General features: G+C 50.3%; 2 protein-coding genes across 3 annotated transcripts; both read left to right on the top strand.

The window, feature by feature from the left end:
• Positions 1–29,180: 29,180 nt before the first annotated feature.
• On the top strand, positions 29,181–37,167 carry LOC143997820 (thiosulfate sulfurtransferase-like). Its single transcript, XM_077493638.1, has 2 exons — positions 29,181–29,822; positions 36,645–37,167. The coding sequence occupies exons 1-2, from the start codon at positions 29,207–29,209 to the stop codon at positions 36,938–36,940; spliced, it is 912 nt and encodes a 303-aa protein (XP_077349764.1). The 5' UTR covers positions 29,181–29,206; the 3' UTR covers positions 36,941–37,167.
• A 67,627-nt stretch (positions 37,168–104,794) lies between these two features.
• Positions 104,795–139,738, top strand: LOC143997818 (uncharacterized). Of its 2 annotated transcripts, none has more exons than XM_077493636.1 (9): positions 104,795–105,450; positions 109,253–109,338; positions 123,104–123,218; positions 127,291–127,404; positions 127,796–127,897; positions 129,427–129,594; positions 137,797–137,952; positions 138,290–138,437; positions 139,342–139,738. In XM_077493636.1, the coding sequence occupies exons 3-8, from the start codon at positions 123,138–123,140 to the stop codon at positions 138,428–138,430; spliced, it is 762 nt and encodes a 253-aa protein (XP_077349762.1). In that variant the 5' UTR covers positions 104,795–105,450; positions 109,253–109,338; positions 123,104–123,137; the 3' UTR covers positions 138,431–138,437; positions 139,342–139,738. The 2 variants fall into 2 exon arrangements, with proteins under 2 accessions (XP_077349762.1, XP_077349763.1); XM_077493637.1 differs by lacking the exon at positions 104,795–105,450 and adding an exon at positions 106,274–106,629.
• Positions 139,739–144,179: the final 4,441 nt, after the last annotated feature.

Here is a 144,179-nt window from a genome sequence, read left to right as displayed (position 1 = left end):
TGTTACAAGGTCTCAGGTGTGAATGGGGAGCAGGTGTGTTAAATTTGGTGTTATCGCTCTCACTCTCTCATACTGGTCACTGGAAGTACAACATGGCACCTCATGGCAAAGAACTCTCTGAGGATCTGAAGATAAGAATTGTTGCTCTACATAAAGATGGCCTAGGCTATAAGAAGATTGCCGAGACCCTGAAACTGAGCTGCAGCACGGGGGCCAAGACCATACAGCGGTATAACAGGACAGGTTCCCCTCAGAACAGGCCTCGCCATGGTCCACCATAGAAGTTGAGGTCACGTGCTCAGCGTCATATCCAGAGGTTGTCTTTGGGAAATAGACGTATGAGTGCTGCCAGCATTGCTGCAGAGGTTGTAGGGGTGGAGGGGGGGGGGGGGGGGGGGGGTCAGCCTGTCAGTGCTCAGACCATACGCCGCACACTGCATCAAATTGGTCTGCATGGCTGTCATCCCAGAAGGAAGCCTCTTCTAAAGATGATGCACAAGAAAGACCACAAACAGTTTGCTGAAGACAAGCAGACTAAGGCCGCGTACACACGCGGGGACTGTTCGCCGAAACTGTCCGCTGAAACTGTTTCAGCGGACAGTCCGCTCAAAATCAGCTTGAGCGGACTTGCCCACACACGACGCTTTTTGAGCGGACAGTTTGAGCGGACTGTTTGGCAAACTGTTCGCTCAACTTTCGAAATGAACGGACTCGCCCACATAAGGCGGAGGCAAGTCCGCCCATTTCGAGCGCGTGTACAGGTAGGCGGGGCCCGCGAAGGATACGTCGCGGGCTCCGCCGCCTGGTATGGACTTAAAGGGACACCCAACGCCGAAAAAAATCGGCGTGGGGGTTCCCCCAAAGTCCACAACAGACCCTTGTCCGAGCACGCTACCCGGCCGGCCAGGAAAGGGGGGCGAGCGAGCGCGCCCCCCCCCCCCTGAGCCGTACCAGGCCGCGTGCCCTCAACATGGGGGGTGCCTTGGGGAAGGGGGGGCCGCGCGGCCCCCCCACCCCAAAGCACCTTGTCCCCATGTTGATGAGGACAAGGGCCTCTTCCCGACAACCCTGGCCGTTGGTTGTCGGGGTCTGCGGGCGGGGGGCTTATCGGAATCCGGGAGCCCCCTTTAAGAAGGGGGCCCCCGGATACCGGCCCCCCACCCTATGTGAATGAGTATGGGGTACAATGTACCCCTACCCATTCACCTGTGAAATAAAGTACAAAAAAAACACAACACAGGGGAAAAAATATTTTATTGCACAGCTCCGGGGGTCTTCCGTCTTCGGGGGTCTTCTCGCCGGACTCCTCCGCTATGTGTGTGTAGCTCTTTTGCTAGCGGAGGAGTCCGGCTTTCTTCCTCCCCGCCGCCGGCCTCTTCTTCCGACTTCGGGGGGCTTGTCCCCCTCTTCGGTTCTTCTGCCGGGCCACCGCGCCTTCTTGTAGCTCTTTTAGAGGCGGTGGCCCGGTCTTCTGTCGCCGCCGTCGTCGCCGCCGCCGCCGCCGCCCGTTCTTCTTCTTCTTCTTCTTCTTCTTCTTCCAGGAGATGTTGACACGTCGCTCCCTCCGGCCGGAATGCCAGAGCCGCGCTGTGCGATCACTTTTATAGTGCCAATGGGGCGGTGTCACATGGTATATGTCACATGGGTTGGTCACATGGGTTAATGTCACATGGTGACCCCGCCCCCTTACGATGTCATAGTCCCCATGTGACATCAACCCATGTGACCAACCCATGTGACATATACCATGTGACACCGCCCCATTGGCACTATAAAAGTGATCGCACAGCGCGGCTCTGGCATTCCGGCCGGAGGGAGCGACGTGTCAACATCTCCTGGAAGAAGAAGAAGAAGAAGAAGAAGAAGAAGAACGGGCGGCGGCGGCGACGACGGCGGCGACAGAAGACCGGGCCACCGCCTCTAAAAGAGCTACAAGAAGGCGCGGTGGCCCGGCAGAAGAACCGAAGAGGGGGACAAGCCCCCCGAAGTCGGAAGAAGAGGCCGGCGGCGGGGAGGAAGAAAGCCGGACTCCTCCGCTAGCAAAAGAGCTACACACACATAGCGGAGGAGTCCGGCGAGAAGACCCCCGAAGACGGAAGACCCCCGGAGCTGTGCAATAAAATATTTTTTCCCCTGTGTTGTGTTTTTTTTGTACTTTATTTCACAGGTGAATGGGTAGGGGTACATTGTACCCCATACTCATTCACATAGGGTGGGGGGCCGGTATCCGGGGGCCCCCTTCTTAAAGGGGGCTCCCGGATTCCGATAAGCCCCCCGCCCGCAGACCCCGACAACCAACGGCCAGGGTTGTCGGGAAGAGGCCCTTGTCCTCATCAACATGGGGACAAGGTGCTTTGGGGTGGGGGGGCCGCGCGGCCCCCCCTTCCCCAAGGCACCCCCCATGTTGAGGGCACGCGGCCTGGTACGGCTCAGGGGGGGGGGGCGCGCTCGCTCGCCCCCCTTTCCTGGCCGGCCGGGTAGCGTGCTCGGACAAGGGTCTGTTGTGGACTTTGGGGGAACCCCCACGCCGATTTTTTTCGGCGTTGGGTGTCCCTTTAAGTCCATACCAGGCGGCGGTGCCCGCGACGTCTCCTTCGCGGGCCCCGCCTACCTGTACACGCGCTCGAAATGGGCGGACTTCTCCGTGCGGGAAAAGTACGCCCATTTCAAAGTTGAGCGAACAAGCCTACACACGGGCGGACTGTTCGCTCAAACAAGGTTTCAGCGGACAGTTTTTCGGAATTTCCGAAAAACCTTGTCCGTCCAACTGTCCGCTGAAACTGTCCGCTGAACGCCCACACACGAGCGGACTGTTCGCTGAAACCTTGTTTCGGCGGACAGTTTCGGCAAACAGTCCCCGCGTGTGTACGCGGCCTAAGGAGATGGATTACTGGAACCATGTCCTGTGGTCTGATGAGACAAGATAAAGGTATTTGGTGTCAGATGGTGACAAGCGTGTGTGGGGGCAACCAGGTGAGGAGGACAAAGACAAGTGTGTCTTGTCTACAGTCAGGCATGGTGGTGGGGGTGTCATGGTCTGGGGCTGTATGAGTGCTGCCGGCACTGGGGGGCTACAGATCATTGAGGGGACCATGAATGCCAACATGTACTGGGACATACTGAAGCAGAGCATGATCCCCTCCCTTCAGAGACTGGGCCGCAGGGCAGTATTCCAACATGATAACCACCCCAAACACACCTCCAACACCACCACTGCCTTGCTAAAGAAGCTGAGGGTAAAGGTGATGGACTGGCCAAGCATGTCTCCAGACCTAAACCCTATTGATCATCTGTGGGGCATCCTCAGAGGGAAGGTGGAGGAGGGGAAGGTCTCCAACATCCACCAGCCCTGTGAAGTCATCATGGGGGAGGGGAAGAGGGCTCCAGTGGTGACCTGTGAAGCTCTGGTGACCTCCATGCCCAAGAGGGTGAAGGCAGTGCTGGAAAATAATGGCGGCCACACAAAATATTGACACTTTGGGGCCCAATTTGGAAATTTTCACTTAGGGGTGTACTGACTTTTGTTGCCAGCGGTTTAGACATTAATGGCTGTGTGTTGAGTTATTTTGAGGGGACAGGAAATTTACACTGTTATACAAGCTGTACACTCACTACTTTACATTGTAGACAAGTGTCATTTCTTCAGTGTTGTCACATGAAAAGAGAGAAGAAAAGATTTACACACATGTCACTGAGGGGTGTACTTACTTTTGTCAGATTCTGTAGCTGCAAAGGGCAGGATTATGTTTACAAAGGATAGTGGCAGAATTGGTAGCCGGGTGCCCTGCTGGTGGCATATATATATATTGCAGATTTCCTATATTCTTATCAACTACTTTCTCCTGGAAGTTAGGGACGGTGAGCTGGTTGGAGGTGTAAACTGATGGTGACTTGTGGACTGAACATTGAGGTGATGTTGGGGGGCGCCGTTTGTCTTTACCATGGCGTGATTGGTAGGCCCCGCTAATTTCTGGAAAGGGGGGGGGGGGTTTAGTTGTTAGTATAACCTTGGTTTATACCATAGAAGGTCAGGGTAATTATACCTTAAGAGGGTGGAAACCCGCCAGTGACCAGCTTTGTGGATTCTACGGGACGGTGACTGGAGATGACTTATGTGTTCTGATTGGTTACCTTTTCTCGGCTGGTAATTAACGAAAAGACCCCCCCCCCCACCCTCCTTTTCTTCCCACATTTGTTCTGAATGATGTTCTCCTCGTGTCCATTCATGTCACACTTAGTCCTCCTCTGAATAGGGGCAATAGGAGGTAAGTACTGTATGTGTCCGTCTGTACTTATAGAATATACAGACTCCGCCTCCTTCTCCGTACTTCCTACCGGATATCCATCCCGCCATACTTATCACCACATGATCCGGTATTCGTCGGACAAGGTCCTGGTTCTATTATCAAGGACCAATGACTGGAGGGCGATCGTTCTTTCTGTAAGTTGAACCAATGGGAGCGCATCTATCCTCCCGATGTCATTGGTGGGGCGCGCCTGTAATATGAATTATACAATATAATGATAAGTGAATGTTTCTGTGGATTGTTGGATTGGCATCATTGTAACGATTATTGTATCTTCCTCAATTCACTGATAATTGGATGGAATATGAAATTCCCTGAAGAAGCGAGGACATTACTTCACGAAACGCGTTGGTCCATTCTACTCGTATCAACTGCTTTCCAGCATGTGGACTACGTGTCACTACTTGTATTCCACGCTATGCTACTGATCATATTATCAGATAGGAGTATTTGTGTATGCGATTTTACAATTTTCTAAAAATTAAATCATTTTTATTCAATATTGTGTGTTCACCTCACTGTCAGCCCTACATCCTCGAAAGTCCTATTTTATGGGTTGTCCCAAATACACACATTATGATTATTATTATTATTATTATTAATATATTACTATGAGGATGATTATTTAATTCCAAAATAATAATAATAATTATAATAACAATAATTTGATGTTTATTATTATTATAATTATTGTTATTATAAATTATTATTTTACTATTATTATTATTATTATTATTAATAATAATAATATATTACTGTGAGGATGATTAATTAATTCCAAAAAAATAATAATAATTATAATAACAATAATTTGATGTTTATTATTATTATAATTATTGTTATTATAAATTATTATTTTACTATGATTATTATTATTATTAATAATATATTACTATGAGGATGATTAATTAATTCCAAAAAAATAATAATAATTATAATAACAATAATTTGATGTTTATTATTATTATAATTATTGTTATTATAAATTATTATTTTACTATTATTATTATTATTATTAATAATAATAATAATAATAATAATATATTACTGTGAGGATGATTAATTCATTCCAAAAATAATAATAATAATTATAATAACAATAATTTGATGTTTATTATTATTATAATTATTGTTATTATAAATTATTATTTTACTATGATTATTATTATTATTATTAATATATTACTATGATGATGATTCATTCATTAGAAAATATAATAATAATTATAATAACAATAATACAAATAATAATAATAATAATCATAATAGTAATATAATAATTATTAGTATATAGGGTTATTATTGTTTTTAACTTGCATGTACTCATTATGATAATCATCATCATCAGGATTTTATGACTATTATCTCCCTGCGATTATTTTTATTATTCAGATTGCATTCATTCATCATAAAAATATCGGTCACATTGGGCGTGTCACATGTCTCCGGTGTTGACACAGATCGGGTTCCTCCCCTGGCAGAGGTGAGCTGGTCCTGGACGGGGTCCAGTGAATAATATCAGAACAATGTTCAGCACAGTCCTGCCATTGTGGGGGCATACGGGGCCCCTGGCTTGTGTACCGGGGCCCTTAGCTTGTGTACTGGGGCCCCTGGTCTGTGTACGAGGCCCCTGGTTGGTGTACCGGGGCCCCTGGCTTGTGTACCGGGGCCCCTGGCTTGTGTACCGGGGCCCCTAGCTTGTGTACCTGGGCCCCTGGCTTTTGTACCTGTGCCCCCGGCCTGTGTACCGGGGCCCCTGGCTTATTATTGCTGGTTGGTGTACCGGGGCCCCTGTCCTGTGTACCGGGGCCCCTGGCTTGTGTACTGGGCCCCTGGCTTGTGTACCGGGGCCCCCGTCCTGTGTACCTGGGCCCCTGGCTTGTGTACCAGGGGCCCCCGTGCTGTGTACCTGGGCCCCTGGCTTGTGTACTTGGGCCCCTGGCTTGTGTACCTGGGCCCCTGGCTTTTGTACCTGGGCCCCCAGCCTGTGTACCGGGGGCCCTTGGCTTGTGCACCGGGCCCTTAGCTTGTGTACCGGGGCCCCTTAGCTTATGTACCGGGGCCCCTGGCCTGTGTACCGAGGCCTCTGGCTTGTGTATCGAGGCCCCTGGCTTGTGTACCTGGCCCCCTGGCTTGTGTACTGGGGCCCCTGGCTTGTGTACTGCTACCCCTGGCTTGTGTACCGGGGTCCCGGGCTTGTGTAGGATGGAAGGAAGGGCTCCGGCACAAACTGATGGGTAGATCCATGATCCTGCCAGTAAGTTGTTCCTTCAGGTAAGTACAATCTCCAGGGGTTGTACATACCTGGGGGGTGAAAAGATTTCCCATCACTCGGCCCTGATAGCAGCACCGAGAATCTGTTTCCAATATTTAATTGTAAGAAGGTTCTTCTAACGACAACCCATTATGTGTATAGAAGACGCCTGTCCACAGAATCCCTTCCCTCCAATCCTCACCATCATGGGGAAGAGCAAAGATCTGTCAGAGGAGGTCGGGGAGAAGATTAGAGACCTGCACAAGGCTGGAATGGGCTACAAGACCATCAGCAAGAAGCTTGGTGAGAAGAGACGAGTGCTGGAGAGATTATTCACAAATGGAGGAAATACAAAATAACCATCAATTGTCCTCGGTCTGGAGCTCCATGGAAGATTTCTCCTCATGGGGTGAGGATGGTCATGAGAAAAGTGAGGGATCCGCCCAGAACTACATGGGAGGAGCTTGTGAAGGATCTCAAGGCAGTTGGGACCCCAGTCACCAAACAGACCATTGGTGACACAATACACCGCCATGGATTGAAATCCTGCAGCACCCGCAGGTCCCCCTCCTCAGGAAGACACATGTATAGGTCCCCCTCCTCAGGAAGACACATGTACAGGTCCCTCTCCTCAGGTAGACACATGTACAGGTCCTCCTCCTCAGGAAGACACATGTACAGGTCCCCCTCCTCAGAAAGACACATGTAGAGGTCCCCCTCCTCAGGAAGACACATGTACAGGTCCCCCTCCTCAGGAAGACACATGTATAGGTCCCCCTCCTCAGGAAGACACATGTACAGGTCCCTCTCCTCAGGTAGACACATGTACAGGTCCTCCTCCTCAGGAAGACACATGTACAGGTCCCCCTCCTCAGAAAGACACATGTAGAGGTCCCCCTCCTCAGGAAGACACATGTACAGGTCCCCCTCCTCAGGAAGACACATGTGCAGGTCCCCCTCCTCAGGAAGACACATGTAGAGGTCCCCCTCCTCAGGAAGACACATGTGCAGGTCCCCCTCCTCAGGAAGACACATGTAGAGGTCCCCCTCCTCAGGAAGACACATGTACAGGTCCCCCTCCTCAGGAAGACACATGTAGAGGTCCCCCTCCTCAGGAAGACACATGTACAGGTCCCCCTCCTCAGGAAGACACATGTAGAGGTCCCCCTCCTCAGGAAGACACATGGACAGGTCCCCCTCCTCAGGAAGCCACATGTACAGGTCCCCCTCCTCAGGAAGACACATGTACAGGTCTCCCTCCTCAGGAAGACACATGTACAGGTCCCCCTCCTCAGGAAGACACATGTACAGGTCTCCCTCCTCAGGAAGACACATGTACAGGTCCCCCTCCTCAGAAAGACACATGTAGAGGTCCCCCTCCTCAGGAAGACACATGTACAGGTCCTCCCTCCTCAGGAAGACACATGTACAGGTCCCCCTCCTCAGGAAGACACATGTAGAGGTCCCCCTCCTCAGGAAGACACATGTACAGGTCCCCCTCCTCAGGAAGACACATGTAGAGGTCCCCCTCCTCAGGAAGACACATGGACAGGTCCCCCTCCTCAGGAAGCCACATGTACAGGTCCCCCTCCTCAGGAAGACACATGTACAGGTCTCCCTCCTCAGGAAGACACATGTAGAGGTCCCCCTCGTCAGGAAGACACATGGACAGGTCCCCCTCCTCAGGAAGCCACATGTACAGGTCCCCCTCCTCAGGAAGACACATGTACAGGTCTCCCTCCTCAGGAAGACACATGTACAGGTCCCCCTCCTCAGGAAGACACATGTACAGGTCTCCCTCCTCAGGAAGACACATGTACAGGTCCCCCTCCTCAGAAAGACACATGTAGAGGTCCCCCTCCTCAGGAAGACACATGTACAGGTCCTCCCTCCTCAGGAAGACACATGTACAGGTCCCCCTCCTCAGAAAGACACATGTAGAGGTCCCCCTCCTCAGGAAGACACATGTACAGGTCCCCCTCCTCAGGAAGACACATGTGCAGGTCCCCCTCCTCAGGAAGACACATGTAGAGGTCCCCCTCCTCAGGAAGACACATGTGCAGGTCCCCCTCCTCAGGAAGACACATGTAGAGGTCCCCCTCCTCAGGAAGACACATGTACAGGTCCCCCTCCTCAGGAAGACACATGTAGAGGTCCCCCTCCTCAGGAAGACACATGTACAGGTCCCCCTCCTCAGGAAGACACATGTAGAGGTCCCCCTCCTCAGGAAGACACATGGACAGGTCCCCCTCCTCAGGAAGCCACATGTACAGGTCCCCCTCCTCAGGAAGACACATGTACAGGTCTCCCTCCTCAGGAAGACACATGTACAGGTCCCCCTCCTCAGGAAGACACATGTACAGGTCTCCCTCCTCAGGAAGACACATGTACAGGTCCCCCTCCTCAGAAAGACACATGTAGAGGTCCCCCTCCTCAGGAAGACACATGTACAGGTCCTCCCTCCTCAGGAAGACACATGTACAGGTCCCCCTCCTCAGGAAGACACATGTAGAGGTCCCCCTCCTCAGGAAGACACATGTACAGGTCCCCCTCCTCAGGAAGACACATGTAGAGGTCCCCCTCCTCAGGAAGACACATGGACAGGTCCCCCTCCTCAGGAAGCCACATGTACAGGTCCCCCTCCTCAGGAAGACACATGTACAGGTCTCCCTCCTCAGGAAGACACATGTAGAGGTCCCCCTCGTCAGGAAGACACATGGACAGGTCCCCCTCCTCAGGAAGCCACATGTACAGGTCCCCCTCCTCAGGAAGACACATGTACAGGTCTCCCTCCTCAGGAAGACACATGTACAGGTCCCCCTCCTCAGGAAGACACATGTACAGGTCTCCCTCCTCAGGAAGACACATGTACAGGTCCCCCTCCTCAGAAAGACACATGTAGAGGTCCCCCTCCTCAGGAAGACACATGTACAGGTCCTCCCTCCTCAGGAAGACACATGTACAGGTCCCCCTCCTCAGGAAGACACATGTAGAGGTCCCCCTCCTCAGGAAGACACATGTACAGGTCCCCCTCCTCAGGAAGACACATGTAGAGGTCCCCCTCCTCAGGAAGACACATGGACAGGTCCCCCTCCTCAGGAAGCCACATGTACAGGTCCCCCTCCTCAGGAAGACACATGTACAGGTCTCCCTCCTCAGGAAGACACATGTACAGGTCCCCCTCCTCAGGAAGACACATGTACAGGTCTCCCTCCTCAGGAAGACACATGTACAGGTCCCCCTCCTCAGGAAGACACATGTGCAGGTCCCCCTCCTCAGGAAGACACATGTAGAGGTCCCCCTCCTCAGGAAGACACATGGACAGGTCCCCCTCCTCAGGAAGACACATGTACAGGTCTCCCTCCTCAGGAAGACACATGTACAGGTCCTCCTCCTCAGGAAGACACATGTTCAGGTCCTCCTCCTCAGGAAGACACATGCACAGGTCCCCCTCCTCAGGAAGACACATGTACAGGTCCCCCTCCTCAGGAAGACACATGTACAGACCCTCCTCCTCAGGAAGACACATGTACGGGTCCTCCTCCTCAGGAAGACACATGTACAGGTCCCCCTCCTCAGGAAGACACGTGTACAGACCCTCCTCCTCAGGAAGACACATGTACAGGACCTCCTCCTCAGGAAGACACATGTACAGGTCCCCCTCCTCAGGAAGACACATGTACAGACCCTCCTCCTCAGGAAGACACATGTACGGGTCCTCCTCCTCAGGAAGACACATGTACAGGTCCCCCTCCTCAGGAAGACACGTGTACAGACCCTCCTCCTCAGGAAGACACATGCACAGGTCCCCCTTCTCAGGAAGACACATGTACGGGTCCTCCTCCTCAGGAAGACACATGTACAGGTCCCCCTCCTCAGGAAGACACGTGTACAGACCCTCCTCCTCAGGAAGACACATGTACAGGACCTCCTCCTCAGGAAGACACATGTACAGGTCCCCCTCCTCAGGAAGACACATGTACAGACCCTCCTCCTCAGGAAGACACATGTACGGGTCCTCCTCCTCAGGAAGACACATGTACAGGTCCCCCTCCTCAGGAAGACACGTGTACAGACCCTCCTCCTCAGGAAGACACATGCACAGGTCCCCCTTCTCAGGAAGACACATGTACGGGTCCTCCTCCTCAGGAAGACACATGTTCAGGTCCTCCTCCTCAGGAAGACACATGTACAGGTCCCCCTCCTCAGGAAGACACATGTACAGGTCCTCCTCCTCAGGAAGACACATGTAGAGGTCCCCCTCCTCAGGAAGACACATGTACAGGTCCCCCTCCTCAGGAAGACACATGTGCAGGTCCCCCTCCTCAGGAAGACACATGGACAGGTCTCCCTCCTCAGGAAGACACATGTACAGGTCCTCCTCCTCAGGAAGACACATGTACGGGTCCCCCTCCTCAGGAAGACACATGTACGGGTCCCCCTCCTCAGGAAGACACATGTACAGGTCCTCCTCCTCAGGAAGACACATGCACAGGTCCCCCTCCTCAGGAAGACACGTGTACAGGTCCTCCTCCTCAGGAAGACACATGTACGGGTCCTCCTCCTCAGGAAGACACATGTTCAGGTCCTCCTCCTCAGGAAGACACATGCACAGGTCCCCCTCCTCAGGAAGACACACTTACAGGTCCCCCTCCTCAGGAAGACACATGTACGGGTCTCCCTCCTCAGGAAGACACATGTACAGGTCCCCCTCCTCAGGAAGACACATGTACAGGTCCCCCTCCTCAGGAAGACACGTGTACAGGTCCTCCTCCTCAGGAAGACACATGTACGGGTCCTCGTCCTCAGGAAGACACATGTACAGGTCCTCCTCCTCAGGAAGACACATGCACAGGTCCCCCTCCTCAGGAAGACACATGTACAGGTCCTCCTCCTCAGGAAGACACATGTACAGGACCTCCTCCTCAGGAAGACACATGTACAGGTCCTCCTCCTCAGGAAGACACATGTACAGGTCCCCTTCCTCAGGAAGACACATGTACAGGTCCCCCTCCTCAGGAAGACACATGTACAGGTCCCCCTCCTCAGGAAGACACATGTACAGGTCCTCCTCCTCAGGAAGACACATGCACAGGTCCCCCTCCTCAGGAAGACACATGTACAGGTCCTCCTCCTCAGGAAGACACATGTACGGGTCCTCCTCCTCAGGAAGACACATGTTCAGGTCCTCCTCCTCAGGAAGACACGTGCACAGGTCCCCCTCCTCAGGAAGACACATGTACAGGTCCCCCTCCTCAGGAAGACACATGTACGGGTCCCCCTCCTCAGGAAGACACATGTACGGGTCCTCATCCTCAGGAAGACACATGTACAGGTCCTCCTCCTCAGGAAGACACATGCACAGGTCCCCCTCCTCAGGAAGACACATGTACAGGTCCTCCTCCTCAGGAAGACACATGTACAGGACCTCCTCCTCAGGAAGACACATGTACAGGTCCTCCTCCTCAGGAAGACACATGTACAGGTCCCCTTCCTCAGGAAGACACATGTACAGGTCCCCCTCCTCAGGAAGACACATGTACAGACCCTCCTCCTCAGAAAGACACATGTACAGACCCTCCTCCTCAGGAAGACACATGTACAGACCCTCCTCCTCAGGAAGACACATGTACAGGTCCCCCTCCTCAGGAAGACACATGTACAGACCCTCCTCCTCAGGAAGACACATGTACGGGTCCTCCTCCTCAGGAAGACACATGTACAGGTCCCCCTCCTCAGGAAGACACATGTACAGGTCCCCCTCCTCAGGAAGACACGTGTACAGACCCTCCTCCTCAGGAAGACACATGCACAGGTCCCCCTTCTCAGGAAGACACATGTATGGGTCCTCCTCCTCAGGAAGACACATGTTCAGGTCCTCCTCCTCAGGAAGACACATGTACAGGTCCCCCTCCTCAGGAAGACACATGTACAGGTCCCCCTTCTCAGGAAGACACATGTACGGGTCCTCCTCCTCAGGAAGACACATGTTCAGGTCCTCCTCCTCAGGAAGACACATGTACAGGTCCTCCTCCTCAGGAAGACACATGTTCAGGTCCTCCTCCTCAGGAAGACACATGTACAGGTCCCCCTCCTCAGGAAGACACATGTACAGACCCTCCTCCTCAGGAAGACACATGTACAGGTCCTCCTCCTCAGGAAGACACATGTACAGGTCCTCCTCCTCAGGAAGACACATGTACAGGTCCCCCTCCTCAGGAAGACACATGGACAGGTCCCCCTCCTCAGGAAGACACGTGTACAGGTCCTCCTCCTCAGGAAGACACATGTACAGGTCCCCCTCCTCAGGAAGACACATGGACAGGTCCCCCTCCTCAGGAAGACACATGTACAGGTCCTCCTCCTCAGGAAGACACATGTACGGGTCCTCCTCCTCAGGAAGACACATGTTCAGGTCCTCCTCCTCAGGAAGACACATGTACAGGAACGTCTGAAGTTGGCCAATGAACATTGAAGGATGATTCATAATGATTCAGAGAAGGATTGGGCAGAAAGTTCTGTGGTCAGATGAGACCAAAATTCAGCTCTTTGGCCTCAACTCGATGTGTTTGGAGGAAGAAAAATGGTGACTATGACTCCAAGAACACCATCCCTACAGTCACACGGAGGTGGGAACATGATGATTTGGGGCTGTTTCTCGGATAAAGGTTCAGGCCGACTTTGCCACATTGAGGGCCCAATGGACGGGGCCATGTATTGTAAGATCTTGGAGGAGAACCTTCTTCCCTCATCCAGAACACTGAAGATGGGTCATGGATGGGTCTTCCAGCATGACAATGACCCAAAACATACCACCAAGGCAACAAAGGAGTGGCTCAAGAAGAAGCACATTCAGGTCATGGAGTGGCCTAGCCGGTCTCCAGACCTTAATCCTATAGAAAATGTATGGAGGAGCTGAAACTTCAAGTCGCCAAGAAACCTTCAGGATTTAGAGAAGATCTGTAGAGAAGAGAGGTGAAAATCCCTCCTGAGATGTGGAAACCTCATCACCACCTACAAGAAACGTCTGACCTCTGTGATCACCAACAAGGGTTTCTCCACCAACTACTAAGTCATGTTCTGCTTGGGGATCAAATACTTATTTTACTCCATTTATAACATTTGTATTGTGTGTTTTCTGGATTTTTGGTTGATCTTCTGTCTCCATCATATAAAATACACCTCTGATAAGAATGATAGACCCTTCATTTCTATGTAAGTGGGCAAAACTTACACAATCTGCAGGGGAGACGATGGTTATATTCCCCCCTGTGAGGTGACTGTGGCTGTACCTGCTGCCCGCTCGCACTTTAGTAATGAGCAGCCCCTCCCCCCACATTAATGATTGAGCTGCATTGTCTCTTATAATGAGTATGTGGAGATTCCGGGACCTCGGAGGTTTCCGGGAGGAGACGTCGGCTCACTTCTAGAAGGACAATGGATGGATTGGGCAATACTCACCTGTGCCAACCTGCTGACCTATGCCCGCCTGATCCACCAGGCGTGGAGAATTCCCATCACCCAACAGATAACCCCCCCTCCCCCCCGCATCTCTCTGGATTCCGGAGATATCAGAAATGTTCTATCAGGATCTGGAGGTTCCATGCTGGGACCAAATACACCCCGGGGTGTTGAGGCAAAGTGGGCACAACGCATGGCGACACGTCTGCTCTATGAGAGGTGCATTGTGGGGGCCATTGATTGTGCCTTGTGCAGGAAAGTCCAACTCACCGCGATGCACTGCGATTCTGAAATTACCATGCATTGTGCCATGCGATTCTGCAACTACTGTGCATTGTGGTGCCCTGCGATGCAGCAACTATCATGCATTGTGCCATGCGATTCTGCAACTATCATGCATTGTGTCCCGCGATTCTTCAACTACTGTGCATTGGGGTGCCCTGCGATGCTGCAACTACCATGCATTGTGCCATGCGATTCTGCAGCTACTGTGCGTTGTGGGTCCTTGCGATACTGCAACTATCATGCATTGTGCCATGCGATTCTCCAACTACTGTGCGTTGTGGTGCCCGTGATTCTTCAACTACTGTGCGTTGTGGTGCCCTGCGATGCTGCAGCTATCATGCATTGTGCCATGCGATTCTGCAGCTACTGTGCGTTGTGGTGCACCGCGATTCTGCAACTATCATGCATTGTGCCATGCAATTCTGCAGCTACTGTGCGCTGTGGTGCCCGTGATTCTTCAACTACTATGCGTTGTGGTGCCCTGCGATGCTGCAACTATCAGGCATTGTGCCATGCGATTCTGCAGCTACTGTGCGCTGTGGTGCCCGTGAATCTTCAACTACTGTGTGTTGTGGTGCCCTGCGATGCTGCAACTACCATGCATTGTGCCATGCGATTCTGCAACTACTGTGCGTTGTGGTGCCCTGCAATGCTGCAACTATCATGCATTGTGCCATGCGATTCTGAAACTACTGTGCGTTGTGGTGCCCTGCGATGCTGCAACTATCATGCATTGTGCCATGCGATTCTGCAGCTACTGTGCGTTGTGGTGCCCTGCGATGCTGCAACTATCATGCATTGTGCCATGCGATTCTGCAACTACTGTGCGTTGTGGTGACCTGCGATGCTGCAACTATCATGCATTGTGCCATGCGATTCTGCAGCTACTGTGCATTGTGGTGCCCTGCGATGCTTCAACTATAATGCATTGTGCCATGCGATTCTGCAACTACTGTGCGTTGTGGTGCCCTGTGATGCTGCAACTACCATGCATTGTGCCATGCGATTCTGCAGCTACTGTGCGTTGTGGTGCCCTGCGATGCTGCAGCTACCATGCATTGTGCCATGCGATTCTGCAACTACTGTGCGTTGTGGTGCCCTGCGATGCTGCAACTATCAGGCATTGTGCCATGCGATTCTGCAGCTACTGTGCGCTGTGGTGCCCGTGAATCTTCAACTACTGTGCGTTGTGGTGCCCTGCGATGCTGCAACTACCATGCATTGTGCCATGCGATTCTGCAGCTACTGTGCATTGTGGTGCCCTGCGATGCTTCAACTATAATGCATTGTGCCATGTGATTCTGCAACTACTGTGCGTTGTGGTGCCCTGCGATGCTGCAACTACCATGCATTGTGCCATGCGATTCTGCAGCTACGGTGCGTTGTGGTGCCCTGCGATGCTGCAACTACCATGCATTGTGCCATGCGATTCTGCAGCTACTGTGCGTTGTGGTGCCCTGCGATGCTGCAGCTACCATGCATTGTGCCATGCGATTCTGCAACTACTGTGCGTTGTGGTGCCCTGCGATGCTGCAGCTACCATGCATTGTGCCATGCAATTCTGCAGCTACTGTGCGTTGTGGTGCCCGTGATTCTTCAACTATTGTGCATTGTGGTGCCCTGCGATGCTGCAACTACCATGCATTGTGCCATGCAATTCTGCAGCTACTGTGCGTTGTGGTGCCCGTGATTCTTCAACTATTGTGCATTGTGGTGCCCTGCGATGCTGCAACTACCATGCATTGTGCCATGCGATTCTGCAGCTACTGTGTGTTGTGGTGCCCTGCGATGCTGCAACTATCATGCATTGTGCCATGTAATTCTGCAGCTACTGTGCGTTGTGGTGCACCGCGATTCTGCAACTATCATGCATTGTGCCATGCGATTCTGCAGCTACTGTGCATTGTGGTGCCCTGTGATGCTGCAACTATCATGCATTGTGCCATGCGATTCTGCAACTACTGTGCGTTGTGGTGCCCTGCGATGCTGCAACTACCATGCATTGTGCCATGCAATTCTGCAGCTACTGTGTGTTGGGGTGCCCTGCGATGCTGCAACTACCATGCATTGTGCCATGCGATTCTGCAACTACTGTGCGTTGTGGTGCACCGCGATTCTGCAACTATCATGCATTGTGCCATGCGATTTTTCAACTATTGTGCATTGTGGTGCCCTGCGATGCTGCAACTACCATGCATTGTGCCATGCGATTCTGCAGCTACTGTGTGTTGGGGTGCCCTGCAATGCTGCAACTACCATGCATTGTGCCATGCGATTCTGCAACTACTGTGCGTTGTGGTGCACCGCGACTCTGCAACTACCATGCATTGTGCCATGCGATTCTGCAGCTACTGTGCATTGTGGTGCACCGCGATTCTGCAAATATCATGCATTGTGCCATGCGATTCTGCAGCTACTGTGCATTGTGGTGCCCTGCTATGCTGCAACTATCATGCATTGTGCCATGCGATTCTGCAACTACTGTGCGTTGTGGTGCCCTGCGATGCTGCAACTATCATGCATTGTGCCATGCGATTCTGCAGCTACTGTGCATTGTGGTGCCCTGCGATGCTTCAACTATAATGCATTGTGCCATGCGATTCTGCAACTACTGTGCGTTGTGGTGCCCTGTGATGCTGCAACTACCATGCATTGTGCCATGCGATTCTGCAGCTACTGTGCGTTGTGGTGCCCTGCGATGCTGCAGCTACCATGCATTGTGCCATGCGATTCTGCAACTACTGTGCGTTGTGGTGCCCTGCGATGCTGCAACTATCAGGCATTGTGCCATGCGATTCTGCAGCTACTGTGCGCTGTGGTGCCCGTGAATCTTCAACTACTGTGTGTTGTGGTGCCCTGCGATGCTGCAACTACCATGCATTGTGCCATGCGATTCTGCAGCTACTGTGCATTGTGGTGCCCTGCGATGCTTCAACTATAATGCATTGTGCCATGCGATTCTGCAACTACTGTGCGTTGTGGTGCCCTGCGATGCTGCAACTACCATGCATTGTGCCATGCGATTCTGCAGCTACTGTGCGTTGTGGTGCCCTGCGATGCTGCAACTACCATGCATTGTGCCATGCGATTCTGCAGCTACTGTGCGTTGTGGTGCCCTGCGATGCTGCAGCTACCATGCATTGTGCCATGCGATTCTGCAACTACTGTGCGTTGTGGTGCCCTGCGATGCTGCAGCTACCATGCATTGTGCCATGCAATTCTGCAGCTACTGTGCGTTGTGGTGCCCGTGATTCTTCAACTATTGTGCATTGTGGTGCCCTGCGATGCTGCAACTACCATGCATTGTGCCATGCGATTCTGCAGCTACTGAGTGTTGTGGTGCCCTGCGATGCTGCAACTATCATGCATTGTGCCATGTAATTCTGCAGCTACTGTGCGTTGTGGTGCACCGCGATTCTGCAACTATCATGCATTGTGCCATGCGATTCTGCAGCTACTGTGCATTGTGGTGCCCTGTGATGCTGCAACTATCATGCATTGTGCCATGCGATTCTGCAACTACTGTGCGTTGTGGTGCCCTGCGATGCTGCAACTACCATGCATTGTGCCATGCAATTCTGCAGCTACTGTGCGTTGTGGTGCCCGTGATTCTTCAACTATTGTGCATTGTGGTGCCCTGCGATGCTGCAACTACCATGCATTGTGCCATGCGATTCTGCAGCTACTGTGTGTTGGGGTGCCCTGCAATGCTGCAACTACCATGCATTGTGCCATGCGATTCTGCAACTACTGTGCGTTGTGGTGCACCGCGACTCTGCAACTACCATGCATTGTGCCATGCGATTCTGCAGCTACTGTGCATTGTGGTGCCCTGCGATGCTGCAGCTACCATGCATTGTGCCATGCGATTCTGTAGCTACTGTGCGTTGTGGTGCCCTGCGATGCTGCAACTATCATGCATTGTGCCATGCGATTCTGCAACTACTGTGCGTTGTGGTGCCCTGCGATGCTGCAACTACCATGCATTGTGCCATGCGATTCTGCAACTACTGTGCGTTGTGGTGCCCTGCGATGCTGCAACTACCATGCATTGTGCCATGCGATTCTGCAGCTACTGTGTGTTGTGGTGCCCTGCGATGCTGCAACTATCATGCATTGTGCCATGCGATTCTGCAACTACTGTGCATTGTGGTGCCCTGCGATGCTGCAACTATCATGCATTGTGCCATGCGATTCTGCAGCTATTGTGCATTGTGGTGCCCTGCGATTCTGCAGCTACTGTGCATTGTGGTGCCCTGCGATGCTGCAACTACCATGCATTGTGCCATGCGATTCTGCAACTACTGTGCGTTGTGGTGCACCGCGATTCTGCAACTATCATGCATTGTGCCATGCGATTCTTCAACTATTGTGCATTGTGGTGCCCTGCGATGCTGCAACTACCATGCATTGTGCCATGCGATTCTGCAGCTACTGTGTGTTGGGGTGCCCTGCGATGCTGCAACTACCATGCATTGTGCCATGCGATTCTGCAACTACTGTGCGTTGTGGTGCCCTGCGATGCTGCAACTACCATGCATTGTGCCATGCGATTCTGCAGCTACTGTGTGTTGTGGTGCCCTGCGATGCTGCAACTATCATGCATTGTGCCATGCGATTCTGCAACTACTGTGCATTGTGGTGCCGTGCGATGCTGCAACTATCATGCATTGTGCCATGCGATTCTGCAGCTATTGTGCATTGTGGTGCCCTGCGATTCTGCAGCTACTGTGCATTGTGGTGCCCTGCGATGCTGCAACTACCATGCATTGTGCCATGCGATTCTGCAACTACTGTGCGTTGTGGTGCACCGCGATTCTGCAACTATCATGCATTGTGCCATGCGATTCTTCAACTATTGTGCATTGTGGTGCCCTGCGATGCTGCAACTACCATGCATTGTGCCATGCGATTCTGCAGCTACTGAGTGTTGTGGTGCCCTGCGATGCTGCAACTATCATGCATTGTGCCATGTAATTCTGCAGCTACTGTGCGTTGTGGTGCACCGCGATTCTGCAACTATCATGCATTGTGCCATGCGATTCTGCAGCTACTGTGCATTGTGGTGCCCTGTGATGCTGCAACTATCATGCATTGTGCCATGCGATTCTGCAACTACTGTGCATTGTGGTGCCCTGCGATGCTGCAACTACCATGCATTGTGCCATGCAATTCTGCAGCTACTGTGCGTTGTGGTGCCCGTGATTCTTCAACTATTGTGCATTGTGGTGCCCTGCGATGCTGCAACTACCATGCATTGTGCCATGCGATTCTGCAGCTACTGTGTGTTGGGGTGCCCTGCAATGCTGCAACTACCATGCATTGTGCCATGCGATTCTGCAACTACTGTGCGTTGTGGTGCACCGCGACTCTGCAACTACCATGCATTGTGCCATGCGATTCTGCAGCTACTGTGCGTTGTGGTGCACCGCGATTCTGCCAATATCATGCATTGTGCCATGCGATTCTGCAGCTACTGTGCATTGTGGTGCCCTGCGATGCTGCAGCTACCATGCATTGTGCCATGCGATTCTGTAGCTACTGTGCGTTGTGGTGCCCTGCGATGCTGCAACTATCATGCATTGTGCCATGCGATTCTGCAACTACTGTGCGTTGTGGTGCCCTGCGATGCTGCAACTACCATGCATTGTGCCATGCGATTCTGCAACTACTGTGCGTTGTGGTGCCCTGCGATACTGCAACTACCATGCATTGTGCCATGCGATTCTGCAGCTACTGTGTGTTGTGGTGCCCTGCGATGCTGCAACTATCATGCATTGTGCCATGCGATTCTGCAACTACTGTGCATTGTGGTGCCCTGCGATGCTGCAACTATCATGCATTGTGCCATGCGATTCTGCAGCTATTGTGCATTGTGGTGCCCTGCGATTCTGCAGCTACTGTGCATTGTGGTGCCCTGCGATGCTGCAACTACCATGCATTGTGCCATGCGATTCTGCAACTACTGTGCGTTGTGGTGCACCGCGATTCTGCAACTATCATGCATTGTGCCATGCGATTCTTCAACTATTGTGCATTGTGGTGCCCTGCGATGCTGCAACTACCATGCATTGTGCCATGCGATTCTGCAGCTACTGTGTGTTGGGGTGCCCTGCGATGCTGCAACTACCATGCATTGTGCCATGCGATTCTGCAACTACTGTGCGTTGTGGTGCCCTGCGATGCTGCAACTACCATGCATTGTGCCATGCGATTCTGCAGCTACTGTGTGTTGTGGTGCCCTGCGATGCTGCAACTATCATGCATTGTGCCATGCGATTCTGCAACTACTGTGCATTGTGGTGCCGTGCGATGCTGCAACTATCATGCATTGTGCCATGCGATTCTGCAGCTATTGTGCATTGTGGTGCCCTGCGATTCTGCAGCTACTGTGCATTGTGGTGCCCTGCGATGCTGCAACTACCATGCATTGTGCCATGCGATTCTGCAACTACTGTGCGTTGTGGTGCACCGCGATTCTGCAACTATCATGCATTGTGCCATGCGATTCTTCAACTATTGTGCATTGTGGTGCCCTGCGATGCTGCAACTACCATGCATTGTGCCATGCGATTCTGCAGCTACTGTGTGTTGGGGTGCCCTGCGATGCTGCAACTACCATGCATTGTGCCATGCGATTCTGCAACTACTGTGCGTTGTGGTGCACCGCGATTCTGCAACTATCATGCATTGTGCCATGCGATTCTGCAGCTACTGTGCGTTGTGGTGCACCGCGATTCTGCAACTACCATGCATTGTGCCATGCGATTCTGCAGCTACTGTGCGTTGTGGTGCCCTGCGATGCTGCAACTATCATGCATTGTGCCATGCGATTCTGCAGCTACTGTGCGTTGTGGTGCCCTGCGATGCTGCAACTATCATGCATTGTGCCATGCGATTCTGCAGCTACTGTGCATTGTGGTGCCCTGCGATGCTGCAGCTACCATGCATTGTGCCATGCGATTCTGCAACTACTGTGCATTGTGGTGCACCGCGATTCTGCAACTATCATGCATTGTGCCATGCGATTCTGCAGCTACTGTGCGTTGTGGTGCCCTGCGATGCTGCAACTACCATGCATTGTGCCATGCGATTCTTCAACTATTGTGCATTGTGGTGCCCTGCGATGCTGCAACTACCATGCATTGTGCCATGCGATTCTGCAGCTACTGTGTGTTGTGGTGCCCTGCGATTCTGCAACTATCATGCATTGTGCCATGCGATTCTGCAACTACTGTGCGTTGTGGTGCCCTGCGATGCTGCAGCTACCATGCATTGTGCCATGCGATTCTGCAACTACTGTGCGTTGTGGTGCCCTGCGATGCTGCAACTACCATGCATTGTGCCATGCGATTCTTCAACTATTGTGGATTGTGGTGCCCTGCGATGCTGCAACTACCATGCATTGTGCCATGCGATTCTGCAGCTACTGTGTGTTGTGGTGCCCTGCGATTCTGCAACTATCATGCATTGTGCCATGCGATTCTGCAGCTACTGTGCGTTGTGGTGCCCTGCGATGCTGCAACTATCATGCATTGTGCCATGCGATTCTGCAACTACTGTGCGTTGTGGTGCCCTGCGATGCTGCAGCTACCATGCATTGTGCCATGCGATTCTGCAACTACTGTGCATTGTGGTGCACCGCGATTCTGTAACTATCATGCATTGTGCCATGCGATTCTGCAGCTACTGTGCGTTGTGGTGCCCTGCAATGCTGCAACTATCATGCATTGTGCCATGCGATTCTGCAACTACTGTGCGTTGTGGTGCCCTGCGATGCTGCAGCTACCATGCATTGTGCCATGCGATTCTGCAACTACTGTGCGTTGTGGTGCCCTGCGATGCTGCAACTACCATGCATTGTGCCATGCGATTCTTCAACTATTGTGCATTGTGGTGCCCTGCGATGCTGCAACTACCATGCATTGTGCCATGCGATTCTGCAGCTACTGTGTGTTGTGGTGCCATGCGATTCTGCAACTATCATGCATTGTGCCATGCGATTCTGCAACTACTGTGCATTGTGGTGCCCTGCGATGCTGCAACTACCATGCATTGTGCCATGCGATTCTGCAACTACTGTGCGTTGTGGTGCCCCGCCTTGTGAGAAAATAGTGATGGATGTTCTTTCAGTCCTTGTGGTGCGTTGGCAGCCCCCTCATAATGACTTGGCACTAAAAGGACTTAAGGTTCCATTCTCATCCATTCATGTAAGGCTTTAGAGTGGTGGGGGGGGGGATTTGTGCTAAGTGGGAAAATTTGAGGGGTAGAGGATTTGTGTTAGGAGGGGGAAGTTTTTTGGGGGGGGGGGCATATGGGGAAAGAGAGAGGATTTAGACAAGGGGGAAGAGGATTTGTGCTCGGAGGGGAATTTGAAGTATAGATGATTTGTGCTAGGAGGGGAACTTTTTTTTTCTTTGGGGGGATGGATTTGTACTGGGGGCATATGGGGAGAGAGAGGATGGGGGGTATTTAGAAGGGGTAGAGGATTTGTGCTAGGAGTGGGACGTTTTTCTGGGGGGGGGGGGATTTGTGCTGAGGGGACTATAGGGAGAGAGAGCACTTGAGCTTGGGAGGGATTTAGAGTAGGGAGTCGGATTTTAGCTCAGAGGGGAAATTCAAGGGGTAGTGGATTTGTGCTAGGAGGGGAAGTTTTTTTGGGGGGGGGATTTGTGTTGGGAGCATATGTGAAGAGAAAGTATTTGAGCCGGAGAGGATTTGTTCCCGGAGAGGAAATTCGGGGGGTAGGGGGATTTGGAGGGGTTTGTCCTGGAAAAAGTAATATGGTGTGGGGGGGGTTGTGCTAAGATTTAGTTTTGCTTTTTTTGGGGGGGGGATTTAGTAGTAGGGATGATTGGTGGGTGCTTGCACTAGGAGAGGGGATTAAGAGTGGGGGGAGCGGATTTGTGCTTAGAGGGGAAATTTGAGGGGTAGGGGATTTGTGTTAGAAGGGGGACTTTAAGGGAAAACTCTTATGGACACCACGTAGTAAAATATAGAAAAAATTGTATTTAAAGATTAAGCAACTAGTGCTGGGGGCATATGGGAAGAGAGAGGATTCAAGCTGAGGGAGGGAGGTTAGAATGGGGGGGGGGGGGGGGGGGTTTGTGCCCTGAGGGAAAATTTGAGGGGTAGAGGATTTGTGCTAGAAGGGGGATGTTTTTTGTTGGGGGGTAATTTGTGCTAGGGGCATATGAGGAGAGAGAGGATTTGAGCTGGGGGGGGATTTGTTCTCAGGTAGGAAATTCGAGGTGTACTGAATTTGTGTTAGGAGGGATTTTTTTGTGTGTGGGGGGGGGGGAATTAGTGCTGGGGGCATATAGGGAGAAAAAGAGGATTTGAGCTGGGGGGGTTTAGAGTGGGAGGAGGATTTGTGCCTCGATGGGAAATTTGAGGGGTAGAGGATCTGTGCTAGGAGGGGGATGATCTTTTGGGGGGGGGGATTGGTGCTGGGGGCATATGGGGAGAGAGAGGATTTGAGCTGGGGGGGTTTAGAGTGGGGGGAGGATTTGTGCCCCGAGGGCAAATTCGAGGGGTAGATGATCTGTGCTAGGGGGGGATGATCTTTTTTTTAGGGGGGGGGAATTGGTGTTGGGGCATATGGGAAGAGGGAGGATTTGAGCTGGGGGGGAGATTAGAGTGGGGGGAGGATTTGTGCCCTCAGGAAAAATATGAGGGGTAGAGGATTTGTGCTGGAAGAGGTGCGTTTTTTTTTGTTGGGATGGAAAGAGGATTTGAGCTGGGGGGGGGATTTGTTCTTGGAGAGGAATTTTGATCGGTAGGGGGATTCGTAGGGGTTTGGGCTAGAAAAGGTAATATAGGAGGAGGGGGGATTTATACTAGTAGGGTTGATTGGGGGGGGGGAGGATTTGTGAGGAAAATTAGAGTGGTAGAGGATTTGTGCTAGGAGGGGGAAGTTGTTTTTGTTGGGGGGGTAATTTGTGCTAGGGACATATGGGGAGCGAGAGGATTTGTGCTGGGGGGGGGGAATTTGTTCTCTGAGAAGAATTTTGATCAGTATGGGGATTCAGAGGGGTTTGTGCTAAAAATGTAATATGGGGGGTAATATGGGGGGGGGGGAGTATTTATATAGGGATGATTGTACTAGGAGGGGGGATTTAGAGTGGGGGGAGAGGATTTGTGCTAGGAGTTTTCTTTTTATGTGGGGGGGAGAATTTGTTCTAGGGGCATATGGGGAGAAAGAGGACTTAAGCTGGGGGGGGGATTTGTGCCAGGAGGGGGTATTTTAGCACACAGTTTTTCTGTTCTCGGAGGAAGGGGGATTTAGGCCGCGTACACACGCACGGACTGTTCGCCCAACCTTGTTCGGCAAACAGTTTGTCAAACAGTCCGCTCAAAATTTGCATGAGCGAACTTGCCCACACACGAGCGGACTGTTTGACGAACAAGGTTGGGCAAACAGTTCGCTCAACTTTTGAAATGAACGGACTCGCCCACGTAAGGAGGAGGCAAATCCGCCCATTTCGAGCGCGTGTACAGGTAGGCCGCCGCCGCCGCCTGGAATGGGCTTAAAGGGGAACCCCAACGCCGAAAAAAAATCGGCGTGGGGGTTCCCCCCAAGTCCACACCAGACCCTTGTCCGAGCACGCTACCCGGCCGGCCAGGAAAGGGGGGCGAGCGAGCGCGCCCCCCCTCCTGAGCCGTACCAGGCCGCGTGCCCTCAACATGGGGGGTGCCTTGGGGAAGGGGGGGCCGCGCGGCCCCCCCACCCCAAAGCACCTTGTCCCCATGTTGATGAGGACAAGGGCCTCTTCCCGACAACCCTGGCCGTTGGTTGTCGGGGTCTGCGGGCGGGGGCTTATCGGAATCCGGGAGCCCCCTTTAAGAAGGGGGCCCCCGGATACCGGCCCCCCACCCTATGTGAATGAGTATGGGGTACAATGTACCCCTACCCATTCACCTGTGAAATAAAGTACAAAAAAAAACACAACACATAGAAAAAGTATTTTATTGCACAGCTCCGGGGGTCTTCCGTCTTCGGGGGTCTTCTCGCCGGACTCCTCCGCTATGTGTGTGTAGCTCTTTTGCTAGCGGAGGAGTCCGGCTTTCTTCCTCCCCGCCGCCGGCCTCTTCTCCCGACTTCGGGGGTCTTGTCCCCCTCTTCGGTTCTTCTGTCGGGCCACCGCGCCTGGTCCGGTGGCCCGGTCTTCTGTCGCCGTCTTCCGTTCTTCTGTCGCCGCCTTCGGTTCTTCTGCCGGGCCACCGCGCCTTCTTGTAGCTCTTTTACAGGCGGTGGCCCGGTCTTCTGTCGCCGATGTCGTCGCCGCCGCCCCCGCCGCCGCCGCCTTCCGTTCTTGTTCTTCTTCTTGTTCTTCTTCTTCTTCTCCTGGAGATGTTGACTCGACGAGCTCTCCGGCCGGAATGCCGGGGACGCGCTGTGCGGTCACTTATATAGTGACAATGGGGCGGGGTCACATGGTATATGTCACATGGGTTGGTCACATGGTGACCCCGCCCCCTTATGATGTCATAGTCCCCATGTGACATCAACCCATGTGACCAACCCATGTGACATATACCATGTGACCCCGCCCCATTGTCACTATATAAGTGGCAGCAGAGCGCGTCCCTGGCATTCCGGCCGGAGAGCTCGTCGAGTCAACATCTCCAGGAGAAGAAGAAGAAGAACAAGAACGGAAGGCGGCGGCGGCGGCGACGACATCGGCGACAGAAGACCGGGCCACCGCCTGTAAAAGAGCTACAAGAAGGCGCGGTGGCCCGGCAGAAGAACCGAAGGCGGCGACAGAAGAACGGAAGACGGCGACAGAAGACCGGGCCACCGGACCAGGCGCGGTGGCCCGGCAGAAGAACCGAAGAGGGGGACAAGACCCCCGAAGTCGGGAGAAGAGGCCGGCGGCGGGGAGGAAGAAAGCCGGACTCCTCCGCTAGCAAAAGAGCTACACACACATAGCGGAGGAGTCCGGCGAGAAGACCCCCGAAGACGGAAGACCCCCGGAGCTGTGCAATAAAATACTTTTTCTATGTGTTGTGTTTTTTTTTGTACTTTATTTCACAGGTGAATGGGTAGGGGTACATTGTACCCCATACTCATTCACATAGGGTGGGGGGCCGGTATCCGGGGGCCCCCTTCTTAAAGGGGGCTCCCGGATTCCGATAAGCCCCCCGCCCGCAGACCCCGACAACCAACGGCCAGGGTTGTCGGGAAGAGGCCCTTGTCCTCATCAACATGGGGACAAGGTGCTTTGGGGTGGGGGGGCCGCGCGGCCCCCCTTCCCCAAGGCACCCCCCATGTTGAGGGCACGCGGCCTGGTACGGCTCAGGAGGGGGGCGCGCTCGCTCGCCCCCCTTTCCTGGCCGGCCGGGTAGCGTGCTCGGACAAGGGTCTGGTGTGGACTTGGGGGGAACCCCCACGCCGATTTTTTTCGGCGTTGGGGTTTCCCTTTAAGCCCATTCCAGGCGGCGGAGCCCGCGACGTATCCTTCGCGGGCCCCGCCTACCTGTACACGCGCTCGAAATGGGCGGACTTTCCGAGCGGCAACAGTCCGCTCATTTCGAAAGTACAGCGAACAGGCCCACACACGGGCGGACTGTTCGCTCAAACACAGTTTCAGCGGACAGTTTTTCGGAATTTCCGAAAGACTTTGTCCGTCCAACTGTCCGCTGAAACTGTCCGCTGAAAGCCCACACACGAGCGGACTGTCCGCCCAAACACTGTTCAGCGGACAAGGTTGGGCGAACAGTCCGCCCGTGTGTACGCGGCCTTAGGGTTAGGGGGGAGCAGACATATTAGTACTTGATTTTGTTTGGCAGGGGTTTTTTGCTGACACCTAATCATACCTCTTGGGGGGGGGGGGTTTGCTGACATATAATCATACATATGGGGGGGGGATTTTTGCTGACACATAATCATACCTCTTGGGGGTGATTTTTGCTGACACATAATCATAAATCTTGGGGGGGGGATATTTTGCTGACACATAATCATACATCTGGGGGGGTTTTGCTGACACATAATAATACATGGGGGGATTTTTGCTGACACATAATTATACATCGGGGGGATTTTTGCTGACACATCATACATCCATCTGGGGGATTTTTGTTGACACATAATCATACATCTGGGGGGGATTTTTGCTGACACATAATCATACATCTTGGGGGGAGGGGGTACAATTTGGTTTGTCCGCTCTGGGCTCTAGAAGACCTCGTCCCGGCAATGGACATCGGCTGGTTTATGGGTTATGGGAGTTTTTTTGTTCTTGGAGGAAGGGGGATTTAGGGTTAGGGGAGAGCATGCATATTAGTACTTGATTTTGTTTGGTGGGGGGATTTTTGCTGACACATAGTCATACATCTTGGGGGGGGGGGCGATTTTTGCTGACACCTAATCATACCTCTTGGGGGGGTTTGCTGACACATAATCATACATATGGGGGGGGGGATTTTTGCTGGCACATAATCATACATCTTGGGGAGGGGGATTTTTGCTGACACATAATCATACATCCTGGGGGGTTTGCTGACACATAATCATACATCTGGGGAGGGGGATATTTGCTGACACATAATCATACATATTGGGGGGAGGATTTTTGCTGACACATAATCATACATCTGGGGGGATTTTTGCTGACACATAATCATACATCCTGGGGGGGATATTTGCTGACACATAATCATACATCTAGGGGGGGTTTGCTGACACATAATCATACATCTTGGGAGGGGGATATTTGTGACACATAATCATACATCTAGGGGGGGTTTGCTGACACATAATCATACATATTGGGGGGGATATTTGCTGACACATAATCATACATCTGGGGGGTTTGCTGACACATAATCATACATCTGGGGGGATTTTGCTGACACATAATCCTACATCTGGGGAGGGGGATATTTGCTGACACATAATCATACATCTGGGGGGATTTTTGCTGACACATAATCATACATCCTGGGGGGGATATTTGCTAACATATAATCATACATCTAGGGGGGGTTTGCTGACACATAATCATACATCTTGGGAGGGGGATATTTGCTGACACATAATCATACATCTAGGGGGGGTTTGCTGACACATAATCATACATCCTGGGGGGGGATATTTGCTGACACATAATCATACATCTTGGGAGGGGGATATTTGCTGACACATAATCAGCGGCGGGACAAGGTCATCCAGCGCCCAGGGCAAAGATGCCAAACTGTGCCCCCCTTTCCCTTAGTGTTAGGGTCAGGGTGCCCCCTACCCCTGCAATAAACCATTGTGCCAGGGGCAGCTGTCTCTCCTGCCCACCCCTTGTCCCGGCCCTGCACATAATTATACATCTTGGGGGGGGGGATTTTTGCTGACACATAATCATACATCTTGGGGGGGGGGATTTTTGCTGACACATAATCATAGATCTTGGGGGGAGGGGGTACAATTTGGTATGTCCGCTCTGTAGAAGACCTTGTCCCGGCATTGGTCATGGGCTGGTTGATGGGTTATAAAGCTCTGTGTATGGGGTCACTTCTGCTGTTCCTTGGTGGAATTCTTCTTCTTCTTCTTCTTCTTCTTCTTCTTCTTCTTCTTCTTCTATCTTCAGATTCACGGGAGGAAAAACGGTTCAAGCCTTGAAAAAAAAAACAAAGAACTCCAACTCCCCCCCCTCCCCCGGGGAAAAAAAAAAGAAGAAAACATTATCACCGGAGACGCTCTCCTAATCACCCGATTATGGCAGAACATTGCCCCTGTGACCGGCTAATGAGGCAATAACTCCATTTACCGGTTGGGCGGCTGATTATCTCCAGTAACACAAAGGTGACAATCATTCGATTCTCATTACCGGCTGCCAAAGATGTGACAAAGGAATTATTAACAGCAGGACGTGGAGCGTCCCCAAGTTCCTCCTCCTCATATTAAATGGAGGAGCCTTGGTGGCCCCCGGGGCGTGTTGCAGCCATGGTGAGCCGGGCGATGGTCACTGCTGGGTGGCTCTCCGGAGCTCTGAAATCCAAAAGGGCTCCATCGCTGCGAGTGCTGGACTGCACGTGGTACGCGCCGGGCGGGAGGGATGCCAGGAAGGAGTTCGCGGAGAAGCACATCCCGGGCGCCGCGTTCTTCGACATGGAGCATTGCAAGGACGAGGCGTCGCCCTACGAGATGATGTTGCCCGGCCAGACGCGGTTCGCCAATTACGTCGGCAGTCTTGGCATCAACAACCGGAGCCACGTGGTGATCTACGACTGCGATAACGCGGGCATGCTGTACGCCCCCCGACTTTGGTGGATGTTCCGGGTCTTCAGCCACAGCAACGTGTCGGTGTTGGACGGTGGATTGGTGAACTGGGAGAAGCGCAATCTGCCCGTGACGTCGGAAATCGCGCCGGCGAAGCCCGAGAAGTTCGACGCCACCCTGAACCGTTCTCTGCTGAAGACCTTCGAAGACATTCAGGAGAACCTGAGCGGCAAAACGTTCCAGCTGGTGGACGCCCGAGGGGAGGCTAGGTTCCGGGGCCCGGAGCCGAAACCAGGAGAAGGTGAGAGTCACACAAGATCTCACTGTGGGGGGGGGGGCTGAGATGGCACCATGGCGATGCCGATTTGGACCCTCTAATTAGGGGGAATCCAAAACCACCCCATATATATTTCAAAAGGATACCCAAGAGAGACGATAGGTGTACCCAAGAAGTTTAGCTCACGGTAGAACAGGACACCATGGGGCAGATTAGACTTGTGAGTTACACCAAGCTGGAGGACTCTGGGAGAGGATAGTCCCTCCTGAGGGCATGTGATGAAGGATTCCCCAAGGCACTGAATCTAAGGAACAGCTGCTAATCAAAAGAGCTCCTGGTGGTGGGAATGGGCTTTGCTGCACGTTGACCCAAAGCTGCGACTTCCATGTTTACCTGACTCAAGACTAGAGACCCGGAAACAAGAGGAAGGGGCTGGATCTGGACACAATAGGGAAAGTACAGGTCACAGTCCAAGTGTACAGACCCAGGAACTCGGATCAGGGATGGTGGAACCCCTCATAATGGGCACAGCAGGTGTACAGACCCGGGAACTCAGCACAGGGATGGTGGGAACCCCTCATAATGGGCACAGTGGGTGTAGAGACCCAGGAACTCAGCACAGGGATGGTGGGAACCCCTCATAATGGGCACAGCGGGTGTGCAGTCCCGGGAACTCAGCACAGGGACAGTGGGAACCCCTCATAATGGGCACAGCGGGTGTACAGACCCGAGAACTCAGCACAGGGATGGTGGGAACCCCTCATAATGGGCACAGCGGGTGTACAGACCCGGGAACTCAGCACAGTGATGGTGGGAACCCCTCATAATGGGCACAGCGGGGGTACAGAACCGGGAACTCAGCACAGGGATGGTGGGAACCCCTCATAATGGGCACAGCGGGTGTACAGACCCGGGAACTCAGCACAGGGATGGTGGGAACCCCTCATAATGGGCACAGCGGGTGTACAGACCCAGGAACTCAGCACAGGGATGGTGGGAACCCCTCATAATGGGCACAGCGGGTGTACAGACCCAGGAACTCAGCACAGGGATGGTGGGAACCCTCATAATGGGCACAGCGGGTGTACAGACCCAGGAACTCAGCACAGGGATGGTGGGAACCCCTCATAATGGGCACAGCGGGTGTACAGACCCGAGAACTCAGCACAGGGATGGTGGGAACCCCTCATAATGGGCACAGCGGGTGTACAGACCCGGGAACTCAGCACAGGGATGGTGGGAACCCCTCATAATGGGCACAGCGGGTGTACAGACCCAGGAACTCAGCACAGGGATGGTGGGGACCCCTCATAATGGGCACAGCAGGTGTACAGAACCTGAAACTCAGCACAGAGATGGTGGGAACCCCTCATAATGGGCACAGCGGGTGTACAGACCCAGGAACTCAGCACAGGGATGGTGAGGACCCCTCATAATGAGCACAGCGGGTGTACAAACCTAGGAACTCAGCACAGGGATGGTGGGAACCTCTCATAATGGGCACAGCAGGTGTACAGACCCAGGAACTCAGCACAGGGATGGTGGAACCCCTCATAATGGGCACAGCGGGTGTCCAGACCCGGGAACTCAGCACAGGGATGGTGGGAACCCCTCATAATGGGCACAGCGGGTGTCCAGACCCGGGAACTCAGCACAGGGATGGTGGGAACCCCTCATAATGGGCACAGCGGGTGTCCAGACCCGGGAACTCAGCACAGGGATGGTGGGAACCCCTCATAATGGGCACAGCGGGTGTACAGACCCAGGAACTCGGCACAGGGATGGTGGAACCCCTCATAATGGGCACAGCGGGTGTACAGACCCAGGAACTCGGCACAGGGATGGTGGGAACCCCTCATAATGGGCACAGCGGGTGTACAGACCCGAGAACTCAGCACAGGGATGGTGGGAACCCCTCATAATGGGCACAGCGGGTGTACAGACCCTGAAACTCAGCACAGGGATGGTGGGAACCCCTCATAATGGGCACAGCGGGTGTACAGACCCGGGAACTCAGCACAGGGATGGTGGGAACCCCTCATAATGGGCACAGCGGGTGTACAGACATGGGAACTCGGCACAGGGATGGTGGGAACCCCTCATAATTGTAGTATATTTTATGTGTGTGTGTATATATATATATATATATATATATATATATATGTCAGATGGTGACAAGCGTGTGTGGGGGCAACCAGGTGAGGAGGACAAAGACAAGTGTGTCTTGTCTACAGTCAGGCATGGTGGTGGGGGTGTCATGGTCTGGGGCTGCATGAGTGCTGCCGGCACTGGGGGGCTACAGATCATTGAGGGAACCATGAATGCCAACATGTACTGTGACATACTGAAGCAGAGCATGACCCCCTCCCTTCAGAGACTGGACCGCAGGGCAGTATTCCAACATGATAACCACCCCAAACACACCACCACTGCCTTGCTAAAGAAGCTGAGGGTAAAGGTGATGGACTGGCCAAGCATGTCTCCAGACCCAAACCCTATTGATCATCTGTGGGACATCCCCAAATGGAAGGTGGAGGAGGGGAAGGTCGCCAACATCCACCAGCTCTGTGATGTCATCATGGGGGAGGGGAAGAGGACTCCAGTGGTGACCTGTGAAGCTCTGGTGACCTCCATGCCCAAGAGGGTGAAGGCAGTGCTGGAAAATAATGGCGGCCACACAAAATATTGACACTTTGGGCCCCAATTTGGAGATTTTCACTTAGGGGTGTACTGACTTTTGTTGCCAGCGGTTTAGACATTAATGGCTGTGTGTTGAGTTATTTTGAGGGGACGGGAAATTTACACTGTTATACAAGCTGTACACTCACTACTTTACATTGTAGACAAGTGTCATTTCTTCAGTGTTGTCACATGAAAAGAGAGAAGAAAAGATTTACACACATGTGACTGCGGGGTGTACTTACTTTTGTCAGATACTGTACATATATATATATTATATAAATACATGCATGTGTGTATCTTCTATATTGTATTATGTATATATATATATATATATATACACATGTATGACATACAAACATTCCAGGAAAGTCGGTTGACAAATCATTTTGCACATCAATGGATGTCGATGTTTTCGGGTCTCACTGCTCTCTGTTTATTTCGCATTACAAAGGAGAAGTCACCAAACCAGATTGACTCCACATATCAAAGGGGAGTGATAGCGACTCTGTACTATGGTAATGTTAATAGATATGCAGGAATGCAAATCAGGGCAGTTTTAAGACTGCAGATGTTCAACCGCTTCAGCCCCGGAAGATTTTACCCCCCCCCCCCCCCTTCCTGACCAGAGCGTTTTTTGCAATTCGGCACTGCGTCGCTTTAGCTGACAATTGCGCGGTCGTGCGACGTGGCTCCCAAACAAAATTGGCGTCCTTTTTTCCCCACATATAGAGCTTTCTTTTGGTGGTATTTGATCCCCTCTGCGGTTTTTATTTTTTGCGCTATAAACAAAAATAGAGCGACAATTTTGAAAAGAAAACACAATATTTTGTACTTTTTGCTAAAATAAATATCAACAATTTTTTTTTTTTAAAGTACATTTTTCCTCAGTTTAGTCCACTAAGTATTCTTCTTCTACATATTTTTGGCAAAAAAAAAACACAATAATTGTATATTGATTGGGCACAGCGGGTGTACAGACCCGGGAACTCGGCACAGGGATGGTGGGAACCCCTCATAATGGGCACAGCGGGTGTACAGACCCGGGAAGTCAGCACAGGGATGGTGGGAACCCCTCATAATGGGCACAGCGGGTGTACAGACCCGGGAACTCAGCACAGGGATGGTGGGAACCCCTCATAATGGGCACAGCGGGTGTACAGACCCGAGAACTGAGCACAGGGATGGTGGGGACCCCTCATAATGGGCACAGCGGGTGTACAGACCCAGGAACTGAGCACAGGGATGGTGGGGACCCCTCATAATGGGCACAGCGGGCGTACAGACCCGGGAACTCAGCACAGGGATGGTGGGAACCCCTCATAATGGGCACAGCGGGTATACAGACCCGAGAACTGAGCACAGGGATGGTGGGAGCCCCTCATAATGGACACAGCGGGTGTACAGACCCGGGAACTCAGCACAGGGATGGTGGGGACCCCTCATAATGGGCACAGCGGGTGTACAGACCCTGGAACTCGCTGTCCTGAGGAACATAGTAGAATGCAAAAAATTTTTTCTTTATATTCAGCCCGGAGGAATGAACATAAAAATGTCTCATTCCTGTAACATGCCCGGGGGGTGTCCTAATCCTGCGTGTGAAGAGGTGCAGCTCTGTGATATATATATATAGAAAGCGCTGCAGCGGTGCCATCCCTATAAGTCTGGTGTGGACTTTAAGGGGGCAAATTATGCAAAAAAAAAATGCGAGGTCCCCAGAATATCCAGACCACATCCCCTCAACATAGGGGAGGGGGTGCCTTACCATGGGGACCTCTAACTTGTAGAGCACCAAAGCCTCCTGCCCACAACCCTGGCCCAGTGCTAGTGGGGGGTCTGTGGATGCCACTTCTCTTGTCCTGTATGTCGGGTGTAATTCTCGGTATCTGTTCTTATTCTGTATGTATGGACTCTGCACAGTACCACTTCTCTTGCCCTGTATGTTGGGTGTAATTCTCGGTATCTGTTCTTATTCTGTATGTATGGACTCTGCACAGTACTACTTCTCTTGTCCTGTATGTCGGGTGTAATTCTCGGTATCTGTTCTTATTCTGTATGTATGGACTCTGCACAGTACCACTTCTCTTGTCCTGTATGTCGGGTGTAATTCTCGGTATCTGTTCTTATTCTGTATGTATGGACTCTGCACAGTACCACTTCTCTTGTCCTGTATGTCGGGTGTAATTCTCGGTATCTGTTCTTATTCTGTATGTATGGACTCTGCACAGTACTACTTCTCTTGTCCTGTATGTCGGGTGTAATTCTCGGTATCTCTTCTTATTCTGTATGTATGGACTCTGCACAGTACTACTTCTCTTGTCCTGTATGTCGGGTGTAATTCTCGGTATCTCTTCTTATTCTGTATGTATGGACTCTGCACAGTACTACTTCTCTTGTCCTGTATGTCGGGTGTAATTCTCGGTATCTCTTCTTATTCTGTATGTATGGACTCTGCACAGTACTACTTCTCTTGTCCTGTATGTCGGGTGTAATTCTCGGTATCTGTTCTAATTCTCTATGTATGGACTCTGCACAGTACCACTTCTCCTGCCCTGTATGTTGGGTGTAATTCTCGGTATCTGTTCTTATTCTGTATGTATGGACTCTGCACAGTACCACTTCTCTTGTCCTGTATGTCGGGTGTAATTCTTGGTATCTGTTCTTATTCTGTATGTATGAACTCTGCACAGTACCATTTCTCTTGTCCTGTATGTCGGGTGTAATTCTCGGTATCTCTTCTTATTCTGTATGTATGAACTCTGCACAGTACCACTTCTCTTGTCCTGTATGTCGGGTGTAATTCTCTGATGTTCTCTGGGGCTCCGCCTCCAGGCAATGAATATTTCACATTTTTCCTCTATTTTCGGAGATGAATGTGATGGACGTGCGGCGCCTGCCCCTCCCCCCCAGACAGATCGGATACAACTCCTGCTATGTGCAGATGAAGCTGATTGTGGAATATTAGAATCACCTTCAGATGTGATCAGTGGACAGATCAGGGCTGGGATTGGTCTGTGTTTATGGCTGTGGGAGGGACGATTTCTCTGCTCTTGTAGTGATTGGACCTCTTCCTGGGTGTGTAGGACGAGTCTGCGGCCTTTGGGGAACACTCGGAAGTGTATTCTATAGTCAGGTTGGGTGAAGATGTCTTTCTGTTATCTCTGTGAAGGCGAAATGCATTAGTTGTCTGGACCACTGGTATGGCCGGGCGCCATCTTTATAATAGGCAGAGGCAGTTCCTAGGCAAGGCCACCCTAAGCCAAGGGCAAAGATGCCAAACTGCTCCCCCCCACACTCAATTGCTTCTCCCGGGGGACTCCTGCCCCTTCTCCCCCCTTAGTCCCAGCCCTAGAGGGAGTGCCTTAGGGTGGTGTTTGAGATCACTCCGTATACCCCATCTGCCAGAGCAGGATTCACCTTGACCTCGGTGCCGCTCCTACCCCATCCGCTTTAACCGCCACAGCTGCGGGGGGCTCATGTCTTCGGGATCGGCTCCTCCTCCTTACCCAGGTCAGTGCAATGTCACAGAGCCACACACCGCTACTTCCGAGAAGCTTAAAACCAACTTTATTATTCCAGTAGAATAGAGGACACTCCACTTTGCACCTATGGTCGACGCATTTCGCCCCCTACTGGGTGCTTAATCAAAGGGCTATGGTGAGGGGGTGAAACACGTCAGTCAGTGGGAATAATACAGTTAGTTTTACATTTTTTGGAAATAGCAGCGTGTGGCCCCCCCCCATTACAGCACATTATACGGGGCCCCAACGCAGGCCACGTGGGGGCGTAATCCTGCTCCATGTCCATGCTCAGCTCAGACTGTTTGTTTATATTTTAGGGCCCTTCACATCATATGAAAAGCTTAATACCAACTTTGTTGTTCCAATACAATAGAGGACACTCCACCTCGCACCTCTGCTTGACGTGTTTCGTCCCCTACGTGTTTCGTCCCCTACTTAATCATAGGGATACAGTGAAGGGGCGAAATGCGTCAGGTATCTGGAACAACACAGTTGGTTTAAAGCTAATTGGAAGGAGCTATGTGTGGCCCCATTACACAGAACAGTATAAGGGACCCCAACATAGGCCATCAAAACCAGCTCTGCTCTAGCCCCACCCCCAGGAAAAAGTCATTCATCATTTATTCCTGTCTCTTCTGTATTTCAGGGATTGAACCTGGACACATCCCCGGCTCGGTGAATCTCCCCTTCGCCGGCTTCCTGACACCGGAAGGGTTCCAGAAGCCAGCTCACGAGATCCGCCACCTGTTCGAGGAGAAGGGCGTGGACATGAAGAAGCCTCTTGCGGCCACGTGTCGGCGAGGGGTGACCGCCTGTCACCTGGCGCTGGCCGCCTTCGTCCTGGGGAAGGAAGACATGGCCATCTACGATGGATCCTGGTCCGAGTGGTTCCACCGGGCCAAACCCGAGCACAAAGTGTTCAAGGGGAGGGGCCAAGCCTGAAAGACAATATGGCGGCTGACGCAGGAGGTGGGAGGGGCCATTTACCCAGAAGGGGTCATGTGACCACATATAGCTGGAATTACATTTTTCTGGGATTGTAAATATTTGCTGAACTTTTTTATGGTGAAATAAAACAAAAACAAAAAAACAACCAAAGAAATGACGAGACATTAACATATAAGCACCTAATATTGTCATGTGACCAATAATAAAACTTTATCAGTGTACTTTGTGTATTTCTTTCTCCAGTGTGAGACTTCCTGTAATAAAGACCGCCCACTGCTGCCCCCTCTCCTTGTGCAGGGGGACTGGTCTTGTCCCCGCCTTCTCCTGTGGTTCTATGTAGTGGGTGGAGTCTACAGGGCCCCTCCCACAGCTCTGCTCTCTCTCCTTGTGCTGAGGGACTGGTAGTTTTCTGTTGTGGGTGGAGCCTGTTGGGCCCCACCCATATCTCTGCTCTTTCCTTTTGTGCAGGAGGATTAGTCTTGTCTCGGCCCCCTCCTGTAGTTTTCTGCTGTGGGTGGAGCCCGTTGGGCCCCTCCCACAGCTCTGCTGTCTCCTTTTGTGCAGGGTGACTGGTCTTGTCTCTGCCCCCCCCCCCCCCCTCCTGTAGTTTTTTGTAGTGGGTTGAGTTTTCTTGGCCCCTCCCACAACTCGGCTCTCCTTGTGCAGGAGGATTAGTCTTGTCTCCGCTCCTCCTGTAGTTTTCTGCTGTGGGTGGAGCCCGTTGGGCCCCTCCCACAGCTCTGCTGTCCCCTTTTGTGCAGGAGGATTAGTCTTCTCTCCACCCCCCTTGTAGTTTTCTGTAGTGGGTGGAGTTTTCAGGGCCCCTCCCTCTTTTCCTCTCCTTTTGTGCAGGGTGACTGGTCTTGTCTCCGCCCCCTGTAGTTTTCTGTAGTGGGTGGAGCCTATTGGGCCCCATCCCACAGCTCTGCTCTATCGCCTTGTGCAGGAGGACTGGTCTTGTCTCCGCCCCCTCCTGTAGTTTTCTATAGTAGGTGGAGCTTGTTGAACCCCTCCCACATCTCTGCTCTCTCCTTTTGTGCAGGAGGATTAGTCTTGTCCCCGCCCCCTGCTTTAGTTCTCTGTAGTGGGTGGAGTTTGCAGGGCCCCTCCCTCTGCTCTCTGTACAGTGATGATGTCCCCGTCCCCTGCTGTAGTTTCCTTTAGTGGGTGGAGTTTTCAGGGCCCCTCCCTCTGCTCTCTGTACATCACAGTGATGATGTCCCCGCCCCTTTTACAAGGTAATATCTGGGATTTCTCTATTCTGTGGCCAATGATGAACGCTTTAAGGCCCCCGTTCAGACCGGTGCGGAGTTGAAGTCCCTCTACTTCGGAGCGATTTCAAAGCCGCACATCATCCCTGCGATTCGCACTGCCGGCTTCATACAACAGAAGTCAGTGCAAGTCGCAATGAAACCGGCAAAGAGAACTGCAGGAACCTTTTCTTTCAAAGTTGAGCCGCAGCTATTGGAACAGTTCAATTCCTGACGATGGAGGGGGCGGGGCACTTGTCCAATCGCATAGCAAATCGCACCGGGGTGAGCGGGAGGCTAAATGAAGGTTTGGTGTCCGCAGTTCCCCTTTAAGACTCTCTCTGGGATTGGACGCTCGGTCTGGATGGATTTGTGATTTTGTCCAGAACGATAAAGTTTTGTCGTTGGAATGCGGGGGACTGTTATAACACTGGAGATTGTTGATCCAGAAAACATGGATCTGCCTCCGGGGATCAGCGAGGAATTCGAGGAACGACTTCCATGTTAGATATAACAGACAACAAAGGAATCTGGCTCTTTTCCCAGCATACCCGAATCGCACAGGCACGCCCGATGCATTCCACTGCCATTCCCTTGCAGTTCCATGCGGTGCGATTTCAGCCCATTCATTTTGTACGGGATGAAATTGCACCGCGCCAAAAGCATTGCATGCACCGCTTTTTTTTAAATGCACTGCAACCGGATCATAGTTACATAGGATCGCATGGTACAAAAAGTACGAGTGCGATTCAGTGCAGGCAAATGCTCAGGCTGGGAGAGGTTCATGTGCTGACAAGAAGCAAAACATTCTGATAGGAGGAGAGAGCAGAGTGAGAGAGAGAGATGAGCTCAGCGGTCCGCTTCTCATACCATCCAATCAAGGGCTGGGGGAGGGGCAAGTGCTGTAAGCAGTGTCAGGACAAGATTATCCATTGCCCAGGGCAAAGATGGCAAATTGAGCCCCCCCCCCCCCACCTTCATGAAGTGTGAGCTTATGCAGAGGAGGGGGAGAGAGAGCACAGCCCGCACCCCTTCCCGGCTCTCTCCACCTATCCTTGCCCCTTTCAGCCCTGGGCTGACAGTAGTATTGATGCCGCTCTCACTACTCCTGTCAGCCTTATAGTAGAAGGAACTTTCAGTGCCCCCCGAAAGGAGGAGGAGGAGGGGGAGAGAGAGCACAGCCTGCACCTCCTCCCAGCTCTCTTCTCCTCTCCTTGCCACTTTCAGCACTGGACTGACAGAAATAGTGATGCCGCTGTCACTACTCCTGTCAGCCTTATAGTAGAAGGGACTTGCAGTGCCCCCCAAGAGGAGGAGGAGGAGGAGGGAGGAGAGAGAGCACAGCCTGCACCTCCTCCCGGCTCTCTCCACCTCTCCTTGCTGCTTCCAGCGCTGGGCTGACAGAAGTAGTGATGCCGCTGTCACTACTCCTGTCAGCCTTATAGTAGAAGGAACTTGCAGTGCCCCCCCAAGAGGAGGGGGGGAGAGAGCACAGCCCACACCCCTTCCCGGCTCTCTTCTCCTCTCCTTGCCACTTCCAGCGCTGGGCTGACAGAGGTAGTGATGTCCCTGTCACTACTCCTGTCAGCCTTATAGTAGAAGGAACTTGCAGTGCCCCCAAGAGGAGGAGGAGGAGGAGGGGGGAGAGAGGGCACAGCCTGCACCTCCTCCTGGCTCTCCCCACCCATCCTTGCTGCCTCCAGTGCTGGGCTGACAGAAGTAGTGATGCCGCTACCACTACTCCTGTCAGCCTTATAGTAGAAGGAACTTGCAGTGCCCCCCCAAGAGGAGGAAGAGGAGGGGAGGAGAGAGCACAGCCCACACCCCTTCCCGACTCTCTTCTCCTCTCCTTGCCACTTCCAGCGCTGGGCTGACAGAGGTAGTGATGTCCCTGTCACTACTCCTGTCAGCCTTATAGTAGAAGGAACTTGCAGTGCCCCCCAAGAGGAGGAGGAGGAGGGGGGAGAGAGGGCACAGCCTGCACCTCCTTCCGGCTCTCTCCACCTATCCTTGGTGCTTTCAGCCCTGAGCTGACAGAAGTAGTGATGCCGCTGTCACTACTCCTGTCAGCCTTATAGTAGGAAGAATTTGTGGCACCCCCATCCCTACAATACACACTGCGCCCAGGGCAGCCTATCCTCCTGCCCACCCCTTGTCCCAGCCCTGCCTGTAAGTGTTACCTAAGGGTAAGTTCACATCCATTTGTGTCAGTAAGGCACACACAGTCCTGTGTTTTCCTGACATGCACAGAGATGCGCTTCCATTTAGCAGATGCACAAGCAGTGTCATTAATTGTTAATAGGGCCCCCAAGCAGCTGTAAATATGGTCTAAGGATCGGGGACTTCTTTTCTGCGTTTCTCGCCCCCGAGAGACTCCCATTGAAATGGATGGGATGCCCGACACTTGGGGGCACCTGTGAGCCCCAATCACACTTCACAGAGAACGGACGATCGTGCGTGAGCGATCTTCACACGATCCCACATGTCTGACATAGGGAAGCCTATTCACCTCAATGGGCCGCAATATGTTCGATCGATGCCCAGAAGACGCTCTTGCTCATTTTGTGGGTGACAAGCTTCCCGCGATTACAAAAGAAGCGATTCCGACAGTTGCAGCAAAAATCGCACAAATGAATGGCACCCAAATGAGCGCCTCGTGTTTTGCAGTGATTGTCGTGTGATTTGGAATTGTGGGGCAGAATCTCACCAATTCCGCCTGCGCTTTCTAATCAGGTGTGATTGGGGCCAAGAAAGGTCAGTCTCCTCCCCCGCTGGGCGGGGCTGTGTGGCGAACACTGAGTGTGATTGGCGGCTGCACTGTAGACTGATATGGAAAACAATGTAACAATTCTATCATTATACAGGATTAGCGCTACATTGTATTCATATCACAGCCGCCAATCACATCCAACATTCACATACATGAGCCCGCCTCCACCAGCATTCACATACATGAGCCCGCCTCCACCAGCATTCACATACATGAGCCCGCCTCCACCAACATTCACATACATGAGCCCGCCTCCACCAAAATTCACATACATGAGACCGCCTCCACCAACAGTCACATACATGAGCCCGCCTCCACCAGCATTCACATACATGAGCCCGCCTCCACCAACATTTACATACATGGGCCCGCCTCCACCAACATTCACATACATGAGCCCGCCTCCACCAACATTTACATACATGGGCCCGCCTCCACCAACATTCACATACATGAGCCCGCCTCCACCAACATTCACATACATGAGCCCGCCTCCACCAACATTCACATACATGAGCCCGCCTCCACCAACATTTACATACATGAGCCCGCCTCCACCAACATTCACATACATGAGCCCGTCTCCACCAGCATTCACATACATGAGCCCGCCTCCACCAACATTCACATACATGAGCCCGCCTCCACCAACATTCACATACATGAGCCCGCCTCCACCAACATTTACATACATGAGCCCGCCTCCACCATTTACATACATGAGCCCGCCTCCACCAACATTCACATACATGAGCCCGCCTCCACCAACATTTACATACATGGGCCCGCCTCCACCAACATTCACATACATGAGCCCGCCTCCACCAACATTTACATACATGAGCCCGCCTCCACCAACATTCACATACATGGGCCCGCCTCGACAAACATTTCCATACATGAGCCCGCCTCCACCAACATTCACATACATGAGCCCGCCTCCACCAACATTCACATACATGAGCCCGCCTCCACCAACATTCACATACATGAGCCCGCCTCCACCAACATTTACATACATGAGCCCGCCTCCACCAACATTTACATACATGAGCCCGCCTCCACCAACATTTACATACATGAGCCCGCCTCCACCAACATTCACATACATGAGCCCGCCTCCACCAACATTTACATACATGGGCCCGCCTCCACCAACATTCACATACATGAGCCCGCCTCCACCAACATTCACATACATGAGCCCGCCTCCACCAACATTTACATACATGAGCCCGCCTCCACCAACATTTACATACATGGGCCCGCCTCCACCAACATTTACATACATGAGCCCGCCTCCACCAACATTTACATACATGGGCCCGCCTCCACCAACATTTACATACATGGGCCCGCCTCCACCAACATTTACATACATGAGCCCGCCTCCACCAACATTCACATACATGAGCCCGCCTCCACCAACATTCACATACATGAGCCCGCCTCCACCAACATTCACATACATGAGCCCGCCTCCACCAACATTCACATACATGAGTCCCCCTCCACCAACATTCACATACATGAGCCCGCCTCCACCAACATTCACATACATGAGCCCACCTCCACCAACATTTACATACATGAGCCCGCCTCCACCAACATTCACATACATGAGCCTGCCTCCACCAACATTCACATACATGAGCCCGCCTCCACCAACATTCACATACATGGGCCTGCCTCCACCAACATTCACATACATAGGCCTGCCTCCACCAAGGTTATCAGGGGTCAGGTGATCACAGGGGGTCATCAGGGGTAATGTGATCACAGGGGGGTCATTAGGGGACAGATGATCACAGGAGGGGGTCATTAGGGGTCAGGTGATCACGAGGGGTTCATCAGGGGTCAGGTGATCACGGGGGTATTGGGTTAGGTGATCACAGGGGGTCATCAGGGGTCAGGTGATCATGGGGGGTCATCAGGGGTCAGGTCATCAGGGGTCAGGTGATCACAGGGGGTCATCAGGGGTCAGGTGATCACATTGGGTCAGGTCATCAGGGGTCAGGTGATCACAGGGGAGGTCACCAGGGGTCAGGTGAACATAAGGGGTCAGGTCATCATGGGTTAAGTGATCTCAGGGGCTGATATCTCCTGTGTGTAGGGGTCACCAGCGATGGGTTCTTTATTATGTAACTATGGACTTTGTATCAGATCTGGTCTCGGTGAGTCAGACCCGTCACATGATAAGTAAATCTCAGTGTTTATGTGATGGGATTGGGCTTGGCCTGGATCGGTATTCCGGTCGTCCAGCACAGACGGGCGAGTCTCCGAGCCGCTTCCCCGCCGTTTGTTTTGGACTTTCTTCAATAGAAAAATCTCTGAATTCCAGATTTCTCCTCTGTTGTACTTGGCATCTCCGACCGTATCATGAAGCGGGGGAGAAATCTGACATCTGGAGGACGCCGCCCGACGGAGCGCTTTTCTGTCCTCAGCGCACCTGACAACCTGGGGAGTTCATTAGAGTGTAAGCTCCTCTGTACAGAGACTGATGTGACTGTGGGGGGGAGGGGACATTAGAGTGTAAGCTCCTCTGTACAGAGACTGATGTGACTGTGGGGGGAGGGAACATTAGAGTGTAAGCTCCTCTGTACAGAGACTGATGTGACTGTGGGGGGAGGGGACATTACAGTGTAAGCTCCTCTGTACAGAGACTGATGTGACTGTGGGGGGAGGGGACATTAGAGTGTAAGCTCCTCTGTACAGAGTCTGATGTGACTGTGGGGGGGGAGGGGACATTAGAGTGTAAGCTCCTCTGTACAGAGACTGATGTGACTGTGGGGGGAGGGGACATTAGAGTGTAAGCTCCTCTGTACAGAGACTGATGTGACTGTGGGGGGAGGGGACATTAGAGTGTAAGCTCCTCTGTACAGAGACTGATGTGACTGTGGGGGGAGGGGACATTAGAGTGTAAGCTCCTCTGTACAGAGACTGATGTGACTGTGGGGGGAGGGGACATTAGAGTGTAAGCTCCTCTGTACAGAGACTGATGTGACTGTGGGGGGAGGGGACATTAGAGTGTAAGCTCCTCTGTACAGAGACTGATGTGACTGTGGGGGGGAGGGGACATTAGAGTGTAAGCTCCTCTGTACAGAGACTGATGTGACTGTGGGGGAGGGGACATTAGAGTGTAAGCTCCTCTGTACAGAGACTGATGTGACTGTGGGGTAGGGTGCCCACGTGTCCCGGATTGCCTGGGATTGTCCCGCAATTCGCATTTGTGTCCCGTGTCCCGGGCACCTTCATTCCGGGACAATACAGTGTCCCGGAATGAAATGAGGACACATAGTCCCCCTAATAGAAGATTGCTAAACTGGTTACTAGGGCCACCCCGCCTGGTGTCTAGCAACCAGTGATGTCACATTCGCTCAGAGCAAGGCCGAGGGGAGCAAGACCTTTACCCAGTGCTGCCCTTAAAAGGTGAGCAAATGGAACCTGATTGGAGCAGGTCAGAGGGGCACTGGGGCTGGGGACAGTACAGTAATAAATGAGGCTGACAAAGTGGAGCCCTGCCCTGGGGGGCAATAAAAAATTAGGCTGACAAGTGATGGGGGGGGCAATAAAAAATGAAGCTGACAAGTGGGGGGGGGGCAATAAAAAAAATGAGGCTGACAAGTGGGAGCAATAAAAAATAAAGCTGATAGGTAGGGGGCAATAAAATGAGGCTTACAAGTGGGGGCAATAAAATGAGGCTAACAAGTGGGGGCAATAAAATGAGGCTTACAAGTGGGCGCAATAAAATGAGGCTAACAAGTGGGGGCAATAAAAAATGAAGCTGACAAGTGGGGGGGGGGGCAATAAAAAAAATGAGGCTGACAAGTGGGAGCAATAAAAAATGAAGCTGATAGGTAGGGGGCAATAAAATGAGGCTTACAAGTGGGGGCAATAAAATGAGGCTAACAAGTGGGGGCAATAAAATGAGGCTTACAAGTGGGCGCAATAAAATGAGGCTAACAAGTGGGGGCAATAAAAAATGAAGCTGACAAGTGGGGGGGGGGGCAATAAAAAAAATGAAGCAGACAAATGAGGGCAATACAAAATATATATGTAGAGAATGTATATCATCTGTCTAAACTGGTGACCACTGTTTGCTTTTGTTTTTCCAAAAACTGTCAAAAAAAACCATATCAAAAATCTGCTTTTTTTTTGGCTGGCATGAGGGCGTGCGTGCTGGGGGGGGGGGGGGGGGTGTCCCTGAATGTCAGTTTGGAAATGTGGTCACCCTACTGTGGGGGGAGGGGACATTAGAGTGTAAGCTCCTCTGTACAGAGACTGATGTGACTGTGGGGGAGGGGACATTAGAGTGTAAGCTCCTCTGTACAGAGACTGATGTGACTGTGGGGGGGAGGGGACATTAGAGTGTAAGCTCCTCTGTACAGAGACTGATGTGACTGTGGGGGAGGGGACATTAGAGTGTAAGCTCCTCTGTACAGAGAGTGATGTGACTGTGGGGGAGGGGACATTAGAGTGTAAGCTCCTCTGTACAGAGACTGATGTGACTGTGGGGGGGGGGGAGATTAGAGTGTAAGCTCCTCTGTACAGAGACTGATGTGACTGTGGGGGGAGGGGACATTAGAGTGTAAGCTCCTCTGTACAGAGACTGATGTGACTGTGGGGGAGGGGACATTAGAGTGTAAGCTCCTCTGTACAGAGACTGATGTGACTGTGGGGGAGGGGACATTAGAGTGTAAGCTCCTCTGGTACAGAGACTGATGTGACTGTGGGGGAGGGCACATTAGAGTGTAAGGTCCTCTGTACAGAGACTGATGTGACTGTGGGGGGAAAGGACATTAGAGTGTAAGCTCCTCTGTACAGAGACTGATGTGACTGTGGGGGAGGGGACATTAGAGTGTAAGCTCCTCTGGTACAGAGACTGATGTGACTGTGGGGGAGGGCACATTAGAGTGTAAGGTCCTCTGTACAGAGACTGATGTGACTGTGGGGGGAGGGGACATTAGAGTGTAAGCTCCTCTGTACAGAGACTGATGTGACTGTGGGGGGAGGGGAAATTAGAGTGTAAGCTCCTCTGTACAGAGACTGATGTGACTGTGGGGGGGAAAGGACATTAGAGTGTAAGCTCCTCTGTACAGAGTCTGATGTGACTGTGGGGGGGAGGGGACATTAGAGTGTAAGCTCCTCTGTACAGAGACTGATGTGACTGTGGGGGGGGAGGGGACATTAGAGTGTAAGCTCCTCTGTACAGAGACTGATGTGACTGTGGGGGTGGGGACATTAGAGTGTAAGCTCCTCTGTACAGAGACTGATGTGACTGTGGGGGGAGGGGACATTAGAGTGTAAGCTCCTCTGTACAGAGACTGATGTGACTGTGGGGGGAGGGGACATTAGAGTGTAAGCTCCTCTGTACAGAGACTGATGTGACTGTGGGGGAGGGCACATTAGAGTGTAAGGTCCTCTGTACAGAGACTGATGTGACTGTGGGGGGAGGGGACATTAGAGTGTAAGCTCCTCTGTACAGAGACTGATGTGACTGTGGGGGGAGGGGACATTAGAGTGTAAGCTCCTCTGTACAGAGTCTGATGTGACTGTGGGGGGGAGGGGACATTAGAGTGTAAGCTCCTCTGTACAGAGACTGATGTGACTGTGGGGGGGGGGAGGGGACATTAGAGTGTAAGCTCCTCTGTACAGAGACTGATGTGACTGTGGGGGTGGGGACATTAGAGTGTAAGCTCCTCTGTACAGAGACTGATGTGACTGTGGGGGGGGGAGGGGACATTAGAGTGTAAGCTCCTCTGTACAGAGACTGATGTGACTGTGGGGGGAGGGGACATTAGAGTGTAATCTCCTCTGTACAGAGACTGATGTGACTGTGGGGGTGGGGACATTAGAGTGTAAGCTCCTCTGTACAGAGACTGATGTGACTGTGGGGGGAGGGGACATTAGAGTGTAAGCTCCTCTGTACAGAGACTGATGTGACTGTGTGGGGGAGGGGACATTAGAGTGTAAGCTCCTCTGTACAGAGACTGATGTGACTGTGGGGGGAGGGGACATTAGAGTGTAAGCTCCTCTGTACAGAGACTGATGTGACTGTGGGGGAGGGGACATTAGAGTGTAAGCTCCTCTGTACAGAGACTGATGTGACTGTGGGGGAGGGGACATTAGAGTGTAAGCTCCTCTGGTACAGAGACTGATGTGACTGTGTGGGGGAGGGGACATTAGAGTGTAAGCTCCTCTGTACAGAGACTGATGTGACTGTGGGGGAGGGGACATTAGAGGGTAAACTCCTCTGTACAGAGACTGATGTGACTGTGGGGGAGGGCACATTAGAGTGTAAGCTCCTCTGTACAGAGACTGATGTGACTGTGGGGGGAGGGGACATTAGAGTGTAAGCTCCTCTGTACAGAGACTGATGTGACTGTGGGGGGAGGGGGCATTAGAGTGTAAGCTCCTCTGTACAGAGACTGATGTGACTGTGGGGGAGGGGACATTAGAGGGTAAGCTCCTCTGTACAGAGACTGATGTGACTGTGGGGGAGGGCACATTAGAGTGTAAGCTCCTCTGTACAGAGACTGATGTGACTGTGGGGGGAGGGGACATTAGAGTGTAAGCTCCTCTGTACAGAGACTGATGTGACTGTAGGGGGAGGGGACATTAGAGTGTAAGCTCCTCTGTACAGAGACTGATGTGACTGTGGGGGGAGGGGACATTAGAGTGTAAGCTCCTCTGTACAGAGACTGATGTGACTGTGGGGGAGGGGAGATTGGAGTGTAAGCTCCTCTGTACAGAGACTGATGTGACTGTGGGGGGAGGAGACATTAGAGTGTAAGCTCCTCTGTACAGAGACTGATGTGACTGTGGGGGAGGGGAGATTGGAGTGTAAGCTCCTCTGTACAGAGACTGATGTGACTGTGGGGGAGGGCACATTAGAGTGTAAGCTCCTCTGTACAGAGACTGATGTGACTGTGGGGGGAGGGGACATTAGAGTGTAAGCTCCTCTGTACAGAGACTGATGTGACTGTGGGGGGAGGGGACATTAGAGTGTAAGCTCCTCTGTACAGAGACTGATGTGACTGTGGGGGGAGGGGACATTAGAGTGTAAGCTCCTCTGTACAGAGTCTGATGTGACTGTGGGGGGGGAGGGGACATTAGAGTGTAAGCTCCTCTGTACAGAGACTGATGTGACTGTGGGGGGAGGGGACATTAGAGTGTAAGCTCCTCTGTACAGAGACTGATGTGACTGTGGGGGGAGGGGACATTAGAGTGTAAGCTCCTCTGTACAGAGACTGATGTGACTGTGGGGGGAGGGGACATTACAGTGTAAGCTCCTCTGTACAGAGACTGATGTGACTGTGGGGGGAGGGGACATTAGAGTGTAAGCTCCTCTGTACAGAGACTGATGTGACTGTGGGGGAGGGGACATTAGAGTGTAAGCTCCTCTGTACAGAGACTGATGTGACTGTGGGGGGGGGAGGGGACATTAGAGTGTAAGCTCCTCTGTACAGAGACTGATGTGACTGTGGGGGAGGGGACATTAGAGGGTAAGCTCCTCTGTACAGAGACTGATGTGACTGTGGGGGAGGGCACATTAGAGTGTAAGCTCCTCTGTACAGAGACTGATGTGACTGTGGGGGGAGGGGACATTAGAGTGTAAGCTCCTCTGTACAGAGACTGATGTGACTGTGGGGGGAGGGGGCATTAGAGTGTAAGCTCCTCTGTACAGAGACTGATGTGACTGTGGGGGAGGGGACATTAGAGGGTAAGCTCCTCTGTACAGAGACTGATGTGACTGTGGGGGAGGGCACATTAGAGTGTAAGCTCCTCTGTACAGAGACTGATGTGACTGTGGGGGGAGGGGACATTAGAGTGTAAGCTCCTCTGTACAGAGACTGATGTGACTGTAGGGGGAGGGGACATTAGAGTGTAAGCTCCTCTGTACAGAGACTGATGTGACTGTGGGGGGAGGGGACATTAGAGTGTAAGCTCCTCTGTACAGAGACTGATGTGACTGTGGGGGAGGGGAGATTGGAGTGTAAGCTCCTCTGTACAGAGACTGATGTGACTGTGGGGGGAGGAGACATTAGAGTGTAAGCTCCTCTGTACAGAGACTGATGTGACTGTGGGGGAGGGGAGATTGGAGTGTAAGCTCCTCTGTACAGAGACTGATGTGACTGTGGGGGAGGGCACATTAGAGTGTAAGCTCCTCTGTACAGAGACTGATGTGACTGTGGGGGGAGGGGACATTAGAGTGTAAGCTCCTCTGTACAGAGACTGATGTGACTGTGGGGGGAGGGGGCATTAGAGTGTAAGCTCCTCTGTACAGAGACTGATGTGACTGTGGGGGGAGGGGACATTAGAGTGTAAGCTCCTCTGTACAGAGACTGATGTGACTGTGGGGGGAGGGGACATTAGAGTGTAAGCTCCTCTGTACAGAGACTGATGTGACTGTAGGGGGAGGGGACATTAGAGTGTAAGCTCCTCTGTACAGAGACTGATGTGACTGTGGGGGGAGGGGACATTAGAGTGTAAGCTCCTCTGTACAGAGACTGATGTGACTGTGGGGGAGGGGAGATTGGAGTGTAAGCTCCTCTGTACAGAGACTGATGTGACTGTGGGGGGGGGGACATTAGAGTGTAAGCTCCTCTGTACAGAGACTGATGTGACTGTGGGGGGAGGGGACATTAGAGTGTAAGCTCCTCTGTACAGAGACTGATGTGACTGTGGGGGAGGGCACATTACAGTGTAAGCTCCTCTGTACAGAGACTGATGTGACTGTGGGGGAGGGGACATTAGAGTGTAAGCTCCTCTGTACAGAGACTGATGTGACTGTGGGGGAGGGGACATTAGAGTGTAAGCTCCTCTGTACAGAGACTGATGTGACTGTGGGGGGAGGGGACATTAGAGTGTAAGCTCCTCTGTACAGAGACTGATGTGACTGTGGGGGGAGGGGACATTAGAGTGTAAGCTCCTCTGTACAGAGACTGATGTGACTGTGGGGGAGGGGAGATTGGAGTGTAAGCTCCTCTGTACAGAGACTGATGTGACTGTGGGGGGAGGGGACATTAGAGTGTAAGCTCCTCTGTACAGAGACTGATGTGACTGTGGGGGGAGGGGACATTAGAGTGTAAGCTCCTCTGTACAGAGACTGATGTGACTGTGGGGGAGGGGAGATTGGAGTGTAAGCTCCTCTCCCTCTATATACAGACATTGGATATGGTGTCTCGGTGAAGGTCATCCGGTTCTCAGGCTGGTTTGGATGGGATCCCCCCATGCGGTCTCGCTCTCTCTCTCTCTCTCTCTCTCAGATTGCGGTCAGCAGTGTGTTGTGGGATTTGGTATCTATCATATTATTTGCTGACGGGTAGAATTTCTCGGTTTCTCGGTGATCTCAGTTCCGGCTCGGAGAATCTGCAATGACTTTTTACCTCTCCGGAAAGTTAACCCTTTCATCACCCCAGGACTGAGATCTGGGGAAGATTTGCAGGGGGGGCACATTTGGTGTACGAAAGTACACAGGACGTTGTTTAGCTCTTCAGCTCTCCATCCCCTCTGGAACATGCGCTCTCTACCACCCCTTCTGACAGTTGTGTCCTCTTTCCTTCACCCCTCTTCTCCACCACACAGCTTATATATAACTCCCTCACTCCTCTCCTTATTACTGCACTTACCGACCACCGCTAATTCTAAATCCGCACACTAATAAAACCTCCAGGACACCGGGGCCCTTCCTATAAATCGCACTTCCGTATTACCCCCCTCACCCTTCTGCCCCTCCAAAGCTTTGGAGGTATATCCCCAAACCCTGGGCTTCCTTCATTTACCTGTACTCAACGCACCCATCACCCGCCGCCCTTTGGCAGCAGCCACAATCCACAAAATGTAGTTCCCATTCCTCTTCTACCCAAAGCCAGACTCCCCTTCTCTTGCGCCCTTTGGAATGCCCGCTCAGTCTGTAACACACTCACCTCTCTCCGTGTCCTCTTTATCTCTAATTTAATCTACTCGCCATTACCGAAACCTGGCTTCATGACTCCGACACTACTTCTCCCGCTGCCCTCTCCCTTGGTGGTCTTCTCTGGACACACTCCCCCAGACCCAGTGAATGCAAGGGATAGGGATGAGCTTCGAGTTCGACTCGAACATTGCGAACAGTGAACAATTTGGGCTGTTCGCAGCAAATTCGAAAAGCCGGAACACCCTATACAAGTCTATGGGAGAAATCTAAAGTGCTCATTTTAAAGGGTAATATGCAGGTTACTGTCCTAAAAAGTGTTTGGGGACCCGGGTCCTGCCCCCGGGGACATGGATCAATGCAAAAAAAAGTTTTAAAAACGGCCGTTTTTTCAGGAGCAGTGATTTTAATAATGATTAAAGTGAAACAATAAAAGTGTAATATTCCTTTAAATGTGGTACCTGGGGGGTGTCTATAGTATGCCTGTGAAGGGGCGCATGTTTCTGGTGCTTAGAACTGTCCCTGCACAAAGTGTCATTTATGCAGGAAAAAAAGTCTTTTAAAATCACTTGCGGCTAAATTGTCGGCTCCCCGTAATACAGAGAACACTCAAGGAGTGTTCTCTGTATTAGCCGACAATTCATTCATTCATTGATAAAAAAAATAAAAAAAAAATAAAAAAAGCGTGGGGGTTCCCCTAAATTCAATTACCAGGCCCTTCAGGTCTGACATGGATATTAAGGGGAACCCCGTGTCAAAAAAAAAAATAAAAATTGACGTGGGGGTCCCCCTAAATATCCATACCAGACCCTTTATCCGAGCACGCAACCTGGCAGGCCGCAGGAAAAGAGGGGGGGACGAGAGAGCGGCCCCCCCTCCCTCCTGAACCGTACCAGGCCACATACCCTCAACATTGTGAGGATGCTTTGGGGGTCTGTGACCCCTCAAAGCACCTTACCCCCATGTTGATGAGGACAAGGGCCTCATCCTCACAACCCTGGCCGGTGGTTCTGAGGGTCTGCGGGCGGGGGGCTTATCAGAATCTGGAAGCCCCCTTTAACAAGGGGACCCCCAGATCCCGGCCCCCCCCTGTTTGAAATGGTAAGGGGGTACAAAAGTACCCCTACCATTTCACAAAGAAAGTGTCAAAATGGTTAAATAAGACAAACACACTTTTGAAAAATTCCTTTATTAAAAATAAAAAAAATTAAAAAAAGATTCCAGCGGTGCTAATCCACTCTTGCTATCCAGCGACGGATCTCCGGGGTCCAGCGATGGATGATCATATCCAGCGATGGGGGATCTCTCAGTCCAGCGCTGTCCATACATCCTTCTTCTGTCTCCACTCCGGAGACACTGCGGAGATCCCAGCGCTGACGTTTCTTATATTAGGAGGGCGGGGAGCCGACAATTTAGCCGCAAGTGATTTTAAAAGACTTTTTTTCCTGCATAAATGACACTTTGTGCAGGGACAGCACCAGAAACATGCGCCCCTTCACAGGCATACTATAGACAACCCCCCAGCTACAAAATTTGAAGGAATATTACACTTTTATTGTTTCACTTTAATCATTATTAAAATCACTGCTCCTGAAAAAACGGCCGTTTTTAAAGGCTGCAAATTGGTCCGGGGCTTAAAGCGGGATTCCACCCTAAAGTGGAACCTCCGCTGATCGGATCCCTCCCCCCCTCCGGTGTCACAATTGACACCTTTCAGGGGGGGAGGGGGGTGGAGATACCTGTCAAAGACAGGTATTTACACCCACTTCCGGGCATAGACTCCCATGGGAGTCTACGCCATTTCCTGCCCTGCCGCGCTGTCTGCTGGGACACACACGGGTCCCAGTGACAGCGCGGAGATTTCCTATTGCGCGGCGCGGCTCGCACATGCGCAGTAGGGAACCGGGAAGTGAAGCCGATTCGCTTCACTTCCTGATTCCCTCAACTAGAATGGTGACGGCAGCAGCCGAGGGCCGAGCGATCGATCGGCCTCGGCTGCCGGCATTGCTGGAACCCGGGACAGGTGAGTGTCCATTTATTAAAAGTCAGCAGCTGTAGTATTTATAGCTGCTGGCTTTTAATATTTTTTTTTTTGGTGGAATCCCTCTTTAAGTGGTTAACCACTTCCCACCCGGCCAATGCATATATACGGCCGGCTGGGAGCCGTCTACTCCTGATAGGACGTTCAGGAGCGTCCTTCAGAAGTAGCGGGATCGCGCGCGCGCGTGCCCGCGCAGCGGCGCGAGCCCGATGTGCTCGTGTCATCTCGGATCGGCAGGAGGGCTCTGTGATTGGCCCTCCTGATCACATGATGGCCGTGTCCAATCACGGCCGTCATGTGATGTAAACAAACAGCCGGTTGCTAGGCAATCGGCTCTCCTCTCCTCACACGGAAGTCATCGCTGAGGAGAGGAGAGCAGAACGCTGCAGCCGGCTGATGATCAGTGTAGTGTAAACACACAACACACCACACAGTACAAACACAGTCCCCACATATGTCCCCAAAGCACACATGTCCCCAAATAATAAAAACACATGTCCCTAATAATAAAAACATGTCCCCCACATATGTCCCACTAAAATCACATGTCCCAATGATTATCTGCACACATATGTACGTGATCACCTGCACACATATGTACATGATCATTTGCGTACATATGTCCGTGATCACACAAACCAATTATTATACACTTATACACACAGCGGAATTTTTTTTACCAAAAACATGTAGCAGAATACATTTTGGCTTAAATTTATGACAAAATTTGATTTTATTGGATTTCTTTTCAAATAGAAAAAAGAAAATATTGTTTTTTTTCCAAATTTCCGCTTTTTTTGCGCTTATATCGCAAAAAAAAAAAACCGGAGTCGTGAATAAATAACACCAAAATAAAGCTCTATTTGTGCGAACAAAATGATAACAATTTCATTTGGGTACAGTGTAGCATGACTGCGCAATTGTCACTGAAAGCGCGAGAGCGATGAAAGCTGAAAATTGGGCTGGGAAGGAAGGGGGTGAAAGTGCCCTGTATTGTAGTGGTTAAAATCACTGCTCCCAAAAAAATGCAGTTTTTAAAACTTTTTTTGCATTGATACATGTCCCCTGGGGCAGGACCCGGGTCCCCAAACACTTTTTAGGACAGTAACTTGCATATTAGCCTTTAAAATTAGCACTTTAGATTGTGAACGTTCGAGTCCCATAGACTTTAATAGGGTTCTAAAGTTCACACGAAGTTTAGGTCTGTTCGCAGGTTCTGGTGCAAACCGAACAGGGGGGTGTTCTGCTCATCCCTATTTGAGGCACACTGCATTCGTCTTTTCTCTCCAGTTTCTGTAAGGATAGCTGTGATCTACAGGCCCCCATCAACCTTTCTTGATGACTTCTCTGCCTGGCTTTCCTACTTTCTCTCTTCTGAAATCCCCACAATCATTGTCGGGGATTTCAAAATCCCTGTTAATACTAACACTACTTCCAAACTTCTGCCTAACCTCCTCCTTTGACCTGAAGCAATGGACTCACCCTTGACCTGAAGCAATGGACTCACCCTTGACCTGAAGCAATGGACTCACCCTTGACCTGAAGCAATGGACTCACCCTTGACCTTGTCTTCTCCCACCTATGCACTCCACACAACCACTCCAAACTTTCCCTTCCCTCAATCTGATCACCACCTTATTAGTTTCACTCTCTCCCTCTCCTCCACCTCCTCTCCCTCCACCCACCCAACAGTTACCCCTGGAAACGTTCCTCATCTCAACCCTTCTCTTCTCTACTCTGCTACTGACCACCTCTATGACAAAATCGCACCCCTGTCCTGCACCAACCCCCCACTTCTGTCTACAACAGCTCACTGTCAACCACCCTAGACAATCTCGCTCCCCCCCCCCCCCCCCCCACCACCACCACAAACAGAATCGGCCAAGTCCCCCTAAAACCTTGGCAAACAGATGACACTAGAAGTCTGAAAAAAACATAGCCATACTCTTGAGCGCCCAAGGCATGAGTCCAAAGGCGGCTCTCTAATTAGGCAAATAAGGCGGTCGCCTAAGGCCTCGCACTCACAGGGGCCAGAGGCGGCTCTAGGCTTTTTGAGGCCTTAGGCAAAACCTAGACATGAGGCCCCACTCATGCCCATAATGGGAAAAATAATTCAAGCGATAAAAAAATGAACTGTATAAATTACATATATTAAGAGCTTTAAAGTGCTGGTGTCAGTGCTCTCGGTGCTGGTGTCAGTACTCTCGGTGCTGGTGTCAGTACTCTCGTTGCTGGTGTCAGTGCTCTCTATCTCACAGGCAATGTTAAACCGTTGCCGGTCTGAGCTTAATGCTGCAGCGGCATTGTTGTCAGCAGAGGAAGCTCTTCAATTAGGCTGTCGCGAGGCCCCTGTCAGAGGCGGCTCTCTAATTAGGAAAATAAGGCGGTCGCCTAAGGCCTCGCACTCACAGGGGCCTCGCGACAGCCTCATTGAAGAGCTGCCTCTGCTGACAACAATGCCGCTGTGGCATTAAGCTCAGATCGGCAACGTTTTAACATTGCCTGTGAGATAGAGAGCACTGACACCAGCACTGAGAGTACTGACACCAGCACCGAGAGCACTGACACCAGCACTTTAAAGCTCTTAATATATGTAATTTATACAGTTCATTTTTTTATCGCTTGAATTATTTCCCCCCCCATTATAGATGTGAGTGGGGCCTCATGTCTAGGTTTTGCCTAAGGCCTCAAAAAGCCTAGAGCCGCCTCTGCATGAGTCTCAGAAAGATTTTAACCAACACAAATCTGCCCTCCAAAAATACAATTGCTGCCTCCTCACTGCCAAGCAGATCTATTTTACCTCTCTCATTTATCATCCCCTAACGGTCAACTCTTCTCTACCTTCAACTCTCTACTTTGTCCTCCAACTCACTCTCTGCCCAGGAGATCGCCAATCACTTCAAACAGAAGATTGATACAATTTGTACAGATACCCCCTTCACTTAACACTCCATGTCCACAGGTACAATCATTACTTCAATCTTTGAACCACTATGGATGAGGTTGCTGAACTTCTCGCTAACGTCCAGCTAACCACCTACCCCCTGGACCCTGTTCCCACACAAATGCTACTGTCACCCTCTGGCTCTATTCTATACTCTCTAACTTACATCTTCAATCTTTTCCCCTCTTCTGACATCTTCCCCAACTCTCTAAAACATGCTCTAGTCACCCCAATGCTTAAAATCCCCTTACTGGACCCCACCAATCTTAACAACCTGCGCCCAGCCTCCCTGCTCCCCTTTATCCAAACTCCTCGAATGTCTGGCCTACAACCACCTCACTAACAATCTTCTTCTTGATCCCCTTCAGTCCTCAACACTCCACAGAAGATGTTCTCCTAAAACCAACAATCTACCAATGGCCAAAACCAATGGACATGATTCTGTACTCCTACTCCTGGACCTCTCTGCTGCCTTTGATACAGTGGATCGCCCCCTCCTCCTCAAAAAACTCCACGCCTTTGGTCTCCGCGACTGTACTCCTCGCTGGTTCTTTTCCTACTTATCCAACCGAACCTTTAACGTTACTTACAATTCTACTTCCTCCTCTCCTCTTCCTTTCTCTGTTGGTGTCCCCCAAGGTTCTGTTCTTGGACCTCTTCTATTCTCGAGCTCCTTCCTGGGTCAGCCCCCCACGGCTTCCAGTACCACCTCTACGCCGACGACCCCCAAATCTATCTCTCTACCCCTCATCTCACTCCTTCAATCTTCTCACTTATCACTAACTTACTAACAGACATATCAGCCTGGATGTCACACCACTTCCTCCAACTCAACCAATCCAAAACCGAACTCATCATTTCCCCTCCCCCCATATCTCTGTCAAGATCGATGGCACAACTATCAGCCCATCCCCGCATGCCAAGGTGCTAGGACTCTGAACTATGCTTTCAGCCCCACATCCAATCACTGTCCAAATCATGCCGCCTCATCCTCCGCAACATCTCCAAAATACGCCCCTTTCTGACCAATGACACCACAAAGATCCTCATTCTCTCCCTGGTCATCTCCCACCTCAACTACTGCAACTCACTGCTGATTGGCTTACCTTTACATATGCTCCATCATGAATGCTGCTGCCAGGCTCATCCACCTCACCAACCGCTTAGCGCCTGCTACCCCTCTCTGCCAATCCCTCCACTGACCTCCATTCAGTGTCCTCCACCCCTCTCTACCAACCCCTCCACTGACCTCCATTCAGTGTCCTCCACCCCTCTCTGCCAATCCCTCCACTGACCTCCATTCAGTGTCCTCCACCCCTCTCTACCAATCCCTCCACTGACCTCCATTCAGTGTCCTCCACACCTCTCTACCAATCCCTCCACTGACCTCCATTCAGTGTCCACCACCCCTCTCTACCAATCCCTCCACTGATCTCCATTCAGTGTCCACCACCCCTCTCTGACAATCCCTCCACTGACCTCCATTCAGTGTCCTCCACCCCTCTCTACCAATCCCTCCACTGGTCTCCATTCAGTGTCCACCACCCCTCTCTGACAATCCCTCCACTGACCTCCATTCAGTGTCCTCCACCCCTCTCTACCAATCCCTCCACTGGTCTCCATTCAGTGTCCTCCACCCCTCTCTACCAATCCCTCCACCGACCTCCATTCAGTGTCCTCCACCCCTCTCTACCAATCCCTCCACTGGCCTCCATTCAGTGTCCTCCACCCCTCTCTACCAATCCCTCCACTGACCTCCATTCAGTGTCCTCCACCCCTCTCTACCAATCCCTCCACTGACCTCCATTCAGTGTCCTCCACCCCTCTCTACCAATCCCTCCACTGACCTCCATTCAGTGTCCTCCACCCCTCTCTACCAATCCCTCCACTGGCCTCCATTCAGTGTCCTCCACCCCTCTCTACCAATCCCTCCACTGGTCTCCATTCAGTGTCCACCACCCCTCTCTGACAATCCCTCCACTGACCTCCATTCAGTGTCCTCCACCCCTCTCTACCAATCCCTCCACTGGTCTCCATTCAGTGTCCTCCACCCCTCTCTACCAATCCCTCCACCGACCTCCATTCAGTGTCCTCCACCCCTCTCTACCAATCCCTCCACTGGCCTCCATTCAGTGTCCTCCACCCCTCTCTACCAATCCCTCCACTGACCTCCATTCAGTGTCCTCCACCCCTCTCTACCAATCCCTCCACTGACCTCCATTCAGTGTCCTCCACCCCTCTCTACCAATCCCTCCACTGACCTCCATTCAGTGTCCTCCACCCCTCTCTGCCAATCCCTCCACTGACCTCCATTCAGTGTCCTCCACCCCTCTCTGCCAATCCCTCCACTGGTCTCCATTCAGTGTCCTCCACCCCTCTCTGCCAATCCCTCCACTGGCCTCCATTCAGTGTCCTCCACCCCTCTCTACCAATCCCTCCACTGACCTCCATTCAGTGTCCTCCACCCCTCTCTGCCAATCCCTCCACTGGCCTCCATTCAGTGTCCTCCACCCCCCTCTGCCAATCCCTCCACTGGCCTCCATTCAGTGTCCTCCACCCCTCTCTGCCAATCCCTCCACTGGCCTCCATTCAGTGTCCTCCACCCCTCTCTGCCAATCCCTCCACTGGCCTCCATTCAGTGTCCTCCACCCCTCTCTGCCAATCCCTCCACTGGCCTCCATTCAGTGTCCTCCACCCCCCTCTGCCAATCCCTCCACTGGCCTCCATTCAGTGTCCTCCACCCCTCTCTGCCAATCCCTCCACTGGCCTCCATTCAGTGTCCTCCACCCCTCTCTGCCAATCCCTCCACTGACCTCCATTCAGTGTCCTCCACCCCTCTCTACCAATCCCTCCACTGACCTCCATTCAATGTCCTCCACCCCTCTCTACCAATCCCTCCACTGACCTCCATTCAGTGTCCTCCACCCCTCTCTACCAATCCTTCCACTGGTCTCCATTCAGTGTCCACCACCCCTCTCTGACAATCCCTCCACTGACCTCCATTCAGTGTCCTCCACCCCTCTCTGCCAATCCCTCCACTGGCCTCCATTCAGTGTCCTCCACCCCTCTCTACCAATCCCTCCACTGGCCTCCATTCAGTGTCCTCCACCCCTCTCTGCTAATCCCTGCACTGGCCTCCATTCAGTGTCCTCCATCCCTCTCTACCAATCCCTCCACTGACCTCCATTCAGTGTCCTCCACCCCTCTCTACCAATCCCTCCACTGGCCTCCATTCAGTGTCCTCCACCCCTCTCTGCCAATCCATCCACTGGCCTCCATTCAGTGTCCTCCACCCCTCTCTGCCAATCCCTCCACTGGCCTCCATTCAGTGTCCTCCACCCCTCTCTGCCAATCCCTCCACTGGCCTCCATTCAGTGTCCTCCACCCCTCTCTACCAATCCCTCCACTGACCTCCATTCAGGGTCCTCCATCCCTCTCTGCCAATCCCTTCACTGGTCTCCATTCAGTGTCCTCCATCCCTCTCTACCAATCCCTCCACTGGCCTCCATTCAGTGTCCTCCATCCCTCTCTACCAATCCCTCCACTGGCTTCCATTCAGTGTCCTCCACCCCTCTCTGCCAATCCCTCCACTGGCCTCCATTCAGTGTCCTCCACCCCTCTCTGCCAATCCCTCCACTGTTCTCTATTCAGTGTCCTCCACCCCTCTCTACCAATCCCTCCACTGGTCTCCATTCAGTGTCCTCCACCCCTCTCTACCAATCCCTCCACTGACCTCCATTCAGTGTCCTCCACACCTCTCTACCAATCCCTCCACTGACCTCCATTCAGTGTCCTCCATCCCTCTCTACCAATCCCTCCACTGACCTCCATTCAATGTCCTCCACCCCTCTCTACCAATCCCTCCACTGACCTCCATTCAGTGTCCTCCACCCCTCTCTACCAATCCTTCCACTGGTCTCCATTCAGTGTCCACCACCCCTCTCTGACAATCCCTCCACTGACCTCCATTCAGTGTCCTCCACCCCTCTCTACCAATCCCTCCACTGACCTCCATTCAGTGTCCTCCACCCCTCTCTACCAATCCCTCCACTGGTCTCCATTCAGTGTCCTCCACCCCTCTCTACCAATCCCTCCACTGACCTCCATTCAGTGTCCTCCATCCCTCTCTACCAATCCCTCTACTGACCTCCATTCAGTGTCCTCCACCCCTCTCTACCAATCCCTCCACTGATCTCCATTCAGTGTCCTCCACCCCTCTCTACCAATCCCTCCACTGACCTCCATTCAGTGTCCTCCACCCCTCTCTACCAATCCTTCCACTGGTCTCCATTCAGTGTCCTCCACCCCTCTCTGCCAATCCCTCCACTGTTCTCTATTCAGTGTCCTCCACCCCTCTCTACCAATCCCTCCACTGACCTCCATTCAGTGTCCTCCACCCCTCTCTACCAATCCCTCCACTGACCTCCATTCAGTGTCCTCCACCCCTCTCTACCAATCCCTCCACTGACCTCCATTCAGTGTCCTCCATCCCTCTCTACCAATCCCTCCACTGACCTCCATTCAGTGTCCTCCACCCCTCTCTACCAATCCCTCCACTGACCTCCATTCAGTGTCCTCCACCCCTCTCTACCAATCCCTCCACTGGCCTCAATTCAGTGTCCTCCACCCCTCTCTACGAATCCCTCCACTGACCTCCATTCAGTGTCCTCCACACCTCTCTACCAATCCCTCCACTGACCTCCATTCAGTGTCCTCCATCCCTCTCTACCAATCCCTCCACTGGTCTCCATTCAGTGTCCTCCACCCCTCTCTGCCAATCCCTCCACTGGTCTCCATTCAGTGTCCTCCACCCCCCTCTACCAATCCCTCCACTGACCTCCATTCAGTGTCCTCCACCCCTCTCTACCAATCCCTCCACTGGCCTCCATTCAGTGTCCTCCACCCCTCTCTACCAATCCATCCACTGACCTCCATTCAGTGTCCTCCATCCCTCTCTACCAATCCCTCCACTGACCTCCATTCAGTGTCCTCCACCCCTCTCTACCAATCCCTCCACTGGTCTCCATTCAGTGTCCTCCACCCCTCTCTGCCAATCCCTCCACTGTTCTCTATTCAGTGTCCTCCACCCCTCTCTACCAATCCCTCCACTGACCTCCATTTAGTGTCCTCCACCCCTCTCTACCAATCCCTTCCACTGACCTCCATTCAGTGTCCTCCCCCCCTCTCTGCCAATCCCTCCACTGGCCTCCATTCAGTGTCCTCCACCCCTCTCTACCAATCCCTCCACTGGCCTCCATTCAGTGTCCTCCACCCCTCTCTGCCAATCCCTCCACTGGCCTCCATTCAGTGTCCTCCATCCCTCTCTACCAATCCCTCCACTGACCTCCCTTCAATGTCCTCCACCCCTCTCTGACAATCCCTCCACTGACCTCCATTCAGTGTCCTCCACCCCTCTCTACCAATCCCTCCACTGACCTCCATTCAGTGTCCTCCACCCCTCTCTACCAATCCCTCCACTGGTCTCCATTCAGTGTCCTCCACCCCTCTCTGACAATCCCTCCACTGACCTCCATTCAGTGTCCTCCATCCCTCTCTACCAATCCCTCCACTGGCTTCCATTCAGTGTCCTCCACCCCTCTCTGCCAATCCCTCCACTGGCCTCCATTCAGTGTCCTCCACCCCTCTCTGCCAATCCCTCCACTGTTCTCCATTCAGTGTCCTCCACCCCTCTCTACCAATCCCTCCACTGGTCTCCATTCAGTGTCCTCCACCCCTCTCTACCAATCCCTCCACTGACCTCCATTCAGTGTCCTCCACCCCTCTCTACCAATCCCTCCACTGACCTCCATTCAGTGTCCTCCACACCTCTCTACCAATCCCTCCACTGACCTCCATTCAGTGTCCTCCATCCCTCTCTACCAATCCCTCCACTGACCTCCATTCAATGTCCTCCACCCCTCTCTACCAATCCCTCCACTGACCTCCATTCAGTGTCCTCCACCCCTCTCTACCAATCCCTCCACTGACCTCCATTCAGTGTCCTCCACCCCTCTCTACCAATCCCTCCACTGGTCTCCATTCAGTGTCCTCCACACCTCTCTACCAATCCCTCCACTGACCTCCATTCAGTGTCCTCCCCCCCTCTCTACCAATCCCTCCACTGGTCTCCATTCAGTGTCCACCACCCCTCTCTGACAATCCCTCCACTGACCTCCATTCAGTGTCCTCCACCCCTCTCTACCAATCCCTCCACTGTTCTCTATTCAGTGTCCTCCACCCCTCTCTACCAATCCCTCCACTGACCTCCATTCAGTGTCCTCCACCCCTCTCTACCAATCCCTCCACTGATCTCCATTCAGTGTCCTCCACCCCTCTCTACCAATCCCTCCACTGACCTCCATTCAGTGTCCTCCACCCCTCTCTGCCAATCCCTCCACTGGTCTCCATTCAGTGTCCTCCACCCCTCTCTACCAATCCCTTCACTGACCTCCATTCAGTGTCCTCCACCCCTCTCTACCAATCCCTCCACTGACCTCCATTCAGTGTCCTCCACCCCTCTCTACCAATCCCTCCACTGGTCTCCATTTAGTGTCCTCCACCCCTCTCTACCAATCCCTCCATTCAGTGTCCTCCACCCCTCTCTACCAATCCCTCCACTGACCTCAATTCAGTGTCCTCCACCCCTCTCTACCAATCCCTCCACTGACCTCCATTCAGTGTCCTCCACCCCTCTCTACCAATCCCTCCACTGACCTCCATTCAGTGTCCTCCACCCCTCTCTACCAATCCCTCCACTGATCTCCATTCAGTGTCCTCCACCCCTCTCTACCAATCCCTCCACTGACCTCCATTCAGTGTCCTCCACCCCTCTCTACCAATCCCTCCACTGACCTCCATTCAGTGTCCTCCACCCCTCTCTACCAATCCCTCCACTGATCTCCATTCAGTGTCCTCCACCCCTCTCTACCAATCCCTCCACTGACCTCCATTCAGTGTCCTCCACCCCTCTCTACCAATCCCTCCACTGGTCTCCATTTAGTGTCCTCCACCCCTCTCTACCAATCCCTCCATTCAGTGTCCTCCACCCCTCTCTACCAATCCCTCCACTGACCTCAATTCAGTGTCCTCCACCCCTCTCTACCAATCCCTCCACTGACCTCCATTCAGTGTCCTCCACCCCTCTCTACCAATCCCTCCACTGGCCTCCATTCAGTGTCCTCCACCCCTCTCTACCAATCCCTCCACTGATCTCCATTCAGTGTCCTCCACCCCTCTCTACCAATCCCTCCACTGGCCTCCATTCAGTGTCCTCCACCCCTCTCTACCAATCCCTCCACTGGCCTCCATTCAGTGTCCTCCACCCCTCTCTGCCAATCCCTCCACTGGCCTCCATTCAGTGTCCTCCATCCCTCTCTACCAATCCCTCCACTGACCTCCATTCAATGTCCTCCACCCCTCTCTACCAATCCCTCCACTGACCTCCATTCAGTGTCCTCCACCCCTCTCTACCAATCCTTCCACTGGTCTCCATTCAGTGTCCACCACCCCTCTCTGACAATCCCTCCACTGACCTCCATTCAGTGTCCTCCACCCCTCTCTACCAATCCCTCCACTGACCTCCATTCAGTGTCCTCCACCCCTCTCTACCAATCCCTCCACTGGTCTCCATTCAGTGTCCACCACCCCTCTCTGACAATCCCTCCACTGACCTCCATTCAGTGTCCTCCATCCCTCTCTACCAATCCCTCCACTGGCTTCCATTCAGTGTCCTCCACCCCTCTCTGCCAATCCCTCCACTGGCCTCCATTCAGTGTCCTCCACCCCTCTCTGCCAATCCCTCCACTGTTCTCCATTCAGTGTCCTCCACCCCTCTCTACCAATCCCTCCACTGGTCTCCATTCAGTGTCCTCCACCCCTCTCTACCAATCCCTCCACTGACCTCCATTCAGTGTCCTCCACCCCTCTCTACCAATCCCTCCACTGACCTCCATTCAGTGTCCTCCACACCTCTCTACCAATCCCTCCACTGACCTCCATTCAGTGTCCTCCATCCCTCTCTACCAATCCCTCCACTGACCTCCATTCAATGTCCTCCACCCCTCTCTACCAATCCCTCCACTGACCTCCATTCAGTGTCCTCCACCCCTCTCTACCAATCCCTCCACTGACCTCCATTCAGTGTCCTCCACCCCTCTCTACCAATCCCTCCACTGGTCTCCATTCAGTGTCCTCCACACCTCTCTACCAATCCCTCCACTGACCTCCATTCAGTGTCCTCCCCCCCTCTCTACCAATCCCTCCACTGGTCTCCATTCAGTGTCCACCACCCCTCTCTGACAATCCCTCCACTGACCTCCATTCAGTGTCCTCCACCCCTCTCTACCAATCCCTCCACTGTTCTCTATTCAGTGTCCTCCACCCCTCTCTACCAATCCCTCCACTGACCTCCATTCAGTGTCCTCCACCCCTCTCTACCAATCCCTCCACTGATCTCCATTCAGTGTCCTCCACCCCTCTCTACCAATCCCTCCACTGACCTCCATTCAGTGTCCTCCACCCCTCTCTGCCAATCCCTCCACTGGTCTCCATTCAGTGTCCTCCACCCCTCTCTACCAATCCCTCCACTGATCTCCATTCAGTGTCCTCCACCCCTCTCTACCAATCCCTCCACTGACCTCCATTCAGTGTCCTCCACCCCTCTCTACCAATCCCTCCACTGGTCTCCATTTAGTGTCCTCCACCCCTCTCTACCAATCCCTCAATTCAGTGTCCTCCACCCCTCTCTACCAATCCCTCCACTGACCTCCATTCAGTGTCCTCCACCCCTCTCTACCAATCCCTCCACTGACCTCCATTCAGTGTCTTCCACCCTTCTCTACCAATCCCTCCACTGACCTCCATTCAGTGTCCTCCACCCCTCTCTACCAATCCCTCCACTGACCTCCATTCAATGTCCTCCACCCCTCTCTACCAATCCCTCCACTGACCTCCATTCAGTGTCCTCCACCCCTCTCTACCAATCCTTCCACTGGTCTCCATTCAGTGTCCACCACCCCTCTCTGACAATCCCTCCACTGACCTCCATTCAGTGTCCTCCACCCCTCTCTACCAATCCCTCCACTGACCTCCATTCAGTGTCCTCCACCCCTCTCTACCAATCCCTCCACTGGTCTCCATTCAGTGTCCACCACCCCTCTCTGACAATCCCTCCACTGACCTCCATTCAGTGTCCTCCACCCCTCTCTACCAATCCCTCCACTGACCTCCATTCAGTGTCCTCCACCCCTCTCTACCAATCCCTCTACTGACCTCCATTCAGTGTCCTCCACCCCTCTCTACCAATCCCTCCACTGATCTCCATTCAGTGTCCTCCACCCCTCTCTACCAATCCCTCCACTGACCTCCATTCAGTGTCTTCCACCCCTCTCTACCAATCCCTCAACTGGCCTCCATTCAGTGTCCTCCACCCCTCTCTACCAATCCCTCCACTGACCTCCATTCAGTGTCCTCCACCCCTCTCTACCAATCCCTCCACTTGTCTCCATTCAGTGTCCTCCACCCCTCTTTACCAATCCTTCCACTGACCTCCATTCAGTGTCCTCCACCCCTCTCTGCCAATCCCTCCACTGTTCTCTATTCAGTGTCCTCCACCCCTCTCTACCAATCCCTCCACTGACCTCCATTCAGTGTCCTCCACCCCTCTCTACCAATCCCTCCACTGACCTCCATTCAGTGTCCTCCACCCCTCTCTACCAATCCCTCCACTGACCTCCATTCAGTGTCCTCCACCCCTCTCTACCAATCCCTCCACTGACCTCCATTCAGTGTCCTCCACCCCTCTCTACCAATCCCTCCACTGACCTCCATTCAGTGTCCTCCACCCCTCTCTACCAATCCCTCCACTGGCCTCAATTCAGTGTCCTCCACCCCTCTCTACCAATCCCTCCACTGACCTCCATTCAGTGTCCTCCACACCTCTCTACCAATCCCTCCACTGACCTCCATTCAGTGTCCTCCATCCCTCTCTACCAATCCCTCCACTGGTCTCCATTCAGTGTCCTCCACCCCTCTCTGCCAATCCCTCCACTGGTCTCCATTCAGTGTCCTCCACCCCCCTCTACCAATCCCTCCACTGACCTCCATTCAGTGTCCTCCACCCCTCTCTACCAATCCCTCCACTGGCCTCCATTCAGTGTCCTCCACCCCTCTCTACCAATCCCTCCACTGACCTCCATTCAGTGTCCTCCATCCCTCTCTACCAATCCCTCCACTGACCTCCATTCAGTGTCCTCCACCCCTCTCTACCAATCCCTCCACTGGTCTCCATTCAGTGTCCTCCACCCCTCTCTGCCAATCCCTCCACTGTTCTCTATTCAGTGTCCTCCACCCCTCTCTACCAATCCCTCCACTGGTCTCCATTTAGTGTCCTCCACCCCTCTCTACCAATCCCTTCCACTGACCTCCATTCAGTGTCCTCCACCCCTCTCTGCCAATCCCTCCACTGGCCTCCATTCAGTGTCCTCCACCCCTCTCTACCAATCCCTCCACTGGCCTCCATTCAGTGTCCTCCACCCCTCTCTGCCAATCCCTCCACTGGCCTCCATTCAGTGTCCTCCATCCCTCTCTACCAATCCCTCCACTGACCTCCATTCAATGTCCTCCACCCCTCTCTACCAATCCCTCCACTGACCTCCATTCAGTGTCCTCCACCCCTCTCTACCAATCCCTCCACTGGTCTCCATTCAGTGTCCACCACCCCTCTCTGACAATCCCTCCACTGACCTCCATTCAGTGTCCTCCATCCCTCTCTACCAATCCCTCCACTGGCTTCCATTCAGTGTCCTCCACCCCTCTCTGCCAATCCCTCCACTGGCCTCCATTCAGTGTCCTCCACCCCTCTCTGCCAATCCCTCCACTGTTCTCCATTCAGTGTCCTCCACCCCTCTCTACCAATCCCTCCACTGGTCTCCATTCAGTGTCCTCCACCCCTCTCTATCAATCCCTCCACTGACCTCCATTCAGTGTCCTCCACCCCTCTCTACCAATCCCTCCACTGACCTCCATTCAGTGTCCTCCACACCTCTCTACCAATCCCTCCACTGACCTCCATTCAGTGTCCTCCATCCCTCTCTACCAATCCCTCCACTGACCTCCATTCAATGTCCTCCACCCCTCTCTACCAATCCCTCCACTGACCTCCATTCAGTGTCCTCCACCCCTCTCTACCAATCCCTCCACTGACCTCCATTCAGTGTCCTCCACCCCTCTCTGCCAATCCCTCCACTGGTCTCCATTCAGTGTCCTCCACCCCTCTCTACCAATCCCTCCACTGATCTCCATTCAGTGTCCTCCACCCCTCTCTACCAATCCCTCCACTGACCTCCATTCAGTGTCCTCCACCCCTCTCTACCAATCCCTCCACTGGTCTCCATTTAGTGTCCTCCACCCCTCTCTACCAATCCCTCCATTCAGTGTCCTCCACCCCTCTCTACCAATCCCTCCACTGACCTCAATTCAGTGTCCTCCACCCCTCTCTACCAATCCCTCCACTGACCTCCATTCAGTGTCCTCCACCCCTCTCTACCAATCCCTCCACTGGCCTCCATTCAGTGTCCTCCACCCCTCTCTACCAATCCCTCCACTGATCTCCATTCAGTGTCCTCCACCCCTCTCTACCAATCCCTCCACTGGCCTCCATTCAGTGTCCTCCACCCCTCTCTACCAATCCCTCCACTGGCCTCCATTCAGTGTCCTCCACCCCTCTCTGCCAATCCCTCCACTGGCCTCCATTCAGTGTCCTCCATCCCTCTCTACCAATCCCTCCACTGACCTCCATTCAATGTCCTCCACCCCTCTCTACCAATCCCTCCACTGACCTCCATTCAGTGTCCTCCACCCCTCTCTACCAATCCTTCCACTGGTCTCCATTCAGTGTCCACCACCCCTCTCTGACAATCCCTCCACTGACCTCCATTCAGTGTCCTCCACCCCTCTCTACCAATCCCTCCACTGACCTCCATTCAGTGTCCTCCACCCCTCTCTACCAATCCCTCCACTGGTCTCCATTCAGTGTCCACCACCCCTCTCTGACAATCCCTCCACTGACCTCCATTCAGTGTCCTCCATCCCTCTCTACCAATCCCTCCACTGGCTTCCATTCAGTGTCCTCCACCCCTCTCTGCCAATCCCTCCACTGGCCTCCATTCAGTGTCCTCCACCCCTCTCTGCCAATCCCTCCACTGTTCTCCATTCAGTGTCCTCCACCCCTCTCTACCAATCCCTCCACTGGTCTCCATTCAGTGTCCTCCACCCCTCTCTACCAATCCCTCCACTGACCTCCATTCAGTGTCCTCCACCCCTCTCTACCAATCCCTCCACTGACCTCCATTCAGTGTCCTCCACACCTCTCTACCAATCCCTCCACTGACCTCCATTCAGTGTCCTCCACCCCTCTCTGCCAATCCCTCCACTGGTCTCCATTCAGTGTCCTCCACCCCTCTCTACAAATCCCTCCACTGATCTCCATTCAGTGTCCTCCACCCCTCTCTACCAATCCCTCCACTGACCTCCATTCAGTGTCCTCCACCCCTCTCTACCAATCCCTCCACTGGTCTCCATTTAGTGTCCTCCACCCCTCTCTACCAATCCCTCCATTCAGTGTCCTCCACCCCTCTCTACCAATCCCTCCACTGACCTCAATTCAGTGTCCTCCACCCCTCTCTACCAATCCCTCCACTGACCTCCATTCAGTGTCCTCCACCCCTCTCTACCAATCCCTCCACTGGCCTCCATTCAGTGTCCTCCACCCCTCTCTACCAATCCCTCCACTGACCTCCATTCAGTGTCCTCCACACCTCTCTACCAATCCCTCCACTGACCTCCATTCAGTGTCCTCCACCCCTCTCTACCAATCCCTCCACTGACCTCCATTCAGTGTCCTCCACCCCTCTCTACCAATCCCTCCACTGGCCTCCATTCAGTGTCCTCCACCCCTCTCTACCAATCCCTCCACTGACCTCCATTCAGTGTCCTCCACCCCTCTCTACCAATCCCTCCACTGACCTCCATTCAGTGTCCTCCATCCCTCTCTACCAATCCCTCCACTGACCTCCATTCAGTGTCCTCCATCCCTCTCTACCAATCCCTCCACTTGTCTCCATTCCATGTCCTCCACCCCTCTCTACCAATCCTTCCACTGACCTCCATTCAGTGTCCTCCATCCCTCTCTACCAATCCCTCCACTGACCTCCATTCAGTGTCCTCCACCCCTCTCTACCAATCCCTCCACTGGTCTCCATTCAGTGTCCTCCACCCCTCTCTGCCAATCCCTCCACTGTTCTCTATTCAGTGTCCTCCACCCCTCTCTACCAATCCCTCCACTGTTCTCTATTCAGTGTCCTCCACCCCTCTCTACCAATCCCTCCACTGGTCTCCATTTAGTGTCCTCCACCCCTCTCTACCAATCCCTTCCACTGACCTCCATTCAGTGTCCTCCACCCCTCTCTGCCAATCCCTCCACTTGTCTCCATTCAGTGTCCTCCATCCCTCTCTACCAATCCCTCCACTGACCTCCATTCAGTGTCCTCCACCCCTCTCTACCAATCCCTCCACTGGCCTCCATTCAGTGTCCTCCACCCCTCTCTACCAATCCCTCCACTGACCTCCATTCAGTGTCCTCCACCCCTCTCTACCAATCCCTCCACTGACCTCCATTCAGTGTCCTCCACCCCTCTCTACCAATCCCTCCACTGGTCTCCATTCAGTGTCCTCCACCCTTCTCTACCAATCCCTCCACTGACCTCCATTCAGTGTCCTCCACCCCTCTCTACCAATCCCTCCACTGACCTCCATTCAGTGTCCTCCACCCCTCTCTACCAATCCCTCCACTGGCCTCCATTCAGTGTCCTCCACCCCTCTCTACCAATCCCTCCACTGACCTCCATTCAGTGTCCTCCACCCTTCTCTACCAATCCCTCCACTGACCTCCATTCAGTGTCCTCCACCCCTCTCTACCAATCCCTCCACTGACCTCCATTCAGTGTCCTCCACCCCTCTCTACCAATCCCTCCACTGGCCTCCATTCAGTGTCCTCCACCCCTCTCTACCAATCCCTCCACTGACCTCCATTCAGTGTCCTCCACCCCTCTCTACCAATCCCTCCACTGACCTCCATTCAGTGTCCTCCACCCTTCTCTACCAATCCCTCCACTGACCTCCATTCAGTGTCCTCCACCCCTCTCTACCAATCCCTCCACTGGCCTCCATTCAGTGTCCTCCACCCCTCTCTACCAATCCCTCCACTGACCTCCATTCAGTGTCCTCCACCCTTCTCTACCAATCCCTCCACTGACCTCCATTCAGTGTCCTCCACCCCTCTCTACCAATCCCTCCACTGACCTCCATTCAGTGTCCTCCACCCCTCTCTACCAATCCCTCCACTGGCCTCCATTCAGTGTCCTCCACCCCTCTCTACCAATCCCTCCACTGGCCTCCATTCAGTGTCCTCCACCCCTCTCTACCAATCCCCAGCTACATCACTGACCTAGTCTCCAAATACCAACCGAATCGTTCTCTTCGTTCCTCCCAAGACCTCCTGCTCTCCAAGCTCCCTCATCACCTCCTCCAGTGCTCCCCCAGGACTTCTCCAGAGCCTCTCAGGGCCCTCGGATCCCTTCAGTATAGATTTGTATTATAACTGTAATGTCTGCCCTCACCTTGTAAAGTGCGGCTTATTTATTGCTGCACATTCCTCGTTGTAATCAAAGTATCACTGGAATGAATCGGAGCGCCAGAAGCCGAATAATATGAAGTAAAGCAGAAATCAGGGAACCGGATTGGATGATCAGATTTGGGCCAGCTGACAAATTTTGATTGGCTTGTTGGATTTTAATTATTCTTTCCCTTCTCTCTCCATGAATGGATCCTCCTCATACCTTGTCCACAGGACCAGCTCCTTCCTCTATACTATATATTCTCATACATTGTGCTGGTCAGGACCATGTCCCACCATGGATGATGTAAATCTTCACACACTGTGCTGGTTCAGGACCTGTCCCTCCTGGATATCTATAGTTTCTCATACATGTTCCTGGTTGAAGACCAGGATTATCCAGCATGGTTTAGATTCCTATACATTGTAATGGTGAGAAGTGTGTCCCATCCCCCATGATATACATTCTCATACATTGTGCTGGTAAGGACCAGGTCCCCTTTTAGATAATATGGATTCTCACACATTTAGTGTATTCACCTTGTCCCACTCAGGGACTTCACTACTCTCTGTGAAATGTTTTCTTTATCAGAGGAATGATGTCTCATCTCTAATATCTGAGTCTCAAGGGGGCGGAGCTTATTCCCTCTGATGGTCACCAGGGGGCGGAGCTTATTCCTTCTGATGGTCCCCAGGGGAACAAAGCTTATTCCTTCTGATGGTCCCCAGGGTGTGGAGCTTATTCCTTCAGATGGTCCCCCAGGGGGCGGAGCTTATTCCTTCTGATGGCCACCAGGGGGCGGAGCTTATTCCTTCTGATGGTCCCCAAAGGGATGGAAATGATTCCTTCTGATGGTCATCAGGGGGCGGAGCTTATTCTTTCTGATGGTCATCAGGGGGCGGAGCTTATTCCTTCTGATGGTCCCCCAGGGGGGCGGAACTTATTCCTTCTGATGGTCCCCAGAGGGTGGAGCTCATTCCTTCTGATGGTCCCCAGGGGAGTGGAGCTTATTCCGTCTGATGGTCCCCCAGGGGGCTGAACTTATTCCTTCTGATGGTCACCAGGGGGCGGAGCTTATTCCTTCTGATGGTCCCCAGGGGAGTAGAAATTATTCCTTGTAATGGTCCCCAGGGGGCGGAGCTTATTCCTTCTGATGGTCCCCAAGGGGTTGGAGATGATTCCTTCTGATGGTCCCCCAGGGGGCGGAGCTTATTCCTTCTGATGGTCACCAGGGGGCGGAGCTTATTCCTTCTGATGGTCCCCAGGGGGTGGAGCTTATTCCTTCTGATGGTCCCCAGGGGACGGAGCTTATTCCTTCTGATGGTCCCCAAGGAGGCGGAGATTATGCCTTCTGATGGCCCACAGGAGGTGGAGCTTAATCCTTCTGATGGTCCTCGGGGGCGGAGCTTATTCCTTCTGATGGTCCCCGGGGGAGATTATTCCTTCTGATGGTCCCCAGGGGGTGGAGCGTATTCCTTCTGATGGTCCCCAGGGGGGTGGAGCTTATTCCTTCTGATGATCCCCAGGGGGTGGAGCTTATTCCTTCTGATGGTCCCTGGGGGAGATTATTCCTTCTGATGGTCCCCAGGGGGGTGGATCTTATTCCTTCTGATGGTCCCCAGGGGGGTGGAGCTTACTCCTTCTGATGGTCCCCAGGGGGTAGAGCTTACTCCTTCTGATGGTTCCCAGGGGGTGGGGCTTACTCCTGATGGTCCCCAGGGGGTGGAGCTTATGCCTTCTGATGGTCCCCAGGGGTGGAGCTTATTCCTGCGGATGGTCCAGAGGGGGCGGAGCTTATTAATTCTGATGGTCCACAGGGGTAGGAGCTTATTCCTTCTGATGGTCCCCAGGGGGGTGGAGCTTACTCCTTCTGATGGTCCCCAGGGGGTATAGCTTACTCCTTCTGATGGTTCCCAGGAGGTGGGGCTTACTCCTTCTGATGGTCCCCTGGGGGTGGAGCTTATGCCTTCTGATGGTCCCCAGGGGTGGAGCTTATTCCTGTGGATGGTCCAGAGGGGGCGGAGCTTATTAATTCTGATGGTCCACAGGGGGTGGAGCTTATTCCTTCTGATGGTCCCTACTAGGATCTCCCTGCAGATGCAAAATTTCAGTATTACAGATGGTTTACTTTTATATGTATTTATGACATCTAGTGGTGGCTCTGGGCCACTACATCTGGTTTACTGTATGATTTTAGTTTCTTCCTCTGTCCCCCCCCCCCCCCCCCCTCCTGGTATTGCTTGTTAGTTTAGTCCTAGCTAGACCCTCCCTCTTCCTTCCACGCCCCCTCAGTCAGTGTCAGTGTTATTCGCAGAGGAAAGTCAGTTGTCTTTTTACACTTCGATAGACTGCAATCGCTGCGCTGCGCACGCGAGCGGCCGTTCTGGGACGCCGTCATGTGACGCCGTCGTTTGGCAGTGGGCGGGCGGCAACTAGTTAAACAAATAATTGGGTATTATTTTGTGTTTTTGTGCATTCAAATTGATGAAAGTGTATTTTTTTCCCAAAAATGTGAGTTTGAAAAACCGCTGCGCAAATACCGTGTGAGGTAAGAATATGCAACACCCGCCATTTTATTCTGTAGGGCTTCTGCTTAAAAATAAATATATATATATAATGTTTGGGGCTTCTTTTTTTCTAGCAAAAAATGTTTTATCCATGTAGGAGAGCTCCATCTACCTCAATGAGAAAACGATACCGCATTCTGACCACTAGATGGCGCTGGTGAGACAGGAATTAATCTCTTACAAAAATTACGGTGACTTTCCGCTCAGCTTGCCGTAGAGATTATCATTAGCTCAATCTAGTGGGCCAAATGCAGTAAAGTTTTCTCACTGAGGAATTTCAGAAAACGAAAAATTGGGAGAACATTTTCATCCGAGGAACGATCGTCCGATTCTCTGATGGTGTGCACACAACTTTTGGCAGCTGATTCTCACCTTCAGGGCTGGACTGGGACAGAAATTTGGCCCTGGACTTCATCCACACCGGCCCACTTACCTTTTGAGTGTCCCATCAGCAGCCCCCTTACATCAGATTCTCATCAGCAGCCCCTTTACATCAGAGTCCCATCACCAGCCCCTTTACATCAGAGTCCCATCACCAGCCCCTTTACATCAGAGTCCCATCACCACCCCCTTTACATCAGAGTCCCATCACCAGCCCCTTTACATCAGAGTCCCATCACCAGCCCCTTTACATCAGAGTCCTATCACCAGCTCCTTTACATCAGAGTCCCATCAGCACCCCCTTACATCAGAGTCCCATCACCAGCTCTTTACATCAGAGTCCTATCACCAGCCCCTTTACATTAGAGTCCCATCACCAGCCCCTTTACATCAGAGTCCTATCATCAGCACCCCCTTACATCAGAGTCCCATCACCAGCCCCTTTACATCAGAGTCCCATCAGCACCCCCTTACATCAGAGTCCCATCACCAGCCCCTTTACATCAGATTCCTATCACCAGCCCCTTTACATCAGAGTCCCATCAGCAGCCCCTTTACATCAGAGTCCTATCACCAGCTCCTTTACATCAGAGTCCCATCAGCACCCCCTTACATCAGAGTCCCATCACCAGCCCCTTTACATCAGAGTCCCATCACCAGACCCTTACATCAGATTCTCATCGGCAGCCCCCTTACATCAGAGTCCCATCACCAGCTCTTTACATCAGAGTCCCATCACCAGCCCCTTACATCAGAGTCCTATCACCAGCCCCTTACATCAGAGTCCCACCACCAGCCCCTTTACATCAGAGTCCCATCAGCACCCCCTTACATCAGAGTCCCATCACCAGCCCCTTTACATCAGAGTCCTATCACCAGCCCCTTTACATTAGAGTCCCATCACCAGCCCCTTTACATCAGAGTCCTATCATCAGCACCCCCTTACATCAGAGTCCTATCACCAGCCCCTTTACATCAGAGTCCCATCAGCAGCCCCTTTACATCAGAGTCCCATCACTAGCCCCTTTACATCAGAGTCCCATCAGCACCCCCTTACATCAGAGTCCCATCACCAGCCCCTTTACATCAGAGTCCCATCACCAGCCCCTTACATCAGATTCTCATCAGCAGCCCCCTTACATCAGAGTCCCATCACCAGCTCTTTACATCAGAGTCCCATCACCAGCTCTTTACATCAGAGTCCCATCACCAGCCTCTTACATCAGAGTTCTATCACCAGCCCCTTACATCAGAGTCCTATCACCAGCCCCTTACATCAGAGTCCCATCACCAGCCCCTTTACATCAGATTCCCATCACCAGCCCCCTTACATCAGAGTGTCCCATCACCAGCTCCTTACATCAGAGTGTCCCATCACCAGCTCCTTACATCTGAGTGTCCCATCAGCAGCTCCTTACATCTGAGTGTCCCCCTCCCACATGTACTCACAGTTCTGAAGGCAGACTCTCTTCTTCCTCTCTCCAGTCATGTGATAAAAAGTGATAGGGGAGAGAGGAAGGAAAGTCTGCTGACCGTGTCTATCTCCCCCTGCAGGCTGGAGGGAGCAGAAAGCCTAATGCTCTCTCCAGCATATCACGGAAACTGCTCCTCCTGACGGGAGTGAAATCGAGATCACTCACTGTCAGAGAGGAGCCGCTCCCGGACTGCACCAGACTGGCCCACTGAGCCATCGGCCCACCGGGAATCTCCCAGTAGTCCCGATGGCCAGTACATGCCTGCTCACCTTCCAAATGAAAATTTCTGAGGGGCCCAGAACGAACAATTTTTCGCTTAATGTGTACCGGTTTCATACGTTATTTTTGTGCCAGAAAAATCCGAAAACGAAAGACCGCGCATGACCGGAAACAATAAACAACAAAAAAGCCTTTGTCCTCTGAGAGTTTTTTCGTACATTATTTCCTTCCCCCGGTTCCGACTGGCTGTGAACACAAGGAGGAAAATCAGGCGATCGTTCACCCAATTTTCTTATAAGGTGTACCCCACTTTACAAGGCGCCGGATTGCATGCAAGAATTTTTATCTGCCTGTGTGTGTCTGGTCAGCCAGAGTTTGGGTGAGGTCCTCTAGTGGCCGCCAACGGTATTGCAGGCTGTGATGAATTTAACAGCATTGTCATATCTGGCCAAAGCAAGCGCCCCTCTCATCCCTTCTCCACCAAACGAAGTTCTCGCTTTGGTTAGTGTGTCGCGGCGGGCGTGACTCCTCCACATCTGGTACACTGCCAAAAAATGTGTTCGTTTTCGTGTCATTCGTTTTTTTTTTTGTTTTGTTTTTCGGGTCATTCGTTACCATCAAAATTCATAAATTTGAAAATTCGTAAATTTGAAAATCATCCGTTTCAAAAATCCGGAAATTGGAACATTCATACTTTTGAAAATTTGTAAATTCGAAAATCAGAAATTTTGAAAATCCGGAAATTTTGAATATTCGAAAACTCAGAAATTCGAAAATTCGTAAATCTGAAAATTTTGAAATTCATAAATTTGAAAATTTGTAAATTTGAAAATTCTGAAATTCGAAAATTCAGAAAATAACAAAGAAGATCCAAAAATTCGAAAGAACGAAAATCAGAAAATTCTAAATAATAACTAATTATATCCAACTATCCAATGGTAGGTATTGGAATTTCCTTTCAAATTTATCCAAAGTGACGAATTATCCGAAATAGCCAATGCCACATCTAAACAAATGGAATGAATTAATAATAATAATAATAATAATAAAACGTTTTTATTATTATTATTATTTATTGTTATTAATTTGTTGTGTTCCCTTCTTTTATATATGGCATTCATTATTTCAGATAATTCGTAATAAATTCATATTCTACGTTCAGCTAAATTTAAAAGGAAAATTCCAATATCTATAATTTAATAATAATAAATAATAATAAATTTAGTAATAGTTAAGTTATTATTCGTTAATTATTATTTCAGATTTTCGATTTTCGGATTTTTCTTCTAATTTCTGGATTTTTGTTCTTTAGAATTTTTGATCTTATTCAGGTTTTCCAAATTTCCGAATATTCAAATTTACAAATTTTCTAAAATTTTAATTTATGAATTTACAAATTTTCGAATTTACAAATTTATGATTTTTCGAATATTCAAATGTATGCGTATTCGGAAACATTTGCTAAGCAGGTTTTCGTTAATTTTGATATTTCAGAATGAGCGAATTTGTCGAAAATTTGTTTAAAAAAAAAAAACGAATTCAGAACGAAACGAACTGCACATGTCTATTGGTGGCAGTGGTGAGATATTGGAGTGCGCATGCACAGGTATTACTTGTGCCCAGGTTGAAGGACTTTGGGTTCTGGTGACAGCTCAGTGTCTGAGGCGGTGACACATTGCATTTGGTTTGCCCCCCCCTCGCCCCTCTACCCTCTGTGTCCCCCATGAGTGACAAGCCGGGTCATGACCAGCCCCCCCAAATGGTATCGGTGCCCCCCATACACTTGTGCTGGCCGTCTAACGCTGGCAGTTGGTGTGATCGCCCCGCTGTGTAGTCAGTCATTGTATTAGAAAATAACAATGTATCATCTTCACTGCAGAATCCATTGTACGAAACTGCGGGTCATGTCAGAGCCATATATATATATATATATATATATTATATATCACTCCAGTATTGTGTCTCTTCCTACAGCTATATTTCTGCCTCACCCTCTACACATACAGTTCATATTATTATTATTCAGGATTTATGTAGTGCCAACAGTTTGCTCAGTTTGCACAGGTTGCTCAGTTTGCAAAGTTTGCTTAGTTTGCACAGTTTTCAGTTTGCACAGTTTGCTCAGTTTGCTCAGTTTGCACAGTTTGCTTAGTTTGCTCAGTTTGCTCAGGTTGCTCAGTTTGCACAGTTTGCTCGGTTTGCACAGTTTGCTCAGTTTGCAAAGTTTGCTTAGTTTGCTCAGTTTGCACAGTTTGCTCAGTTTGCACAGTTTGCACAGTTTGCACAGTTTGCTCAGTTTGCACAGTTTGCACAGTTTGCTCGGTTTGCACAGTTTGCTCAGTTTGCAAAGTTTGCTTAGTTTGCTCAGTTTGCACAGTTTGCTCAGTTTGCTCAGTTTGCTCAGTTTGCACAGTTTGCACAGTTTGCTCAGTTTGCTCAGTTTGCACAGTTTGCACAGTTTGCTCAGTTTGCACAGTTTGCACAGGTTGCTCAGTTTGCACAGTTTGCTCAGTTTGCACAGTTTGCACAGTTTGCTCAGTTTGCTCAGTTTGCACAGTTTGCACAGTTTGCTCAGTTTGCACAGTTTGCACAGTTTGCTCGGTTTGCACAGTTTGCTCAGTTTGCAAAGTTTGCTTAGTTTGCTCAGTTTGCACAGTTTGCTCAGTTTGCTCAGTTTGCACAGTTTGCACAGTTTGCTCAGTTTGCACAGTTTGCACAGTTTGCTAAGTTTGCACAGTTTGCTCAGTTTGCTCAGTTTGCACAGTTTTCACAGTTTGCTCAGTTTGCTCAGTTTGCTCAGTTTGCTCAGTTTGCACAGTTTGCTCAGTTTGCTCAGTTTGCACAGTTTGCTCAGTTTGCTCAGTTTGCACAGTTTGCTCAGTTTGCACAGTTTGCTCAGTTTGCTCAGTTTGCTCAGTTTGCACAGTTTGCTCAGTTTGCTCAGTTTGCACAGTTTGCTCAGTTTGCACAGTTTGCTCAGTTTGCTCAGTTTGCACAGTTTGCTCGGTTTGCACGGTTTGCACGGTTTGCTCGGTTTGCACGGTTTGCTCGGTTTGCTCGGTTTGCACGGTTTGCACGGTTTGCTCGGTTTGCACGGTTTGCTCGGTTTGCACGGTTTGCTCGGTTTGCACGGTTTGCTCGGTTTGCACAGTTTGCTCAGTTTGCTCAGGTTGCTCAGTTTGCACAGTTTGCACAGTTTGCTAAGTTTGCTCAGGTTGCTCAGTTTGCTCAGGTTGCTCAGTTTGCACAGTTTGCTCGGTTTGCACAGTTTGCACAGTTTGCTCAGTTTGCAAAGTTTGCTCAGTTTGCTCAGTTTGCACAGTTTGCTCAGTTTGCTCAGTTTGCACAGTTTGCACAGTTTGCTCAGTTTGCTCAGTTTGCACAGTTTGCTCAGTTTGCTCAGTTTGCACAGTTTGCTTAGTTTGCACAGTTTGCACAGTTTGCACAGTTTGCTCAGTTTGCTCAGTTTGCACAGTTTGCTCAGTTTGCACAGTTTGCTCGGTTTGCTCGGTTTGCTCGGTTTGCACAGTTTGCACAGTTTGCTCAGTTTGCTCAGTTTGCACAGTTTGCACAGTTTGCTCAGTTTGCTCAGTTTGCACAGTTTGCTTAGTTTGCACAGTTTGCACAGTTTGCTCAGTTTGCTCAGTTTGCTCAGTTTGCACAGTTTGCTCAGTTTGCACAGTTTGCTCAGTTTGCAAAGTTTGCTTAGTTTGCACAGTTTGCACAGTTTGCACAGTTTGCTCAGTTTGCTCAGTTTGCACAGTTTGCACAGTTTGCTCAGTTTGCACAGTTTGCTCAGTTTGCTCAGTTTGCACAGTTTGCTCAGTGTGCTCAGTTTGCACAGTTTTCACAGTTTGCTCAGTTTGCTCAGTTTGCTCAGTTTGCACAGTTTGCTTAGTTTGCACAGTTTGCACAGTTTGCTTAGTTTGCTCAGTTTGCTCAGGTTGCTCAGTTTGCACAGTTTGCTCGGTTTGCACAGTTTGCTCAGTTTGCAAAGTTTGCTTAGTTTGCTCAGTTTGCACAGTTTGCTCAGTTTGCACAGTTTGCACAGTTTGCTCAGTTTGCACAGTTTGCACAGTTTGCTCAGTTTGCACAGTTTGCACAGTTTGCTCAGTTTGCACAGTTTGCTCAGTTTGCTCAGTTTGCACAGTTTTCACAGTTTGCTCAGTTTGCTCAGTTTGCTCAGTTTGCTCAGTTTGCACAGTTTGCTCAGTTTGCACAGTTTGCTCAGTTTGCTCAGTTTGCACAGTTTGCTCAGTTTGCTCAGTTTGCACAGTTTGCTCAGTTTGCTCAGTTTGCACAGTTTGCTCAGTTTGCACAGTTTGCTCAGTTTGCTCAGTTTGCTCAGTTTGCACAGTTTGCTCAGTTTGCTCAGTTTGCACAGTTTGCTCAGTTTGCACAGTTTGCTCAGTTTGCACAGTTTGCTCAGTTTGCTCAGTTTGCACAGTTTGCTCAGTTTGCTCAGTTTGCTCAGTTTGCACAGTTTGCTCGGTTTGCACGGTTTGCACGGTTTGCTCGGTTTGCACGGATTGCTCGGTTTGCTCGGTTTGCACGGTTTGCACGGTTTGCTCGGTTTGCACGGTTTGCACGGTTTGCTCGGTTTGCACGGTTTGCTCGGTTTGCACGGTTTGCTCGGTTTGCACAGTTTGCTCAGTTTGCTCAGGTTGCTTAGTTTGCACAGTTTGCACAGTTTGCTCAGTTTGCTCAGGTTGCTCAGTTTGCTCAGGTTGCTCAGTTTGCACAGTTTGCTCGGTTTGCACAGTTTGCACAGTTTGCTCAGTTTGCAAAGTTTGCTCAGTTTGCTCAGTTTGCACAGTTTGCTCAGTTTGCACAGTTTGCACAGTTTGCTCAGTTTGCACAGTTTGCTCAGTTTGCTCAGTTTGCACAGTTTGCTTAGTTTGCACAGTTTGCACAGTTTGCACAGTTTGCTCAGTTTGCTCAGTTTGCACAGTTTGCACAGTTTGCTCAGTTTGCACAGTTTGCTCGGTTTGCTCGGTTTGCTCAGTTTGCACAGTTTGCACAGTTTGCTCAGTTTGCTCAGTTTGCACAGTTTGCACAGTTTGCTCAGTTTGCTCAGTTTGCACAGTTTGCTCAGTTTGCACAGTTTGCACAGTTTGCTCAGTTTGCTTAGTTTGCTCAGTTTGCACAGTTTGCTCAGTTTGCAAAGTTTGCAAAGTTTGCTTAGTTTGCACAGTTTGCACAGTTTGCTCAGTTTGCTCAGTTTGCACAGTTTGCACAGTTTGCTCAGTTTGCACAGTTTGCTTAGTTTGCACAGTTTGCACAGTTTGCTCAGTTTGCTCAGCTTGCACAGTTTGCTCAGTTTGCTCAGTTTGCACAGTTTGCTCAGTGTGCTCAGTTTGCACAGTTTTCACAGTTTGCTCAGTTTGCTCAGTTTGCACAGTTTGCTCAGTTTGCTCAGTTTGCTCAGTTTGCACAGTTTGCTCAGTTTGCACAGTTTGCTCAGTTTGCACAGTTTGCTCAGTTTGCTCAGTTTGCACAGTTTGCTCAGTTTGTTCAGTTTGCTCAGTTTGCACGGTTTGCTCGGCTTGCACGGTTTGCTCGGTTTGCACGTTTTGCTCGGTTTGCACGGTTTGCTCGGTTTGCTCGGTTTTCACGGTTTGCTCGGTTTGCTCGGCTTGCACGGTTTGCTCGGTTTGCACGGTTTGCTCGGTTTGCACGGTTTGCTAGGTTTGCTCGGTTTGCACGGTTTGCTCGGTTTGCACAGTTTGCTCAGTTTGCACAGTTTGCTCAGTTTGCTCAGTTTGCACAGTTTGCACAGTTTGCACAGTTTGCTCAGTTTGCTCAGTTTGCACAGTTTGCTCAGTTTGCTCAGTTTGCACAGTTTGCTCAGTTTGCTCAGTTTGCTCAGTTTGCACAGTTTGCTCGGTTTGCACAGTTTGCTCAGTTTGCAAAGTTTGCTTAGTTTGCTCAGTTTGCACAGTTTGCTCAGTTTGCACAGTTTGCACAGTTTGCTCAGTTTGCACAGTTTGCACAGTTTGCTCAGTTTGCACAGTTTGCTCAGTTTGCACAGTTTGCTCAGTTTGCTCAGTTTGCACAGTTTTCACAGTTTGCTCAGTTTGCTCAGTTTGCTCAGTTTGCTCAGTTTGCACAGTTTGCTCAGTTTGCACAGTTTGCTCAGTTTGCTCAGTTTGCACAGTTTGCTCAGTTTGCTCAGTTTGCACAGTTTGCTCAGTTTGCTCAGTTTGCACAGTTTGCTCAGTTTGCACAGTTTGCTCAGTTTGCTCAGTTTGCTCAGTTTGCACAGTTTGCTCAGTTTGCTCAGTTTGCACAGTTTGCTCAGTTTGCACAGTTTGCTCAGTTTGCACAGTTTGCTCAGTTTGCTCAGTTTGCACAGTTTGCTCAGTTTGCTCAGTTTGCTCAGTTTGCACAGTTTGCCCGGTTTGCACGGTTTGCACGGTTTGCTCGGTTTGCACGGTTTGCTCGGTTTGCTCGGTTTGCACGGTTTGCACGGTTTGCTCGGTTTGCACGGTTTGCACGGTTTGCTCGGTTTGCACGGTTTGCTCGGTTTGCACGGTTTGCTCGGTTTGCACAGTTTGCTCAGTTTGCTCAGGTTGCTTAGTTTGCACAGTTTGCACAGTTTGCTCAGTTTGCTCAGGTTGCTCAGTTTGCTCAGGTTGCTCAGTTTGCACAGTTTGCTCGGTTTGCACAGTTTGCACAGTTTGCTCAGTTTGCAAAGTTTGCTCAGTTTGCTCAGTTTGCACAGTTTGCTCAGTTTGCACAGTTTGCACAGTTTGCTCAGTTTGCACAGTTTGCTCAGTTTGCTCAGTTTGCACAGTTTGCTTAGTTTGCACAGTTTGCACAGTTTGCACAGTTTGCTCAGTTTGCTCAGTTTGCACAGTTTGCTCAGTTTGCACAGTTTGCTCGGTTTGCTCGGTTTGCTCAGTTTGCACAGTTTGCACAGTTTGCACAGTTTGCTCAGTTTGCTCAGTTTGCACAGTTTGCACAGTTTGCTCAGTTTGCTCAGTTTGCACAGTTTGCTCAGTTTGCACAGTTTGCACAGTTTGCTCAGTTTGCTTAGTTTGCTCAGTTTGCACAGTTTGCTCAGTTTGCAAAGTTTGCAAAGTTTGCTTAGTTTGCACAGTTTGCACAGTTTGCTCAGTTTGCTCAGTTTGCACAGTTTGCACAGTTTGCTCAGTTTGCACAGTTTGCTTAGTTTGCACAGTTTGCACAGTTTGCTCAGTTTGCTCAGCTTGCACAGTTTGCTCAGTTTGCTCAGTTTGCACAGTTTGCTCAGTGTGCTCAGTTTGCACAGTTTTCACAGTTTGCTCAGTTTGCTCAGTTTGCTCAGTTTGCACAGTTTGCTCAGTTTGCTCAGTTTGCTCAGTTTGCACAGTTTGCTCAGTTTGCACAGTTTGCTCAGTTTGCACAGTTTGCTCAGTTTGCTCAGTTTGCACAGTTTGCTCAGTTTGTTCAGTTTGCTCAGTTTGCACGGTTTGCTCGGTTTGCACGGTTTGCTCGGTTTGCTCGGTTTGCACGGTTTGCACGGTTTGCTCAGTTTACACGGTTTGCTCAGTTTGCACAGTTTGCACAGTTAGCACAGTTTTCTCAGTTTGCACAGTTTGCTCAGTTTGCTCAGTTTGCTCAATTTGCACAGTTTGCTCAGTTTGCTCAGTTTGCTCAATTTGCACAGTTTGCTCAGTTTGCTCAGTTTGCATGGTTTGCACAGTTTGCTCAGTTTGCTCAGTTTGCACAGTTTGCTCAGTTTGCTCAGTTTGCACAGTTTGCTCAGTTTGCACAGTTTGCTCGGTTTGCTCGGTTTGCACGGTTTGCTCGGTTTGCACGGTTTGCACGGTTTGCTCGGTTTGCTCGGTTTGCACAGTTTGCTCAGTTTGCACAGTTTGCTCAGTTTGCTCAGTTTGCACAGTTTGCTCAGTTTGCTCAGTTTGCACAGTTTGCACAGTTTGCTCAGTTTGCTCAGTTTGCTCAGTTTGCACAGTTTGCTCAGTTTGCTCAGTTTGCACAGTTTGCTCGGTTTGCTCGGTTTGCTCGGTTTGCTCGGTTTGCTCGGTTTGCACGGTTTGCTCGGTTTGCACGGTTTGCTCGGTTTGCTCGGTTTGCTCGGCTTGCACGGTTTGCTCGGTTTGCACGGTTTGCTCGGTTTGCACGGTTTGCTCGGTTTGCTCGGTTTTCACGGTTTGCTCGGTTTGCTCGGCTTGCACGGTTTGCTCGGTTTGCACGGTTTGCTCGGTTTGCACGGTTTGCTAGGTTTGCTCGGTTTGCACGGTTTGCTCGGTTTGCACAGTTTGCTCAGTTTGCACAGTTTGCTCAGTTTGCTGAGTTTGCACAGTTTGCACAGTTTGCACAGTTTGCTCAGTTTGCTCAGTTTGCACAGTTTGCACAGTTTGCTCAGTTTGCACAGTTTGCTCAGTTTGCTCAGTTTGCTCAGTTTGCACAGTTTGCACAGTTTGCTCAGTTTGCTCAGTTTGCACAGTTTGCTCAGTTTGCTCAGTTTGCACAGTTTGCACAGTTTGCTCAGTTTGCTCAGTTTGCTCAGTTTGCACAGTTTGCTCAGTTTGCACAGTTTGCTCAGTTTGCACAGTTTGCTCAGTTTGCACAGTTTGCACAGTTTACTCAGTTTGCTCAGTTTGCACAGTTTGCTCAGTTTGCACAGTTTGCACAGTTTACTCAGTTTGCACAGTTTGCACAGTTTGCACAGTTTGCTCAGTTTGCTCAGTTTGCACAGTTTGCTTAGTTTGCTCAGTTTGCTCAGGTTGCTCAGTTTGCACAGTTTGCTCGGTTTGCACAGTTTGCTCAGTTTGCAAAGTTTGCTTAGTTTGCTCAGTTTGCACAGTTTGCTCAGTTTGCACAGTTTGCACAGTTTGCTCAGTTTGCACAGTTTGCACAGTTTGCTCGGTTTGCACAGTTTGCTCAGTTTGCAAAGTTTGCTTAGTTTGCTCAGTTTGCACAGTTTGCTCAGTTTGCTCAGTTTGCTCAGTTTGCACAGTTTGCACAGTTTGCTCAGTTTGCTCAGTTTGCACAGTTTGCACAGTTTGCTCAGTTTGCACAGTTTGCACAGGTTGCTCAGTTTGCACAGTTTGCTCAGTTTGCTCAGTTTGCACAGTTTGCTCAGTTTGCACAGTTTGCAGTTTGCTCAGTTTGCACAGTTTGCACAGTTTGCTCGGTTTGCACAGTTTGCTCAGTTTGCAAAGTTTGCTTAGTTTGCTCAGTTTGCACAGTTTGCTCAGTTTGCTCAGTTTGCACAGTTTGCACAGTTTGCTCAGTTTGCACAGTTTGCACAGTTTGCTAAGTTTGCACAGTTTGCTCAGTTTGCTCAGTTTGCACAGTTTTCACAGTTTGCTCAGTTTGCTCAGTTTGCTCAGTTTGCTCAGTTTGCACAGTTTGCTCAGTTTGCTCAGTTTGCACAGTTTGCTCAGTTTGCTCAGTTTGCACAGTTTGCTCAGTTTGCACAGTTTGCTCAGTTTGCTCAGTTTGCTCAGTTTGCACAGTTTGCTCAGTTTGCTCAGTTTGCACAGTTTGCTCAGTTTGCACAGTTTGCTCAGTTTGCTCAGTTTGCACAGTTTGCTCGGTTTGCACGGTTTGCACGGTTTGCTCGGTTTGCACGGTTTGCTCGGTTTGCTCGGTTTGCACGGTTTGCACGGTTTGCTCGGTTTGCACGGTTTGCTCGGTTTGCACGGTTTGCTCGGTTTGCACAGTTTGCTCAGGTTGCTCAGTTTGCACAGTTTGCACAGTTTGCTAAGTTTGCTCAGGTTGCTCAGTTTGCTCAGGTTGCTCAGTTTGCACAGTTTGCTCGGTTTGCACAGTTTGCACAGTTTGCTCAGTTTGCAAAGTTTGCTCAGTTTGCTCAGTTTGCACAGTTTGCTCAGTTTGCTCAGTTTGCACAGTTTGCACAGTTTGCTCAGTTTGCTCAGTTTGCACAGTTTGCTCAGTTTGCTCAGTTTGCACAGTTTGCTTAGTTTGCACAGTTTGCACAGTTTGCACTGTTTGCTCAGTTTGCTCAGTTTGCACAGTTTGCACAGTTTGCTCAGTTTGCACAGTTTGCTCGGTTTGCTCGGTTTGCTCGGTTTGCACAGTTTGCACAGTTTGCTCAGTTTGCTCAGTTTGCACAGTTTGCACAGTTTGCTCAGTTTGCTCAGTTTGCACAGTTTGCTTAGTTTGCACAGTTTGCACAGTTTGCTCAGTTTGCTCAGTTTGCTCAGTTTGCACAGTTTGCTCAGTTTGCACAGTTTGCTCAGTTTGCAAAGTTTGCTTAGTTTGCACAGTTTGCACAGTTTGCACAGTTTGCTCAGTTTGCTCAGTTTGCACAGTTTGCACAGTTTGCACAGTTTGCTCAGTTTGCACAGTTTGCTCAGTTTGCTCAGTTTGCACAGTTTGCTCAGTGTGCTCAGTTTGCACAGTTTTCACAGTTTGCTCAGTTTGCTCAGTTTGCACAGTTTGCTTAGTTTGCACAGTTTGCACAGTTTGCTTAGTTTGCTCAGTTTGCTCAGGTTGCTCAGTTTGCACAGTTTGCTCGGTTTGCACAGTTTGCTCAGTTTGCAAAGTTTGCTTAGTTTGCTCAGTTTGCACAGTTTGCTCAGTTTGCACAGTTTGCACAGTTTGCTCAGTTTGCACAGTTTGCACAGTTTGCTCAGTTTGCACAGTTTTCACAGTTTGCTCAGTTTGCTCAGTTTGCTCAGTTTGCACAGTTTGCTCAGTTTGCACAGTTTGCTCAGTTTGCTCAGTTTGCACAGTTTGCTCAGTTTGCTCAGTTTGCACAGTTTGCTCAGTTTGCTCAGTTTGCACAGTTTGCTCAGTTTGCACAGTTTGCTCAGTTTGCTCAGTTTGCTCAGTTTGCACAGTTTGCTCAGTTTGCTCAGTTTGCACAGTTTGCTCAGTTTGCACAGTTTGCTCAGTTTGCACAGTTTGCTCAGTTTGCTCAGTTTGCACAGTTTGCTCAGTTTGCTCAGTTTGCTCAGTTTGCACAGTTTGCTCGGTTTGCACGGTTTGCACGGTTTGCTCGGTTTGCACGGTTTGCTCGGTTTGCTCGGTTTGCACGGTTTGCACGGTTTGCTCGGTTTGCACGGTTTGCACGGTTTGCTCGGTTTGCACGGTTTGCTCGGTTTGCACGGTTTGCTCGGTTTGCACAGTTTGCTCAGTTTGCTCAGGTTGCTTAGTTTGCACAGTTTGCACAGTTTGCTCAGGTTGCTCAGTTTGCTCAGGTTGCTCAGTTTGCACAGTTTGCTCGGTTTGCACAGTTTGCACAGTTTGCTCAGTTTGCAAAGTTTGCTCAGTTTGCTCAGTTTGCACAGTTTGCTCAGTTTGCACAGTTTGCACAGTTTGCTCAGTTTGCACAGTTTGCTCAGTTTGCTCAGTTTGCACAGTTTGCTTAGTTTGCACAGTTTGCACAGTTTGCACAGTTTGCTCAGTTTGCACAGTTTGCACAGTTTGCACAGTTTGCTCAGTTTGCACAGTTTGCTCGGTTTGCTCGGTTTGCTCAGTTTGCACAGTTTGCACAGTTTGCTCAGTTTGCTCAGTTTGCACAGTTTGCACAGTTTGCTCAGTTTGCTCAGTTTGCACAGTTTGCTCAGTTTGCACAGTTTGCACAGTTTGCTCAGTTTGCTTAGTTTGCTCAGTTTGCACAGTTTGCTCAGTTTGCAAAGTTTGCAAAGTTTGCTTAGTTTGCACAGTTTGCACAGTTTGCTCAGTTTGCACAGTTTGCACAGTTTGCTCAGTTTGCACAGTTTGCTTAGTTTGCACAGTTTGCACAGTTTGCTCAGTTTGCTCAGCTTGCACAGTTTGCTCAGTTTGCTCAGTTTGCACAGTTTGCTCAGTGTGCTCAGTTTGCACAGTTTTCACAGTTTGCTCAGTTTGCTCAGTTTGCACAGTTTGCTCAGTTTGCTCAGTTTGCACAGTTTGCTCAGTTTGCACAGTTTGCTCAGTTTGCACAGTTTGCTCAGTTTGCTCAGTTTGCACAGTTTGCTCAGTTTGTTCAGTTTGCTCAGTTTGCACGGTTTGCTCGGTTTGCACGGTTTGCTCGGTTTGCACGGTTTGCACGGTTTGCACGGTTTGCTCAGTTTACACGGTTTGCTCAGTTTGCACAGTTTGCACAGTTAGCACAGTTTTCTCAGTTTGCACAGTTTGCTCAGTTTGCTCAGTTTGCTCAATTTGCACAGTTTGCTCAGTTTGCTCAGTTTGCTCAATTTGCACAGTTTGCTCAGTTTGCTCAGTTTGCATGGTTTGCACAGTTTGCTCAGTTTGCTCAGTTTGCACAGTTTGCTCAGTTTGCTCAGTTTGCACAGTTTGCTCAGTTTGCACAGTTTGCTCGGTTTGCTCGGTTTGCACGGTTTGCTCGGTTTGCACGGTTTGCACGGTTTGCTCGGTTTGCTCGGTTTGCACAGTTTGCTCAGTTTGCACAGTTTGCTCAGTTTGCTCAGTTTGCTCAGTTTGCACAGTTTGCTCAGTTTGCACAGTTTGCTCAGTTTGCTCAGTTTGCTCAGTTTGCTCAGTTTGCTCAGTTTGCACAGTTTGCTCAGTTTGCACAGTTTGCTCAGTTTGCTCAGTTTGCTCAGTTTGCTCAGTTTGCACAGTTTGCTCAGTTTGCTCAGTTTGCACAGTTTGCTCAGTTTGCTCGGTTTGCACGGTTTGCTCGGTTTGCACGGTTTGCTCGGTTTGCTCGGTTTGCTCGGCTTGCACGGTTTGCTCGGTTTGCACGGTTTGCTCGGTTTGCACGGTTTGCTCGGTTTGCTCGGTTTTCACGGTTTGCTCGGTTTGCTCGGCTTGCACGGTTTGCTCGGTTTGCACGGTTTGCTCGGTTTGCACGGTTTGCTAGGTTTGCTCGGTTTGCACGGTTTGCTCGGTTTGCACAGTTTGCTCAGTTTGCACAGTTTGCTCAGTTTGCTCAGTTTGCACAGTTTGCACAGTTTGCACAGTTTGCTCAGTTTGCTCAGTTTGCACAGTTTGCACAGTTTGCTCAGTTTGCTCAGTTTGCACAGTTTGCTCAGTTTGCTCAGTTTGCACAGTTTGCTCGGTTTGCTCAGTTTGCACAGTTTGCTCAGTTTGCTCAGTTTGCTCAGTTTGCACAGTTTGCTCGGTTTGCACGGTTTGCACGGTTTGCTCGGTTTGCACGGTTTGCTCGGTTTGCTCGGTTTGCACGGTTTGCACGGTTTGCTCGGTTTGCACGGTTTGCACGGTTTGCTCGGTTTGCACGGTTTGCTCGGTTTGCACGGTTTGCTCGGTTTGCACAGTTTGCTCAGTTTGCTCAGGTTGCTTAGTTTGCACAGTTTGCACAGTTTGCTCAGGTTGCTCAGTTTGCTCAGGTTGCTCAGTTTGCACAGTTTGCTCGGTTTGCACAGTTTGCACAGTTTGCTCAGTTTGCAAAGTTTGCTCAGTTTGCTCAGTTTGCACAGTTTGCTCAGTTTGCACAGTTTGCACAGTTTGCTCAGTTTGCACAGTTTGCTCAGTTTGCTCAGTTTGCACAGTTTGCTTAGTTTGCACAGTTTGCACAGTTTGCACAGTTTGCTCAGTTTGCACAGTTTGCACAGTTTGCACAGTTTGCTCAGTTTGCACAGTTTGCTCGGTTTGCTCGGTTTGCTCAGTTTGCACAGTTTGCACAGTTTGCTCAGTTTGCTCAGTTTGCACAGTTTGCACAGTTTGCTCAGTTTGCTCAGTTTGCACAGTTTGCTCAGTTTGCACAGTTTGCACAGTTTGCTCAGTTTGCTTAGTTTGCTCAGTTTGCACAGTTTGCTCAGTTTGCAAAGTTTGCAAAGTTTGCTTAGTTTGCACAGTTTGCACAGTTTGCTCAGTTTGCACAGTTTGCACAGTTTGCTCAGTTTGCACAGTTTGCTTAGTTTGCACAGTTTGCACAGTTTGCTCAGTTTGCTCAGCTTGCACAGTTTGCTCAGTTTGCTCAGTTTGCACAGTTTGCTCAGTGTGCTCAGTTTGCACAGTTTTCACAGTTTGCTCAGTTTGCTCAGTTTGCACAGTTTGCTCAGTTTGCTCAGTTTGCACAGTTTGCTCAGTTTGCACAGTTTGCTCAGTTTGCACAGTTTGCTCAGTTTGCTCAGTTTGCACAGTTTGCTCAGTTTGTTCAGTTTGCTCAGTTTGCACGGTTTGCTCGGTTTGCACGGTTTGCTCGGTTTGCTCGGTTTGCACGGTTTGCACGGTTTGCACGGTTTGCTCAGTTTACACGGTTTGCTCAGTTTGCACAGTTTGCACAGTTAGCACAGTTTGCACAGTTTGCTCAGTTTGCACAGTTTGCACAGGTTGCTCAGTTTGCACAGTTTGCTCAGTTTGCTCAGTTTGCACAGTTTGCTCAGTTTGCACAGTTTGCAGTTTGCTCAGTTTGCACAGTTTGCACAGTTTGCTCGGTTTGCACAGTTTGCTCAGTTTGCAAAGTTTGCTTAGTTTGCTCAGTTTGCACAGTTTGCTCAGTTTGCTCAGTTTGCACAGTTTGCACAGTTTGCTCAGTTTGCACAGTTTGCACAGTTTGCTAAGTTTGCACAGTTTGCTCAGTTTGCTCAGTTTGCACAGTTTTCACAGTTTGCTCAGTTTGCTCAGTTTGCTCAGTTTGCTCAGTTTGCACAGTTTGCTCAGTTTGCTCAGTTTGCACAGTTTGCTCAGTTTGCTCAGTTTGCACAGTTTGCTCAGTTTGCACAGTTTGCTCAGTTTGCTCAGTTTGCTCAGTTTGCACAGTTTGCTCAGTTTGCTCAGTTTGCACAGTTTGCTCAGTTTGCACAGTTTGCTCAGTTTGCTCAGTTTGCACAGTTTGCTCGGTTTGCACGGTTTGCACGGTTTGCTCGGTTTGCACGGTTTGCTCGGTTTGCTCGGTTTGCACGGTTTGCACGGTTTGCTCGGTTTGCACGGTTTGCTCGGTTTGCACGGTTTGCTCGGTTTGCACAGTTTGCTCAGGTTGCTCAGTTTGCACAGTTTGCACAGTTTGCTAAGTTTGCTCAGGTTGCTCAGTTTGCTCAGGTTGCTCAGTTTGCACAGTTTGCTCGGTTTGCACAGTTTGCACAGTTTGCTCAGTTTGCAAAGTTTGCTCAGTTTGCTCAGTTTGCACAGTTTGCTCAGTTTGCTCAGTTTGCACAGTTTGCACAGTTTGCTCAGTTTGCTCAGTTTGCACAGTTTGCTCAGTTTGCTCAGTTTGCACAGTTTGCTTAGTTTGCACAGTTTGCACAGTTTGCACTGTTTGCTCAGTTTGCTCAGTTTGCACAGTTTGCACAGTTTGCTCAGTTTGCACAGTTTGCTCGGTTTGCTCGGTTTGCTCGGTTTGCACAGTTTGCACAGTTTGCTCAGTTTGCTCAGTTTGCACAGTTTGCACAGTTTGCTCAGTTTGCTCAGTTTGCACAGTTTGCTTAGTTTGCACAGTTTGCACAGTTTGCTCAGTTTGCTCAGTTTGCTCAGTTTGCACAGTTTGCTCAGTTTGCACAGTTTGCTCAGTTTGCAAAGTTTGCTTAGTTTGCACAGTTTGCACAGTTTGCACAGTTTGCTCAGTTTGCTCAGTTTGCACAGTTTGCACAGTTTGCACAGTTTGCTCAGTTTGCACAGTTTGCTCAGTTTGCTCAGTTTGCACAGTTTGCTCAGTGTGCTCAGTTTGCACAGTTTTCACAGTTTGCTCAGTTTGCTCAGTTTGCACAGTTTGCTTAGTTTGCACAGTTTGCACAGTTTGCTTAGTTTGCTCAGTTTGCTCAGGTTGCTCAGTTTGCACAGTTTGCTCGGTTTGCACAGTTTGCTCAGTTTGCAAAGTTTGCTTAGTTTGCTCAGTTTGCACAGTTTGCTCAGTTTGCACAGTTTGCACAGTTTGCTCAGTTTGCACAGTTTGCACAGTTTGCTCAGTTTGCACAGTTTTCACAGTTTGCTCAGTTTGCTCAGTTTGCTCAGTTTGCACAGTTTGCTCAGTTTGCACAGTTTGCTCAGTTTGCTCAGTTTGCACAGTTTGCTCAGTTTGCTCAGTTTGCACAGTTTGCTCAGTTTGCTCAGTTTGCACAGTTTGCTCAGTTTGCACAGTTTGCTCAGTTTGCTCAGTTTGCTCAGTTTGCACAGTTTGCTCAGTTTGCTCAGTTTGCACAGTTTGCTCAGTTTGCACAGTTTGCTCAGTTTGCACAGTTTGCTCAGTTTGCTCAGTTTGCACAGTTTGCTCAGTTTGCTCAGTTTGCTCAGTTTGCACAGTTTGCTCGGTTTGCACGGTTTGCACGGTTTGCTCGGTTTGCACGGTTTGCTCGGTTTGCTCGGTTTGCACGGTTTGCACGGTTTGCTCGGTTTGCACGGTTTGCACGGTTTGCTCGGTTTGCACGGTTTGCTCGGTTTGCACGGTTTGCTCGGTTTGCACAGTTTGCTCAGTTTGCTCAGGTTGCTTAGTTTGCACAGTTTGCACAGTTTGCTCAGGTTGCTCAGTTTGCTCAGGTTGCTCAGTTTGCACAGTTTGCTCGGTTTGCACAGTTTGCACAGTTTGCTCAGTTTGCAAAGTTTGCTCAGTTTGCTCAGTTTGCACAGTTTGCTCAGTTTGCACAGTTTGCACAGTTTGCTCAGTTTGCACAGTTTGCTCAGTTTGCTCAGTTTGCACAGTTTGCTTAGTTTGCACAGTTTGCACAGTTTGCACAGTTTGCTCAGTTTGCACAGTTTGCACAGTTTGCACAGTTTGCTCAGTTTGCACAGTTTGCTCGGTTTGCTCGGTTTGCTCAGTTTGCACAGTTTGCACAGTTTGCTCAGTTTGCTCAGTTTGCACAGTTTGCACAGTTTGCTCAGTTTGCTCAGTTTGCACAGTTTGCTCAGTTTGCACAGTTTGCACAGTTTGCTCAGTTTGCTTAGTTTGCTCAGTTTGCACAGTTTGCTCAGTTTGCAAAGTTTGCAAAGTTTGCTTAGTTTGCACAGTTTGCACAGTTTGCTCAGTTTGCACAGTTTGCACAGTTTGCTCAGTTTGCACAGTTTGCTTAGTTTGCACAGTTTGCACAGTTTGCTCAGTTTGCTCAGCTTGCACAGTTTGCTCAGTTTGCTCAGTTTGCACAGTTTGCTCAGTGTGCTCAGTTTGCACAGTTTTCACAGTTTGCTCAGTTTGCTCAGTTTGCACAGTTTGCTCAGTTTGCTCAGTTTGCACAGTTTGCTCAGTTTGCACAGTTTGCTCAGTTTGCACAGTTTGCTCAGTTTGCTCAGTTTGCACAGTTTGCTCAGTTTGTTCAGTTTGCTCAGTTTGCACGGTTTGCTCGGTTTGCACGGTTTGCTCGGTTTGCACGGTTTGCACGGTTTGCACGGTTTGCTCAGTTTACACGGTTTGCTCAGTTTGCACAGTTTGCACAGTTAGCACAGTTTTCTCAGTTTGCACAGTTTGCTCAGTTTGCTCAGTTTGCTCAATTTGCACAGTTTGCTCAGTTTGCTCAGTTTGCTCAATTTGCACAGTTTGCTCAGTTTGCTCAGTTTGCATGGTTTGCACAGTTTGCTCAGTTTGCTCAGTTTGCACAGTTTGCTCAGTTTGCTCAGTTTGCACAGTTTGCTCAGTTTGCACAGTTTGCTCGGTTTGCTCGGTTTGCACGGTTTGCTCGGTTTGCACGGTTTGCACGGTTTGCTCGGTTTGCTCGGTTTGCACAGTTTGCTCAGTTTGCACAGTTTGCTCAGTTTGCTCAGTTTGCTCAGTTTGCACAGTTTGCTCAGTTTGCACAGTTTGCTCAGTTTGCTCAGTTTGCTCAGTTTGCTCAGTTTGCTCAGTTTGCACAGTTTGCTCAGTTTGCACAGTTTGCTCAGTTTGCTCAGTTTGCTCAGTTTGCTCAGTTTGCACAGTTTGCTCAGTTTGCTCAGTTTGCACAGTTTGCTCAGTTTGCTCGGTTTGCACGGTTTGCTCGGTTTGCACGGTTTGCTCGGTTTGCTCGGTTTGCTCGGCTTGCACGGTTTGCTCGGTTTGCACGGTTTGCTCGGTTTGCACGGTTTGCTCGGTTTGCTCGGTTTTCACGGTTTGCTCGGTTTGCTCGGCTTGCACGGTTTGCTCGGTTTGCACGGTTTGCTCGGTTTGCACGGTTTGCTAGGTTTGCTCGGTTTGCACGGTTTGCTCGGTTTGCACAGTTTGCTCAGTTTGCACAGTTTGCTCAGTTTGCTCAGTTTGCACAGTTTGCACAGTTTGCACAGTTTGCTCAGTTTGCTCAGTTTGCACAGTTTGCACAGTTTGCTCAGTTTGCTCAGTTTGCACAGTTTGCTCAGTTTGCTCAGTTTGCACAGTTTGCTCGGTTTGCTCAGTTTGCACAGTTTGCTCAGTTTGCTCAGTTTGCTCAGTTTGCACAGTTTGCTCGGTTTGCACGGTTTGCACGGTTTGCTCGGTTTGCACGGTTTGCTCGGTTTGCTCGGTTTGCACGGTTTGCACGGTTTGCTCGGTTTGCACGGTTTGCACGGTTTGCTCGGTTTGCACGGTTTGCTCGGTTTGCACGGTTTGCTCGGTTTGCACAGTTTGCTCAGTTTGCTCAGGTTGCTTAGTTTGCACAGTTTGCACAGTTTGCTCAGGTTGCTCAGTTTGCTCAGGTTGCTCAGTTTGCACAGTTTGCTCGGTTTGCACAGTTTGCACAGTTTGCTCAGTTTGCAAAGTTTGCTCAGTTTGCTCAGTTTGCACAGTTTGCTCAGTTTGCACAGTTTGCACAGTTTGCTCAGTTTGCACAGTTTGCTCAGTTTGCTCAGTTTGCACAGTTTGCTTAGTTTGCACAGTTTGCACAGTTTGCACAGTTTGCTCAGTTTGCACAGTTTGCACAGTTTGCACAGTTTGCTCAGTTTGCACAGTTTGCTCGGTTTGCTCGGTTTGCTCAGTTTGCACAGTTTGCACAGTTTGCTCAGTTTGCTCAGTTTGCACAGTTTGCACAGTTTGCTCAGTTTGCTCAGTTTGCACAGTTTGCTCAGTTTGCACAGTTTGCACAGTTTGCTCAGTTTGCTTAGTTTGCTCAGTTTGCACAGTTTGCTCAGTTTGCAAAGTTTGCAAAGTTTGCTTAGTTTGCACAGTTTGCACAGTTTGCTCAGTTTGCACAGTTTGCACAGTTTGCTCAGTTTGCACAGTTTGCTTAGTTTGCACAGTTTGCACAGTTTGCTCAGTTTGCTCAGCTTGCACAGTTTGCTCAGTTTGCTCAGTTTGCACAGTTTGCTCAGTGTGCTCAGTTTGCACAGTTTTCACAGTTTGCTCAGTTTGCTCAGTTTGCACAGTTTGCTCAGTTTGCTCAGTTTGCACAGTTTGCTCAGTTTGCACAGTTTGCTCAGTTTGCACAGTTTGCTCAGTTTGCTCAGTTTGCACAGTTTGCTCAGTTTGTTCAGTTTGCTCAGTTTGCACGGTTTGCTCGGTTTGCACGGTTTGCTCGGTTTGCTCGGTTTGCACGGTTTGCACGGTTTGCACGGTTTGCTCAGTTTACACGGTTTGCTCAGTTTGCACAGTTTGCACAGTTAGCACAGTTTTCTCAGTTTGCACAGTTTGCTCAGTTTGCTCAGTTTGCTCAATTTGCACAGTTTGCTCAGTTTGCTCAGTTTGCTCAATTTGCACAGTTTGCTCAGTTTGCTCAGTTTGCATGGTTTGCACAGTTTGCTCAGTTTGCTCAGTTTGCACAGTTTGCTCAGTTTGCTCAGTTTGCACAGTTTGCTCAGTTTGCACAGTTTGCTCGGTTTGCTCGGTTTGCACGGTTTGCTCGGTTTGCACGGTTTGCACGGTTTGCTCGGTTTGCTCGGTTTGCACAGTTTGCTCAGTTTGCACAGTTTGCTCAGTTTGCTCAGTTTGCTCAGTTTGCACAGTTTGCTCAGTTTGCACAGTTTGCTCAGTTTGCTCAGTTTGCTCAGTTTGCTCAGTTTGCTCAGTTTGCACAGTTTGCTCAGTTTGCACAGTTTGCTCAGTTTGCTCAGTTTGCTCAGTTTGCTCAGTTTGCACAGTTTGCTCAGTTTGCTCAGTTTGCACAGTTTGCTCAGTTTGCTCGGTTTGCACGGTTTGCTCGGTTTGCACGGTTTGCTCGGTTTGCTCGGTTTGCTCGGCTTGCACGGTTTGCTCGGTTTGCACGGTTTGCTCGGTTTGCACGGTTTGCTCGGTTTGCTCGGTTTTCACGGTTTGCTCGGTTTGCTCGGCTTGCACGGTTTGCTCGGTTTGCACGGTTTGCTCGGTTTGCACGGTTTGCTAGGTTTGCTCGGTTTGCACGGTTTGCTCGGTTTGCACAGTTTGCTCAGTTTGCACAGTTTGCTCAGTTTGCTCAGTTTGCACAGTTTGCACAGTTTGCACAGTTTGCTCAGTTTGCTCAGTTTGCACAGTTTGCACAGTTTGCTCAGTTTGCTCAGTTTGCACAGTTTGCTCAGTTTGCACAGTTTGCTCGGTTTGCACAGTTTGCTCAGTTTGCAAAGTTTGCTTAGTTTGCTCAGTTTGCACAGTTTGCTCAGTTTGCACAGTTTGCACAGTTTGCTCAGTTTGCACAGTTTGCACAGTTTGCTCAGTTTGCACAGTTTGCACAGTTTGCTCAGTTTGCACAGTTTGCTCAGTTTGCTCAGTTTGCACAGTTTTCACAGTTTGCTCAGTTTGCTCAGTTTGCTCAGTTTGCTCAGTTTGCTCAGTTTGCACAGTTTGCTCAGTTTGCACAGTTTGCTCAGTTTGCTCAGTTTGCACAGTTTGCTCAGTTTGCTCAGTTTGCACAGTTTGCTCAGTTTGCTCAGTTTGCACAGTTTGCTCAGTTTGCACAGTTTGCTCAGTTTGCTCAGTTTGCTCAGTTTGCACAGTTTGCTCAGTTTGCTCAGTTTGCACAGTTTGCTCAGTTTGCACAGTTTGCTCAGTTTGCACAGTTTGCTCAGTTTGCTCAGTTTGCACAGTTTGCTCAGTTTGCTCAGTTTGCTCAGTTTGCACGGTTTGCCCGGTTTGCACGGTTTGCACGGTTTGCTCGGTTTGCACGGTTTGCTCGGTTTGCTCGGTTTGCACGGTTTGCACGGTTTGCTCGGTTTGCACGGTTTGCGCGGTTTGCTCGGTTTGCACGGTTTGCTCGGTTTGCACGGTTTGCTCGGTTTGCACAGTTTGCTCAGTTTGCTCAGGTTGCTTAGTTTGCACAGTTTGCACAGTTTGCTCAGTTTGCTCAGGTTGCTCAGTTTGCTCAGGTTGCTCAGTTTGCACAGTTTGCTCGGTTTGCACAGTTTGCACAGTTTGCTCAGTTTGCAAAGTTTGCTCAGTTTGCTCAGTTTGCACAGTTTGCTCAGTTTGCACAGTTTGCACAGTTTGCTCAGTTTGCACAGTTTGCTCAGTTTGCTCAGTTTGCACAGTTTGCTTAGTTTGCACAGTTTGCACAGTTTGCACAGTTTGCTCAGTTTGCTCAGTTTGCACAGTTTGCACAGTTTGCTCAGTTTGCACAGTTTGCTCGGTTTGCTCGGTTTGCTCGGTTTGCACAGTTTGCACAGTTTGCTCAGTTTGCTCAGTTTGCACAGTTTGCACAGTTTGCTCAGTTTGCTCAGTTTGCACAGTTTGCTCAGTTTGCACAGTTTGCACAGTTTGCACAGTTTGCTCAGTTTGCTCAGTTTGCACAGTTTGCTCAGTTTGCAAAGTTTGCAAAGTTTGCTTAGTTTGCACAGTTTGCACAGTTTGCTCAGTTTGCTCAGTTTGCACAGTTTGCACAGTTTGCACAGTTTGCTCAGTTTGCACAGTTTGCTTAGTTTGCACAGTTTTCACAGTTTGCTCAGTTTGCTCAGCTTGCACAGTTTGCTCAGTTTGCTCAGTTTGCACAGTTTGCTCAGTGTGCTCAGTTTGCACAGTTTTCACAGTTTGCTCAGTTTGCTCAGTTTGCACAGTTTGCTCAGTTTGCTCAGTTTGCACAGTTTGCTCAGTTTGCACAGTTTGCTCAGTTTGCTCAGTTTGCACAGTTTGCTCAGTTTGTTCAGTTTGCTCAGTTTGCACGGTTTGCTCGGTTTGCACGGTTTGCTCGGTTTGCTCGGTTTGCACGGTTTGCACGGTTTGCTCAGTTTACACGGTTTGCTCAGTTTGCACAGTTTGCACAGTTAGCACAGTTTTCTCAGTTTGCACAGTTTGCTCAGTTTGCTCAGTTTGCTCAATTTGCACAGTTTGCTCAGTTTGCTCAGTTTGCTCAATTTGCACAGTTTGCTCAGTTTGCTCAGTTTGCATGGTTTGCACAGTTTGCTCAGTTTGCTCAGTTTGCACAGTTTGCTCAGTTTGCTCAGTTTGCACAGTTTGCTCAGTTTGCACAGTTTGCTCGGTTTGCTCGGTTTGCACGGTTTGCTCGGTTTGCACGGTTTGCACGGTTTGCTCGGTTTGCTCGGTTTGCACAGTTTGCTCAGTTTGCACAGTTTGCTCAGTTTGCTCAGTTTGCACAGTTTGCACAGTTTGCTCAGTTTGCTCAGTTTGCACAGTTTGCTCAGTTTGCTCAGTTTGCACAGTTTGCTCGGTTTGCTCAGTTTGCACAGTTTGCTCAGTTTGCTCAGTTTGCTCAGTTTGCACAGTTTGCTCGGTTTGCACGGTTTGCACGGTTTGCTCGGTTTGCACGGTTTGCTCGGTTTGCTCGGTTTGCACGGTTTGCACGGTTTGCTCGGTTTGCACGGTTTGCACGGTTTGCTCGGTTTGCACGGTTTGCTCGGTTTGCACGGTTTGCTCGGTTTGCACAGTTTGCTCAGTTTGCTCAGGTTGCTTAGTTTGCACAGTTTGCACAGTTTGCTCAGGTTGCTCAGTTTGCTCAGGTTGCTCAGTTTGCACAGTTTGCTCGGTTTGCACAGTTTGCACAGTTTGCTCAGTTTGCAAAGTTTGCTCAGTTTGCTCAGTTTGCACAGTTTGCTCAGTTTGCACAGTTTGCACAGTTTGCACAGTTTGCTCAGTTTGCACAGTTTGCTCAGTTTGCTCAGTTTGCACAGTTTGCTCAGTTTGTTCAGTTTGCTCAGTTTGCACGGTTTGCTCGGTTTGCACGGTTTGCTCGGTTTGCTCGGTTTGCACGGTTTGCACGGTTTGCACGGTTTGCTCAGTTTACACGGTTTGCTCAGTTTGCACAGTTTGCACAGTTAGCACAGTTTGCACAGTTTGCTCAGTTTGCACAGTTTGCACAGGTTGCTCAGTTTGCACAGTTTGCTCAGTTTGCTCAGTTTGCACAGTTTGCTCAGTTTGCACAGTTTGCAGTTTGCTCAGTTTGCACAGTTTGCACAGTTTGCTCGGTTTGCACAGTTTGCTCAGTTTGCAAAGTTTGCTTAGTTTGCTCAGTTTGCACAGTTTGCTCAGTTTGCACAGTTTGCTCAGTGTGCTCAGTTTGCACAGTTTTCACAGTTTGCTCAGTTTGCTCAGTTTGCACAGTTTGCTCAGTTTGCTCAGTTTGCACAGTTTGCTCAGTTTGCACAGTTTGCTCAGTTTGCTCAGTTTGCACAGTTTGCTCAGTTTGTTCAGTTTGCTCAGTTTGCACGGTTTGCTCGGTTTGCACGGTTTGCTCGGTTTGCTCGGTTTGCACGGTTTGCACGGTTTGCTCAGTTTACACGGTTTGCTCAGTTTGCACAGTTTGCACAGTTAGCACAGTTTTCTCAGTTTGCACAGTTTGCTCAGTTTGCTCAGTTTGCTCAATTTGCACAGTTTGCTCAGTTTGCTCAGTTTGCTCAATTTGCACAGTTTGCTCAGTTTGCTCAGTTTGCATGGTTTGCACAGTTTGCTCAGTTTGCTCAGTTTGCACAGTTTGCTCAGTTTGCTCAGTTTGCACAGTTTGCTCAGTTTGCACAGTTTGCTCGGTTTGCTCGGTTTGCTCGGTTTGCACAGTTTGCTCAGTTTGCACAGTTTGCTCAGTTTGCTCAGTTTGCACAGTTTGCACAGTTTGCACAGTTTGCTCAGTTTGCTCAGTTTGCACAGTTTGCACAGTTTGCTCAGTTTGCTCAGTTTGCACAGTTTGCTCAGTTTGCTCAGTTTGCACAGTTTGCTCGGTTTGCTCAGTTTGCACAGTTTGCTCAGTTTGCTCAGTTTGCTCAGTTTGCACAGTTTGCTCGGTTTGCACGGTTTGCACGGTTTGCTCGGTTTGCACGGTTTGCTCGGTTTGCTCGGTTTGCACGGTTTGCACGGTTTGCTCGGTTTGCACGGTTTGCACGGTTTGCTCGGTTTGCACGGTTTGCTCGGTTTGCACGGTTTGCTCGGTTTGCACAGTTTGCTCAGTTTGCTCAGGTTGCTTAGTTTGCACAGTTTGCACAGTTTGCTCAGGTTGCTCAGTTTGCTCAGGTTGCTCAGTTTGCACAGTTTGCTCGGTTTGCACAGTTTGCACAGTTTGCTCAGTTTGCAAAGTTTGCTCAGTTTGCTCAGTTTGCACAGTTTGCTCAGTTTGCACAGTTTGCACAGTTTGCTCAGTTTGCACAGTTTGCTCAGTTTGCTCAGTTTGCACAGTTTGCTTAGTTTGCACAGTTTGCACAGTTTGCACAGTTTGCTCAGTTTGCACAGTTTGCACAGTTTGCACAGTTTGCTCAGTTTGCACAGTTTGCTCGGTTTGCTCGGTTTGCTCAGTTTGCACAGTTTGCACAGTTTGCTCAGTTTGCTCAGTTTGCACAGTTTGCACAGTTTGCTCAGTTTGCTCAGTTTGCACAGTTTGCTCAGTTTGCACAGTTTGCACAGTTTGCTCAGTTTGCTTAGTTTGCTCAGTTTGCACAGTTTGCTCAGTTTGCAAAGTTTGCAAAGTTTGCTTAGTTTGCACAGTTTGCACAGTTTGCTCAGTTTGCACAGTTTGCACAGTTTGCTCAGTTTGCACAGTTTGCTTAGTTTGCACAGTTTGCACAGTTTGCTCAGTTTGCTCAGCTTGCACAGTTTGCTCAGTTTGCTCAGTTTGCACAGTTTGCTCAGTGTGCTCAGTTTGCACAGTTTTCACAGTTTGCTCAGTTTGCTCAGTTTGCACAGTTTGCTCAGTTTGCTCAGTTTGCACAGTTTGCTCAGTTTGCACAGTTTGCTCAGTTTGCACAGTTTGCTCAGTTTGCTCAGTTTGCACAGTTTGCTCAGTTTGTTCAGTTTGCTCAGTTTGCACGGTTTGCTCGGTTTGCACGGTTTGCTCGGTTTGCTCGGTTTGCACGGTTTGCACGGTTTGCACGGTTTGCTCAGTTTACACGGTTTGCTCAGTTTGCACAGTTTGCACAGTTAGCACAGTTTTCTCAGTTTGCACAGTTTGCTCAGTTTGCTCAGTTTGCTCAATTTGCACAGTTTGCTCAGTTTGCTCAGTTTGCTCAATTTGCACAGTTTGCTCAGTTTGCTCAGTTTGCATGGTTTGCACAGTTTGCTCAGTTTGCTCAGTTTGCACAGTTTGCTCAGTTTGCTCAGTTTGCACAGTTTGCTCAGTTTGCACAGTTTGCTCGGTTTGCTCGGTTTGCACGGTTTGCTCGGTTTGCACGGTTTGCACGGTTTGCTCGGTTTGCTCGGTTTGCACAGTTTGCTCAGTTTGCACAGTTTGCTCAGTTTGCTCAGTTTGCTCAGTTTGCACAGTTTGCTCAGTTTGCACAGTTTGCTCAGTTTGCTCAGTTTGCTCAGTTTGCTCAGTTTGCTCAGTTTGCACAGTTTGCTCAGTTTGCACAGTTTGCTCAGTTTGCTCAGTTTGCTCAGTTTGCTCAGTTTGCACAGTTTGCTCAGTTTGCTCAGTTTGCACAGTTTGCTCAGTTTGCTCGGTTTGCACGGTTTGCTCGGTTTGCACGGTTTGCTCGGTTTGCTCGGTTTGCTCGGCTTGCACGGTTTGCTCGGTTTGCACGGTTTGCTCGGTTTGCACGGTTTGCTCGGTTTGCTCGGTTTTCACGGTTTGCTCGGTTTGCTCGGCTTGCACGGTTTGCTCGGTTTGCACGGTTTGCTCGGTTTGCACGGTTTGCTAGGTTTGCTCGGTTTGCACGGTTTGCTCGGTTTGCACAGTTTGCTCAGTTTGCACAGTTTGCTCAGTTTGCTCAGTTTGCACAGTTTGCACAGTTTGCACAGTTTGCTCAGTTTGCTCAGTTTGCACAGTTTGCACAGTTTGCTCAGTTTGCTCAGTTTGCACAGTTTGCTCAGTTTGCACAGTTTGCTCGGTTTGCACAGTTTGCTCAGTTTGCAAAGTTTGCTTAGTTTGCTCAGTTTGCACAGTTTGCTCAGTTTGCACAGTTTGCACAGTTTGCTCAGTTTGCACAGTTTGCACAGTTTGCTCAGTTTGCACAGTTTGCACAGTTTGCTCAGTTTGCACAGTTTGCTCAGTTTGCTCAGTTTGCACAGTTTTCACAGTTTGCTCAGTTTGCTCAGTTTGCTCAGTTTGCTCAGTTTGCTCAGTTTGCACAGTTTGCTCAGTTTGCACAGTTTGCTCAGTTTGCTCAGTTTGCACAGTTTGCTCAGTTTGCTCAGTTTGCACAGTTTGCTCAGTTTGCTCAGTTTGCACAGTTTGCTCAGTTTGCACAGTTTGCTCAGTTTGCTCAGTTTGCTCAGTTTGCACAGTTTGCTCAGTTTGCTCAGTTTGCACAGTTTGCTCAGTTTGCACAGTTTGCTCAGTTTGCACAGTTTGCTCAGTTTGCTCAGTTTGCACAGTTTGCTCAGTTTGCTCAGTTTGCTCAGTTTGCACGGTTTGCCCGGTTTGCACGGTTTGCACGGTTTGCTCGGTTTGCACGGTTTGCTCGGTTTGCTCGGTTTGCACGGTTTGCACGGTTTGCTCGGTTTGCACGGTTTGCGCGGTTTGCTCGGTTTGCACGGTTTGCTCGGTTTGCACGGTTTGCTCGGTTTGCACAGTTTGCTCAGTTTGCTCAGGTTGCTTAGTTTGCACAGTTTGCACAGTTTGCTCAGTTTGCTCAGGTTGCTCAGTTTGCTCAGGTTGCTCAGTTTGCACAGTTTGCTCGGTTTGCACAGTTTGCACAGTTTGCTCAGTTTGCAAAGTTTGCTCAGTTTGCTCAGTTTGCACAGTTTGCTCAGTTTGCACAGTTTGCACAGTTTGCTCAGTTTGCACAGTTTGCTCAGTTTGCTCAGTTTGCACAGTTTGCTTAGTTTGCACAGTTTGCACAGTTTGCACAGTTTGCTCAGTTTGCTCAGTTTGCACAGTTTGCACAGTTTGCTCAGTTTGCACAGTTTGCTCGGTTTGCTCGGTTTGCTCGGTTTGCACAGTTTGCACAGTTTGCTCAGTTTGCTCAGTTTGCACAGTTTGCACAGTTTGCTCAGTTTGCTCAGTTTGCACAGTTTGCTCAGTTTGCACAGTTTGCACAGTTTGCACAGTTTGCTCAGTTTGCTCAGTTTGCACAGTTTGCTCAGTTTGCAAAGTTTGCAAAGTTTGCTTAGTTTGCACAGTTTGCACAGTTTGCTCAGTTTGCTCAGTTTGCACAGTTTGCACAGTTTGCACAGTTTGCTCAGTTTGCACAGTTTGCTTAGTTTGCACAGTTTTCACAGTTTGCTCAGTTTGCTCAGCTTGCACAGTTTGCTCAGTTTGCTCAGTTTGCACAGTTTGCTCAGTGTGCTCAGTTTGCACAGTTTTCACAGTTTGCTCAGTTTGCTCAGTTTGCACAGTTTGCTCAGTTTGCTCAGTTTGCACAGTTTGCTCAGTTTGCACAGTTTGCTCAGTTTGCTCAGTTTGCACAGTTTGCTCAGTTTGTTCAGTTTGCTCAGTTTGCACGGTTTGCTCGGTTTGCACGGTTTGCTCGGTTTGCTCGGTTTGCACGGTTTGCACGGTTTGCTCAGTTTACACGGTTTGCTCAGTTTGCACAGTTTGCACAGTTAGCACAGTTTTCTCAGTTTGCACAGTTTGCTCAGTTTGCTCAGTTTGCTCAATTTGCACAGTTTGCTCAGTTTGCTCAGTTTGCTCAATTTGCACAGTTTGCTCAGTTTGCTCAGTTTGCATGGTTTGCACAGTTTGCTCAGTTTGCTCAGTTTGCACAGTTTGCTCAGTTTGCTCAGTTTGCACAGTTTGCTCAGTTTGCACAGTTTGCTCGGTTTGCTCGGTTTGCACGGTTTGCTCGGTTTGCACGGTTTGCACGGTTTGCTCGGTTTGCTCGGTTTGCACAGTTTGCTCAGTTTGCACAGTTTGCTCAGTTTGCTCAGTTTGCACAGTTTGCTCAGTTTGCTCAGTTTGCACAGTTTGCTCAGTTTGCACAGTTTGCTCAGTTTGCTCAGTTTGCTCAGTTTGCACAGTTTGCTCAGTTTGCTCAGTTTGCACAGTTTGCTCGGTTTGCTCGGTTTGCTCGGTTTGCTCGGTTTGCTCGGTTTGCTCGGTTTGCACGGTTTGCTCGGTTTGCACGGTTTGCTCGGTTTGCTCGGTTTGCTCGGCTTGCACGGTTTGCTCGGTTTGCACGGTTTGCTCGGTTTGCACGGTTTGCTCGGTTTGCTCGGTTTTCACGGTTTGCTCGGTTTGCTCGGCTTGCACGGTTTGCTCGGTTTGCACGGTTTGCTCGGTTTGCACGGTTTGCTAGGTTTGCTCGGTTTGCACGGTTTGCTCGGTTTGCACAGTTTGCTCAGTTTTCACAGTTTGCTCAGTTTGCTCAGTTTGCACAGTTTGCACAGTTTGCACAGTTTGCTCAGTTTGCTCAGTTTGCACAGTTTGCACAGTTTGCTCAGTTTGCACAGTTTGCTCAGTTTGCTCAGTTTGCTCAGTTTGCACAGTTTGCACAGTTTGCTCAGTTTGCTCAGTTTGCACAGTTTGCTCAGTTTGCTCAGTTTGCACAGTTTGCACAGTTTGCTCAGTTTGCTCAGTTTGCACAGTTTGCTCAGTTTGCACAGTTTGCTCAGTTTGCACAGTTTGCTCAGTTTGCACAGTTTGCACAGTTTACTCAGTTTGCTCAGTTTGCACAGTTTGCTCAGTTTGCACAGTTTGCACAGTTTACTCAGTTTGCACAGTTTGCACAGTTTGCACAGTTTGCTCAGTTTGCTCAGTTTGCTCAGTTTGCTGTTTGCACAGTTTGCTCAGTTTGCTCAGTTTGCACAGTTTACTCAGTTTGCTCAGTTTGCTCAGTGTGCTCAGTTTGCACAGTTTGCACAGTTTGCACAGTTTGCTCAGATTGCACAGTTTGCTGTTTACACAGTTTGCTCAGTTTGCACAGTTTGCTCAGTTTGCACAGTTTGCACAGTTTGCACAGTTTGCACAGTTTGCTCAGATTGCACAGTTTGCTGTTTACACAGTTTGCTCAGTTTGCACAGTTTGCTCAGTTTGCTTAGTTTGCTCAGTTTGCACAGTTTGCTCAGTTTGCTGTTTGCACAGTTTTCTCAGTTTGCACAGTTTGCTGTTTGCACAGTTTGCTCAGTTTGCACAGTTTGCTCAGTTTGCACAGTTTGCACAGTTTGCACAGTTTGCTCAGTTTGCACAGTTTGCTCAGGTTGCTCCATTTGGGCAGTTTGCAGGTTGCTCAGTTTGCACAGATTGCGCAGTTTGCACAATTTTCTCAGTTTTCACAGTTTGCAGATTGCTCAGCTTGCTCAGTTTACACAGTTTGGTCAGTTTGCAGTTTTCTCAGTTTGCACAGTTTGCAGTTTGCTCAGTTTGCACAGTTTACTCCATTTGGGCAGTTTGCAGCTTGCTCAGTTTGCTAAGTTTGCACAGTTTGGTCAATTTGCAGTTTTCTCAGTTTGCTCAGTTTACTCCATTTGGGCAGTTTGCAAGATTGCTCAGTTTGTGCAGTTTGCTCAGTTTGCTAAATTTACACAGTTTGCTCAGTTTGCACTGCGTTTTACAAACTGTACACATTGCAGCGCCCCCCAGTGGAGATATATCATGAAGAACACAGCGAAGAGCTCTGTTCGGAAAATGTTTAATTTGAAGCAGATTTTGTTGCTGTGTTTTCCAGGTCCAGTCACATGTGGGGAGTGACTCCGGATCTGTGTGTCAGTACGGGGTCAGCCAGTCCCTCCGGCAGACGGTCCATTATACGGTGAGTCAGTCTGAATCACTTCTCCGTCTGACATCACCAAGAAAAGTCTGCAGAGACCTCCGAGGAGCTTCACCGGGCAGAGCAGGAGCAGATCTGGATGTGATTGAGGAATCGAGAATACCCTACAAAGGACTGGAGACAGGACCTGTGCGGGACCCTGAGGTGGGAGATACTCTATAAGGGGCACTACACATATATATGGGAGAAGATATTCTATACTGACCCCCTCGGGACAGCCAGAGAGAGGAGAATATACTTTATACCCAATGATAACCTCTCAGGAGGACCACAGAGAAGATAACACCATATATAATCTATACTGAACCTCAAGGAGGGATACGGAGAAGATAACATCCTATATAGTCTATACTGGACTCTAAGAGGAAAAGCAGAGAATATAATACCCTATATAATCCATATAGGAATTTAGGGAGGAGATAACACCTCGGAGAACATAATACCCTATATAAGCTATACTGGACTTCAAAAAGGAGCTAACACCCTGTATAATCCATATTGGACTTCAAAGGAGGGACACAGAGAAGGTAACACTCTATGTAATCTATACTGAACCTATAGGAGAGATACAGTGAAAGTAACACCCTATATAATCTATAGGGGTGCCATAGGAGGGGTACAGAGAACGTAACACCCTATATAATCTATAGTGGATCTATAGGAGGGATACTGAGGTGGTAACACCCTATATAAGTTATACTGCACCTATAGAAGGGATATGGAGAAAGTAATACTCTATATAATCTATAGTGGACCTATATGACAGATACAAAGAAGGTAACACCCTATATAATCTATACTGGACCTATAGAAGAAGGTAACATCCTATATAACCTTTTGCTGGACCTATAGGAGGAGATAACACCCTATATAAGTTATACTGGACCTATAGGAGGGATACGGAGAAAGTAATACCCTATAAAATCTATAGTGGACTTATAGGACAGATATGGAGAAGGTAAAACCCTATATAATCTATGCTGAACCTATAGGAAAAGATAACAATCTATATTACCTTTGCTGGACCTATAGGTGGAGATAACACCCTATATAAGTTATACTGGACCTATAGGAGGAGATAACACTCTGTAGGCCTTATATATGTTATACTGGACCTATAGGAGGTATACAGAGAAGGTAACAACCTATATAATCTATGCTGGACATATAGGAGGAGATAACACCCTATACACATTATACTGGTCCTATAGGAAGGATATGGAGCAGGAAACACCCTATATAAATTATACTGGTAATATAGGAGGAGATAACACCCTATATAAGTTATATGGGACCTATAGGATGGATACAGAGAAGGTAACACCCTATATAATGTATGCTGGACCTATAGGAGGAGATAACACCCTATATAAGTTATAGTGGTCCTATAGGAGGGATTTGGAGAAGGTAACACCCTATATAACTTATACTGGTCCTATAGGAGGAGATAACACCCTATATAAGTTATACGGGACCTATAGGAGGGATTCGGAGAAGGTAACACCCTATATAATCTATGCTGGACCTATAGGAGGAGCTCAGAAGGATTTGCAGCTGGCAGGGCTGTCTGGTCACCCCTGGACCACATTTCTGGGTTGCCAAAGATCCGTCTGTATGTCCCGAGTGTTCTGCCAACTCCAACACAACATTTCCGACTTCCAGAGAGACAACAGACAAGGATCCAGTGAGAGGAGACCCTCCGTCAGGTAATACCCCCAATATACAGACCACAGAGCCCCCATTATATAACCTATAGCTCCACAGGAATATCAGCCCCATCATCTGCTAACAACTAGGTGTGGGGGGGACTAAAGAACATTATACCAAATCCTCCATTTACAGGCTACAGGCCCCTATTATATAACCTATAGACCAGGACAAGAATATATTGCCTGTTGGTGGGGGGGGGGGGGGGTGAAGAATATTATTGGGAAGTATCACACCCCCAATATATAGACTAGATAGATACTATTATATGACCTATAGAATCATGACAGGATTATAGAGTCAGTTGGGGGAGGGGAGGTGAAGAATTGTATGGGGGGGGGGGGGGATATCTCGGACAATATATTATAGATGAGTGATGCTCCTATGTCGGCCTTTTCTGGATCTCCTCCTTCCCTCCACGTTTCTCCACCTTGTTACTGTCAGAATAATTCTTCTCGGATAACCAATGTAAGGATCATGTACTCTAATATCACTTGGGGCAGCAACAGTGCAGTCCTTGTCCACAGCAACCAATCACTTTCCTATTTTTACTTCCCATTAAGGAATAAAAAAAAAAATGAAACCTGATTGGCTGGTAAAGGCTCCACTTTTGCTCCATTTTTCTTTCTTCCACTTTCAGCATTCCGTGGTCAGACGTGGCCGGAGTCCCAATTATTAATAATGATACAGAGGGAAGGAATCCAAAATCACGATGATAGTGATGATGATGATGATGATGATGATGATGATGATAGTGATGATGATGATGATGATAGTGATGATGATGATGATGATGATGATAGTGATGATGATGATAGTGATGATGATAGTGATGATGATGATAGTGATGATAATGATGATGATAGTGATGATAGTGATGATGATGATGATGATAGTGATGATGATGATGATGATGTTTGGCAAATATCACAGTGATCCGTTCTTCTCTCTTGTGTGCCATATACAATGTGTTGGATCTCATGGGATTCTCTATATACAGTTTCTAATGCTGACGATGGAGAAGGGTCTGGGGGTCCCAGTATTCTAGTAGATGATCGGTTCAGCAATAGCATGCAATGCCAAGCTGCAGCAAGCAATACCGGCAGATTATTGGCATGCATCAAAAAGGGGATATATTCCAGAGATAAAACTATAATCCTGCCATTTTATAAAACTCGGCTATGAGGGATGAAGACCTCAGTTATGGGGGGATGGAGGACCTTACTTATGGTGGCTGGAGGACCCCAGTTATGGGGGATGAAGGAGCCTAGATATGGGGGGATGGAGGATCTCAGTTGTGGTGGATGGAGGACCCCAATTATGGGGGGATGGAGGATCTCAGTTGTGGTGGATGGAGGACCCCAATTATGGGGGATGGAGGAGCTTAATTATGGGGGATTGGAGGAGCTTAGTTATGAAGGCTGGAAGACCTCAGTTATGGGGGATGGAGGAGCTTCGTTTTGGGGGGATGGAGGACCTCAGTTATGGGGGATGGAGGAGCTTAGTTAAGGGGGGTGGAAGACCTCAGTTATGGGGGCTAGAAGACCTCTGTTATGGGGGATAGGGGGCCTCACTTATGGGGGATGGAGGACCTCAGTTATGAAGGCTGGAAGACCTCAGTTATGGGGGATGGAGGACCTCATTTATGGGAGCTAGAAGTTTTAGTGAATGGAGGACCTCAGTTATGAAGGCTGGAAGACCTCAGTTATGCGGAATGGAGGACCTCAGTTATGGGGATGGAGGGCCTTGTTTATGGGGGAGGAAGGACTTCAGTTATGAAGGATGGAGGACCTCAGTTATGGATGCTGGAGGACTTCAGTTGTGGGGATGGAGGACCTCAGTAATGGGGGAAGGAGGACTGCAGTTATGAGGGCTGGAAAACCTCAGTTATGGGGGATAGAGGACTTCATTTATGGGGTCTGGAAGACCTCAGTTATGGGGATTGGAAGACCTCCGTTATAGGGGGCTAGAAGATCTTATTTATAAGGGATGGAGGACCTCAGTTATGGGGGATCGATTATCTCAGTTATGGGGGCTAGAAGAACTCAGTTATAGTGAATGGAGGACCTCAGTTATGGGGGAGGGAAAACTTCAGTTATGAAGGTTTGGAGAACCTCAGTTATGGATGCTGGAGGACTTCAGTTATGGGGGTTGGATGACCTCAGTAATAGGGGGTGGGGACCTCAGTTATGAGGGCTAGAAGACCTCAGCTATGGGGGATGTAAGACCTCAGCTATGGGGGATGTAAGACCTCAGCTATGGGGGCTGGAAGACCTCAGTTATGGGGGATGGAGGATCTCAGCTATGGGGATTGGACGACTTCTGTTATGAGGGGTGGAGGATCTCAGTTATGAGGGATGGAGGATCTCAGTTATGAGGGATGGAGGATCTCAGCTATGGGGGTTGGACGACTTCTGTTATGAGGGGTGGAGGATCTCAGTTATGGGCGCTGGTATGGCTCCCCAGCGTTCAGTTCTCAGCCCACATTGACCCTGCCCAGAGCTCAGTCACATGGTCATTGGATATTCATATAGCTGACTCTGCCTGTCTCCACCCAGAATCTCTGTATTCTCTATATATCAGAATTCTACTGAATATTTATATTCCTCTGCTCTGTTCCAGGTATCTGACACTCTGAAGTATCGTAGGGATCATTTATTGTAGGGATCGCCAACCATCCTTTCCAGAACAATCCAGGGAGCAGACAGGTGAGAGATCATTTCATAGTGTGACGGTCAACCTGTGACCCTTTCATGTTTATGTGCCCTCAAAACCCAACAGTCTGTAGTTGGAGCACTGATGTGTAATGCGCTATAAGCACTGATCCCTACTAGTGCTATGCAACATGACCCCAGTCTGCAGCACATCCACAGTCTCCAACCAAACCTTCAACATATCCAGAGCCTCCAACCAAATCTGTAACTTATCCATAGTACCCAACCAAACCTTCAACATACCCACAGCCTCCAACCAAACCTTCAACATATCCAGAGCCTCCAACCAAACCTTCAACATATCTACAGTCTCCAACCAAATCTGTAACTTATCCATAGTACCAACCAAACTTTCAACATATCCAAAGTCTCCAATCAAACCTGCAGCATATCCATAGTCCTAACCACACTTTCAACATATCCAGAGCCTCCAACCAAATCTGTAACTTATCCACAGTCCCCAACCAAACCTTCAACATATCCACAGTCCCCAACCAAACCTTCAACATATCCACAGTCCTCAACCAAACCTGCAGCACATCCACAGTCCCCAACCAAACCTTCAACATATCCACAGTCCTCAACCAAACCTTCAGCATATCCACAATCCCCAACCAAACCTTCAACATATCCACAGTCCTCAACCAAACCTTCAGCATATCCACAGTCTCCAACCAAACCTTCAGCATATCCACAGTCTCCAACCAAACCTTCAGCATATCCACAATCCCCAACCAAACCTTCAACATATCCACAGTCCCCAACCAAACCTTCAGCATATCCACAGTCCTCAACCAAACCTTCAACATATCCACAGTTCCCAACCAAACCTTCAACATATCCACAGTCCCCAACCAAACCTTCAGCATATCCACAATCCCCAACCAAACCTTCAACATATCCACAGTCCCCAACCAAACCTTCAACATATCCACAGTCCCCAACCAAACCTTCAACATATCCAGAGCCTCCAACCAAATCTGTAACTTATCCATAGTACCCAACCAAACCTTCAACATACCCACAGCCTCCAACCAAACCTTCAACATATCCAGAGCCTCCAACCAAACCTTCAACATATCCAGAGCCTCCAACCAAACCTTCAACATATCTACAGTCTCCAACCAAATCTGTAACTTATCCATAGTACCAACCAAACTTTCAACATATCCAAAGTCTCCAATCAAACCTGCAGCATATCCATAGTCCTAACCACACTTTCAACATATCCAGAGCCTCCAACCAAATCTGTAACTTATCCACAGTCCCCAACCAAACCTTCAACATATCCACAGTCTCCAACCAAACCTTCAACATATCCACAGTCCCCAACCAAACCTTCAACATATCCACAGTCCCCAACCAAACCTTCAACATATCCACAGTCCCCAACCAAACCTTCAACATATCCACAGTCCTCAACCAAACCTTCAACATATCCACAGTCCTCAACCAAACCTTCAGCATATCCACAATCCCCAACCAAACCTTCAACATATCCACAGTCCCCAACCAAACCTTCAACATATCCAGAGCCTCCAACCAAATCTGTAACTTATCCATAGTACCCAACCAAACCTTCAACATATCCACAGTCTCCAACCAAACCTTCAACATATCCACAGTCCTCAACCAAACCTGCAGCACATCCACAGTCCTCAACCAAACCTGCAGCACATCCACAGTCCCCAACAAAACCTTCAGCACATCCGCAGTCCCCAACTAAACCTGCAGCACATCCACAGTCCTCAACCAAACCTTCAGCACATCCACAGTCCCCAACCAAACCTTCAACATATCCACAGTCCTCAACCAAACCTTCAGCATATCCACAGTCCCCAACCAAACCTTCGGCACATCCACAGTCTCCAACTAAACCTGCAGCACATCCACAGTCCTCAACCAAACCTTCAGCATATCCACAGTCCCAAACCAAACCTTCAACATATCCACAGTCCTCAACCAAACCTTCAGCATATCCACAGTCCCCAATCAAACCTTCAACATATCCACAGTCCCCAACCAAACCTTCAGCACATCCACAGTCCCCAACCAAACCTTCAACATATCCACAGTCCTCAACCAAACCTTCAGCATATCCACAGTCCCCAACCAAACCTTCGGCACATCCACAGTCTCCAACTAAACCTGCAGCACATCCACAGTCCCCAACCAAACCTTCGGCACATCCACAGTCTCCAACTAAACCTTCAGCACATCCACAGTCCTCAACCAAACCTTCAACATATCCACAGTCCTCAACCAAACCTTCAGCATATCCACAGTCCCCAACCAAACCTTCAACATATCCACAGTCCTCAACCAAACCTTCAGCACATCCACAGTCTCCAACCAAACCTGCAGCACATCCACAGTCTCCAACTAAACCTGCAGCACATCCACAGTCCTCAACCAAACCTTCAACATATTCACAGTCCCCAACCAAACCTGCAGCATATCCACAGTCTCCAACCAAACCTTCAACATATCCACAGTGTCCAATCAAACTTACAGCATATCCACAGTCCCAAGCAAACCTTCAACATATCCACAGTCCTCAACCAAACCTTCAACATATCCGCAGTCTCCAACCAAACCTTCAACATATCCGCAGTTTCCAACCAAACCTTCAACATATCCACAGTCCTCAACCAAACCTTCAGCAAATCCACAGTCTCCAACTAAACCTTCAACATATCCACAGTCCCCAACCAAACCTTCAACATATCCACAGTCCCCAACCAAACCTGCAGCATATCCACAGTCCCAAACCAAACCTTCAACATATCCACAGTCCTCAACCAAACCTTCAGCAAATCCACAGTCTCCAACCAAACCTTCAACATATCCACAGTCCCCAACTAAACCTTCAACATATCCACAGTCTCCAACTAAACCTTCAACATATCCACAGTCCTCAACCAAACCTTCAACATATCCACAGTCTCCAACCAAACCTTCAACATATCCACAGTCCCCAACCAAACCTTCAACATATCCACAGTCCCCAACCAAACCTTCAACATATCCACAGTCCCCAACCAAACCTTCAACATATCCACAGTCCCCAACCAAACCTGCAGCATATCCACAGTCTCCAACCAAACCTTCAACATATCCACAGTGTCCAATCAAACTTACAGCATATCCACAGTCCCAAGCAAACCTTCAACATATCCACAGTCCTCAACCAAACCTTCAACATATCCGCAGTCTCCAACCAAACCTTCAACATATCCGCAGTTTCCAACCAAACCTTCAACATATCCACAGTCCTCAACCAAACCTGCAGCATATCCACAGTCCCAAACCAAACCTTCAACATATCCACAGTCCCCAACCAAACCTGCAGCATATCCACAGTCCCAAACCAAACCTTCAACATATCCACAGTCCTCAACCAAACCTTCAGCAAATCCACAGTCTCCAACCAAACCTTCAACATATCCACAGTCCCCAACTAAACCTTCAACATATCCACAGTCTCCAACTAAACCTTCAACATATCCACAGTCCTCAACCAAACCTTCAACATATCCACAGTCCCCAACCAAACCTTCAACATATCCACAGTCCCCAACCAAACCTTCAACATATCCACAGTCCCAAACCAAACCTTCAACATATCCACAGTCCCCAACCAAACCTTCAACATATCCACAGTCCCCAACCAAACCTGCAGCACATCCACAGTCCCAAACCAAACCTTCAACATATCCACAGTCCTCAACCAAACCTTCAGCAAATCCACAGTCCTCAACCAAACCTTCAACATATCCACAGTCCTCAACCAAACCTTCAGCAAATCCACAGTCTCCAACCAAACCTTCAACATATCCACAGTCCCCAACTAAACCTTCAACATATCCACAGTCTCCAACTAAACCTTCAACATATCCACAGTCCCAAACCAAACCTTTAACATATCCACAGTCCTCAACCAAACCTTCAACATATCCACAGTCCCAAACCAAACCTTCAACATATCCACAGTCCCCAACCAAACCTTCAACATATCCACAGTCCTCAACCAAACCTTCAACATATCCACAGTCCCAAACCAAACCTTCAACATATCCACAGTCCCCAACCAAACCTGCAGCATATCCACAGTCCCAAACCAAACCTTCAACATATCCACAGTCTCTGACCAAACCTTCAACATATCCACAGTCTCCAACCAAACCTGCAGCACATCCACAGTCCTCAACCAAACCTTCAGCATATCCACAGTCTCCAACCAAATCTGCAGCACATCCACAGTCTCTGACCATCATTATCTATAGCATGGGTGTTCTCTCTAGAATTGCATACACTGAGTATTATGTGTGGCCCTTTGGTGATGCCAGGGACTACCGTTGAGTGGTCTGTGCCTTATAGGTTGGCAACCACTGAGCTAATATATAGAGAATTTTCATATTTTATTCATCCTGAGAACTCCTGGAACAGATGTAGCTGAAAGGACACAACAATCGTCCATTCATCACCCCCGGGGGGGGGGGGGGGGGGCCTCTCCTGCCGTCTCAGCAGAATGTTGATGGTCTTCATCCAGCCGGATCTCACCTGGCCATAGGAAGTGGTCGGGGTGACATATCAGCGATCTGTAATAGACAGGAAATTTCCCGGACAAGTGACGCTTTCTGATTCATAGACATTTCTAAACGCTGATCATAAGTCGAGTATTTCAACATTTGGCCGTCAGCAAATTCCTCCGAAATCCGACTAACCAAAAACATACAGAAGGTAGCAGGCTCATTACCGGTCCCGGCCAAATATAACTTTGTGTATGTTATAAAACCACAGAGACGGGAGAGGAGGGAACCAGAGAGAGGAGAAAACATTCCCAGAACGATCGAGGAGAGAATAACAGAACCGAGCGAGGAGTGACATGAGATATGTATGGAGAGGAGAACGATCGAGGAGAGAAGCATTGTCCATGGGGCCACCCACATTGTCCATTCCCCACATCTTGTCATGTTACAACCAGAAACATAAATGTATTTTATTGGGATTTTATGTGATGGAGCAACACAAAGTGTCTCATAATTGTGAAGTGGAAGGAAAATGATAAAGGATACAAATAAATATGTGAAAAGTGTGGGGGAGGGGCATTTGTATGGCGCCCCCTTTACTCTGATACCCCAACTAAAATCTAGAGGAACCAATTGCCTTCAGAAGTCTCCTAATTAGTAAATAGAGTCCACCTGTGTGTCATTTAATCTCAGTATAAATACAGCTGTTCTGTGAAGCCCTCAGAGGTTTGTTAGAGAACCTTAGTGAACAAACAGCATCATGAAGGCCAAGGAACACACCAGACAGGTCAGGGATGAAGTTGTGGAGAAGTATAAAGCAGGGTTCGGTTATAAATAAAATCTCCCAAGCTTTGAACATCTCACGGAGCTCTGTTCAATCCATCATCGGAAAATGGAAAGAGTATGGCACAACCGCAAACCTACCAAGACACGGCCGTCCACCTAAACTGACCGGGCCGGGCAAGGAGAGCATTCATCAGAGAAGAGCCAAGAGGTCCATGGTAACTCTGGAGGAGCTGCAGAGATCCACAGCTCAGGGGGGAGAATCTGTCCACAGGACAACTATTAGTCGTCTCTCCACAAATCTGCCCTTTATGGAAGAGTGACAAGAAGAAAGACATTGGAGGAAGAAAGTCATAAGAAGTCCTGTTTGTAGTTTGTGAGAAGCCATGTGGGGGAGGGGGCAGCAAACATGTGGAAGAAGGTGATCTGGTCAGAGGAGACCAAAATTCTACTTTATGGCCTAAAAGTAAATCGCTATGTGTGGGGGAAACTAACACCGCCCATCCCCCGAACACACCATCCCCGCCGTGAGACATGGTGGTGGCAGCATCATGTGGTGGGGATGGTTTTCTTCAGCAGGGACAGGGAAGCTGCTCAGAGTTGATGGGAAGATGGATGGAGACAAATACAGGACAATCTTAGAAGAAAACCTATTGGAGTCGGCAGAAGACTTGAGACCGGGGCGGAGGTTCCCCTTCCAGCAGGACAACGACCCGAAACATCCAGCCAGAGCTACAATGGAATGGTTTACATCAAAGCATATTCATGTGTTAGAATGGCCCAGTCACAGTCCAGACCTAAATCCCATTGAGAATCTGTGGCCAGACTTGAAAATTGCTGATCACAGACGCTCTCCATCCAATCTGACAGAGCTTGAGATATTTTACAAAGAAGAAGAATGGGCAGAAATGTCCTCTCTAGATGTGCAAAGCTGGTAGAGACACCCCCAAAAAGACTTGTAGAGAAAGGGGGTTCTACAAAGTATTGACTCCGGGGGGCGCCATACAAATGCCCCTCCCCCACACTTTTCACATATCCACAGTCCATGAGAAATTGTGGGGAATTTCAAGGGGAATTTCAAGTGCCACCTACCAGTGCCCATCAGTGCCATCTTATCAGTGCCCATCAGTACCGCCTTAAAGAGGAGCGCCACCTGCAGAAAAATATTAAAAGTCAGTAGCTACAAATACTGCAGCTGCTGACTTTTAATAAATGGACACTTACCTGTCCCGGGGTCCAGCGATGTCGGCGGCAGATGAGGAGCGATCGCTCATCTCTCAGCTGCCCCCGCCGCCATCCTCTGTCAGGAAATCGGGAAGTGAAGCGTTGCGGCTTCACTGCCCGGTTCCCTACTGCGCATGCGCGAGTCACGCTGTGTTAATATATAGCCCTCCTAAGGAGGTGGTCCCTCTCAGACCCAACCCACTTACCGGAGTGGCCCCGCCCAGGCCCCACCTCTGATTAAATGGGGACCACCCATGCAGAGCCCCTGATCCCTCTAGTGAATGCCGTATGGAATGAATGCTGACATTGGGGTGACCCTGCAATCCGGGGGGGGGGCACAGCATGAGGTCTGTCCCAGAAAATCGGGAACGATCGTCTTCTATGGGAACAGACGCAGAATTATCATCCCTATCCGGGGGAGGGCAATCTTCATCATGGCGGTCCGCAGGATTCTGGGCGGGGGAGGGGAGTTCGGATAGCTGCTGATCATCTCCTTTCTATTTCTTCTCTGAGCGGTGCAGGCGGAGGGTCTTGGCCGGCGTTCCGCTTATATCAACCGCAATTGGCTCTTTTTTCCGAGAGTCCCGGAAATTCCAGCCGGAAATATTTGTGGATGAAATTCTCCAATTACAAAGAATTCTGAGGAATGAAGATAATTCTGTGCGGAGAGATTCACCGAGACCACTCATTTCTGTGACACCCCAGGAGGACCCCTCCCCCCCATCACTGACATCACCCCCCATCACTGATATCACCCCCCATCACTGATATCACCCCCCATCACTGACATCCCCCCGTCACTGACATCACCCCCCATCACTGACATCACCCCCCGCCACTGACATCACCCCCCCGTCACTGACATCACCCCCCATCACTGATATCACCCCCCATCACTGCTGACATCACCCCCCATCACTGATATCACCCCCCATCACTGACATCACCCCCCCATCACTGACATCACCTCCCACTACTGACATCACCCCCCATCACTGACATCACCCCCCGTAACTGACATCACCCCCCACCACTGCTGACATCACCCCCCATCACTGACATCACCCCCCCATCACTGACATCAACCCCCACCACTGACATCACCCCCCATCACTGATATCACCCCCCATCACTGACATCACCCCCCCATCACTGACATCACCCCCCACCACTGACATCACCCCCCATCACTGACATCACCCCCCGTAACTGACATCACCCCCCCACCACTGCTGACATCACCCCCCATCACTGACATCACCCCCCCATCACTGACATCACCCCCCACCACTGACATCACCCCCCGTAACTGACATCACCCCCCCACCACTGCTGACATCACCCCCCATCACTGACATCACCCCCCCATCACTGACATCAACCCCCACCACTGCTGACATCACCCCCCACCACTGCTGACATCACCCCCCATCACTGACATCACCCCCCGTAACTGACATCACCCCCCCACCACTGCTGACATCACCCCCCATCACTGACATCACCCCCCCATCACTGACATCAACCCCCACCACTGCTGACATCACCCCCCACCACTGCTGACATCACCCCCCATCACTGACATCACCCCCCATCACTGACATCACCCCCCCACCACTGCTGACATCACCCCCCATCACTGACATCACCCCCCCATCACTGACATCACCCCCCCACCACTGCTGACATCACCCCCATCACTGACATCACCCCCCGTCACTGACATCACCCCCCATCACTGACATCACCCCGTCACTGACATCACCCCCCGTCACTGACATCACCCCACGTCACTGACATCACCCCCCTACCACTGCTGACATCACCCCCCATCACTGACATCACCCCCCATCACTGACATCACCCCCCATCACTGACATCACCCCCCATCACTGACATCACCCCCCTACCACTGCTGACATCACCCCCCATCACTGACATCACCCCCCATCACTGACATCACCCCCCATCACTGACATCACCCTCCGTAACTGACATCACCCCCCGTCACTGACATCACTGAAGCTCTACTTATTATCCCCGATATTATTTCCATCTCTGGCCCCCCTCCCTACATAATGACATTTTTGAATAAAGTCTTTGAATTTGCATTACATGTCTTATTGTAGATGTGATCCCCTCTGTGCTTCTCTATACAATGCAGGCAGATCATGGCTGGTGGGAGGGGCCAGAAGGGGGCGGTACATACAGTGCCTTGAAAAAGTATTCATACCCCTTGAAATTCCCCACATTTTGTTACAACCAAAACCATAAATGCATTTTATTGGTATTTTATGTGATGGACCAACACAAAGTGTCACATAATTGTGAAGTGGAAGGAAAATGATAAATGATACAAATAAATATGTGAAAAGTGTGGGGGGGAGGGGGATTTGTATGGCGCCCCCCGGAGTCAATACTTTGTAGAACCCCCTTTCTCTACAAGTCTTTTTGGGGGTGTCTCTACCAGCTTTGCCCATCTAGAGAGGACATTTCTGCCCATTCTTCTTCTTTGTAAAATATCTCAAGCTCTGTCAGATTGGATGGAGAGCGTCTGTGATCAGCAATTTTCAAGTCTGGCCACAGATTCTCAATGGGATTTAGGTCTGGGCTGTGACTGGGCCATTCTAACACATGAATATGCTTTGATGTAAACCATTCCATTGTAGCTCTGGCTGGATGTTTCGGGTCGTTGTCCTGCTGGAAGGGGAACCTCCGCCCCGGTCTCAAGTCTTTTGCCGACTCTAACAGGTTTTCTTCTAAGATTGTCCTGTATTTGTCTCCATCCATCTTCCCATCACCTCTGACCAGTATCCCTGTCCCTGCTGAAGAAAACCATCCCCACCACATGATGCTGCCACCACCATGTCTCACGGTGGGGATGGTGTGTTCGGGGGATGGGCAGTGTTAGTTTTCCCCACACATAGCGTTTTGCTTTTAGGCCATAAAGTTGAATTTTGGTCTCCTCTGACCAGATCACCTTCTTCCACATGTTTGCTGCCCCCTCCCCCACATGGCTTCTCACAAACTACAAACAGGACTTCTTATGACTTTCTTCCTCCAATGTCTTTCTTCTTGTCACTCCTCCATAAAGGGCAGATTTGTGGAGAGACGACTAATAATTGTCCTGTGGACAGATTCTCCCCCCTGAGCTGTGGATCTCTGCAGCTCCTCCAGAGTTACCATGGACCTCTTGGCTCTTCTCTGATGAATGCTCTCCTTGCCCGGCTCGGTCAGTTTAGGTGGACGGCCATGTCTTGGTAGGTTTGCAGTTGTGCCATACTCTTTCCATTTTCCGATGATGGATTGAACAGAGCTCCGTGAGATGGTCAAAGCTTGGGAGATTTTATTATAACCCAACCCTGCTTTATACTTCTCCACAACTTTATCCCCGACCTGTCTGGTGTGTTCCTTGGCCTTCATGATGCTGTTTGTTCAGTAAGGTTCTCTAACAAACCTCTGAGGGCTTCACAGAACAGCTGTATTTATACTGAGATTAAATGACACACAGGTGGACTCTATTTACTGATTAGGTGACTTCTGAAGGCGATTGGTTCCACTAGATTTTAGTTGGGGGTATCAGAGTAAAGGGGGCGCCATACAAATGCCCCTCCCCCCACACTTTTCACATATTTATTTGTATCATTTATCATTTTCCTTCCACTTCACAATTATGTGACACTTTGTGTTGGTCCATCACATAAAATCCCCAATAAAATACATTTATTTTTTTGGTTGTAACATGACAAAAATGTGGGGAATGTCGAGGGGTATGAATACTTTTTCCAGGCTCTGTATCTTCCTGAAATGATCACCGCCCCCTTCCTCAGGACTCCTCCCCAGAGGACACTCCTCTGAAGAGCCACAATGCAAGCAGTGGGAGGAGTTATGGAAATACAAAATGCCTTGATGGGTGGGTATCAGTGTAGAGAAGTGGGCGTTCCCAGACAGGCTGTATTTGCATAGGTAACGCCCCCATTTGTGATGCTGAGCCTCCATCATGCAGTGTCAGGACTGGGTCACCTGGAGCTCGGGGCGAACATGCCAAACTGCACCCCCCCCCAGATGTATGAAAATTGTGTGTCAGCGTGATTACCCCCTAAGCATAAATTCCCCCTCCTGCCAGGACAATCCACCCCCCTACTGAAATTCCCCCTCCCAGTAAAAATCTTTGTTCCTTCCCCATGCCCCCCCCATCTCAAATCCTCCCTCTCTTCAAATCCCCCCCTTCCCAAAAATAAATAAATATCTCCTCATAGCACAATTTCTCTACCCCTCAAATACTCATTCTCTCCTCCCAACACAAACCCCCCCCCCCCTCCAAAAAAAAAGAATTCCCCACCTAGCACCAATCCCCTCCCCCTTTACCATATCACCACTTCTAGTACAAACACCCCAAATCCACCCTCCCAACACAAATCCCCCCCACATTTCCCCTCCTAGCACAAATACACCCTGAACATCCCTACTCCTAGCACCCCCCCCCCCCAAAAAAAAAAAAAAGATTTTCCCTCCCCAGTACCAATCCCCTCCCCCTCTACCATATCACCACTTCTAGAACAAACACCCCAAATCCCCCCTCCCAACACAAATCCTCTTGCCACAATGATACAATGCTACACAGACACAATGATATAATGATACACAGACACAACGATACAATGCTACACAGACAGAATGATACAATGCTACACAGACACAACAATACAATGCTACACAGACAGAATGATACAATGCTACACAGACATAATGATACAATGCTACACAGACACAACAATACAATGCTACACAGACAGAATGATACAATGCTACACAGACATAATGATACAATGCTACACAGACAGAATGATACAATGCTACACAGACATAATGATACAATGCTACACAGACAGAATGATACAATGCTACACAGACATAATGATACAATGCTACACAGACACAACAATACAATGCTACACAGACATAATGATACAATGCTACACAGACAGAATGATACAATGCTACACAGACATAATGATACAATGCTACACAGACACAACAATACAATGCTACACAGACAGAATGATACAATGCTACACAGACATAATGATACAATGCTACACAGACACAACAATACAATGCTACACAGACAGAATGATACAATGCTACACAGACATAATGATACAATGCTACATAGACACAACAATACAATGCTACACAGACAGAATGATACAATGCTACACAGACATAATGATACAATGCTACACAGACAGAATGATACAATGCTACACAGACATAATGATACAATGCTACACAGACACAACAATACAATGCTACACAGACAGAATGATACAATGCTACACAGACATAATGATACAATGCTACACAGACACAACAATACAATGATACACAGACACAACAATACAATGCTACACAGACAGAATGATACAATGCTACACAGACATAATGATACAATGCTACACAGACACAACAATACAATGCTACACAGACAGAATGATACAATGCTACACAGACATAATGATACAATGCTACATAGACACAACAATACAATGCTACACAGACAGAATGATACAATGCTACACAGACATAATGATACAATGCTACACAGACAGAATGATACAATGCTACACAGACATAATGATACAATGCTACACAGACACAATGATACAATGCTACATAGACACAACAATACAATGCTACACAGACAGAATGATACAATGCTACACAGACATAATGATACAATGCTACATAGACACAACAATACAATGCTACACAGACAGAATGATACAATGCTACACAGACACAATGATAAAATGCTACACAGACATAATGATACAATGCTACATAGACACAACAATACAATGCTACACAGACAGAATGATACAATGCTACACAGACACAATGATAAAATGCTACACAGACAGAATGATACAATTCTACACAGACAGAATGATACAATGCTACACAGACATAATGATACAATGCTACATAGACACAACAATACAATGCTACACAGACAGAATGATACAATGCTACACAGACACAATGATAAAATGCTACACAGACAGAATGATACAATGCTACACAGACACAACAATACAATGCTACACAGACATAATGATACAATGCTACACAGACATAATGATACAAAGCTACACAGACATAATGATACAATGCTACACAGACATAATGATACAATGCTACACAGACATAATGATACAATGCTACACAGACATAATGATACAATGCTACACAGACACAACGATACAATGCTACACAGACACAATGATACATCACACAGTGATGTTGGTTACATTTGTGTTTGGACAATTGGAAACTTTTTCATTTTGTTGCTGTTTTTATTTTTATCTCGCTCACTTGTGGGAATGGATAAAGTGGAGCAATGTACCCCTGTACTCACCCCGACACACCTAATATTCCCCGGGATGGGGGTACGATGAACGTTCCGGGGTTCAGTTTGAGGGACGTTTTCTGAACAGTTAAGAAAAAGTTCAGAAATTGTGAATGTTCTCCAAACCTCATTGAGCCCTGCAAATCATTTTGCCTGTTCTCAAGGTTAATAGGCAAGGGACATGGAGGGACATGAGAGGTGGGGCATGGGGCGGACATGAGGGGGACATGGGGGTGGGACATGAGGGGGACATGGGGGTGCGACATGAGGGGGACATGGGGGGACATGGGGGGCATGGGGGAGTGGAACATGAGGGGGCCATGGGGGGGACATGGGGAGGACATGGGGGGAGGGGGACATGGGGGGGCATGGGGGGAGGGGGACATGGGGGGCTTGGCACTGTAAAAATGGAAAATTCCTTTAAATAGCAGGCGTGTGAAGAGGTCCCTCTGTAGGATGTACAACCTTCTACACATCTCTGACATTTACCAAGAATAAAATACCATTGGAATGGCTGGTAAAGTTCCCGGCCTCCTCATCCTGCTGGGTGTTCAGCTGTATCAGACCCCCCATGCAGAATAGGGGTCCGGTATGGATTGTAAGGGGGTCTCATGCAAACAATAATACATTGTGTCCAGTCTCATGCAATCATGATTGTGTAGATCAATCGTCTATGGTGGGGTGGGTTGGGGGGGGGGGAGTAATGGGCACTGCGGCAGAGAGAATTGGGAGGTTCAGAGCTCGGTGTCGGAGTTCCACACTTTGGGGTCTCCCAGTAACTTGTCACCCCCCCCCCCCCCCCGTCCAGGCAGAACACAAGCAAATTTCGGAGCAAAGTCGATATGAGAATGGCGGCGTTCCTGGCGGTGGCGCTGGTTGTCCTGAGTGTCATCGGAGAGGTGGAGAGTTCCAGAGACAAAGCGGTGAGGGAAAAATCTTCTACAATTAATGATTTTTTATGGGGGTGTGGTGTGTATGAAGTGGGGTACAGAGCGCCCCCTGCTTGTTGTGTGTATGAAGTGGGGTATAGAGCACCCCCTGCTTGTTGTGTGTATGAAGTGGGGTATAGAGCACCCCCTGCTTGTTGTGTGTATGAAGTGGGGTACAGAGCGCCCCCTGCTTGTTGTGTGTATGAAGTGGGGTACAGAGCGCCCCCTGCATGTTGTGTGTATGAAGTGGGGTACAGAGCGCCCCCTGCTTGTCGTGTGTATGAAGTGGGGTACAAAGCGCCCCCTGCTTGTCGTGTGTATGAAGTGGGGTATGGAGCGCCCCCTGTTTTCTGTGTGTATGAAGTGGGGTACAGAGCACCCCCTGCTTGTTGTGTGTATGAAGTGGGGTACAGAGCGCCCCCTGCTTGTTGTGTGTATGAAGTGGGGTACAGAGCGCCCCCTGCTTGCTGTGTGTATGAAGTTGGGTACAAAGCGCCCCCTGCTTGTCATGTGTATGAAGTGGGGTATGGAGCGCCCCCTGTTTTCTGTGTGTATGAAGTGGGGTATGGAGCGCCCCCTGTTTTCTGTGTGTATGAAGTGGGGTACAGAGCGCCCCCTACTTGCTGTGTGTATGAAGTGGGGTATGGAGCATCCCCCTGCTTGTTGTGGGTATGAAGTGGGGTACAGTGCGCCCCCTATTTACTGTGTGTATGAAGTGGGGTACAGAGCGCTCCCTGTTTACTGTGTGTATGAAGTGGGGTACAGTGCGCCCCCTGTTTACTGTGTGTATGAAGTGGGGTACAGAGCGCCCCCTGTTTGCTGTGTGTATGAAGTGGGGTTTGGAGCATCCCCTGTTTTCTGTGTGTATGAAGTGGGGTACAGAGCGCCCCCTGTTTGCTGTGTGTATGAAGTGGGGTTTGGAGTGTCCCCTGTTTTCTGTGTGTATGAAGTGGGGTACAGAGCGCCCCCTGTTTGCTGTGTGTATGAAGTGGGGTTTGGGATGTGCCCCCTGTTTTCTGTGTGTATGAAGTGGGGTATGGAGCGTCCCCTACTTGCCGTGTGTATGAAGTGGGGTACAGAGTGCCCCCTGTTTTCTGTGGGTATGAAGTGGGGTACAGAGCGCCCCCTGCTTGCTGTGTGTATGAAGTGGGGTACAGAGCGCCCCCTGCTTGTTGTGTGTATGAAGTGGGGTACAGAGCGCCCTCTGCTTGTTGTGTGTATGAAGTGGGGTATGGAGCGCCCCCTGCTTGTTGTGTGTATGAAGTGGGGTATAGAGCGCCCCCTGCTTGTTGTGTGTATGAAGTGGGGTACAGAGCGCCCCCTGCTTGTTGTGTGTATGAAGTGGGGTACAGAGCGCCCCCTGCTTGCTGTGTGTATGAAGTTGGGTACAAAGCGCCCCCTGCTTGTCATGTGTATGAAGTGGGGTATGGAGCGCCCCCTGTTTTCTGTGTGTATGAAGTGGGGTATGGAGCGCCCCCTGTTTTCTGTGTGTATGAAGTGGAGTACAGAGCGCCCCCTACTTGCTGTGTGTATGAAGTGGGGTATGGAGCATCCCCCTGCTTGTTGTGGGTATGAAGTGGGGTACAGTGCGCCCCCTATTTACTGTGTGTATGAAGTGGGGTACAGAGCGCTCCCTGTTTACTGTGTGTATGAAGTGGGGTACAAAGCACCCCCTGTTTACTGTGTGTATGAAGTGGGGTACAGTGCGCCCCCTGTTTACTGTGTGTATGAAGTGGGGTACAGAGCGCCCCCTGTTTGCTGTGTGTATGAAGTGGGGTTTGGAGCATCCCCTGTTTTCTGTGTGTATGAAGTGGGGTACAGAGCGCCCCCTGTTTGCTGTGTGTATGAAGTGGGGTTTGGAGTGTCCCCTGTTTTCTGTGTGTATGAAGTGGGGTACAGTGCGCCCCCTGTTTGCTGTGTGTATGAAGTGGGGTTTGGGATGTGCCCCCTGTTTTCTGTGTGTATGAAGTGGGGTATGGAGCGTCCCCTACTTGCCGTGTGTATGAAGTGGGGTACAGAGTGCCCCCTGTTTTCTGTGGGTATGAAGTGGGGTACAGAGCGCCCCCTGCTTGCTGTGTGTATGAAGTGGGGTACAGAGCGCCCCCTGCTTGTTGTGTGTATGAAGTGGGGTACAGAGCGCCCCCTGCTTGTTGTGTGTATGAAGTGGGGTATGGAGCGTCCCCTACTTGCCGTGTGTATGAAGTGGGGTACAGAGTGCCCCCTGTTTTCTGTGGGTATGAAGTGGGGTACAGAGCGCCCCCTGCTTGCTGTGTGTATGAAGTGGGGTACAGAGCGCCCCCTGATTGTTGTGTGTATGAAGTGGGGTACAGAGCACCCCCTGCTTGTCGTGTGTATGAAGTGGGGTACAAAGCGCCCCCTGCTTGTCGTGTGTATGAAGTGGGGTATGGAGCGCCCCCTGTTTTCTGTGTGTATGAAGTGGGGTATGGAGCGCCCCCTGTTTTCTGTGTGTATGAAGTGGGGTACAGAGCACCCCCTGCTTGTTGTGTGTATGAAGTGGGGTATAGAGCGCCCCCTGCTTGTTGTGTGTATGAAGTGGAGTATAGAGCGCCCCCTGCTTGTTGTGTGTATGAAGTGGGGTACAGAGCGCCCCCTGCTTGTTGTGTATATGAAGTGGGGTACAGAGCGCCCCCTGCTTGTTGTGTGTATGAAGTGGGGTACAGAGCACCCCCTGCTTGTCGTGTGTATGAAGTGGGGTACAAAGCGCCCCCTGCTTGTCGCGTGTATGAAGTGGGGTATGGAGCGCCCCCTGTTTTCTGTGTGTATGAAGTGGGGTATGGAGCGCCCCCTGTTTTCTGTGTGTATGAAGTGGGGTACAGAGCACCCCCTGCTTGTTGTGTGTATGAAGTGGGGTATAGAGCGCCCCCTGCTTGTTGTGTGTATGAAGTGGAGTATAGAGCGCCCCCTGCTTGTTGTGTGTATGAAGTGGGGTACAGAGCGCCCCCTGCTTGTTGTGTGTATGAAGTGGGGTACAGAGCGCCCCCTGCTTGCTGTGTGTATGAAGTTGGGTACAAAGCGCCCCCTGCTTGTCATGTGTATGAAGTGGGGTATGGAGCGCCCCCTGTTTTCTGTGTGTATGAAGTGGGGTATGGAGCGCCCCCTGTTTTCTGTGTGTATGAAGTGGGGTACAGAGCGCCCCCTACTTGCTGTGTGTATGAAGTGGGGTATGGAGCGTCCCCCTGCTTGTTGTGGGTATGAAGTGGGGTACAGTGCGCCCCCTATTTACTGTGTGTATGAAGTGGGGTACAGATCACCCCCTGTTTACTGTGTGTATGAAGTGGGGTACAGAGCGCCCCCTGTTTACTGTGTGTATGAAGTGGGGTACAGAGCACCCCCTGTTTACTGTGTGTATGAAGTGGGGTACAGAGCGCCCCCTGTTTGCTGTGTGTATGAAGTGGGGTTTGGAGCATCCCCTGTTTTCTGTGTGTATGAAGTGGGGTACAGTGCGCCCCCTGTTTGCTGTGTGTATGAAGTGGGGTTTGGAGCATCCCCTGTTTTCTGTGTGTATGAAGTGGGGTACAGTGCGCCCCCTGTTTGCTGTGTGTATGAAGTGGGGTTTGGAGTGTCCCCTGTTTTCTGGGTGTATGAAGTGGGGTACAGAGCGTCCCCTGTTTTCTGTGTGTATGAAGTGGGGTTTGGAGTGTCCCCTGTTTTCTGGGTGTATGAAGTGGGGTATGGAGCGTCCCCTACTTGCCGTGTGTATGAAGTGGGGTACAGAGTGCCCCCTGTTTTCTGTGTGTATGAAGTGGGGTACAGAGCGCCCCCTGCTTGCTGTGTGTATGAAGTGGGGTATGGCGCACCCCCTGTTTGTTGTGTGTATGAAGTGGGGTATGGCGCACCCCCTGTTTGTTGTGTGTATGAAGTGGGGTATGGAGTGCCCCCTGTTTTCTGTGTGTATGAAGTGGGGTACAGAGCGCCCCCTGCTTGCCGTGGTGGCATTTGAACCTTTATTTGCTCCTCATTGTCCTCATACAGAGATGATCTTCCTCTTATATCTCCTCTCCTCAGGTTTATGTCTCTTCACATTCTCTCTGTTCATGTCCTGTAGGTGCGGAGCTCCGCCCCTGCGGACCCCATGAGGAGGCGGGGTCTTGTGACTCAGCGGGGGCGGAAGAAGACAATCTGGTCCTATAATCCCGGACACCGATCCCTGGCCTTCCTGGTAAGAGCGCCATCTAGTGGTGAAAATTGGGGCGACACCCCAATAGTTTGGTCATGACAATATGAACTCTGATTTACGGGGGGGAGGGGGGGTATGACATGAACCCCTCCAGGACTACATATCCCCCGGTAATTTGTTCATCCTTCATTTGTTGATCCTGCCAGCAGTTCTGTTACTTCCCACTTCCTGTAACAGGGTGACAACACAGTGAAATCACACAGCAATGTTGTCACCCTGAGTGAGGACAGGAAATAAGGAATCCATCAAGGAATTCATATACTGAATATTATAATTTCCCCCTACAGATCCCAGAATATAAGATTTACTATAGGGGGTCCCTAATACCCCGGAATGGTGTCACCGCGTCATCTTATTTCTGTGTTTTGCTCAGGTTGCTGGAGAAGTAGAAGTGGTTTCCCCTCCCCCGGGGGAAGCGGTGACCGGAGTGGAGTATCGATGCCTCGGCTGCTGCGGAGAGAGAGCACCATTTGGGGTAAATTGCCCATGTGGGGGGGGGGGGGACATGGAATATATCCATTTACAAGTTACCAATACCAGGGGCAGATACTACGGGGTCACTGGGGACAGCACAGGGTCCCAGTCCTCAGTGTACCAGCAGAGGGTAATATACCCATACCAGGGGCAGATACTACAGAGACAGCACAGGGTCCCAGTCCTCCGTGTACCAGTAGAGGGTGATATACCCATACCAGGGGCAGACAATACGGGGACAGCACAGGGTCCCAGTCCTCCATGTACCAGTAGAGGTTGATATACCCATACCAGGGGCAGATACTACGGGGACAGCACAGGGTCCCAGTCCTTGGTGTACCAGCAGAGGGTAATATACCTATACCAGGGGCAGATAATACGGGGACAGCATAGGGTCCCAGTCCTCGGTGTACCAGTAGAGGGTGATATACCTATACCAGGGGCAGATACTATAGTGTCACCGGGAACAGCACAGGGTCCCAGTCGTCAGTGTACCAGCAGAGGGTAATATACCTATACCAGGGGCAGATAATACGGGAACAGCACAGGGTCCCAGTCCTCAGTGTACCAGCAGAGGGTGATATACCCATACCAGGGGCAGATACTACGGTGTCACCGGGGACAGCACAGGGTCCCAGTCGTCAGTGTACCAGTAGAGAGTAATATACCCATATCAAGGGCAGATACTACGGGGACAGCACAGGGTCCCAGTCCTCAGTGTACCAGTAGAGGGTGATATACCCATACCAGGGGCAGATACTATAGTGTCACCGGGGACAGCACAGGGTCCCAGTCCTCTGTGTACCAGCAGAGGGTGATATACCCATACCAGGGGCAGATACTATAGTGTTACCAGGAACGGCACACGGTCTCAGTCCTCAGTACACCTGTAGAGGTGAGGTATCCATACCAGGGGCAAATACTACAGTGTCACTGGGGACAGCACAGGGTCCCAGTCCTCAGTGTACCAGTAGAGGGTGATATACCCATACTGGGGCAGATACCATGGTATCACTGGGGACAGCACAGGATCCCAACCCTCAGCACACCAGCAGCAGGTTATATACCCATACCAGGGGCAGATTCCATGGTGTCACCAAGGACAGCAGAGGGTTCCAACCCTCAGTGTACCATCAGCAGATGATGTACACATACCAGAGGGGGACAAAACAGCACCATCAGTGAGCGATGCGTTTCTTATTTGGGGAATTCATAGATCTCCATATACTGGACATGCCTCATGTTTGGGTGGCGGGTTGAAGGTTGATCCTTTTTGTTGGAAAGCCACCTTAGATATGGCTCAGGATTTGCTGGGCACATGACTGAGCCCTTCTTGTTTTATTGGAAACGTCTGAAACAGGAACTGACATCACCGCCGTGTACTTCTATTAGAAAGAACATTCGATTATACAAAGAGTAAATGCTGCCACCTAGAGGCTGAACTAGTAATCACAGTATATTCTATGAGAATGGTTGGTGCACCTCTATCTGTGTGAACATCATGCCAACATATCTCTTTTCTCTCCTCAGAGTAAAATGACCTCCACCCCGCAGCCATCGAACCGGGTCGGTCTGCTCGTTCTTCGCCCCGATGGTTTAGCTGTGATTGGAACAGAACCGAACTCTGTGAACGACCGGTGTCTGGGCTGCTGCGAGGACAGCGTGACGCCCAACAATGGAGCGATGGCAGTGACTACGGTGAGACCTGGGTGGGGGCTGAGACCCGGGGGGCAAATTTGATAACCCCGGGATATTCAAATTAATTCTGGTGTGATAATTACAAAACATGTAGATTGATGACGAGGTACAATAAGGAAATACATTCCTGCTCAAAGGAGCTTACACTCTAAACCGGGAGAATGTCAGAATGTGGAGATCTAACACATTGTCATGATGGAGGAGACAGAGCTGCCATCGGGGGGTACTGAGGAAATCAAGAAGGAATAGGCGAGACTGAAGTGTGGCACCGCAGCAGGCCGACACGTTTCAGGGGCCAAGCTCCCTTCATCAGGGCTCGGAGAGGACAGAGTCTGTTACCCTGTAGTGTGAGGAGGAAATCCAAGTGCAGATTGATGAGAGATGTTCAGTATTGTGAGTTGTAATCTGCCACACTTATCAGCAGCTGGCGGTTGCTGCCAGAGCTAATGCCTCTCTGCAGCTAAGCCTTTCCCCTTGGTCAGGAAGGTTGGGCGCATGGCCAAGATCTGCATATGCTCATATTGCAGGCGGTGCTCCAGATTCGGGTTTACAGATGCCCACACATCCGCACCTATGACCTGGCATTGGCACCAATCACCCTGTTTGAAAAGTCCGTCACAACCTAGGAGAGTTGTTGAGTGATCGTCAGCTCTTGTGACTCGTGACCTGACCCAGGTTCTGCTATCTTCTGTGTGACCTGGCTCACCTCCTGCCTCCAATGTATGGGCGTCTCCCACTCCTGACCTTGGCTTGTTTCCTGATTCCCCCCTCTGCCTGCTGTCTTGGTACCTCTGCTGCTCTTCTGATCTCCACCCTCTGACTTCACTCCTACTTTCTGAATTGGTGATTCCCTACTGTTGCTGACTTCTGTTCCTCCTCCTGACTACATTTCTACTTCCTGCACCTGTGTGTTCCTGTGCCCAATATCTTCACAGATCTGGTCCGAATCTCCACTCTGCACCTGAACTCTCCAATTCCACCTGACCACTCCTTGCCCTGCTACACCTGGCCACTCATTGTCCTGCTACACCTGGCCACTCATTGTCCTGCTACACCTGGCCACTCATTGTCCTGCTACACCCGGCCACTCCTTGTCCTGCTACACCTGGCCACTCCTTGTCCTGCTACACCTGGCCACTCATTGCCCTGCTACACCTGGCCACTTCTTGTCCTGCTACACCTGGCCACTCCTTGTCCTGCCACACCCGACCACTCATTGTCCTGCTACAACTGGCCACTCCTTGTTCTGCTACACCTGGCCACTCCTTGTCCTGCTACACCTGGACACTCCTTGTCCTGCTACACCAGGCCACTACTGGTCCTACTACACCTGGCCACTCCTTGTCCTGCCACACCCGACCACTCATTGTCCTGCTACATCTGGCCACTCATTGTCCTGCTACACCCGGCCACTCCTTGTCCTGCTACACCTGGCCACTCCTTGTCCTGCTACACCTGGCCACTTATTGTCCTGCTACACCTGGCCCCTCCTTGTCCTGCTACACCTGGCCACTCCTTGTCCTGCTACACCAGCCCACTCCTGGTCCTACTACACCAGGCCACTCCTGGTCCTACTACACCAGGCCACTCCTTTTCCTGCTACACCTGGCCACTCCTTGTCCTGCTACACCAGCCCACTCCTGGTCCTACTACACCAGGCCACTCCTGGTCCTACTACACCAGGCCACTCCTTTTCCTGCTACACCTGGCCACTCCTTGTCCTGCTACACCTGGCCACTTATTGTCCTGCTACACCTGGCCCCTCCTTGTCCTGCTACACCTGGCCACTCCTTGTCCTGCTACACCAGCCCACTCCTGGTCCTACTACACCAGGCCACTCCTGGTCCTACTACACCAGGCCACTCCTTTTCCTGCTACACCTGGCCACTCCTTGTCCTGCTACACCAGCCCACTCCTGGTCCTACTACACCAGGCCACTCCTGGTCCTACTACTCCTGGCCACTCCTTGTCCTGCTACTTCTGTCTACCCCTGCTACAGCTGGTCACTCCTTGTTCTGCTAATCAGTAATCTAATCATCAGCTACCTGAGAGATAAAATGCTTACTTGCTAGTTGCTTGGTTGTTACTGACCCAGATTGGCCTGACTACTCTTGCCCGCTGTCTGCCTCAACCCCTGCCTGGACATTACTACTCTCTTGTTTGCTGCCTGCCTCAACTCCTTCATAGACCTGACTACTCTCTGCCTGCCGCCTGCCTCAACCCCTGCCTGGACCTGACTACACTTTTGCCTGCCTCAACCTCTGCCTTCATGTGACTACTCTCTTGTCTGTTGCCTGCCTCAACCTCTGCCTGTACTTAACTACTCACTTACCTTCTCCATCCCTTGACCCTTGCCTGGACCTGACTACTCTCTTGCCTGTCACTTGCCTCAACCACTGCCTGAACTTGACTACTCATCTACCTGCTGCATCTCTTGACCCCGATCTAGACCTGGCTACTCTCTTGCCTACCACCTCCCTCTGCCTCTGCCTGAACCTGACTACTCTCTTGACTACACTGCCTGCTGCCTGCCTTGACCTCTGCCTTGACTTGACTACTCTCTTGTAGTCATTGTGAATATTCTCCATACTGTAGCCCTTCTATCCCACCAACCCATTGGTTTGGTGAGGGCCTCCACAAGCTGCCAGTTTGTAGCAAAGAAAACCACTATGGTTTCTGGTCCATCTCCACCATAAGGAGGTCTAGTAAAGACTGGCTGGTACTTACACTGCTTGCCTTAGGTGAGCCCCCTTCATCTACCAGGGGGCACCATGACAGGGATGAAATAACACCCCTCTGTGGTGAAAACATATAATCATTTCCCAGGTTCTTGTGAGACTGTTCCGATGGCCTTTTGCTCTGATGATACGGGAGCCCCTTTTTACCCAGATGTGATTGGTGGAGCTTCTCCTATATACATATTCGGGGGCCCTGGTTGGCCTCCTGCATACAATCAGTGTCAGTGAGCAATGTTCGCAGCTCTTCGGCCCTGTGTCCCGGTTTGCCCGTCCTGTGGTCGGAGGGTTGGGTTGTGGCTTTGGTGTCAATGTATCATCTTTGGTCATGTTCCTCCCTCTCATGTGGTCATGTGCAGTCACAGTGTGGATGGTTTGATGTGACCACATGATAGGGACGGCTTCCTCTGATGGGGAGGGTGACGTGTAATGTGGTCTGAGGACTCCATGCTGGATCCAGATCCTGAAGATGTTATCCCGGGGAAGGAGCTTTATGAATTATCTGCAGATCTCATATTTCGGGGCCTCCATGCTGGAGAAGGTTTTATGGGTTCTGTATTGATTTTCATTTCATTGATATCGGCCAATAAAGTGCTAAACAAGAATACGCCTAGTATATAGAGTACCAATAGTCACTGGCGGCCATATACAGATCACCTAGAGTGTCAGCTCTTCTGTCCTCCTCCATAGTTGGCTTTATGCTGTTGGTGTTCAGAGCGCCCCCTTGCTTGCTGACTCCAAATGACCTTTATTTTGTTTTAAAAATACATTTATTAATTAAAACTCCACGAAACCCCCCGAGAATCCTCTCCAAACTACAACTGTCATGGTGGGTCCAGGATAGGAAGCACCTTAAGGCCTTGTTCATGTTCACAAGGACGGCTTGAGGGGCAGTTGAGCCACAGTTTGTGGTCGCAGTCAGGGGCAAATCTACCGTGAGGCAAACAAGACGTTTGCTATGGGCGTTTTTTTCAGCCTCCAATCCTTGAAGTAGCTCACTTGGCAGCGTCGCTACACACAGCTGGTAAAAAGGAGCCGGCGGGCTGCCGGAAGGTGGGAGCCCGGTGTCATTTTTTTGGGGTGGGGATAAGAGAACCTCCTGGTGTAGTATGGGGGGATAGGGGAGCCCCCTCTCTCGCAACCCCCTCTCTCTCCTCCACCTCTTCCCTCCCCTCTCTCTCTCACCCCCTCTCTCACTGCCCCTCTCTCTCTCTCAACCCCCTCTCTCTCCTCCACCTCTTCCCTCCCCTCCCTCTCTCTTTCACCTCCTCTCTCTCTCACCCCTCCCTCTCTCACCACCCCCTCTCTTTCACCCCCATCTCTCTCACCACCTCTCTCTCTCACCCCTCCCTCTCTCACCACCCCCTCTCTTTCACCCCCATCTCTCTCACCACCTCTCTCTCTCACCCCCCTCTCTCTTTCCCCACCTCTCTCTCTCACCCCCTCTCACCACCCTCCCTCTCTCACCCCCTCCCTCTCTCAACCCCCCTCTCTCTCCTCCACATCTTCCCTCCCCTCTCTCTCTTACCCCCTCTCTCACTACCCTCTCTCTTTCACCCCCTCTCTCTCTCATCCCCTCCCTCTCACCACCCTCCCTCTCTCACCACCCTCTCTCTCTCTCACCCCCTCTCTCTTTCACCACCTCTCTCTCAACCCCCCCTCTCTCTCTCACCCCCTCCCTCTCTCACCACCCTCCCTCTCTCTCACCCTCCCTCTCTCAACCCCCTCTCTCTCCTCCACATCTTCCCTCCCCTCTCTCTCTTACCCCCTCTCTCACTACCCTCTCTCTTTCACCCCCTCTCTCTCTCATCCCCTCCCTCTCACCACCCTCCCTCTCTCACCACCCTCCCTCTCTCACCACCCTCTCTCTCTCACCCCCTCTCTCTTTCACCACCTCTCTCTCAACCCCCCTCTCTCTCCATCTCTTCCCTCCCCTCTCTCACCCCTCCCTCTCTCTCACCCCCTTTCTCTCACCATCCTCTCTCATTCACCCTCTCCCTCTCTCATCCCCTCTCTCTCTCACCCCTCCCTCTCCCTCACCCCCTTCTCTCTCTCACCCCCTTCTCTCTCTCACCCCCTTCTCTCTCTCACCACCTTCTCTCTCTCACCACCCTCTCTCTCTCACCCCTTCTCTCTTTCACTACCTCTCTCTCTGACCCCTTCTCTCTCACCACCCTCTCTCACCCCCTCTCTCTCACCACCCTCTCTCACCCCCTCCCTCTTTCACCACCTCTCTCTCTCTCACCCCCTCTCTCTCCCCCCCATCTCTTCCCTCATCTCTTCCCTCCCCTCTCTCTCACCCCCTCTCTCTCCCCCCCATCTCTTCCCTCATCTCTTCCCTCCCCTCTCTCTCACCCCCTCTCTCTTACCATCCTCTCTCTCTCTCACCATCCTCTCTCTCTCACCCCTCTTTCTCTCAACACCCTCTCTCTCTCACTCCTTCTCTCTCTCACCTCTTCTCTCTCTCCCCCCCTTTCTCTCACCCCTTCTCTCTCTCTCACCCCATCTCCCTCTCACCACCCTCTGTCTTTCACCCCCTCTCTCTCCCCATCTCTTCCCTCCCTCTCTCACTCACCCCCTTCCCCTCTCTCACCCGCTCTCTCTCTCACTACCCTCTCTCTTTCACACCATCTCTCTCTTACCCCCTTCTCTCTTGTTCATGCCTCTCTCTCAACTCCCCTCACTCTCTCATCCCCTCTCTCTCACCCTCCTCTCTCTCTCTCTCTCTCTCTCTCTCAGCCCCTCTCTCTCTCTCCCTTCTCCCTTGTTCAACCCTCTCTCTCAACTCACCTCTCTCTCCCCCACCTCTTCGCTCCCCTCTCTCTCCTACCCCCTCTCTCACCCCCTCCCTCTCACCCCCTCCCTCTCTCTCCTACCCCCTCTCTCATCCACCTCCCTCTCTCACCCCCTTCTCTCTTTCACCCCCTCTCTGTTTCACCACCTCTCTCTTTCACCCCCTCTCTCTCTCACCCCCTCTCTTTTTCACCCCTTATCTCATTCACCTCCTTCTCTCTCGTTCACCCCTCTCTCTCACCCCCTCTCTCTTTCTCACCATCTTCTATCTCACCCCTCTCTCTCTCAACACCCTCTCTCTCTCACCTATTCTCTCTCTCACCCCTTCTCTCTCTCACCCCCTCTCTCTCACCCCTTCTCTCTCTTACCCAATCTCTGTCAGGTCACCTTGAGGCGAGGTGACAGGTGCACACCGTAGGGATCCGGAGTGCACCGCAAGGTTGTGGACCCTACGGCTGACTGCTGCAGACGGGGGGCAGATCCCACTGGGGATAGAGCGTGAGATTCCCTGGGGCGCGGAGTCTAAGAGCCAGCAGGTGTTCACCAGAGCCTCTAGTGGTGAGGATGGATTTGGCTGCAACTGGCTCCAGGTCGCGACCCCCAGGGTCCCCCTGCTCACACCCACAGTAGGCAACAGGAGGATAGGGATGAGGGACAAAGCCAAGGTCGGGGCCACAAGCAGACAAGAATAGTCGGGTACACGCCAAAAGGTCAGGATCACAGGCAAACAGGGATAGTCAAGACACGCCAAAGTCGGTAACGGAAACCAGTAGCAGAGCACACGGCAGGCAAGCGGAAGCTAACACACAAAGACTACACAATGGTTGATCAGCACTGAGGCCTGCAGTGCACAGGTTAATATAGGGCTCCCTGATAGGGCCTGGGGTGGAGCCATGCTTAGAGGAGAGGTTATAAAAACCACCAGGTGGCAGTGGCTGACCTCTTAGTCTGAAGACATGGGGGAAGGTAAACAAACACAGGAAGATCACTGCATAACCATGACAATCTTCCCCTCACCACCCTCTCTCTCACCCGCTCTCTCTCTCACCCCCTCTCTCTTTCACTCCCTCTCTCTCCCCATCTCTTCCCTCCCCTCTCTCACTCACCCCCTCCCTCTCTCTCACCCGCTCTCTCTCTCACCACCCTCTCTATTACCCCCTTCTCTCTTGTTCATGCCTCTCTCTCAACTCCCATTACTCTCTCATCCCCTCTCTCTCACCCCCCCTCTCTCTCTTTCTCTCTCACCCCCCTCTCTCTCTCGCTCTCTCCCTTCTCCCTTGTTCAACCTGCTCTCTCAACTCAACTCTCTCTTCCCCACCTCTTCCCTCCCCTCTCTCTCCTACCCCCCTATCTCTCTCACCCCCTCCCTCTCTCACCCCCTTCTCTCTTTCACCCGCTCTCTCTTTCACCCCCCCTCTCTCTCTCACCCCCTCTCTCTTTCACCCCCCTCACCCCCTTCTCTCTCATTCACCCCTCTCTCTCTTACCCCATCTCTCTCTTTTACCCCTCTCTCTCACCCCCTCTCTCTCTATTACACCCCACTCTCTCTTTCACCCCCCTCTCTCTCACCCCCTCTCTCTCTTTTACTCTTTTACCCTCTCTCTCACCCCCCCACCTCTGAAGCGGTGGTGCTCTAATAGAAAGAGGTGGAGCTTAAAGAGGAAGGGGTGGCATTTACAGATGGAGGGGTGGATCTTAAACTGGAAGGGGTGGGAAAATGTAGATGGTGGGAGGTGCCCAATTTTAGTCTTGCCTAGGGCAGAACAAAACCAAAATACACCACAGGTCGCAATGCTTTGCTTAGTGGATTTGTCAAAAATGATGCCCTCAAGATTTTCAGCAGGCAGTGCCGCCACTGAATGCAACCAATGCAGGTGAATAGGGCCGCGCCCCAACCTTGAATCAAACGCTTGGCTTGCTGTTGTGGTGCGGTATTTACATACAAAATCCCCACTTTGCTGTCGAAAAAATTATTTCCTTTCAGTAGACAGCGGCCTCTGCTCTAACGCCCTCTGAAAAGTGATCCAACGCAAGTCTCTGAAGAGGCAAAGGCAAATGTCTGTGGAACAAGCCAATAATCTGAATTGGACTTTCAGTTGAAATCAGATAAATCCATTCCAGGTGCATCAAAATGCGTGCAAAATCTTACCGTGAGTTTTCTTTTTTAAAGCAGCCACAGCCTGAGTATAAAAACCTGTGCCCTGCCAGCATACGGCAGAGGAGGAGCCTTGCTCCCTGTGTGGAAGCAGTGGCCTCTCTGTAGAGGTCAACCACACCCCTCTGCTGAGTTAGAGATAGAGCCCTCCAATCAGCAAAGCTCCTTCTCCCTACTGACTGGAGAGCTGTGGCTCTGACTCAGCAGGGGGGGGTGTCGGACTTCTGCAGAGAGACCGCTGCTCACTTACAGAGAACAAGGCAAAGCCTTCTAAATATAAGGAAGGGTGAGATCGTATTTAGCTTTTCTAAACTGAAAGTTCAATTGAGATTTGAATATTTTGTGGGTCAGGGTCCCTCTCCTGCACCTCCATAACCAGGGGAGGTGGACCGGCCTGTCCACATTGAGTTATAACTGAGACAAGCACATGGTTAGCATTTGTTGTTGTTCTCTGCAGCTCTGTAAATGAATCCACATCTTTCCACCATCAATGAGTTTGATTTCTTTTTCTCCCGGCAGAGCGGCACCACCAACACCTCCCCCACCACCACCACCAAGGTCGGGAGGGTCATGAAGGTCCCAGTAACGGGCAGACAGAGGGTGTGGCAGGCCCAGCGGGGGGCGCCCTATGAGAACCCCGATTGGAGATTCGAATCTTCCAGCTCCAGTGAAGAGGTGAGGGAATGACTCATCCTTATTGTTGTTTTCACAGGGCTTGGGGTGTCACCTGTCCCAGGAGACCAGCCATTACTTTATGACTTGTACTGCCCAGCAAAGCTCCAAAGACTGAAACATGTGAGAGACCTCTAAGATGGAGGACAGTCCAAGCCCTCCTCAGTCTGCTGGGGGTTGTTTGAAGGTGAACTCCACCAATGTATCTGACCTCAGAAGAAGGCTTGGCTCCATTCTTCTTTCTGGAATGGTCCCCGGGTTGCTCTGATTGGGTGTTGGTTAATTTGAAATACTGTATGTGCCCCGTGTCCCGGTGATGACCAGTTCCCCCTCTCCTCAGATCTCCAGGGTCAGGCGTCCTCCACAGCACAGCAGATTGCAGCCAATCAGGAGCAGGATGGAAGTCCGCTGCCGCCATATTGGCTGTAGATCTCCTCTTGGGTCCATTGTGGATGATTCCAGCTCCAGCGAGGAGGACTGATCTGCCGGTAAGAAGGATCACATGACCTCATTCAACTGCCACATTCCGACATTGGCTCACCATAGTCACATGACACCAATGCACTGCCGGCACTCACTACATTGGCTCACCATAGTCACATGACACCAGTGCACTGCCAGCACTCACTACATTGGCTAATCATAGTCACATGACATCACTACACTGCCAGCACTCACTACATTGGCTCAGGTTGGTCACATGACACCAGTGCACTGCCAGCACTCACTGCATTGGCTTATCATAGTCACATGACATCACTACACTGCCAACACTCACTACATTGGCTCACCATAGTCACATGACACCAGTACACTGCCGGCACTCACTACATTAGCTTATCATAGTCACATGACATCACTGCACTGCCAGCACTCACTACATTGGCTCACCATAGTCACATGACACCAGTACACTGCCAGCACTCACTGCATTGGCTTATCATAGTCACATGACATCACTACACTGCCAGTACTCACTACATTGGCTCAGGTTGGTCACATGACACCAGTGCACTGCCAGCACTCACTGCATTGGCTTATCATAGTCACATGACATCACTACACTGCCAACACTCACTACATTGGCTCACCATAGTCACATGACACCAGTGCACTGCCAACACTCACTACATTGGCTCACCATAGTCACATGACACCAGTGCACTGCCAACACTCACTACATTGGCTCACCATAGTCACATGACACCAGTACACTGCCAGCACTCACTACACTGGCTTATCATAGTCACATGACACCAGTACAAGGCCAGCACTCATTACATTGGCTCAGAGTGGTCACATGACATGACTATGCGCTCAGCTTTATGCATTAACCCTTTCCCCACCAGGGGGGGATTATTGATGGATTTGTCACATTTCTGTCCTCTACAGATGGGAGGCCGGCGCTGTTCTCTGACTGTATTCCCGGGAGAGGAGGTCTTCTGGCCGGATGATAGGCCGGGCTCATCGGAGGCGTCTGTCTGTCGCACGTTCATCAGTCATTGTAGTGGTAGTGACGCATTATGCAAATTAGCTAGACAGGAAGGGGGCGTGTACCTAAGTATTATATTTTCACAACATGATCAATAAATCACTAGGGCACATTATAGGAAACACCAATAACCGGAGATCATTCTGTTAGAGTGTCAGCTCTGTGGCTCAGCCTGCTTTGTGTTACGGCTCTGCTGACTGCGGAGTAAGGGGGGGAGGGGTAACTTTAATAAAGTAGAGAATTAATAATATATATAATTCTGTCCTGTATACAGACATCAATAAATATTACAATGTATCACTGTGTGTCCCATGAATAAGTCCTGATGGTGAATGATAGTATATGAAGGGGAACTCCGGACATAATATCTTTTATCGATGGACGCAGTGGGGATGGGTTTTTTTTCTCTGTTCCTCTTCAGGAAAGTTTCATGTAGTTGTTGCCCTGGTGACCTCACAGGAAGTGATGGAGAGTCCACCGAAAATGACTTCTATACAGTGACCCCGTCCTGAGCCTGTGTGATTAGGCTCTGAGAGAAGCAGGTGCTGCATACTACTCCTGTCCAGTGACCCTACTGCATTGTGGTGCTATTCATTCTCAATGCACCCCCCACACCCTGAGACAACACATCTGCATTGAAGGCGACTCGTCTCAGTGTGTTGGGATGCATCCAGAATGAGATTTCCCTTCTCTGACTATACAAGGTGAAAATGTCATGTTCATCGCCTAATCTATTCCTCAACAGCACAGAAATCCACTTTGTGTGCACCAAATGCCATTCCAAACCTGGATATTACCAGTGGTCAGACTTGTGCTGACAACCCCCCCCCCCCCCCCTGCACAGCCTGCCTGGCCTCTAATAATCAGACTTATGCTGACACGCCTCCCTGCACAGCCTGCCTGTCCTCCAATAATCATAATCAGACTTGTGCTGACACGCCCCCCCCCGCACAGCCTGCCTGTCCTCCAATAATCAGACTTGTGCTGACACGCCTCCCTGCACAGCCTGCCTGTCCTCCAATAATCAGACTTGTGCTGACACGCCATCCCTGCACAGCCTGCCTGTCCTCCAATAATCAGACTTGTGCTGACACGCCCCCCCCCCGCACAGCCTACCTGTCCTCCAATAATCAGACTTGTGCTGACACGCCCCCCCTGCACAGCCTGCCTGGCCTCCAATAATCAGACTTGTGCTGACACGCCTCCCCCGCACAGCCTGCCTGACCTCCAATAATCAGACTTGTGCTGACACGCCCCCCCCCCCCCGCACAGCCAGCCTGGCCTCCAATAATCAGACTTGTGCTGACATGCCTCCCTGCACAGCCTGCCTGTCCTCCAATTGTCAGACTTGTGCTGACACGCCCCCCCTACACACCATGTCTGTCCTCCAATAGTCAGACTTGTGCTGACCCCCCCTGCACAGCCTGCCTGGCCTCAAATTGTCAGACTTGTGCTGACACGCCCACCTGCACAGCCTGCCTGGCCTCCAATTGTCAGGCTTGTGTTGACACGCCCCCCTGCACAGCCTGCCTGGCATCAAATTGTCAGAATTGTGCTGACACGCCCCCCTGCACAGCCTGCCTGGCCTCCAATTGTCAGACTTGTGCTGACACGCCCCCCTGCACAGCCTGCCTGGCCTCCAATTGTCAGGCTTGTGCTGACACGCCCCCCTGCACAGCCTGCCTGGCCTCCAATTGTCAGACTTGTGCTGACACGCCCCCCTGCACAGCCTGCCTGGCCTCCAATTGTCAGGCTTGTGCTGACATGCCCCCCCTGCACTGCCTGCCAGGCTTCCAATGATCAGACTTGTGCTGTTACCCCGCCCACAGAGCCATTCACTGGGAAGATCAGTGTACTGCTTGTTCTCTTCCCCCTCCTCTCCTAAGTTTCTTGTGCAACTGAGAACAGAGGTCATGTGATAACTTAAAAAAAAGAAAAACAAGTTTATATATCTATGCACAAAGGATTTGCCTTTATTTCTATTTTATTCTGAATGTTTTGCTTAGTAGAGGAAAGAGGTGATCGTCTCCTCAGTCAGTAGACTGAATGTAGATGTAAAATCAGTGATGTGTTGGGTTCCTTTGTCAATCTCTGGTCATCCGAAAGCTGAGCCTGAGTGACCATCTCACCTACATAATACACAAATAAAGAGAAAACAATGAAAAGCCCGTATCTGAGGGGAAGGAATGGTCCCGATTCGTAGACGACGTACATCTCAGGTCACACATCAAAGTGTCCAATAATGGAAGAAAGTTGTTGTGAATAAAGTTATTTTTGGTACGTTTTCAAGTGTGGAAAAAAATGGGGACTTCCAAAGTGTGTGGGAAGCCACCTATAAACGTTCCAAATATATACTAAGAAGAACAAATCCGGAGAAAGACTAAACAACAACAGAGGGAATGGAACATCTGGAACCAGAATTTTCCATTCATTAACCAGCATCAGATATTAATTAACAAATTCTTCATTAAACCCCCTTCTCCATGAAATCTCCCTTCTCCATAAAGAGCCTCAGACTTGGGGCCACTCCCCATTTCATTCCCCAACAATGGAGACAAGACCCACCTCAGAATGGAATTCCGGAGTCCTAACAGAAGCAGAGAGAAGGTTCCTCTTTGTAAAGACCAATTCAATACATTGTAAAAGATATGGGCCCCGTGAAGACACTTTGTTATCACTGGTGATACATTGTATAAGATATGGGCCCCGTAAAGACACTTTACTATCACTGGTGATACATTGTATAAGATATGGGCCCCGTGAAGACACTTTACTATCACTGGGGATACATTGTATAAGATATGGGCCCCGTGAAGACACTTTACTATCACTGGGGATACATTGTATAAGATACGGGCCCCGTAAAGACACTTTACTATCACTGGGGATACATTGTATAAGATAGGAGCCCAGAGGTTCACACTGAGGCGGCACGACTTGCAGCGCGACAGCAGCGGCGACTTGTCAAAACGACTTCTGTATAGAAGTCAATGCAAGTCACCTCAAGTCGCCCCCAAAGTAGTACTGGAACCTTTTTGTAAGTCGGAGCGACTTGAGTTGCTTCTATTAGAACGGTTCCATTGTACAGAACGGGACGCGACTTGTCAGGTCGGCTAAGTTGCCTGACAAGTTGCCCCAGTGTGAACCTAGTCTTACTATCACTGGTGATTTATTCTCTACTCACTTCGGCCTCTGACCAGGTATGTGACGGATACAATGGGATTCCTTGAACGTTGAAGGACTTCTAGAAAAGCTCAGGTCACTCACATGTGCACCAGGTTGGAGTAATCTTATTGTGTGACTAAAGAGACCAAAATCACCCCCCATCCTTTTTCTCCAGGTCAGTGCCCCCCCCATCCTTCTTCTCCAGGTCAGTGCCCCCCCCCACATCCTTCTTCTCCAGGTCAGTGTCCCCCCCCCCCACATCCTTCTTCTCCAGGTCAGTGTCCCCCCATATCCTTCTTCTCCAGGTCAGTGCCCCCCCACATCCTTCTTCTCCAGGTCAGTGTCCCCCCCCCATCCTTCTTCTCCAGGTCAGTGCCCCCCCCCACATCCTTCTTCTCCAGGTCAGTGTCCCCCCCCACATCCTTCTTCTCCAGGTCAGTGTCCCCCCATATCCTTCTTCTCCAGGTCAGTGCCCCCCCACATCCTTCTTCTCCAGGTCAGTGTCCCCCCCACATCCTTCTTCTCCAGGTCAGTGCCCCCCCCACATCCTTCTTCTCCAGGTCAGTGTCCCCCCATCCTTCTTCTCCAGGTCAGTGCCCCCCCACATCCTTCTCCTCCTGGTCAGTGTCCCCCCCCACATCCTTCTTCTCCAGGTCAGTGTCCCCCCATCCTTCTTCTCCAGGTCAGTGCCCCCCCACATCCTTCTTCTCCAGTTCAGTGCCCCCCCATCCTTATTCTCCAGGTCAGTGTCCCCCCATCCTTCTTCTCCAGGTCAGTGCCCCCCCCACATCCTTCTTCTCCAGGTCATTGTCCCCCCCCCACATCCTTCTTCTCCAGGTCAGTGTCCCCCCACAGCCTTCTTCTCCAGGTCAGTGTCCCCCCACATCCTTCTTCTCCAGGTCACTGCCCCCCCACATCCTTCGTCTCCAGGTCAGTGTCCTCCCCAATCCTTCTTTCCAGGTCAGTGTCCCCCCCATCCTTCTTCTTCAGGTCAGTGCCCCCCCCATCCTTCTTCTCCAGGTCAGTGTCCCCCCACAGCCTTCTTCTCCAGGTCAGTGTCCCCCCCCCACATCCTTCTTCTCCAGGTCAGTGTCCCTCCCACATCCTTCGTCTCCAGGTCAGTGTCCCCCCACATCCTTCGTCTCCAGGTCATTTTCCCCCCATCCTTCTTCTCCAGGTCAGTGTCCCCCCCCACACCCTTCTTCTCCAGGTCAGTGTCCCCCCCATCCTTCTTCAGGTCAGTGCCCCCCATCCTTCTTCTCCAGGTCAGTGTCCCCCCCATCCTTCTCCAGGTCAGTGTCCCCCCCATCCTTCTTCTCCAGGTCAGTGTCCCCCCCACATCCTTCTTCTCCAGGTCAGTGCCCCCCCATCCCTCTTCTCCAGGTCAGTGTCCCCTCCCATCCTTCTTCTCCAGGTCAGTGTCCCTTGTGCCCCTTATCAGGCAGGAGCCGAGCATCATATATAGAAGGGGCGTTTCTAATGATTTTATCTATGGCAGCTTCCTGACATCTATAGTTTCTAAGGAAGCTGCGGGTGCTGCACCCGCTGTATCCCTAGCAACCGCTGCTGTGAC

The sequence above is a fragment of the Lithobates pipiens genome, unplaced genomic scaffold (genome assembly GCF_037356315.1).
Source record: "Lithobates pipiens isolate NorthernLeopardFrog02 unplaced genomic scaffold, aLitPip1_a1.2 Scaffold_19, whole genome shotgun sequence".
Lineage (NCBI taxonomy): Eukaryota > Metazoa > Chordata > Amphibia > Anura > Ranidae > Lithobates > Lithobates pipiens.
This window is presented reverse-complemented; position numbering and strand designations above follow the sequence as displayed.

Excerpts from the sequence above, each read along its gene's own strand:
- LOC143997820 (XM_077493638.1), top strand. The coding sequence starts at position 29,207 with ATGGAGGAGCCTTGGTGGCCCCCGGGGCGTGTTGCAGCCATGGTGAGC. Across the intron at positions 29,823-36,644 it reads GGAGCCGAAACCAGGAGAAG|GGATTGAACCTGGACACATC; the intron begins GTGAGAGTCACA and ends TCTGTATTTCAG.
- LOC143997818 (XM_077493636.1), top strand. The coding sequence starts at position 123,138 with ATGAGAATGGCGGCGTTCCTGGCGGTGGCGCTGGTTGTCCTGAGTGTC. Across the intron at positions 127,405-127,795 it reads ACCGATCCCTGGCCTTCCTG|GTTGCTGGAGAAGTAGAAGT; the intron begins GTAAGAGCGCCA and ends TGTTTTGCTCAG. Across the intron at positions 137,953-138,289 it reads CTTCCAGCTCCAGTGAAGAG|ATCTCCAGGGTCAGGCGTCC; the intron begins GTGAGGGAATGA and ends CCCTCTCCTCAG.